At 38.1% G+C, this 144,179-nt stretch overlaps 1 protein-coding gene across 1 annotated transcript; it reads right to left on the minus strand.

Moving 5' to 3' along the window:
• Positions 1-17,442: 17,442 nt before the first annotated feature.
• PRR16 (proline rich 16) lies at positions 17,443-111,313 on the minus strand (the record flags this gene model as incomplete). Its single annotated transcript, XM_082302201.1, has 2 exons — positions 17,443-18,201; positions 111,152-111,313. 2 exons carry the CDS (start codon positions 111,311-111,313, stop codon positions 17,443-17,445), a joined length of 921 nt encoding a protein of 306 aa, XP_082158327.1.
• Positions 111,314-144,179: the final 32,866 nt, after the last annotated feature.

The following is a 144,179-nucleotide window of genomic DNA, read 5'->3' on the forward strand; positions in this document are numbered from 1 at the left end:
TTCCATTTACTCCCAGGACCACTTCTATGGCTTTTATAAAATGTTATCTACTTCATGCTGCATTTCTTTTATTTGAAATCCCAGCAATGCTCTCAGCTTTCCTGTGGTTATGTTAGTCATAAAAGTTCAAAAGAAAACTTCCTGTTTAGTTAAAGGACTTCCAGGCATTATGAGAATTTAAAAAAAAAAAAAAAAAAGCACACACACAAAGATATCGAACTAAAGGAAATGCTCCCTGCCCATTCCTTGCATATTCAATAGAAAACCAGCAAATGTTAAATATTTTATCATTTCATGTCATGTGCCTTTCAGGAAAGAAATTTTGTGAAGAGGTGAAGAGGTCACTTAGAGATTACCTATAAACCTAATCTAAGGTGGTATGTCAGACAGTGATGATGAAGTAAGAATATTTTATGGGTTGTTCTTACATTCTTCTCTCATTCTTTTTTCTTCACCTCTACTTCACCCTCTGCATTCTACTTCAGTGTGTCCCTTCCCTTCACTGCCTCTTAATCCTGCTTATCCATCTTCTCCGAAGTTCTCCCCTTTTCAGCCCTGCATGGCATGGCTTTGCGATGGCATTTGGCCATGTAATGCTGTTTCTGTGTTGTAAATTAAGGTTTGGGCCTTTGGAGGGGAGAGTAGATAATAATTCCTACTGCTCTCTCTAGTACTTGCTGCAATCAGCAGCCCCTTAACAAATGTAACCCTCAACAATACCCCAGGTTCCAACATCTGATGCTTAATAACCTTTGACAGGTATTAAAGGGACTCAAATCATAACTGCCTAATAAAATTTTATGTCTTAAAAAGGGCAAGAAATATGAGCATAAGCTTGCAGTTGTTTGCTAAAACACTGTTATGTACAGATATGCACACAGAGAAATGCTTATAAATGTTTTTAAATTTTTCATGTTTGAAACAGTAGCAAGCTCCTCTATTCAAGTTGGAGCTTTGGCTTTTAAAAATAAATTATTAAAGCATCATTCCAAAATTATGTGCCCAGAAGGAAGTTTCGTATTTTGAAAGCTTGACCAGAGGAACATTTTTTTTTTTAGTTTTTCCACCATTCTATTAGCAACACTAAAATATTTGGTTCCATATAAATATGGGCATGCCATAATAACTGAGGGAAATAAAATAGTTTTAAAATTTTAACACTATGCCAAAATACTTGCTACTTAATGTGTTGAAAAAGCTCCTAATGCAAAATGAATGTGGCACCTGTACAGTTTGGACCGCCAAAAAACTCTCTGACAGTAAGCAAAATTAATGAAAAGTGAGTATGTAAAATTTCTGGGTTTTAATACCTCAAATCACTTTAAGCTCTTGGGTTTGGAAAAGCATTAATAAATAATGAGAAATTACCAAAACACTTCTCCAAAGGAAGGAGGCCAAACAAACTTTTCAGTGTTGTGCACCACAAGAAACAGATGGTGGAAAACAAGTTACCACAATAAATTGGACCCATACCAAGAAAATACTGAGTAAAGTGAACCACTAAATCCCGTGTCCCTGTGGGACATGAGCTGTTCACCCAATAGATGCATTTCTCTCCCTTTCAGTTCTTCCTTCTGAAATAAGTCAGGGAAAATGTCTTCTAATCATCCTTTCCCTGCACTCTTCACCATCTCTTTACACTTCACTGCTGCCTGCCTTTTGGTGGATCCAATTTGCCCAGGAATTAATTCTTCTGAGTTTGTGATGTAATTTACTACCAGTCTTCACAAAAACAAAGCTTTGACAAAGATTAAGTCTACAATGGTTAGCTACAGTAACAATACAACACTGTTCATAAACATAAGTTGTACTGTAGTATGTGCTCCATCCAATAGCAACTACATTCGATTGCAACCAAAAATCACGTGTTCTGTTTGCTTATATTCAGTGCAATTTGTACAGTTCCTCTGAAGATATATAAACCTCACCTCAGAACCCTTATTTAGAAGAGGCAGCTGTAGTTCTGAAAAGCCTTTGTTACGGTATCACAAATAAGAGATTATACAGCATATAATTTCACAAACAAACAATACATACACTGAAAGTTTTCTGAAAAACTAGTTCTTGTGCTGTGATCCTTCTATTTAGTCCTTTCAACATAAAATAAATTGAAACTGTTCTTTCAACACAGAGTAAAATAAATGTGAAATTGAAATGTGAAGAAAATTCCTTTGATTTTGTTCATGTAATGCATTATGAAAACAGACTACAGCATGTGCCACTGCATTCCAGCTTCATGCTGTGGATACATTTGAGAGCTTGGGCCTTGAGAAGAAAAGCCAGGCAGTGGAAGTAGGCCAGCCCCTTCCAATTTCCATGTTGCACCAAGGTTTAAAGTGGGCATCGCGCTCACATTAACTGGGAGTGCCCCTTTTTGCCATCACACAAGCACCTAAGCAAATCTGTGTGGGAAGAAATGCTGCATATGCGTTGCACTCCAGCTGCTGTGACTTTGACCTGGGCCAGGCTTGGGCAACAGATCAACTCCACCGAGGTAGTGCCAGGCATGTGAGCATGAGTCATTTGGTAGGTTGACCTTAGCTGGCCACCAGGTGCCCACCAAGTCACTCTACTGCTCCCATCCTCAACTGGATCAGGGGACAAAATATGACGAAATGCTAATGGCATACGTAGATAAGGACAGGGACATCCTTCATCTATCATCATCACATGCAAAACAGATTAGACTTCAAAAATTTGATCTACTGCCAATCAAAGGTCAGCGTGGAAAAATGGGAAATAAGGAAATTATGTTATCACAGACGTGCACCAACATTGTTGACAGCTCAGCTTTAGTCAGCAGCAGATCCATCTTTGAGGAAATGGCTTTGTCTGACATGGGGACAGCTTCTGGCATCTTGTCACAGATGTGACCCCCACAGCCCCCACACCAAACAAACCTTTGCCACGTAAACTGAACATATGTGGTTACCCAGCCTATCTAAATTTGAGACCCCAGGAAATTTGCAGGTTTCCTAGTCAAAGTCTGAACCAAAAATTACAAATCACTATCTGGAAAAAACAAAGAGCACATCAGTGTCCTTAGCCTGTCTCCTATTTCCATGCACCAGTTTCTACAAAATGAAAATGTAGGACATGTAGGTCATAGTTGACTGTGTGGTCTTATCAACACAACTGGGAGACCATTTTCCACCACACAGCAAAGACTCACAGGGTAAATTAGAGAACATACAAATCATAGAATCCCAGAATGGTTTGTGTTGTAAACCACCTTAAAGATCATCTACTTTTAATTCCCCTGTCATGGGTAGGGACACCTCCCACTAGACCAGGTTGCTCAGAGCCCCATACAACTTGATCTTAAACACTTGTGAAAATGGGGGTACCACAACTTCTCTGGGAAACCTGTTCCAGTGCCTCAGCAACCTCACAGTTGAATTTCTTTCTAATATCTGATTTAAACCTACAGTCCTTCAGTCTGAAGCCATTCCCTTTTGTCTTGTAATAAGTCTTTCTCCAGCTTTCTTATGGGCTCTCTTCAGGTACTAGAAGGCTGCAATTAGGTCACCTCAAAGCCTGCTCTTCTTCAAGTTGAACAATCCCAATTCTCTCAGTCTTTCCTCTTACTAGAGGTGCTCCATCCTAATAATCACCTTGGCGGCCCTGCTCTGGATTTACTCCAACAGGTCAATTCCTGTGCTGGAGATCCGAGAGCTGGACAAAGCACTCCAGGTGGGCTCTCACCAGGGCAGAGCAGAGCAGAGGGGCAGAATCCCCTCCCTCACCCTGCTGCCCACGCTGCTTTGGATGCAGCCCAGGACACGTTTGGCTTTCTGGGCTGTGAGTGCACATGGCTGGGTCATGTCCAGCCTCTCATCCACCAGCACCCCCAAGTCCTTCTCAGCAGGGCTGCTCTCCATCCCTTCATCCCCCAGGCCTGGATTGATACCGAGGGTGTCTGAACCCAGGTGCAGCACCTTGCACTTGGCCTTTTCGAATCTCATGAAGGTCCCACAGACACACTTCTGGAGCTTGTCCAGGTCCCTCTGGATGGCATCCTGTCTTCAGGAGTGTCACTGCACCGCTCAGCTTGGTGTCACCTGCAAATTTGCTGAGGGTGCACTCAATCCTTTTGCCTATGTCATTAATAAAGGTATTAAATAACACTGGTGCCAGTACAGACCCCTGGTGGCACCACTTGCTACTGATGTCCACTGAGACTCTGAGCCACTGACCACAACCCTCTAGATGTGACCATCCAACCAAATCCTTGTTCATCTGACAGTCCATACACTGAATCCAACTCTCTCTTCAGTTTAGAGAGGAATGTTGGAGGGGACTGTGTTGAAGGCCTTACTGAAGTCCAGATAAATGACATGTGTAGCCCTTCTCTTACCCACTGATGTAGTCACTCCATCACACAAGGCCACCAGGCTGGTCAGGCAGGACTCACCCTTGGTGAAGTCATGCTGGCTGTCTCAAATCACCTCCCTGGCCTCCATGTGCCTTAGCAGAACTTCTAGGAGATTCTGTCCCATGATCTTCCCAGGCACAGAGGTGAGACTGACAGGTTGGTAGTTCCAAAGGTCCTCCTTTATACCCTCATTAGTGATGGTTACAGCAATCATTTCTGCTGTCACCTGACTGCTATGAATTTTTGAGTATCACAGAGAGTGGCTTGACAACTACATCAGACAATTCCCTCAGGACTCTGGAATGCATCTCATTGGATCACATAGATTTATATATGTTTAGGTTCCTCAGGTGGTCATGAACCTGATCTTCACTTAGAGTGGGAGGGACTTTGTTCCCCCAGTCCCCGTTCTTCGGTCCATCCAGTCGAGATTTGTGGGAAGAGATGTTGTAAGTGAAGACAAAAGTAAAAAAGTTGTTGAGTATCTCAGCCTTTTCCTCATGAAGGTCTGACATACAGTTCATAGTTTTTCCAATCAATATAGATGAAGCAGAGTGATACAAGTTTGTCTTATCAAACAATTTCCTGTTAAACAGAAAGCTAATACCATAGCTTTCTGCTCTTAGTAATTTAAAATACATACCTTTCCTCCTAGACTCTTATGGCACTATGATAAAGCTCCCTGCTTTGTATTTCTGACAGTTAAAGCTTCCACTCATAGATCAAATTTTCCTTGAAAACACACCACAATGCACAGGTGCTGAAAGGTCATGAAATATTCATTTAAGCACGATTTAAAAGATTCACTGCAAGTCTGAGAGACAAATAATTAATGTCCTGCATGCATGGTTAATGAGTGATAGTGAAAGAAAATTGTTAAAAGACATACTAGTATATACAAATGCTTTCTTAATAGTTTTCCCGCCTCAGTCTGTGAATTCAGACAAGATCAACAGTGAATTTTGTTACAGTGGCAGTCCTCTTTCTAGAAATCAATGAGTCAATTTATTTACAACGTTATTTCTTATCCCCCTAGCCTTAAAAGAAATGAGTGAAGGTCATGCCTTTTTACAGCTGGAGCTGAGTACCAAAAGAAAGAAGTGGATGAAAATAAGCAGTGTATGTAAAAAAAATGCATTAGTACTAGAAAATTTAAATGTTGAGCCTTAGGTTTATAAGTATTTACTGTTCTGCTGCAACATTTTCCTTGTTTGATTCTTCTTCTGCCTAAGTAATACAATTGAGGCTTTAAAAGCTGTTTCCCACTTTGAGACTTACTCTCAAGTGTGAGTATGATCAGAATTAACCTCAGATTATACCAAATTATAAACTACTTGGAACAAAGTCCTTCATTTTCTGTACTTTCACATTGAACACTGGCATAATTGGCCTGCATATCACTTTGACAAGATCAAACCTCAATGACAACAAACCAAAATAGATGCATTTTAAGACCTCTAACAAGACAAAGTCAATGTTAGCTGCTGGCTTTCAGATGTAGACACTTCTTATTTTCTAAAATTATTTTCTCATCTCTTCTGGCCACTAAGACATGATATCCTTTTCACACGAATAAATAACAATTTACTCAACATATTGTAACAAAAGATTTTGCTAATTAGAACAATGTGTTGTACTATCATAAAATGAGAACTATTTCAGTATTTCAGCTCTTTTGCAAGTTTTGCCAAAACCCAAGTTTAAGTTGTTCTCAAATAGCTGGTCTCCAAGCAGTGTCCAACAAGCCTGCAAGTTAGACATGATCTTAAAATAATACTTGTGTACTTAAAAATCAGGTCATGACAGGGAAAAAAATCATCAGTTTCTAAAGTACTCAGGATCATATTCAGTTGTATATACAGATTTCAATTATATAAATTACAAAGTATGTATTATCATAGCTGTATTTTCTCATTTCTTCAGGAGGAGTGATTACTGAAAGTGTTAAAGACATCTACCATAAAGTGATACTTTATCAGTTAAAGTTGATAAAGTTGATAAAGTTACTTTATCAGCAACATATTATGACTGAGCTTACAAAATTATTTTAAATACATTCATAATAAATCGGAACATACTATGAAAAAAGTATTTTGGGTTATGCAAACAAATGCACCATGAAAATCAGGCCTGTTGGCTTACCCAAGCTTTCCTGTAGAGACTCATAATCAGTGTTATGAATCAGTCACTAGGTCAATGCAATACAAACACACGACATTCTACCTAAGGTGTTGGAGGAGTCTTACAATTTCTCTTTGTAAACCATGAACTCTTTTTGTCAAAACTCATGGGAGCACTGAATCTTTATCAGATGAGTCTCTTTTGTAGCCTGTTCAGTAATTATTGATATAATACATGTTTATCAAAATTCCACTGAATTTACTGTTCTGTTGATTGTTACTTTCATTTTTTTCTATGTCAGTTTTTCACTAACTAGTATTTCAATTGTCATAGTTCCTCAGAAGGTGAAAATATGAGCATTACTAATTTATTTTAAAATGCTAAAACATGCTGTGTTATAGATCACAAAGAAATAAAATTTTTACTATCTTTTTTCTTTTTTTTTTTTTCCAGTTGGTTGGTTTCTGTGGGTTTTTGTTTTGGTTTGGTTTTTTTTTCTTGAAGGAACACAAAATGGAAGACTAAAAAGAGAAAAGAAAAATTAGAATACACAACTTCCATGTCATACTTGCCAGGACAAAAAACAAAATCCCTCAACAAGTCCTTGGCAGAAAAAAAGCTTGATTACTATCTTAATGCAAATGAGAGTGGTGTTTTTCCTGTTGCTAAAAATTCATTTGTGTTTCATTCATGTCTCCAAGGATTATGCTTTAGAATATAAACATCCATCAGAAGCTCTTTTTTATGTATTTTTTACTTTACTGGTATTATGACAACTTGCTGCAGAAATATATTATAAATGTTTTAGACGTAGGACGTTAGATTTCCTTATTTCTTATGAAAAGATCTATTTTACTAGAAGGATTAATTAAATCACATCTTAACACAACTCAAAATCTTATTTTGATTATATTTTGTACTTAGTTATTTTGGTGAAGCCCAACAACCTATTTGTATCCAGGTGTGCATATATGAAAACATTTCTCCTGCATTCTTTTCACACGTTGTAGACACAAGTCAGGTCAAGGGAAAAACCCACATCTCTGTGACAAGATTGATTCTTTTTCCACTCTCTTCTTTCACAGTCTGACTGACTGACCAATTTTGGAGACAAACATTTTTTCAGACAGCCTGGGCCACTCGACTGGTTCACTGCTGCACTGCAAAAAAGTTTGTACTTGACTAATTGTAGAGATGACACAGGAATGACCAGCAAAGATGGGTTAGGATGTTATTCCCAAAACCAGTGCAGGGTTAAATAAAGTCCCATCAGCACTGGAATTTTAAGAGTGTTTGTCTATGGCTACATCTACTGACTGATCATGAGACTGATACCTGCACAGCTGACAAGCACTCTGGCTGCTAAAGGATTTGTCATTACAGTTGATCTAGACTGTGCTGTTCTGCTGTAGATTTTCCACACAGATATAGAAAGACCGTTTGTTCTGACATCGTAATTCTAGACAGCAGAGAAGCGCTTCCATATATATTCATAAAAGCCATCCAGCACATTCATTTTAAGTCATCACAGAAGTAGAAGCAATTCATTAACACTCTGAACAATTTGTACTGATTTGTGCCTGTCTATAAAAAATAGAGTTTGACATTTTAATTTTTTCATTGCTTCTGGCATGCTTAACTGATTCTTTTCATCTCTTTTCTCTGTCAAGTACAAAACTGCACCTGCTGGCTACATCAGAAAAGTGTATTTTTTGTCTGTCTTTTAATGAAAGGTGTATCAGTTCTTTTAATGGCTAACAGTGAGCTTTAGAGTAAATTACTTTGCCTTCCTGCTTATGACTGTAGTATTTTTCTTAGTGTGTCTCCTTTTTAGAAAAATGCAGTATGAATTCAAAGACTTCATACTGGATTACTGACTACTTTTCCAAAATAAGTTCTTCTCACTGTGAAGAATTTTAATCTTATTTCTAGTCTGATTATTAATTCAGACAATAATACCTTTGGTTTTTTACTACATTAATAGGTCCTCTGCTGTCAGAAACATTATTTCCACTGAATTAATGAATAAGTATCCCTCTGAACATTAAATTATTTTTGTTAAAGCAAGTAATATCCAGAAAATTTTAACTTTCAGTATGAAATTACCTTACTTTTACTTTTTCTGAATTTGTAGTTTGCACTACCTTTTTCTGAAGATCAATTATAAGGAAAAGATATTTTCCAGTAACAGCTCACTAGATCTTTGCACTCTTTGACACTGCTTGTGGGGGGCTGACCCTGGCTGGATGAAAGCCGATTAAAGGTGCTCTATCACTCCCTCTCCTCAGCTGGACAAGGTAGAGAAAATGTAACAAAAGGCTCATGAGTTGAATTAGGGAAAGGAAGAGACCCCTCACCAATTACCATCACACGTAAAACAGACTGGATTTGAAGAAATTAATTTATTACCAATCAAATATGGGTAGGAAAATAACAAATAAAAACGAAATCTTAAATCACCTTCTCCCACCCCTCCCTTCTTCCTGGGTTCAACTTCACTCCTGATTTCTCTACCTCCTCCCTGTCAGTGGTGCAGCAGAAGAGTAAATGGAGGTTGTGGTCAGTTCCTCTGCTGCTCCTTCCTCATGCTCTTACCCTGCTCCAGCACAGGGTCCTTCCCATGACACACAGTCCTCCATGAAGTTCTCAGAGCCCCATCCAAATAGACCTTGAGCCCTTCTAGGGATGGAGAATCTATAATCTCTCCAGGAAACCTGTAGCAGTGTTTCATCACCCTCTTCATAACTAATTTCTTCCTTATACCTTGTCTGAATCTACAGTCCTTTGGTTTAAAATCATTACTCCCTGTCCTATCACTACAGATCCTACTATAAAGTCTGTCTCTATCTTTCCTACAGGGCCCCTTTATATATTGAAAGGCCACAGTAAGGTCTCCCTGAAGCCTTCTCTTCTCCAGGCTAAACAACCCAGACTCCACCAGCCTTTCCTTGTAGGAGAGGCTCACCCCTCTGCTCAATTTTGAGGACCCTCTCTGGACATGCTCCAATAGGTCCATGTCTTTTTTGTACTGAGGACTCCAGAGGAAGATGCAGTAGTCCAGATAGGGTCTCATCAGAGCAGAGCAGAGGAGGAGAATCACCTTCCTTAACCTGCAGGTCACACTGTGCTCAGGGTACAGCTGGCTTTCTGGCTGTGTACACACACCACCAGCTCAAGTCCAAACTCTTACCCCTCAGTACCCATTAACAATTCAGCAGGGCAGCTCTTGATCTGTTTATCCCCAGTCTGTATGGACACTGGGGGCTGACCTGACCCAGGCGCAGCACTTTGCACTTGGCTTTATTGAACCTCACGAGTTTCCCATGCACCCACTTCTGAAACTTGTGCACCCCTCTGGATGGCATCCTGTCCTTCAGGAGTGTCACTGCACCACTCAGCTTGGTGTCATCTGCAAACCTGCTGAGGGTGCATTCAACTCCTTCATCTGTGTCATTAATGAAGATATTAAATGACATTGATGCCTGTACAGACCCCTGAGGACACCATTTGCCACTGATCTTCACCTGTACATCAAGCCATTGATCACTTCCCTCTTATTTGAATGTGATCTAAATAACTCCTACCCCACTGAATTGTTTATTCATATTTCTCCAATTTAGAAAGAAGGATGTCGGAGACAACTGTGTCAAATGTCCTATAGCAGTCAGATAGATAATGTCTGTAGCCCTTCCCCTGCCCACTGGTGTACTCTCTGCATTGGAGAAGATCACTAGGTTGGTCAGCCATGCTGGCCATCTCAAGTCACCTCCCTGGCCTCCATGTGCCTTAGCACAGCTTCTAGGAGGATCTGTCCCACAACCTTCCCAGGCACAGAGGTGAGCCTGGCAGGTTGGTAGCTCCCGGGCTTCTCCTTTCCACCCTTTTTCAAGATGGCTTGGTTCAATGTTTCCCTTTTCGTCACGTGGGACTTCCCCTGACTGCCATGACTTTTTGAGTATCAAGGAGAGTGGCTTGACAACTACATCAGACAATTCCCTCAGGACTCTGGGATGCATTTCATAGGGTCTCACAGACTTATGTACATTCAGGCTTCTCAGGTGGTCATGGACCTGATACTCATTTAGAGTGAGAGGGACTTTGCTTCCCCAGTCCCCAGCCTGCTGTCCATCCACTTGAGAGGTGTGGGAAGAGAGGTAACCATTGACTGAAGCAAAAAAGTTTAGTATCTCAGCCTTCTCCTTGTCTGCTGTTACCAGTTTGCCAGTCTGTGTTCATCAGGGGCTGTACACTTTGGCCTTCCTTTTTTGTCTGATAAACCTGCTGAAGCCCTTCTTATTACTCTTTGCATCCTTTGCCAAGTTCAGCTCCTCCTGTACCTTGGTCTTCTGGGCCTCATCCCTAAACAACCAGGTAATATCTCCCTAAAATCTTCCCAGGATATCTGTCCCTGCTTCCATTATCTGTGCATTTCCTTCTTTCCCTTTTGTTTAACCAGCAGGTTTTGATTCATTCATGCCCGCCTCTTGCTCTGCTTTCCTGATTTCTTAAACATGGGGATGGAGAGCTCCTATGCTGCATGGATACATCTGCCAGTCCTGTTCTGCTCCCTTGTCCCAGTTTCCCAGTTTTTAGTTGCCCATTGACTAACTTCTCAAAGAGATAAAATTTTGCTTTCCTAAAATTCAAGGTGCTGACTTCATTCTTCTCCTGACCCATAGCTGGTACTGAATCCCCTCCCAATATGCCTCACCTTCAGAGGTGTCCTTACACAACTGGTATGAGGCCCTGGAACCTAGGGAAGTGAGAATGAGGATGAAGATTCTTCTGGGATGGAGGGGCTGCCTACGGCAGGGCAGCCTACCCCTACACCATGATTTCCTCAATTAAACAAAAAAGAAGGGTAGTAGTCACTGGTAACTCCCTTTTGAGAGGAATGGAGGGCCCAGTATGCTGACCAGACCCAACCCACAAGGAGGTGCTGCCTCCCTGAGGTCCACATAAAAGACAGCACCAAGAAACATGACAGCCTGGTATGGCCCACTGATTATCAGCCTCTGTTGGCTTTTCAGATAGGCAGCAATGAAATCCCATCAAGAAGGCTGCAGAGTGAAGAAGGACCTCAGGGCCTGGTCAAGAGATCTGGAGTACAAACTGTACTTTGTCCTGCCAGTTGCAGGGAATGATGGGGTAAGAAACAGGAAAATCATGCAGAATAATACCTGGCTTAGAGACTGGTGTGACCAGCAGGATTTTAGGGTTTTTGATCACAGGTCAGTTTTTACAACACCAAGCCTACTGGCAACAAACAGGGAAAAAGGATCTTAGCTCAGGAGTTACCAGGACTTGCTGAGAGAACTTTAAACTCAATTTGAAGGGGTACAAGGACATAGACAATGTAATTTTTAGCTCCAGTATACAATCATCACTGTATTTGCAAAAAAGGAAAACCAAAATATTCTGTAGGCGTTAGAGATTTATACAAAGAAATACTATCATAATATTCTGGTTTTCACATGCTAATTTATCCAAGAAGAAGACCAATACATACTAGTAACTTTTACTTAGGAAAATCAATGTTGAACTGGAAAGGAAATAAATGCTTCTAGGAGAATTTCTGTCACTGACTGGCTTTTTTCTTGCCTCTTAATATGACTCGAGGTTAAGTTTAAAGTAATGCTAAGAACCCTATGTAAAGGAAAACAAGCTCTCAGATTCATGTTGTTATCATCATGTAAGCACCACTGAGGAATACACTTAAACGCATCTGTTTAAAGTTCTTTTCATAATTTGCCTATTATTTTCCCTCCTTATGTAATTTTTTCCCACTATTGCTTGCAAGACTGCATAAGAAGTTAGTCAAAAGATCAGACAAACAACATCCAGGGGCAGATCTGATATCAGAAAACTCTTAAAAAAACCATAATTTCTTTTCATGAATATAATTTACAAACAACGAGGTAGATTGTGCTAAGTTCCTTAAAGAATCCTAGTATACATATCCAATATTTCAGGAATTAAAGAAAAAAACCTCTTCTCTTGAGGAGAAGATGCAGCAATTCCTGGACCTTTGCTCTTTATCTTTCCCAAGCAAGGCAGCAGAACAATTGTGGTTTTATTCATTCCTAGAAGCACTGCTGTTGGCTGGATATCAGGTGCAATTTATGTTCTACTTTTTTCTCACCTATCTATAAACACCATTTTCAACAAAAGATACATAGTCCTGCAATATCAAACCCAGTCCTCTACAGTATGAAAAGTTCTAGCCCATCTTCATCATACCTCCATGAGGGATTCTCATCTTATTTTTATAACCTAACAGGGGAATGATTGCCTCAAAATAAGAAAACTTTTCCTTCAAAATCTCTAAAGACTTAGCATTACAAAAGACTAGGCAACCTAAATACAGACATGGTACCACCTGCTTCACCACTGAAACAATGCAGCCCAGCTGATGAACACAGTGCAGGTGTGATTTCTCAACAAAACTCTCCCATCATGCAGCAGAAACATTGCCATATATGAAAAAATTTGAGAGTACAGAGAACAGGAGAGACTTGCACAGCTTGATTTGAGCACAGGCCTCTCTCCTGCAGCATGGTCAGGTCCATTTATCCCAGTAGCTCCAGTCTCAGCTAACAAGAGAGCTCTTTGACCAGTATGAGTTAGAGACATGTCAAATCATTTAAGATCAGAAATGAAAGTTGGCTTGCTCATGGTCCCCAGAGCTATCCCAAGATGGATTACTACAGATACCTTCCCAAAATTATGACTGATGGAGAAATTTGCTCTCTTGGACTATTCACCACCATAGAACAGGCAACTGAGATAAAATCCCTGCTACTTTTTCCCGACTAAAAACCATGAACATGTAACTGGTACCAAAGATGGGGCTGTATTGCAGTTTGCATGCACCGCTCTGTAGGACACTGAGCCAGCAACACCAGCACTGCTGCTGCTTCAGTTGCGGTCTGTGCTAATACAGATACAGAAATTTTGGGCTGCAGCATGTAAATATTGCATGAGATATATCACAAACTTCCCTACAAAATACAATGTGTTTATATAACAGGTGCCATGTATTTTTTCAGATTGAGTATTCTAGAGATTGTGCTTAGGAAGGTTTGCCATAGACATTTATTCCATGTGCCTTTGTGCATACCTCACTTGCAGGACCTTTCTGTAACTGTGAGCATTATGATTTCAATATTATTACTGGTTTGAGCAGTGGAAAGGTATTTTGCTTCTACACACACATACAGCCTCTGAAAAACCATGGCTCACACCATATATACAAGCAGAGTACGAGAAATGCTGCCTCTGCAAAAATATGTGCCCAATATTCATGCCTACTTTAAGACTACATTAGACAAGTGACACAGCAACCATAGTATGATTTTATATCCACATGTAAAATTACTGTTAGTGGCATCACTGAAAGGAAAGCCATAAATAGAACATGGAAAGAAAGAGATATGAGCAAACATACATACACAAATCTCCCTGGTAATTAAAAAATTCATACTGCGCTCTGATTCAAAACCAATAAACAAGTTATCTGAAGAAAGCTAAGAGCTACAAGAGCTCTAGTGTACTTATTTCATGTCACATTTTAAATAAAATATTGATTTAATATTACAGACATCGATGAGAATTTGGAATCCCATCCCATAGATGATGGGATAAAAGGTGTAACAATTTGAGAAGACATGAGAAGGAAGAACTGTGACTTTTACTGAGTGGTAGAAAAATCCATGATCTTTTTGAAGATTCCTACCCTATGTCCTTCAAAAGGATTGTTATTGGATTTTACTCTCCTAGTTTTCCTTTCTTACAATGCATTCATGTGTTAGACCTTTTTAATGAATGCCATTATTATAAATTAAGTCATTTCACTGCTTATTTTAATTTTCTTAAGCTTGTCCCCTTCATTAAATTGATAGATACCACCTTCTCCTATTTGCACTTGAGAAGTCTAGATCTGGACAGTACAGATGTTAAAATACCTTACAGGAATCAAAGCCGGACAGCAGATTGAAGTGATGGCAAACACTGATTAAAGCTCTGAGTACTGTTACTGGACTTTCATTTTCTTCAGGTATTAACATCTTTGCAAAACACTAAATGTAATCTCATAGAATATTACATTTACATTACAAAGGCAGACAACTCCCGTCCAGTTCTGGTTAGTTTATGGGGTTTTCCTCAGTAAGCTGTGAAGCATACTGTTTTGTAGGTGTTCAAAAATGCTTCATAGAGTTTACATTCCTAATATAAATGTAGAAAATACTGCTGGCTGAATTCAGTATTGCATTTGTTGTTATGCCATTTCTATTAGCAGTTTCCATACAGATCTGTGAAATTGAAAGTTAATTGTTTCCCATGTTTTGCAAGTTTACCTGTTTTAACCTTAATTTTATTCTGACATGTTATTAATGTGAAACTATTACACTGATAAAAATACCTTACAGTAGGACACAGGCCAGAGATGTTAAAACATAACTGATACAATGTTTGTACTATGATTTAACAGAGACTCTGGAACATGTCGTATTAAAGAAAGCCTGGGTCATCAAACTTTGCAGAAAAACAATGTTTTTCCATCACATTTTGAAACTGCATTTCTGAAAGACAGCATTGTTTTTGAAAAGATGCATCTTTTCACAGCACAGCCATATCATATGAAGATATTCAGGAGGCGTGGGGAAAGAGAAAACACTTCTGAAGGAGAAGACAAAGTACAAGATTCCAGACGTTGGGTACCAAAACTGAACACTAACTGCTGAAACTTGGATGCTGCTTAAGCTTTCCAGAGCTGAGAACTGTAACAAAACTCGAATTTACATGTATATCAGTGCACATCCACTGAGTACAGCATCCAGTTTGGAGGTGCTAACATGTTCATGAGACTCTGACAAGCCCAGAGGAGAAATGCTGTGCTCTGCTATCAGAGGTGAGATCATACAGAAAAATTAAACCAAGTGAGGTAACACATATGCACCAGACCATAACCCCCTAAAATGACTCAGTGTTATTTTCTTTACTATTTCATACGCAATATTTGATTTGCATTATTTCTCGTACACAGTAGCTTGTCCAAGAATGAAAAAAAATACTGAACTACCTTATAACAGGTATATGACCTCTATAGCAGTGACAAGTAAGGACAGCAGGAATTTTCTTTTTAAAAGAAAAACCCACAGCTATGCAATGTGGATACGTCCACACATTGTTCCAGTGGTTTTAAATGTAATTTTCAATGTATGAGCAAGGGAGGTGCTGTGTAGTCCAGGCATATAAGCAGAATCCTCCTGCCAAAAGCCTCATTTGGGCAGCAAAGATCTCACACAGATGCAGGAGTTACTGCCTCCTGCTGCGAGCGCCTGGACTCACTGCGCTTGGCAACACCTCTCATGGGATTAAGCACAGTCAAACAATACCAAATGTAAAGTGCATCATGAAAAACACATGGGAAGCATGAGGGGAAAGCATGATTAAGAATTTAGGAAGCTTTCCTTTCTTTGCTTTTTATGCAGGGAATACTTCATGAAGCTTTAGACCTTAAATGTGTATTTGCACAAAATAAAATCCTTGCTTACTGCAAAGGTTTGCAAACAGTAATCATCTGATTGGACTTTTGTTATGATTATTCTTATTATTTCAGTTTAAATACTCTAATATGTATACAGGGAAACATATGTATCTGTTTAATATCTATTACTAGATGTAAATAGAAATTAAAATTTGAAATCTGTTTTGTCTGGGTTTGTCTGTTTTGCCATAAAGTACCTTTTATATTTCAGCTGAAATAAGCATACTTTTTAAATATAATATTTGTTGTTGGCCATTGAGATTAATTTGGCACAAGTATTGTAAATAACAGATTTATTATCAGATTTTCTTCACTGACTGGATTTTTTTTAAACTCTAAGTCTAATTCTCTTTGTGAGAATAAAAGGATGTTCTTTCATAATTAAAAATACTGAGAACTTTTTTTCAACTAGTAAGAATATTAATTGGGTTCACCATCAAAATGTGATAACATGTAAAATATCTTGTTTTGCATGTTAATGCTCCATAATTGCACAGAGCTTTTCAACTTCAAAGCTCTTTACATGAATTAAGTGGATGTCCCTGGAGGCCTTAAGATACATTTTCTTTGCCTTCAAAAAGAAGATTTGCACCAGACAAAAGCTTTGTGTAAAACAAGGGCAGGGCTTTGTTTTTTCCGTCTACTTACACTGCACAATGAGATAAAATATTACCACCCTTTTGCAGACAGAGAAATGGGGGGGGAAACTTAATGGGACCATCCCTGCTCATGTTAAAACTCTGTACTTTACCTCGGTAGTGATGCACTGAGCAAGCAAGAAACAAAATGCAACTCAGTTTTCCAGAGCCATGCCAACATACATTTCAATTATTTCTTTACTTCCCCACCAAAGACGAAGCTGCCGAAAGGCCAGTGATTATCTCCTACTGCACCACCTCACACAGAGTGAGTTTGCTCAAGCACTCATGAAGAGAAAAAAGCATTTGCTAGAATTCAGTCAAAGGCTGTAATCTGGTACTCCACTTTGCTTCATCAAAAGACATTTGAAAAGTCCCAAAAGCCAGGAGACATGGTTATTCCCCTTCATCAGATAGACTGAAATCTATCACAAATCACTATGCATTATTTTCACATTGAGCTTTCTTTTCATTGTCTTTTAAACCATGCTACAAAAAAGAAACTGCTACAGATGTTTACAACCTATGTGCTAAAGAGTGAGTATTTTTTCAGCACCCTTTGCCATAATGGTATTTCTGGTGAGTACAAATAAGATCAACGAGTATTCCTCTTTGTACTTACCATGTGATTTTTATGCCACTTCACTGGACACAGGGTGTAATACATTGGGTCTTTTTATTGCTCAAGTAGAAAGTGCTCATTACCTATTTATGTTTATATATAGGAAAAAACAAAGAGTTAGTACAAGGGGCATACTTCACACTGTTGTAGTGGTTGATTTCCTCAAGATGGTCTTCTGGGGTTTTGGCGCAGTTTGCGGAGGCACAGTTGCAGGTCTCGGAGGGGGAAAGCTATTACTGGGACTTATCCCCAACCCTCCATTTTCCAGAAGAAATGGAGGCAACGGAGGTGGTGGAGGCGGCAGAGGAGGGCACTGGTGTGGCAGCTTTCCTGCAACCCGGGCAGACTCACTGTGCAAGTGCACCTCCCTGTTTTTAATGTTATACCGAACGTCACAGTCGGGGCAGTAGCCGTGGTACTGCACTTTTTCACTGAACCGTACCCGCTCCCTTGCTCCCGGCTGGGGACACCGCTCTTTCTCAGGTCTGTGCATCAGAGGCTGCATCACGACTTTCTCCAAATTACTGTTCGGTATACAGCACATATCTCCGTTTGGGATGCGTCCGGGCCCGGCAGGCAGGCCCCCGTTCCGCAGCAGGGTGCCATTAGTCTTGACGGGGTTGGCCAAAGGAGGCAGCCTCGGAGGCTCATCACATTTGACAGGCGTCAGTCGAGGCGGAGGAGGGGGCGGGTTTGGCTTCCGCAGCACGGTGAGGATGGCGGAGGGGTGCGCAGGTGGCTTGATGAGGGGCGCATTGCCCCGCACCTTGACCTTCTCCAAGCTGGAGGCTGTTGTGCTGCTGGAGCTGCTGTTAAGTGTGTCTGTTTTGGAACTGTCTGTCATCTCATCCTCCAGCTGCAGATCACAAGTCAGCGTGTCAATCTGGTCAACCACCTGCACAACAGCCAGAGTGAGAACAGTGAGAAATGCGTACCCCAGAGAAGGCACAGAAAAACAAAACCATTCTCCACTATCAGTTTGTCCTCTCCAGAACTCAAGCCTCTAATTTTTTAGACCATTATTTCTTTTTTCTTGTCAACGTAACAAAATAATCAGAATAAAAATGACAACAATAATTATGATAGGAATGGCTAGTTTGCTAGGTCATCACCTGAATACAAGAGAAATATAACTTGAAACAGTCTAGAATGAAATTCCCTTTCTTCCCCTCCAGGGTTTACTCGGTAATATCATTTTAAGTGAAGTGTAATTCTTCAATATTACACTTTGCCATCCATTTCAGGAGGAGACAAAACTGTTCAACTTTAGCTTCTACATGACAGCTTCTGAACCCAAAACTTCTGCACAGTATCTTTTAGCTCTGGCCTTTCAAACACTCTAGATTTAAATACGTGTTCTCTGTATAGGTGATTTTAGATACCTAGAATCAAAGTTTGATACACACTTTTCTGACAATTTTTTAACATTTTTTAACATTTAAAAGAGACTCTGAGAAACAAATTCTCTCTTGCATTATATGCCTATATGAATATTTTCCATAAGATCTGAAATCCTCCAAAATAATACTGAAATAGCATTTGCTGGAAGAGGAAAAGTTGCTTCGTTTTCAGTTACAAGTATTTAAGAACTCATGCATTTTATTTGAAGTTTTCCTCTACCTCCCAGGATTCTGTTTTTAGATTCTACATTGTTAGAGCTTTTCTAGTCTTTAAGACTACTTTTTCTACTGATTTTTTAAAGGACATGAAACCAATAGTGCCTTTACTCGGTAGAGAAAGTTTTTCATAGGACAATTAAAAGCCCTTCCTGAAAACTGCATTTAAGTCCGTACACAGCTGAACATTAGTTATAAGCTACATGTAACTACAACAGATACTACAGGAAGTAGCACTAGCACACATTTAAAAACTGGTCTCTGTCCTTTACAGCCTCGTAGGATGTACATAAAGTAATCAGTAGATGAAATGTTGCTTAATTAACTTTGGTGCATGAATAAAAAACCTGTGCTACTTCTTGGGGTCCTTATGGGAGACCCATGATGTTGTGGAGGGGACACCCCAGTACCTCTGAAATTAAACTAGATGTTGCCATTGTGCCACAGAAACTTTAATTTCTACTTCTTGCTTTCAATAATTTGGTGCTGATACTACTGATTTCAAACTAAGACTATTTTTAGGCATATGAGTCATATATTAACTGCAAAAAAAGTGAAAGTCACTACTGAAGGCAGTGACTACTTAGTTAAACCAGTCACTCACTTAGGTGTCCAGTAGTAAAAGACAAATAATAAAAGCAAAACTACCATAAAATGAAAAAGCACTCCAGCTTTCACTGCTCATACAGTAAGCTGATTTGGATAATACAAAATTCATAAAAATTCATATGCAGCAATTCACTTTAATGCTTTCCTTCTCCTAAAACCAGCAAACATGCAAATCAGCATCATTCAGAGAGCTTTCAAGAATCTTTGAAAAAGCTTTACTTTTTCTCTAAAAGGCCAAAAAACTGACTCATTTATTCAGTGTTCAAAGCCCAGCATCATGTTGCATTTAAATTTCTATTTTGATTTTTTCTCCAAAAAAAAGAATAAAGAAAAAGCATACTCTTAAAAGACAGACATCAAATCCCCCAAATAATAAGGATTTAAAATAATATTATAGAAGTTGAAATGTACAGTTGAACTGCGGTAACTGTCAGATCTCACACATCCCCTCCAGGGTACAGCATATAAGAACTCTTGAAAATTTCAGAATAAGGGTAGGCAAACCCCATCTGTACCAAAATTCATTGCAAGAATGACAGTTTACAAATGAAAGAACTCTCATTTTCACCTTTCATTACATAAGCAAACTAAGGCAGAGAGAACTTCTCAGAAACAAATAGAAACAAGAAAAAGACAGTCAAGTTCTGGACAGTAAGCCTGAAATTTAAGCATCCCTCTGCAAGCTTAGTATGGATTTGTGTATATATTAGGGTCTGCCTGTATGTATCTAAATACTACTGCATCCTATCATCTTTTATTGAACTGTAACAGTTATAGAATGGATTGATGCAGCATAAACCAAAGAAATTCCTTGGCAGGCAAAGAAATAGAACAATTATTCATTGAAGAGCAAAAATTTTCTCAAGAGTAACAGGAAAATCTGTTATGAACTGCCCTTCAAGTTAATGACTACAGAGTTTATCTCATGCCTTCTGGGCAAATGTGTAGTACACATCAAAATTTTTTTTGTCACTTTTGCATTTGTAAAACATAAATCCAGCGTGAAATGGCTCTGACACAACAACACAGTTTATCTGTCCAGATTCATTTCCACCACAAGTTGTGATTCTGTGTAGTGTTCTTTTCTTTTGCTTTTTCATCCCAGAAGGTAAAACTCAAATAAGATGAAAAAGCAACACGAGAACCCGTGACTAACCCACTGAAACTGTTGTAGTTAAAAAGAAGAAAAGCATGTTGAGAAAAAAAACAGCCCCTGTTTCACAATGCATCTTCTGTGTAAGTAAGAGAGAGAACATTAATTTAAAAAAAAAAAAGGAAAATTGCTCTAGTTGTGCAGAAATGTGTCCATTTTTTCAGTTCTGGAATAAAACAGGACTTGATACACATGTAAAAAGATTGGGGATACATAATTTTATAGCCTGAGGAGCTCCTTAGCCATTAACTGGATTTGAGCTCTGCAGAGATGCCGACTTCTACCCTGCTAGCAATATCCTGAGGCTTCAAGCTCTGTAGAATCCACTGTGACACCCCTGAATGAACCAGGACATCAGTTTATTCTTATTCCCTTTCTGGGTGGGTACTGGAAACAATATTAGGTGCCCAGTGGGGATAGAGTTGGATTTCTCTACCAAAATCCAAGATTACACCCTTATCAATATGCATTTGGACTCAGAAATTCCGTGCTGCAACTAACAGTATGGAGAATTAATCAGTACTATCAAGTTCAGGCAAAAAGGACAAAAATACTACTCAACCTCAATTAAAACCCAGGAAAAACACCCAGAAAACCCCAAAAAACCCACAGAAGTTGCAAACAATTTGCAACGCAAAGATATCTTATAGTTAACCCGATCCTCAATGTTACCAAACTCTTATGTAAAATTGCTTAAAAATACAGAGCTAGCATAAAGTACTGCTTTTCCACTGAGGTCAAACTGCAGTTCCTGTTTAAAGGAACTTCAGAATCTAGTCCAAGAAAGTCTTGTGATTATCAAAAGCAGCCTATGCTGACCTAATATTTCCATTGTTTGAGCTGTACTTGTAAGTTTTGTCTAGTTTTTACCTCCTCTGTTGAAGGCCTTTTGTGGGCAAAGGTCCTAACTTGATTATACCAATAATGAAAACTCCGTATTTCTCACTGGATGCCGGATCTCATTCCAAGAATCTAACTCTGTAATCGTAAGACTAAAATATGACATAGAAAGTAACATGTACCTGTACTTCTTACTTGTATCCCTAAACTTCTCTGAAAAGCATCTCTACAATTAATCACACTTTCCTTCACTCTTTCTTTGTTCTTTGTGTGATTGTCTTATGCACATCCTAAAATACATCTATGGAGAGTTTTGCTGTCTCCTTACAATAAACGTTTCACCTGGTTTGTTTTTCCTCCTATTTAAAGGCAACAAGGTACCAATGTTTAGTGAATATATAATCCCTTGGCTGCCCTCAATCCACCACAGACAATTCTTGAGCTTTTTTTGCAACCCTTAAATAAAGAAGCAAATTGCTTCTCAGGAAGGAAATTATCATACACTTAAAGATTCATAATTTTTAAGTTCACAGAAGTAAAAAATTGTAGTGCTTCCTAAGATGTCCAGGCATTTGCGCAGTTCTTTATGTTTTTCAAAGTTTCACATGAATTTATAACTTTTTTTTTTTTTTTTTAATTACTTGTTTCTCTACAGGCTAGTAGCTCTCAAAAAAGCTGCCTGAACAGAATGGAACTGTTACAGTGCAGATACTGCAACATGCATATTTTGCTGAGGAACTGCTCAATCACGGGACCCGAGGGTCCTCGCCCGCTCAGGGGAACACAAAACAAGCAATGGGGAACGAGGCTGAGCAGGGGCAGGGAAACCCTGTGCCTGTGCCCTCAGGGCCCCTCTGCCAGGACCACATGGCAGGGGGAGGGACCCCAACATGGAACTTAGGTGATATTACTTCTGAGGTGGAGTAGGTACAATTCATATACTGCTCCTTAGTACTCCACCATAGCAGTGTGCAGCTATGAAATGTAACAGTTCACTGGAAGTTTCCTAGAAGATGAATAGTTATGGATAGATGCTGATTTTGATTTTAAATCAACCAAAATCAAATCATGTTGTGAGACTAGTTCTTACTTTGAACTAAAGAAATTAGTGGTGAAATGAACAAAATTAGGTGGAAAAATAAATGGAATGTCATAATTTCTTTATTTCTAAAGCAATTCAAAAAACTTGTAAGTTTGACATAGACAAATATTGCACTTTATATGTAAAAATTAACTACCTGATGAGCCACAAGAATAAATATGTAATTAAGAATAAAAGAGCAATCAGCTCTACCATAAAGAGGCTGCTCTTGTCTCTAAGTAAAGTACTGGGAAATATGCTGTATCAGTAGCTCTAATATCTCATAATTGCATCTCTAATCCTACAAGAAATTGTTCACTAGTTATAATTAGTATCGGAATCTTCTAGACAAGCTGTCAAACTATTTACATTCACCTCACTTTAGCTTATTATTTCCTGTACAGTTATTAGTCCTTTGTTGCCAAAAATGAGTGTTCAGTATATATGGGGAACATGAGATTAGCTCAGCTGGTCAGATCATGCTGTTAATAATGCCATGGTTCTGGGTTTGTTCTCTGCACGGGCCATCCACTTAAGAGCTGGCTTTGATGATCCTTGTGGGTCCCTTCCAATGCAGAATATTTTGTGATTAGTTCTGTCATATCTAAGGACACAAGTGCCTGTAAATCCCAGAGCTAAAACCAAATGAAACAGAGGTCCCTGTTCACAGTGAGAGAGACAATATCTCCCTTTACAGTTTAAGCTGCCTAACAGCAGAATAAGAAACTTTTCTCAGGTGCTTATATTCCAGCTTCAGTCAATCCATGGCTGTATCTTTTGTATTTTGCCACAGAAAACTTCTCTACAGTGCCACCTGCCCCCTTCCCTGTCCCCAATCCCCAGAGAATACAGCTTCCAAGTCAAGAAGAAACAGAACCAAAATTAGACTAGAAACAAGTCTGTAAATCTGTGTAAGCTAAAAAATTGCCAAAAGAAAGCAAAAGAAAAGCTATAGCAGGAGAGACAAGTGGTCTACTTAGTACAGTATTGTGAAAAATTACAAAAAGCAGGTGCTCAGGCAAGAACACAAGAAAAGTCACACAGAAATATTTGTGTAGAAACTCATCCCACTCTCAAACAATTTCTAACTCAATAACTTTTTGGCAGATTTTGTATTAAGCAGATCTTGACATACTTATATACTGTGCACATGCCTGTATCTTCTTGAACCTGCATAAGCTTTTGGCATCTGCAATATCCTGCAGTTTTCCACCTTCATTACAGGGATTTGTCACCTACACCTCTTTCTGTTTGAGATGAAAACCAGATGCTTTTATAGAAAAAGTGCTAAATGAACTTGCATAATACTCAAGCTGCACCTGTTTTGTGAAAACTGCAGCTATGGAAGCCTTCTGAGTCTTGCAATTGGGTTGTGGGTAGGTTTTTCTGTTTGTTTTTACAATGTACCCATCAGTATCCTCATATATAAAGGTGTATTAATAAATAATATTGCTTGTGCTAAAATACTGTAACAAAGCACTGGAGATTAATTCAATATTTGAGTAAATACGAACTTCCATGCAGATTAGCTCAGCTTTCTCTTACAGTAGTATCTCAGCAGCTCAGTCACTCACCCTGCAGCAGCAGCAAAGGGCAAGGCTGGTGCAAAGCCTGTCAATGTTAGGGCATCTAAGAGATCAACTCCATCCTAAGCAAAGTTACACACGTGAAGATGTTGTTGCCACCACAAAGTTTTGGCTAAAGAATACATTAGGAACTTCAACAAAGTAGTATTATGCTTTAGACTAACATAGAGTCACAGAATGGCCCAGGTTGGACAGGGTCTCAAAGATCATCTAATTCCAACCCCCCTGCCATGAGAAGGAATGCCTTCCACTAGGGTCTGTCTGCTGAAAGCCACATCCAACCTGGCCTTGAACACTTCCAGGAAGTAGGCATCCCCAGCTTCCCTGGGCAGCCTGTTACAGTGCCTCACCACCCTCACAGTAATGAATTTCTTCCTGAGATCTAATCTAAACCTATGCTCTTTCAGTTTGAAGACATTCCTCTTGTTCTGTCACTACATGCCTTTGCAAAAAGTCTCTCTCCATTTCTCTTCAGGTACTGGAAGGCTGCAATGAGGTCACCTCTGAGCATTCTCTTCTCCAGGCTGAACAATTCCAATTCTCTCAGCCTTTCCTCACAGGAGAGGTGCTGTGTCCCTCTGATCATCTCAGCGGCCTTCCTCTAGACTTGCTCCAGCAGGTCAATGTCCTTTCTGTGATGGGAACCCCAGAGCTGGTATGCAGAACATTCCATCTTAGCCTCTGTACATAAATGAAATTAAAAATGCCTAATTTTCAATGACAGACATTACTCAACTGTTGTCTTACATTTCGAAGCAGACTGAGCACCAAGTTAGGCTGGAAATAAACATGTAAATGAAAATTTAAGACTGTGTTGGGCTCTTGAGAATCTAACAAGGCCATGAAAGCTCATCATCATCATTCTTAATTAGCAGTTCAGGGAAAGCAAACTGGGAAGCCCACATTCAAAATCTTTTTTAAAAAAATACTTTTTCTTCCATTAAGGGATTAAAAAAAGAAAAAAAAGAAATTACAGCAAGCTGCTCCCCATTTTCCACCTTAAGAACTCAACATAGCCATGGCAATTCCCCTGTGAACCCTTCTGGATGAAGTCTGATAGGGATGCTGTTTGGAAGATCAGAGAGAGACATGAAGGCAGATATGTAGCACGTATTCACAGCATGATGTATAGTACAATTACAGTTCTTGTCACACACAGAAGAATCCTGATAAAATTATGATAAACTAACAGAAGCCCTGAGAAAATAAAGTAACAAACAAGTAAAAAAATCCTTCTGAGAAAAGCAAGTTCAAATAATATTTGTAACAAAAAATAACTCTTCTAAAATATTCATTGAAACAAGTCAGCATTCCTTATTAATGGCAACAGAATTTTACACTTGCAGTGAGATACTGGAAATGAGTGATGTGAAATACTCACATCAGCTCATATTTGGCAATGTAGGAAAATAAATTATTTCACTAAAAAGAAAGGAGATTAAATCTGATTTGTCATATCTAAAGACACAGAATGATGACACACATCTTAACTCTGGCAAAATGAAATGATTTCACACGTAACTTGTTACCCAGGCTGAAAGACAAACTGCAACTCAGGCTCAACACTGCATAAGTACAGCAAATCAGTCCACGGACTTGAAATAGCAAGTACAATGTATGCCACTATGGGCAGCAATGTTAACCAGCTAACCAATTTAACGCAGCGCTACCCTGGAACCCATTTCAAAAACAGATTCCGAGAGCAGCAAGTAAATCTAGTACAGCTTGTCCTGAACACCGAAAAAATTCTCACCACTAGAAAAAAAAGGGGCTTTTAAGTATTAAAGAAATTACTGAAGACTGCATAATAAAATACAAGGAAAATTTGATTTCACAACTCAGAAAGAAAACTGGAACTTAATGGAAAATCGGCAATTTTTCCTTTACTATTAGACTGATGTCAATTATATTCCTTTCTTTTTCTTAATCTTCAAACTTAGGTTTGACACTGTAGATGCAGCCTGCATGACTATTAAGAAGAATATCCAACTTATTCATTATTTGAATTTTGTACTGTTTTGCCTAAATTTGAGGAATTATAAATTTTGGAAGCAAAGACTGCAGACTATTCTATCTTCATGCTATTAATAAGAAAAAAAAAGGATGAAGCTGGGCATGTCAAATATACATTTGATAAGTAATTCTGCATACAATTCTTTTAAATCCATTGGCACAAAGAAGGAAATTTAAAAGACAAATTGCTAATCAGAGTTCAGTGCTTAAATACACATAAATAACAGTAAAAAGTCTTCCCTGTAGAAAACTCTGGAGAATTAATATAAAATCCTTGTTTACATGTTTCAGCAATACTCCCTCCAGCTTACTTCTGCTTTTCTTTCTCAGAACATGTAACAAAATTGAAAATGGCTGCATGCCGACAAAAACTAAGGAATGCTTAATCTATGCATTCTCATTATTGCTACTGTTTTCTGAGTAAACGTTGTAAACCTGCTGTAAATGCAATACCGTAAAATTTAGATATTTTAGTCCCTACATAACAATCTTTGATATAAACACTCATTCATGATGACTACAAATACAGTGATCTGCCTAATTAGAAACCATATTAATTTAAATGAGTGCTAAATATTTGTCCAAGATCTTAACTATTAAGGTGAACAGAATGTAGAAGTTCCTAAAAGTATGTACATCCCCAAATAATTAATGCTTACCATGGAGACTGTGGTGACCAGAAGTTCCTTTGTAGGATTAGAAAAAATCACATATTTGCATAAATACTTTCCTAGGTACAGTTTTCAAATACATTACTAACAGCTATCATAAGAAAAGAAAAAAAAAGCCCTTGTAATATTATGGCTCTGCAAAATAATTTTAAATATCTAGCATACCCAAAAGAATTTGCTGAGAAACTGATAAACAATTCTATTGCAATTCTTTTGTTAACTGTTGTCTTAAGCACTGGGTGTATTTCTCTGATTTTAAATAAACTGTCTCACTACACAGACTATTAATCAGCATCCTTCCTTTTCCTCTGGCCCTGTAAAAGAGACTCCAGAAAAAAATGTTTAACATCCTTTTGTACTAAAACTAAAAAGACATTCTCCAAGAACAGTCAATATATCCTTTTTGAGATCATATGTTAGGCTTAGGTTTAGAGGTTTAAAGGATTTTATTAGTAAAATGCTAATGTCTAGATGGCCTCCATATTTTAGTATTTCAGCACCATTTAGGTTACAGCTCCAAAATCACATTTAAGCCCAAATGAAATGTGCAACAAACTTATATTAATCTGGAAATACTACTTCCTGTTGGACACTTATTAAAATACACTTTCAACACAGCTGAACAGAACTACAGGATTTAACTTAGTAGACACTTTTAACCAGTTGTTTTGGCTTCAAAACATGACCCTAAATTGCACTTCATTAAGTTTTATTTTAGTTTAAATATTGAACAAATCGCATATTTAAAGCAAACTTTAGATGAAGTGACAGCATTCTCTGCTTTTTACATTCAAAAAATTGAAAGCCTGCAACAGGCTTTTTTTTTTCAGACATACCTGCAATACTCTTTCTGCTCATAAGTCCTGTCTTTGAAAGAGGTTCTGTTTATGCAATAGGTTGAACTATCTGCCTGGATAAAAACAATGTTATAGATAATTATGATTATTATTAGAAAGTTTGCAACTTTTTCAGCTGGGAGGTCTTAAATGCACAAACTCCCGTCATCCCCTTGCCCTCCTGGTGAGCTGCACCTAACATCTGGAAGTAGGAGGACTGTAGACATTGCTCCAAGAATGAGAGAGCGCAGAATATTTTGCAATAGTGACCCTACTGAAGGCTCCTTGGAACTCAATTTGACCTTTTCCACCTCGATGTACGGGGCAGAATGCATCACAGGAGACAGCCCATGGTGAGCTCACACCACTAATAAATAAAAGTAATGAATCAGCAAACTCTGTTAAGAGAGAAAGTAATTGCTATGAACCATGAAGGTTTAAAATGAATACATGGTTGCCTTTTAATTATCTGTAGCTCCAAGTTAAATGACCTCTGCTCGCAGTGCATCACAACATACTTAAGGAAATTAAATAAAATTATATTTTATCTTAATATTTAAGAATACAAATTTTTCAGATTCCTTTCAGTAAAATGCTTCATGGGCACATGAGAAGTATATACATAAATAGAGTTCTGTCTGATTTTTGGTTCTATATATAAAACTTTTGCCTGTTTCTTAGACATCTAAATCTGAGCCCTTCAAGTGACTAATGTACTTCAGACATTATAATGAATAAAAGCAAACTGTGAATAAAAGCAAACTGTAGCTAAGTATTTTTAATAAATAATACAGTTAAATGATTTAACAATAATTACATATTCGTATTAGCATAATAGGACCATTGTCAAGACAGCTGTTTAACAAAATTCAAAGCAAACAATGTAATGTTACATGTTTATATAATATAGATGGTCACTTATTTTACAGTTTAAGCTGAATTTAATCAAAGTCACTTATTTTAGAGTTCAAAGAAAGCTGTCTATCTGCCTTCCAGTCCAAAAAGAAATTAGCAAATATCATAAATTAAGGATACATGAGGAGCAAAGGTGAAGGAGCAGAGTTCACAGCTAATGATTGCAATGAGATACATCCTCCACCCACCTCAAAAAAAAAAACCAAAACCAAAAACAAAACAAAAAAAAAACCAGGAAATCTCTAGCTCAGGTATTTCCAGCACTTTTGAAGAAGATAATTATTTCAATGTGCCAAAATACAATACTGTGGATGTTTTTTCAAGCAAAGACTGTTAAATTTTTGTCCTTATAAGACCATTAGCTCATGTTTTTGGCAGAAGTAGCTGCTGCTCCAGTTCTGTTTCTGGTTGCAGATCAGCTAGCTAATAACGCAAGAAAACAGAAAGTTTTCTTTGCTTTTGCACAATCTGCAAAGCAGCTGGGCCTGTTATGCCTGTAATGTACTTACATTTCCAGCACTACTGAGCTATTAAAAGAGAATTTGGCCATCCCAGAAGGTACATGGTGTTGTACTCAGCACCACAATACTGTGGTTTTACTGCTTGTGGTCCAGTCCCTCTTCCGTGTATTCAGTTCATATGCTTCTGCATCTGGGGCACAAGTTCCCCTTGGATGTAGCTAGTTTTGCTATTTTTGATGCAAAAGAGAGGCATGACTTACAGAAGTATTAATGAAAGGCTGAAGGTAAAATTCTGAAGAGGTGTGCTCTCCTCAGTAAGTCAATAACTGCCTTACAGAAGTAAACTGCAGTAATAAGATACATTGTGGATTTCCAAACAGATTTGCAAAACACAGTGGGGTGAGCAGGGTGGGCAAGAAACTGCCTGACTCAGTCATGAAAGGTAACAAACTGCAGTCAAGATTCAGTACAACTACCGCAAATTTCCAACCAAAGATAAAGTCAAAACGACTCACTCCATTAAATGACTTGTCGATGCTTAGCCTTTGAAGCTTGGTTTTGCTTTTTGGCTTTCCTACAAAGCATTTTCAGCTGACTTAGCATCTTATTAAAAAAGATATGGAATATTTCTTTTAAATGTATATTTTACAATAATTATTTCTATAGTGATTTTGACAATATAAGGAAAATCTGATCCAAACCTCAAGAGAAGAGGAACAAAATAGCTTTCTATATTTGCTGGACCTTCCTTTCACAATGTCTTCTGGAGTTTACAAGATGTGAATACTTTTTCCTTCCTCTCTGTTTCGCTCTCTCCCTCTCTCTCTCTCCCTCCCTTCTTTCTTTCCTCCCTCTCTCTTCTCCCCTCTGACCCCCCAATATATCAGAAGTTCTGCTCAGGTCAATTACACAATGCCTCAAGTAGTAAAGCATTTCTTTGCCACCCACATTACTGATTCACTTTGAAGAGCCCTCACATCTAGTCCTTATAATCCTCAATCCCTTTCTTATAACTGTAGTACTTGTGGCAGCAGAAATGAAATGTTTTGTACCCATTATTTTGAAGTGGTCCTTAGATGCAAAGATGTAAATAGTGGAATTTTTCCAGTGCAGCTGGCAGGACGAAGAGAGAAGCACTAGAAAGACAGATCGAGTGCCCCCTTCTGCTGCTCTCCTATGGAGGTCATCTCGGCTGGCTTTGATTCAAAGAAAAAGGCAGTTCGACCATTCAAAAGAACATGGTTGGTGAGAAGAGATGTTAAGCACAAGAGAGCTCTGGTGTATGCATTTAAAGTTTACCATGAATCCCATCATATATATTATTTAAAATGTTTTCAGATAGCATTGAACAAATAATTGTGTAGTTTTCTGGGCTGTTAGTGAAAAGAAAATTATATAGGTAAGCTTTATAGTCATAACTCATATTTTAATACTGAGACCTAGAGCTGATTTCTGGGAAAGCAAATTTAAGTTGCAAGTGTAGACACTTGGGGTTCAGACCCATGAAATGGACCTGAATACCAAGGTAAAAAGCACATCTTTCTAACACAAGAAAGTGCTGCAAGACATGTGAAAAATATAATCTGTGTTTGTAAAATAAAGCAATCCTAATATGTCTACAGAAATATAACTATTGCAAATTATTTTAAAGTTTCAAATTAACATTATTAAAAATACTATGGACTTGCACTTAATTTTTTAAAGGCATAAGAAATGTTTTGACTAGGTTCAGTCAAAAGAACTGCATTTACTTAAGTTCTGTAAGTTCTGAGGCATCAGGCAGTTTGAAAAGAGAGAACTCTTTATACACAGGTAGGTAGGTTGCATCTTCCTGGTAGGAATTAAAGACATTTCTTTTGGGCTAGATGTAACATACTGTAGATGATAATTAGGGGATATGGAAAATTTAAATTAAATCCTGTGAGTTCTGAGGGAAATGGTAGATGAAATCGCTAAGCCCCTATCCATCATACTTAAAAAATCACGGCAGTCAGGTGAAGTTCCTGATGACTGGAAAAAGGGAACTATAAGCCACGTTTTTAAAAGAGGCAAGTGGATGGTATGTATAGAACAGCCATTCTTACCTCTATACCAGGCAAGATTATGAAGCAGATTCTCCTGGAAACCATACTAAGTTACATGGAACACAAAGAGGTGATTGGAAAGAGCCAGCATGGCTTTACGGAGGGGAAGTCATGCCTGGTGACCTTCTGTGATGGAGCTACAGCACTGGTGTATATGAGCAGAGCAATTAACATTGTCTACTTGTACTTATGCAAAGCTTTGGACACTGTTTCACATGATATCCTTGCCTCTAAATTGCAGAGACACAGATTTGATGGATGGACCACTTGGAGAATAAACAACTGGCTGGATGGCTGTGTGGGAAGAGTTGTGGTAAACAGCTCCTGGTCCACATGGTGGCCAGTGGTGTCCCTCGGGGTCGGTACTGGGGCCGATACAGTTCAACACCTTTGTCGGTGACAGGGACAGTGGCATCGAGAGCACTCTCAGCAAGCTCCCTGATGATGCCAGCCTGTGTGGGGCAGGTGACATGCTGGAGGGAAGGGATGTCAGCCAGACGGACCGTGGACAGGCTTGAAAAGTGGGACTGTGTGAACATCAAGAAGTTCAACAAAGTACAAGTGCAAGGTCCTACACCTGGGTGATGGCAATCCCAGACAGCTTGGGCAGAGAAGTGATTGAGAGCAGCCCTGTGGGGAAAGGCTTGGGGGTGATGGTTGGTGGAAAACCCAACATGGGCCAGCAGTGTGTGCTCACTGCCCAGAAAGCCAAACATGTCCTGAGCTGCACCCAAAGCAGCGTGGGCAGCAGGGCGAGGGAGGGGATTCTGCCCCTCTGCTCTGCTCTGCTCTGCTCTGGTGAGACCCCATCTGCTGTGTCCAGTTCTGGTGTTCCCAACATAAGGAGGACATGGAACTGTTGGAGAAAGTCCAGAGGAGGGACATGAAGTCAATAAAGGGACTGAAGCACATCCCCTACAAAGCCAGGCTGAGAGAGTTGGGGCTCTTCAGCCTGGAGAAGGGAAAGTTGCATGGAGACCTCATGGCAACCTTGCAGTATCTGCAGGGGCCTGCAGGGAAGCTGGAGAGGGACTCTTGTTCAGGAACTGTAGTGACAGGGTAAGGAGTAGTGGGTACAGATGGAAAGTGAGCAGGTTTAGCTTAGATGTTAGGAAGAAATTCTTCACTGTGAAGGTACTGAAGCCTGGAACACACTGCCCTCCTGGGAAACTGTGGAATGCCTCATCTGTGGTCATGTTCAAGGCCAGGTTGGATGTGGCTTTGAGCAACCTTGTCTAGTGGGAGATGTCCCTGCCATGGCAGGAGAGTTGGAACTAGATGATCTTTAAGGTCTCTTCCAACCAAACCATTCTCAGATTCTATAAATAAGATTTATATTCTAGAGATATAATTCTGTACATCTAAATTACTACCAGCTAATACTTTATTAGTACAGCATTTAGTACTACATACTAAATACTGCTATTTAATATCTGTGGACTGTGATTGTGACACACACCAACTACCTTCTTAACCAAAAGCACAAAGGAAAATGTCAAGAGATAAAAACCTCAGCCATAATTTATAAGCAAGGATCATAGTTATTTGTACTATTCCTAACATCTATTCAGTTAAAACAAAAGCAGCTCTGCAAAATACCACAACATTTGCTAAGTGTTCAGATTTTCATCACCTGTCTCTTTTATATGCATTTTTATGCAAGTGCTGTTGTATGCGTATATGCACTATTATATTCTATTTTACACCTGCTATCAAATATTTGTAATATATCCAGGTAACCTGGTGACCACTGCACTTTGTTTTTTCTTTCCTCTGAGTTAGTAAAATCCAAGGGCTGAATTACATTGCTAGTAACAGTCACAATAGAGGCCTTTTTGCACTGATAAAACCATTACCAAAAAAAATGGGTCCACTGATGGACCTCCTCCTCCCCATGCTTACAGCAGGTAGTTTTTTAGCTCTTGATACCTTCTAAAGTATTTTTAAGATCAAATATTTTGTCCTCACCCAGGTGAAGAAGTGTAAAAAACAACTTGATGATACTGCAAAACCAAAGCCATTATGTCCTTGGAACATGGTCCCATGCATTCAGAGGTATTGCAGAAGTAGAAATAATACATTTTTTTAAATAGAAGAATATAATCACAATTGCTTTGAATGTAGTTGCAACCTATTCACATACTCCACAGGTTATCTTAAAGGAGATCACAGAAAATAGGAGTCTGACTGATTTCCAGCTTGGCTACTGATGTAACTGCTGTGTTAACTCAGGAAATGAGCTCTTATCTTTATGTGGCACCGTTTTTCTCTTTACTATTTACTTCTCATCCATTTACATTCTATGTTCTGGAACAAGGGTTACATTTCTCATATGCAACCCTCCTTGCAAAACGTGTGTTACTTTTTACAATTATTCTGCTTCAGTACTGCAGAGCAGAATCTTTTTGGCTAATCTTGTTGGCTAATAGGTTCTCCCTACAGTAGGATAAATAAAACACTTACTGTCAAGTACCAATGTAGATGTTCTAAAATTCAGACACTCTTTTCATGGACATGGACACTGGAACATTCATTTAAAAAAAAAAAAAAGACAACAGCCAACAACAAAACAGAACACTCAAAATTCCCTACATTTAACGACATATTGGGGAGTTATTCTTTAGATAACATCTGTTGTAAGATATTGCGGAAATTACATGTTTTCAAGAGCCAGGTGTAACAGGTTATATAAGATTAAAAGTCTCCATGGCAATTCTGAATATGTCAAACAATTCATGACCACTAAGGGATGCTCTCACAGACACTGATGAGTACAGCCAGCACTACTTGGGTCTTAGACCTTGCTCGCATTCAAGCTTTACTCATCTGTGACTAAGAAGTGATTCAAACCACTTGCCTGAGAACCCAAACTTCAAGAAGAAAGAAGGTTTTTGTTGTTTTTTTTTTTTTTTAAGAAATCCAAAATAGATATACACATTAATTGAAAGATTAAATATTCCCCTGCATAAGAGTTGTAGTTCACACAGGAACAGAGTTTATAAAACCTCTTACAGAAGATGGATATGGATAAGGGTGAGAAGAAGTTACATGAAGTGACAGCAAACCAGCAGAGGAACCAGTCTTAGCAGTTGAGCCTTATCATCTTTGGTGCTGAAAGACAAAGTTTTCTGATCAATTTTGAGAAAAATTTTAGGCTTCAGCTTTCACGGGATTACATATGTCAAAATCACCACACTTTGAGGGAAGAAGACAGCAAAGTATCAGGCTGCAGAAGTCTCCATCCCCACACTTTTTATATTTTCTATTGATCTCCCAGGCTTCTTCTGTTTCGTTAGTGTCTAGTTTGGTTCTGCCAGTTTCCATTCTGTACAAGTCAGTAATACAGCAGGTTAATAAAGGGATACACAGCTTGTGTCAAATTCAGTCAGACTTTCTGAAGGTACTATTTCTCTATACGCACCTTGCTTTCCATTTGCAGAGTTACCTAAATTACACACTAGGAGTTCTCTAGCCCTGCTTGTTTCTAGATCTCAGCAATCTGTGATATGGATATTCTGGTATCCACAACTGTTAAGAAACTAAGAATAATGAAAACAAAAAAACATCTATTGATATAAAACTGTCCACAAACTCTCCATCAACTAAGCTTTTCTTTACATGTTAACCAACACAATCTCATCCATCTAAGCATGCACAGCTCTTCTCAGACATCATCATTCAATTTCTGGTTCTGCATTTCAAGATGTGGTAAGACCCATATGTTCACTGGTTACAGAGCACACAGATGATGCAGTTCTAATTTAATTAGCTGGGTTTAATGCATTACAGAAAATACTACTTTTTCCAACAGAGCACTATCAGAATTTGTATTGAGCATTTTTTCCAATGAACAAAAATAAACACCAGTATGGCGTCTCAGTGACTAGCAGAAACAATTATATGCTACACAAATACGCATTCATTTCAAAGCAGAAATTACACCAAATATTATTTAAAAACCCCATATGTTGAATCCATATATACAAACAGTCACAGCAGAAAGGTAATGAAGCAAATTAAGCATTAAAATTGCTCAGCTTATTCATGAGATTGCATTATCAGGGCTGCCTTATGCACAGGTACATAAAGAATTCAAAACTTCCAGCACCTCTGACATACAAAAATATAAATCCCAGAACCAGAAAAATGTAATGTACCACACACAGGTAGTTATGGTAGCATTAAATAAGCAAGGAGTATAAGACAGAGAATTTAGGTTTGGGGTTTTTTTTGGTTTGGTTTTTTTGTTGGTTTTTTTGTTGTTGTTGTTTAAAAAATATGAAATAATAAAAGTGATTGTGGTATGTAGCAAAGATTTTACTTCTACTGAGGCAGAAAATATTCAAGACTTCCAGAAGCTTAGCAAGGACAAAACACCTTTATATTCAGATTATCTAGTTGCAGATTATAAGCTTCCAATTAGAATAAATGGAGTTAATGGGCAGAACAGAGTCCTGACATCTAAAAGATTGAATCTTTAAAGCATTACAACTGTAGTATGATTTGTTTAAAAAAGTACACCCACATTACAGGTAATGAAATAAAGCTTTAGTTCTCTGCTTAATTAAATCAACCTATTTCTACTCACTGACATCAGATTCTGATTCTGGAGATGAAACTAGGTTTCTTTCTACCAGTAAGAATAATTTGAAAGGGTGGCACTGTTATCTCAAAAAAGAGAAAGAGAATAAAGAATGCATCATGATGATATGAAGGAAGCAATAAAAAGGGGAATTCATGGGCCAAGACGTTGTACAGACACAGACCATGTTCATTCATGCTAACAGCTTTTACTGATGGAGTGAAAGAGAGAACTGCAGAGCATAAGAATCTGTATTTTTCTTCACTGGACTGTAGTAAAGAGTGAATCCTAATTAGGAACAAATTCACTAATACAGTTCTTTACATTGCTATTAACATCTAGAGTTATCCTCAATCCTTCTCTGTAAGGGCAGAGTTTAATTAAGAGAACTCATGAACATACAAATAAATAATTCCAGGCTGTGGAAATTAATCTTCCAAAGAATACATATTTAAGAGTCTGAAATTATTTGTTGTATCCATAAGAAACCAGGAGATTTTATTGAAAACTATACATTCGAGTTAAACTGAAAAAAACCCGTAAGTCTAGACAATGAAGTGCGTCTCACTTTCTGATTAACATGTTTGCTTACAAGAAGAAGCAAGCAATAATATCTTTGTAAGCCTGGCTGATGGCTGGAACAAAGCACTCTGGCTTCCAAATACACAAGATCTTTACTAAGTAAGAAAAAAAAGAAAAAAGGAAAAGGATTTTAGGTTTTATTTCCTTCCAACCTTCTCACCAGTTCAACTCTTCTCATATATCTACTTCCTTCTCTCAATAAAATGAAAACTTTGAAAGAAAAACAAAATCAGATTGGCTCATCCAAATTCTTTACTAAAACCAGACATTCACACTTCTCATTTTGTGCATTCTACCAAAAAAAAGAGGTGAAAATTAATTCTTGTGATCTCCGATGTCAGGGGAGAAATAAATTCTTTTCATCATCGAAAATGAACACATAGCTGTCTTTAATCCATGAGCTATGAAAAGTTGTGATCAAAGAAGCAACATTCAATGAAAATAAAATTAAATTCTATTTTCTGTTGACTCACATTGCCTTCTCAAATATTTTGAAATCTATTATATGCCAATTAGGCAGCTATTCATTACACTGCCCACTTCTATGACATTATTTTTAATCCTCCACCTTGTATTGATTAAACATGTGATCAAAATTGAACACAGTTTTCACAATTTTAGTATCTGACATTTCAGACACCTATTTGCTTTTCAAATCTTTCATTGTTATCTTTTGCCAAACAACTTTCCTGCAGTCATGGGTTCAGTAAAAAATGTTTAACATTTGAGCCAAAGCAAAAGCAAAACCATGTTAGTTCAAAGCATAACTGACATTTACATTGGCCAACTTTTAAAGCAGCTATGGCTTTACTGAATAATAATCACGTTATTAATATGCACTAATAAAAGAAAATTAATGCTTTTTCCATTAAGCTCCTGTTCTGGTCACTAGCACAAACTACTACATTCATATTCTTGAAATCTGAACAGGGGGATTTGCTAATTGCTATTGTTGCCAAGACATCAATATTCCAGATTGCTGCTGTAACTGCACTGACAGTATTAAACCAGCCACTAAACCTTTCATATAAAATAGCACCATGCATGTGCAACATCCAAGTAGCAATTAAATATAAGAACCATTCAGATTCCTCAAACCTTAGCAATCATTAGCAGCACCCAACTCTAAAAAGAAAGAGAAGCATGCTGTTCCATGCTTCAAAGCCACACAAGTCTTAATCTCCAAAGTAGTGAGTGTATCACTGAATGACAGATCATATCTTTGCTGTTTCAACAGACAGTAAGATAATAAGCAAGAATGCATCTTTTCACGGGAAAGAGTAACATACCTCCTTCTCTTGTATGTCTGATACCTAGAAACACTGAAATTGAAGGGTGAAAACCCCCTACAGTGATTACAGCCATACGAAAATAACACTACTATACAAATCATCCAGTTAACAATATATCCATATACTCTCTTTCTCACTTTTGCAAGTACAATACTAACAAGATGATAGAAGGAAGACTATGAAGAGTAAAATTTCTACAAGACATGTTAATCTTTTAATTTAACTTAAAAACTCTCCTGAGGATGTTAGGAATCCATTACTGTTAGAAATGGAAAAAACCCTGTTCATCATCCGAATGTAAAGAGGCTGTGAAACATACCATGAAGCCCTTGCAGAATGAAACCTCCACCTTAGCTTACTCACCACTCCTGTACCAGCACTATTTGCAGCTGCCAGGTAGCACAATGACCTTTGCACGTGCACCAGCACTCCCCACAGGGTGCTGCCCACTCTGCAGCCCACATTGTACCAGGCACTGTGTTTCAGACCAGCTATAAAGTTTTGCTGGCCTAACGACGTTCAGCAGACCTTGAGGACAAGTCTTACTCTTCTGACAGCAAATCCATGGATCAGCACTATGTCAATAAACGGAAGCTCTTGTTGCCTTGTGGTCTCGGCTGCACGAGGGCACAGCTGTGCCTGTGGAAAAGCCTTCTCCAGAGGCCTGTGACAAAGGGAAGAGAGACTTAGAAAAGTCTTTGCTGATCAAGAAGGCAGAAGACTTCACCGTAGCTTTGGAGCTACTTCAGACATCAAAAGTCATTTACATGAACTTTAAAGCAAGTAGGCAAAATCTCCAGTCTCCAGGGTTCCTGCTGGATCAGCAATGCTTGCACACTTCCTTCCCGCACCCAAGCCTGGAATTCCCAGCTCTGGACACAATCCTGCATCTTCTGTTAGTTCTCCTGAGATACCTTTGAGATGAATCTGGCATCCCTTATCAATGGGTACTCTACTGAAGTTTCCCTTGTACCATTGGTCTATCAGTTTTGGGGACAGAACAGTCAATAAAAAGCTACTTTGTCCCTTGCAATACCATAGATCATGACCAGGATTGGTTCTGAGGGAGGATTCTGTGAACACGGTTTTTGCTAACTTCTAAGTCTTAAACTGTAGAAAAGAATTTGTTTGTACTGAAGGACAGAACTGGCTATTTAAGCACATGAAAAATTCTAAAAATACAATCAGTGCTGAAAAATAAGTATTCTCCCAATCTGATTTTTTGAATGCCCTAAAAATGACATAGTATCAAAAGATAGCTGTGTATGTCTCATAAATATAAACAATTTATTGTATTTGACATACAAAATAACCACTTACTTTTCTGAAGAATAGAGTACATGTTTTTTCATTATCTTGGCTTATTTGGTTTGAATACAACAAGGTTTCTGATTTATCTTAGACTGCATTTGCACTAAATACTACTTCTGGTAATTTACTGACTAAATGAACTTCAGAAACAAATCCTTACCTCCCCAGCCACAAAAATCTCTTGCTTGTAGAACTTGTAGTTCTTCCTGCTGCTGTGTAACATTGTTTTTTTAATTTTATGCCAACTTTAATGAGACCATGAAGTGTTGGGAGTGATACTATGTTACAGAAAGCAATCTAGTAAATAAATTCTAGTGAGAATTTCTGTAGCTGGAAAAGAGGAGTCTAGAAAGTTGGCTGGGCTATGTGAAAGGTTTTGTGAAATACACTACTTGGACTATTTTTATTCACCTTCAAGAGATGAGTAACTGCCCAAGCAGAAGGCACAGAATTATGTAAGTTCACACACCAGTGAAAATACTACATTTGTCAAAGTAAGTATTTGACTAGGTGCTTTTCTTAGAGCATGAGAGAAAAATGATCAACACAATTCTGTGCTTCTACTCCTAGAAATGCTGGCCTAGTACGATATTAGAAAGTATGATCTGGGTTTATTTCCCTGCAACACTTCTTATGTACCAGAAAAGATTTATGTAAAAAGACTAAAGGGTACCCAGAACAGTCATTACTATTTCCTTTGAGAAGATATAGCAAAACACAAGTTAACTTTTTAATATATTTCATTGGTCAAATGGCATTTGTGAGGTGACTGAAAATGAAAATAATTATCCAGCAACATTCACAGGACAATTACGGTGCTGACACAAGGCTCAAAGCCCATTTCATAATAAAGACCCCAAGTTTCAGGAAGTGATGCCTGGCTGTGGCCAGGGATATTGCAGAAAGCCAGGAATTTTAACTGCTTTTAAGTTAAACACAAGTAGAAGTAAGCCATTTAGAGTATTTCTTCCTCACTGAATATACTGCTTCATCTCAAAAACATTAATCTGTACAGTATTTGTCCTGGGCATGACAAATGCACTTTGTCATAAAACAGGACTATTTTTCAATTTATATGCATATTATATACAGTATACTATGAACACTGACACAAACAGACTCATATATAAACACATCCAGTATTCAGCTGATTTCATGCAATTACATGCAAAATAATAGTCTGTAGAACCACAAAATGCTTAACTGTGACAATTAACAAAGAATGAATCATAAGGAAAAATTTAACCGGTGCTAGTGGGTGGGGAACATATGGTCTCCCAGAAATTAGTTTGTCACTAATGAAAAATAAAATAAACCCTCTTTTTTAAAGATGCACACTCTTTTCACGGTATGGTATATATATATATATAATGTTCTCAATGGGGCAGCATATTGGATCATTTGAGATCACCTAAACTGTTTTCAGAAATTACAAGCTTCTGAGAAGTTTTTAAATTATTAAAGCACCAAATAGATCTAAGAAACTGCATAAATAAGGCACCCAAGGTCTGATTCCCAGATCTCATCTGTAAGGACCCAGGCAGCTAATAAGCCAGTACCATAAGGGGAAGGAAAGGGCCTGCAGGTATGGTGAGAACAAGGCAGTGAGAGGAACAATGAAGTGGTTGAAGCAGCAGCTGCTCCAGGGAGAACTTCTAGGCCTTCTACCTGTACCACCTGCAAAGGTTCCCCATGCATACACTGAGGCAGACATCGTCATAAACTTAATTAGACAACAGAAAATATTTTTTTTTAAAAAAAATCCCATTGTGCCTTTCAATTTTTAACAGCAAGGGAGCAAGTAAGGTGGAAGGAATCAGGTACTGGGGATCGATGAGAGTAATGTGGAAAGTCCCAGCCCAGGAAACAGGAAAATTGGAATGGCAGTCTCCTGCTCTGGAGAAGAACTAACAAAATTAAAAAGCTTTTTTTTCCTTTCCCTCTGTGCATCTTATCCCACAGAAAATAATAAAAGTGTATGCAGTGATCTCAGTCATGGGAAAAGCTTGTAAAAGCACAGCAGTTTGGGACATTTGAAAAATAAGCTTGACAAAGCATTGCCAAGATCTTATGCAGTAAAATTTTATGCAGGCTCATCGCAAACGACTTAATAAGCCTGATTTCCATAGTTGAGGCCAGCGCTCTGTGTTGACTACTATATGACTACTTTTATAGTAACAGCATAAATTACTGCAATTCTGTGCTTAGATCTGTATGCTGAATTCACAAAGAGGCATTTATTAATTCATTAATACTTGTGATTATAAATGACCTATTTACTCATAAAAGTTTATGAAAAGAAAAATCCAATGAGCTCACCACTAGAAATACTAAGAATATTAGTACATAAATTTTCCTTTAAACATCCATCCTGCAAACCCAGAAGAAAATTCCTTTGCTGCTCAAATCAATGATAGAGAAAGACAATCATACTAATCTTTTACTTACTCTCGGTGTTCTTTATTGCCACTTTCCAGATAAAATGACAGCCTGCAACACCAATTTCTTAGAAAATAGCTAAGGTTTACACTTAGACAGATCTCCACACAAAACTGCTTAGTGTATTGTGGCAGGTTTTCCTGGCAGAAACTTGCTGAGCAGGGCATCATTCCTCATGTCTCTTCTTCTTTTCCATGTTACCCCCTGTAAATATTCAACAATGCCCGGAATCTTTGTGGAACAGATATAGAAAAAGATAATTTAAACTTCAACAATTGTTATGTGATACAAAGCACCACACTGCTTCTATTTGCAGTAAGATATAAAAATCAGAATCAGAGGAACACCCCCAACCCCTTTTTGTTTTGAGATGAATAGGCTCACACTCACAATTGCTATATTCCAAATAAATGCTAACCTTACGTGTTACAAAGAGTATGAAATTCCCTGAGTACTTCAGTATGACTGCACCAAGCTGAAATGCATGTTTACCCTTTTTCTCCTTTCCCTTCTTGTCCCTCATCTGTCACTGAAGAAAAGATGTTAGAAATTCAGTTAGGAAGAGGCCCAGCACAGGGTAATCAAATCTACAAACCAAGTGAGCTAACAAGATACATAGTTTAGCTCCAACAAGAGTTTAGCTACTGACAGCAGGAGGCCAGTGAATATATCCAAAATATGCTGTATTTGGACCAGTGTCCTCAATTCTGGTCTCTCATCCCAAAGATGACACAGTGGAAATAGAAAAGGTAGCTAGAAGGGCAACTGAAATGGCTTTTGTACCGGAAAGAAAAATGAAATACCCGAGAGAGACGAAATTTCTTCAGCTTACAGAAGTGACAGCTGAAGAAAGATTTAATCAAATCACAAACTGCTATTCACCAACACCTTAGCATGAGCGACTAATCTTTTTCCTATTCACCACTACCAAGGAAAAGATTAGTCACTTGCTCTTATAATGCAAAACATAAGAATTAAATGAAACTATTAAGATGTAATAGGATTACTATACAATAACAGCATCACTAAAATTCTTGTCTTAGCTAAAATCAGGCATTCTTTTATATTTCCTACACTCCTTCATTTCAGAAAATCCTTTAAGAAAGTTGAACTATAACTCGAATGCTTCCAATGGATTATATGTTCTCCCCTCAGTAAGTTTTTTTGGAGGGAGGAGGGGTTGGGGAAATACACAAAGTTCTAGGATTTAAGGTAAATGTTAGCTTTCCATCCATGCACCATCCCCTAACTCCTTCACCCAAAAAGGCAAAACCATGACTTACTGAAAAAAGCTGCATATTTGGGTTAATTAAGGACATACAAGTCAAAGCTTGTTCTAAAGAGTGGGAGAGTTGTCATGTTCTTCTGTGTGGATAAATGTTAAAAACATGAAACAGGAAAGACTAATGAAAAGATAAGAGTGAACAAGGCTTCAGATAATTGCACTGTCAAGCAGTGAGACAATGTTTTGACACTGATTTTATTGATATGTCCAGCAACCTCTGTCAACCACTCTCCTTGAGTACATGCAGCCTAGAGCTAATGTCCATCAGGAAAAATGAAGAACATGTTTAACTATATATTTCAGATGTAAGAATTGCTACAATCAGCCCATTGTGATAAAGCTATGCACCAGTTCATCATCAGTTCATCTGCAATACCAGCACATTCAGGAAAATATGTTATTAAAAGAAAAAAAAAAAAGGCATTCACATCTAAGAAGAGCACTACTTAAAGTAGATTTGCTTTATTTATTGTAGCATTCACTCATGTAAATTCAGCCCCATCTTAAGGGAATACATTATTCCAGGCTAACATACAGAAATTAACATATGCTTTTATTTTTCACACATTTTCAATTGGCTACCTTCAGAATAAGTGAATTCCTAGCACAAAACACACTAATTTTCTAGCTTTCTTTTATTTAATGGAAAGGAGGAAATGGAAATAATAAAACAATAATAAAAAACTCAACAAACATAAACTTGATGAGTCATAAGTTCATGCCATTAAGAGATAAAGTCACCATAAGCATCAAGTACATTTAATTTTCTGTCTCACGTCTCTTCTACATGTTTGCTGAGCAAGCAATAATTTCCTAGACTTCATCTTACAGCTGGTGAGCTTCAAGCTACCCTTTCCACAGAACAAGTCATATAATCAAAATTTCTGTACTTTTTCCACTTCCACTTTATGAAGCAAAGGGGAAGAATTGTGTTACTCCCTCAACTTTATTTATGTACCTTTGGTGAGCAATCTTGATTGCCATTTCCTTTTACCCTGAATTCTCATCTGCTAAATCTAAAGATTCTTTTTCCAATTATGGACTATGGCTTTCCTTGCCTAACTTGCTCTGAATTCTTAAATGCTTGAACACCAGATTTTAAGAAAAAAAATATTCATCTCTATTTTAAATGTCATAATTGAGTAACACTATCTTCTGGGAAACGTCCCCCCTAAGGAAGACAAGGGTGCCTTGGTCCTAAGGTACGGGAACTATCCCTACAGACGATTCAAATTAAAGGCATTCATATAAAAATAGTTCAGATTTTAACTATGAAGTCCCTCTGACTCTCATTTTGGGGAAACTTTAAAATATTGCATTTTGATGCTTTTTGAACATGTACTTTCCTTCGCATTTGGAAAACATATAAAGAGTATTACTGATACCCTAACGGCACCTGAAAGCAAATACCACAATAGCTTGATGGAAAGAAAAACAGCAGTGAATACACTCAGAGGCTGATATGTTGGCCATTGGGGTCTGTTGTTGGAAAAACATGACATTTTCAATAATATGAAGAGCACTAAAGTATTCAAACAAATGGAACAGATAACTTCAAACAGTACAAGTTATGCTTAGATGGACTGACTAAATTAATAAGCATCTGACTTCTATTCACATCATGTTGATTGTAAGATAACAAATGTGATGTCTGCACGACTCAAACCTCCCAAGAAAGAGCTGGTCTTTTCCTATTGTCCTACTTTGCCTGAAGCACTGCTTTCCTTATGTTGCTGGTCTTAACTTTTTTGTTCAATATTTTTAAAGGAATGTACTTGGGCTCAGGTTTCCAAAATAATACTGACTGGAAAATAGGCTAAAGAGTCTCTCAGGAGTGCAGAACCTTCTCAGAAGCAGGTTGTGCATTCAGAAATGTGGATATCCACATATAGGATGATTAGAATTAACAGTCGTGCAAAAATTATTAACCACTACAGCTGAGCTACAAAAGCCAAGATTTCTTAGCTTACATTGGAATCAACAATCTTTATATGCCATTGTAATATTAGCCAATTAATTTCGCATGAATGGAAAAAAAATGCCCCATGAATGTCTTTACTGGAAAGGCATTTCTAATTTAAAAATTTCTAATGATGTTAGTGAGCACGTATTCTTATAAATGGGAGCTGATAGCAATTATCATCCTTGATATGATTTATTATTTGGCATTATGTATTTGTTGACCTCCTCAGAGAGGTCAGTTATTCCAGTTTCTGAAATTAAAGGCATCAATTTCTCATCAAATAACATTAAAGAACTTTAATTTTTCCTCATAGCTGCAGGCTACCCTAGCAAATGGATTTAGAGAGAGTAGAACCTAATTTCAGTCAGATGCCACAGGAGAAGAGGCTTTAATATATATTCAGTTTATTTACTATTTGCTGATGTTTAATTCTACGTGAATGGGAAAGCTTATTTTCAAGCCATAGTAGATCTCCCCTCAGCTCATAGCCACAGCACTTCTATACCATGGTGGAAAAAGCAACATTTGCTCTTTGTTACCCACCTGAGAAAGGAGTTTAAATTCAGAAACCTTCTTGGACCGTATAGTAGCCAACATTGTGACTAACAGTGTTTCTAGTTGCACAGAAAAAGAGTAAAATCTAGGAGGTGACATCTGTGAAATTTCAGTTCAAGTCAGAAAACTGAGAATCACCGCATCTAAAAAATTCCACATACTGACAAAATGAGAAAGTCCTGAAATCAAACAAGTTGACATATTTTACAAAGATGCATTCACAATTATTGTTTATGAAAAAAACAAAAAGTTCAACAGGTAGTCAAAGAACAAGTGTAAGAGGATGTGAGAACACTTGAAATTTCCTGTACAGCGTTCTGAACATATCCTTAACATTTCTTCAAATTCATGTGAAATACCAGCATCAGTATCAGCCTCCAAGGAGGCAAGGACAGCAGGGAAGTTGCAGCATGTCTGTGCTGGTGGACCACTCATGCCACAGAGGAACTCAGCAATCTGGAAAATATCAGAAGTGAGAAGAAAGAGGCTGTGTCTCCTCCAAGCCATCGCGGCTTCACAGGCCTCAGCCTCTGGAGGTACCAAAGGAAGAGCAGGCAAAGTCCAACGTTATCTAAGTGGGAGTCCCGTGTGGAAAGGGGCTGGAAGCCACTTTTGGTGGCTAAATGACTGGAAAGGAACTCGGTAGAGAAGGACTTGTCAGGAGTTTTGTTGGACACCACACTGACTGTCACCAAGCAGTGTGCCCTTACAGCAGACAGTCAGGAGCCTCCTGGGAGCTGATCATTCCCCTCCACTCAGCACTGATGAGCCACAGCTAGAGCCCAAGGCACACTGCTGGGCTCCCAGTACGAGACAGTCTTGCTGTGAGTTTTTGTTTTGTTTTGCTTAACTGTAAATGATTTGTAAAGAATTCATACCAATATGGCAGGAGAAGGTACCCTGTTTAATAGTAACTTGGCAAATGTTGAGATTCTAAGTGTTTCAGCTGTAAGAAGAGATTGTTAAAAATAATTCTGTTAAATGCTTTTTTGTCTTAAATCAAGTTCTAATATTATGATTAACAATAACTGTTTGAAAAGCAAGGCTGGTAGGATTTGGGCCTCCCATATAAGTTTTCATTTGAGGTACTGTGCTGTAATTCTGCTAGAAGCAAGATGTCCCATGGCATTACATGCACATGCTTCCTTCACAGACATTGCAGAAAGGTTGAAGTGACCTAGATCCAGTGCCACTGCACACATGATCCTAACCAGCTCTGATACTCACAAGAGGAGAGGTCAGTCAAGCTGGCAGGGGACAAGCCTGGGTTTCATTTATATGATTGTGAGAAGAGACAGAGCGACCAGCAGAGAGGCTGGAGAGCCTATGGCATGGATGAATGAGTCCTGGCTACAGAAGCAAATCAGACAATTGCGGTATTATGGGAGTAGCTTCCTCTCGGAACAACTGAGAGGAAAACACTGACAACATTTTATACAAATAGACAATATATGAAGGATTTTTAATTTCATAACAAAAATGGATGACTCTCACCTAACTGCACGCAAATGTCACATTTCTAGACATTCACTCTCAGCTGCCATTGGGACAAAGCCTTAAGTAGCACAGCAGTTACATATCAATGTAGAAAGCATCAAATTTGGATAAAATTTGGGTGGGTTACTAATTTGGATGATGATGCCCTCATTGACAGATCACCATAACAAGAGCCCTACTCTTTTCTCTACTTATCACACCCTCTAGATTCAAAAGGTGTTTGAAGTTAAACTGGAAGGCATCTTTGAAATGTTGAAGAACTCAGCATCCAAAGGCAGCCAAAAATCTAGTCATTCTTCAACCAACCAGAAGTGATGACTTATTCTGATAGACTGGAAGGAGCTTTTTTGCTTTTGTGGGCTTACATTGCCTAGGAAGTTTTTGATCTTGAACTATACATTTCCTGGACCTAAACTTATTTCTAAAACCCAGTTCCAGTTAAGACCACTGTGCAGAACTCAAAAGACAATCAAGACCAGTGGGGTTCAGAAATGCGAGAAGGGATCTATAGTGTGTCATGGACACAAATCTGACTCTGACATTTTTTTCCACCTCATGAATGAAGTGAAAAAACCCATCAACCATTTCTGACATTAGTGCTGTTTCATTTAGCTGAATGACAAGACATTGTACACATCCACTGGAGATGAGACTTGATGTCTCTTTTTTTAATTTTACTTATTTGCCTTCTGTGGTGTGGCATAGAAATGTAATGGAATCTCTAAGTATAATGAAGCATTAATATGAAGGCCATAAATTATCTTTTATTCCTGTAGACTGAAAGACCATGTATGTGTTAAGAATTAAAAAGGAAAAAAAATACAAGTGTAGGCTCACATTTTAAGATGATTAAAACATTTCCTTCAACTGTGCTCTTGTACTGCTATTTTTCAATATAAACACATTAATTCAATATTGAAGTTTAATTCCTTACCACTACTTTTCGTCATGCATGGGAACTCCTGTCTGGAATATATCCACAAATTTTTAACACATGACCCATATCCTCATTAGTAGATAACATAAAAATATTTTCAGACATACTCTCTTGCTTTGAGTATGATTTAATTTTTTCCTTGAAAGTATTCAACTTGATTCCCATGGTAGTTTTTTTTTTTTTTAAAGAGTATCTTAATAACCCTAACTGAAAATAAGTAGCCATAGAAAATAATCCCTTTCACAGCTACTGGACCATTTTAATAAAAAAATCTTACTAACTTTTTTCTTAAAACAAAAGGAGAGGAAAATGGATTCTACAGTGTAATTAAAAAGCCTTTCTATGGCTACTTGTTCAAGGAAAAAAAATTAAAAGGCTCTATGAATCACAGAACTAATAAGCACTTTTAGTCACTAAATATAGAATAGGTACTGCAATTAGAAGTTGTCCACATACCTTTGTTAAAGATCCTCACAGATCAATTAAGCTTATCAGTTAAAATCAATTATAAAGAAACTAAATTCTAATGTAAAATTACTACTTGAGGTTGATTACAGCAATCCCTAGATTTTTTTTACTCTAATGAGTGCGTTTTTAAAAACCTGTAAGTATGCCCTGCTTTCTAGGCCCCCAGAAAGCTGTCTCATCATCTTTGCTGTGAAATTTCTTGCACTTGATTGGGATTGTTCTCCTTGCAATTTGCCTGTTGTCCCTGATCTTTTTGTTATGCATGTCTGGGAGGAGTCCAGTTCCACTTTCTTCACAATCTCTCATTAGGTAGCAGAAAATGCTCACTAGGCATCCTGTGACCTCCTTTAGCATCCTCTGCAGAATGAAGGAGCACAGTTCTCCCTGTCCTCTCCTCACACTCCAGGCAATCACCTGGAAAGCTGTCTGGGCTCTGTCCAGTTTGTCAATGTCTTTCTTATATTGGGGCACCAAAATTAGACACAGGCAGACCAGCTGTGCTCCAACACACACACACACACTGCAGCGCTACTAACCACTCTAGTTTGAACACCTTTTGAAAAATCAGTTTCCTTTCAGATAGCTGGCTATGATTGGAACACAGCACTAACTCTAAAAAATTGTTAAAACTGATGTATATTACCATGAGTAATTTTATAGAGTTAGAGAGGAGACTGGGAATGACGCCAGAAGTTGATTTCGAGAAAAATAAATCATGTATATAAAGGAGCGATAAATACAAAGCCTCTTCCTCAAGCAAGCCTGCCAAACCGAATTTATCAAAGTAGCATTTGTCAAGGAAAAAAAGAAGAACAAGAGCAAACACCAAGTGCAGGAGAACCAATGTGATTTACAGAGGCAGTCAGCTTTAGCCTCCCTCAGGTACAAGAGCCGTGATTGCAAGAGAAGAATTCCCTTGGCTTCAAATTGCTTTCGGAAGCAGAGACCTCAGAAACTGCTGCTGACTGAACAGAAGACCTTTAGGCATATTATGAAGCCAAAAAGCATTTCAGATGCTCAGCAGCTTTCATGGGTTTACTAGATATTGTTTGTAACATGTCTGGCCAGCATTTGGGATACAATTCGAATGCTGCACAACTAAACAACTCCGTAGCTTGGAGCACAATACCACAATACAGGTGCAGATTACGTGACACTGTCAGAAATACTGCAGATTGGAAAGACACAAAGTTCACCCACACAACAAATAATCTCAAGAGCAAAGTATTAATTTTCTCTGCACAGATAAAACAACCCAAAGCAGTAACCTAACAGCATCAGAGTCACAGAAGGATTTCACAAAGAGAAATTCCTGGATAGTAATCATCAGTACACTGATCACAATTTTTAATAATCTTATTTGATTATGTTTCATTTTTCTAAAGTGTTTCTTGGGTTCTGCTTGTTTGTTTTTTCTTTTGTTTTATTTTTTTACATTAGTTTCTGGGTTCAGTACATTCTTGAGATTTTCAAAAACTAAACCATTAATGATTCATATCAATAATGTATTGAGTATTTTTAAAAAATCTTGTTGATACACTGGTTCATGTTCTATAACTTATAGTAAAACTTCTTTGCCTGAGAAGCTGATACTTATTACTGGAATTTCAAAGAATAGTTTTATACTGTCATAGAGAAAGCCTTTCTAACTGAATGGCAATATCCATCTGTTCTTTTTGCACTTAAGAAAACTATTTGAGGATAGAAATAAATCTCTTATTTCAAGAAACCTAAATTTGTTAGGTTCAGAAAGAGTTGGAAATTTTTACGCACTTACTGTTTATCATTTATAATTTTAAACAATCTACGTTGTTGACATTAAAAAACAGTGTCAGTGGAAAAGTCTTTTCCTTACACTTCAAATATGAATGCATGCAAGCCACTGACAGGTCCTCCATGTGTGAATTCTGTGATTTTTCAAAAAAAAATAAAAGCCATCTTTCTGCTTCCCATTTTTATGCCTGCATCTTTCCTTTTCATACATTTAATATTTACATATTAAAAAAACCCAAACCCTATTACTGTTCATGGTGCAAATAATACATAGTTTTGAATAAATACACTTCAGAATGCCACCGAGATTTAGTCAGAATTTATTTTTCCTGATTGTCAGACATATTTTATAAGATCTCTAGCCATTTATATTCCCAGAAAAAAAAAGGCAGTTTGAAACACAGCATATGGTTCTCAGACAGATTCTATTAATACAGCTTCACAGGATGCTGGTACGTACACACAATTGGGTAATCTCAATATGAAAAAGAATGCAGCAGGTCAGCAACAAAAATTTCTGTGTTCAAAATAAGAACTTTTGCATATGAAACTCAAGTAAATACCACAGTATAAAGTAACTGCCAGTGGGGCAGAATACCCAGTTCTGAAATTTCAACCAAGATCTACTTCTTCCCTTACCGTTTTCACCAGAAATATTCTCTATCCCTTCTTTTGTCAGTCTCTCATAAAAGGTCAGCTTCTCCCATGCCAATGCTTCTCTGTTTCAGTGTCTGACATCCTGAAAAGCACAAACTCCATTTTCAGCCAAAATGTGAAATGCAGAATTTTCAAGGTTATTAGCCTTCCAAAACTCTTTGGCTTTTAATGGCAACTAAAATACTATCCCATTTTAGCCTTTCATAGCTTCCCTTGGTAGATGCTGATTTTCAGACAGGAAGTTTATGACTGCCTTGGCAACTTCGGGATTTGTCATTTCTGATTTATCATTTTCTGCCATTCCCAACTTATTAATAGTGAGATACTCAAGAAAAAAAGACTTGTGTCATAAATATTTAAAACCTGCAAGGGAGACTTGAAATTTATTTCAGTAATACTGAGGGATCTGATATTTCCACTGAATTCTCTTAAACTTCAATCCAGCAATCCCTGGTTTGGAGAACTCTCACAGTTAAGACTACCACTCAGAACAGTCAGTACACAATGGTACTTGAGTTTTAATTATGTTTAAAGATCTTTGGGGAAATTGCTGCACATATTCCCAGATCTCACAGCATTTAAATAGGCATTTTTATGTAATATCTGGTGTCCAAAGATTTAAAACCAAGTTCTGTCACACTTTTCTTAAACTTTGTAAAATTAAGGACAGAAAACAGTAAGAGAATACAGGAATTCCTGAGGAAGGCTAATAGCTATCAGTTTTCAACTTCAGAAGCAGGATTTGGTCTTAGAGTAAAATGTTTCTTTATCACCTGAACTAGAAAAGGAACCGTTAAATGCTATTACTGTCTGCTTTCTGTGAAATAAATTGCATATTTATAGCCAGCATCTCAGAAACCTAATTTATCTAATCACATACAAAATGTTAGCTTCAGTATTGTTCTGCCTTTTTTGAAAACATTCCCCAGTATTGTTCCCATATTAATATTTTAAGAAAATGTTTATAAATAAAATAAACCCTTCTAAAATAAATAGGCTGCATTCTGTTTCCTGTTTTTTACTGAAGAAAACCATGAGTCAAAACAGAAAAACACTTAACACTGGTGTCTCAAGAGCACTAAGAATTCAGAACAAAAGAGTTCAGCCTGTAGAAGCTCATGATGAATCACCTGCAAGACTTTCACTATTCATACCATTGGTATAGGACAATCAAGAGACTTTAGGCTTTCCTCCACCAGCAGAACAATTATGGAGAACCATAATACTGTTTGTTTTCTAAATTGAAAGTTTCAAATCCCTACTTGAAGTCATGTGCCCACATAAAAGAATCCATGTATTTGGAGAAAAGAGGACAATTATGTAACCGTCATGTACAATTGTCTAATTTTTCTGGGGAGACAAACAAGAGTCAATTCACAGGCCATCAGCTGACCTAAAGAATACAGAGACATCAAAACTCAGGGTTCTGCGTTAGGTTTTTTCAGATATGAGAGGTGTGAGTTTTATTTTTAAGTGGTACCAACTGTCTTGTCAAAGTACATCTGCCCCATTTACACTTGGGCTAAAATGTGACTCCTCTAGAGCAGTCTGGTTAGCTGAGTCTCATCCATAGGTAAAGAAGAACCACATGGCATACTCTTCCTTCATCCCCTAGACCATGGTGATAAGCTCTTTCCTACTGTATCTGTTAGCTGGTCCACTGTTGCACAGTAAATAGAGGTTTAATGTAGTACTGAACACAGAGTTATGCTATAGTTACAAAGCTTCTCCCAGCCCAGACATGCCCTATTTTACTGAAAGCATGGTTTCACTCAAAAGCTTTCAGAGAATGAAGATTTTAACAATATGTCTTATGTGCTCTTGGACACTATCTTTAAATGGTTGTACTCATTTGAGAAAGAAAATTCGGGTCTTCAATTACAACAACAACAGCAACAAAAAAGATACAGTAGGAGGAAAATAATTCACGACTCCTGAATATTGCAGATGGTGAAAGAAGATTCAGCTTTCACCACAGGTGTAGAAACCCTGGTAATGAAGGACAGGTAGGAAAAAACCCCAATATCCTCAAAGCCTGTAATCAGCATCATGAAAACAAATCTATTGCTTGAGAAAGTGGCAACTTTGAGAATAAACATGCATATAAAAAAGGGAAATGGTATTCTATGGAGTATTGGTTTTGTTCCTGTTCTCTGAAGTTCAGGGATCCTTAAAATAAAGGTGTTTTTCCTATTTTATACCAAATAAACAGCATAAGAAGCACAAAGATTTCCCAGCTACTTAACAGAAGTTTCCTGCTCATTCCTATACCACCTCTAATCTCATTATTCCATGGCCTCTGGTTCTTTTTCATAGAGTTATAGCAGCATCTATGCATTCCAGTATATAAAGAGAAATTAAGTGTACAATTATACAAGACACACTTAAGATTATTTTCACTATAGACCTATTAATTTACTTTGGTTCAACAAACTTGTGACAAGAGTGCAGCTAAAAATAAGTTACAAAACACATGAGAAAGATTGAGATACTGCAAATCACCATGAATGAAGATATACACATAAACCCATCAATAATGCTTTTAGTCCCTGTAGGGTACCAAAAAGATAGGGCTACTTAGAATTAGAAAATGCAAGGCTAATGTGAGTAGGACACTTCACAGTCTGCCTGTTTGACACTGCAAAGCTTCCACTGTTCCATCTCAACACAGTAAAAAAGACTCATACTGCAGGACATAACTCTTCTGAAAATCCTAGAAACAATGACCACATAGCAAACTCATCAACAGGGCATGAAACACTTCTGGTCTGGACCCGTTTCCTCCAAAGAACAGGGCCCAGAATGATCACATTTGAATTCACTTGCAGTTTCAGGCAAAGTAAAGCGTAAAACCAAAGAAGTCCCATTAAATTCTAACATTAGACTTCAATTATAAGAATGGAAACAGCATGATAAAACAGTATGGAAATACAATAACCACCTATGTTTCTGCACCATTAAGACTCCCAGGTTTCTCCTATCTCAGGTCCAGCAGACATGGACCTGTCACCATACACCTGGTTTTGTTTACATACTACTATGAGCTTTTTTCTGAGCCTTGCCCTAAAGCAAGCTTGAAAGCTAGTTACATACTCCCCAGGCCTTGCTGTCCCATCCTTGAGCATTTCCAGCCTCTCTGTGTTTAGTTTCCTACTCTTTTGTCTTGGTGCATTCCTTTAGAACCAGTATTAATAACACTTTTTAGATCTACTTCTTTTTATATGAAATGTGGGGGGTGATGCTTCCTGTTTAATAAAAACATAACTTTGATGATGTGTATCTGTTCTGTCTTTGAAGTTGTGTTACAAGCTGGAAAATGGCACAGTTTCTGAGCCCTTCTCTTATTACCCTACCTCCACTAGGCCTTTAATTGCTTCACAGTTGGCTTTCATACTCATTTAAAAGCGCTCCTGACTGCTACGAATTCTTTAAGACTGTTATACAACAAATTACTCATCGTATGAAATATGCATTGCATATGCTTTGTATTGTCACTCCATAGCCTTGTGACTACAGTATCACCATTGCTACTAATACATGTCCTAATGACTCTGAAAGGCCTCAGGACATGTAAGGCTTTGTCTGAGGGTATCTTGGCTTGCACAGAGACTTGTTTTTGCTGGTTTAGCTACAAAAGCCTAGATGCTTATTGTCTACTTGGTTTCAACTTTAATTATCACATGGCATAACCATAATTTTTATATAGTTGGTAGTGACAAGCAATTAGACTGCACAGAATTAAATACTTATGACCCTGTCACAATGATGTCATCTGCATTAAATAAAAAACACCAGCATGGTGTGGCAATGGCAGCCTCAAAAGTGGGGAAACAGGATGAAGTGCAAAGGAGTACAAGCACTGTATCACAAGAGTGAGATAGAGGATTACAGTGGCAATCCCATAGCTATAAGCAACCCTCTTGCCATCAGCTGAAGTCATTAAAAACCTGGGATCTAGAAAAAGCATTTTTCTTAGGGACAGCAAAGGGAACAAAGGCCAGCTATCCAACATACAGAAAACCCACCTCACCTATCAAATTCTGATAGACCAATAAAAATGAGCCTGGTGTAAAGTGTGGTGCAAGCCCACCTCAGACTTCAATGGGAAAAAGGAGACACCAGCAACATCACACATTCCTTGGCAAAGAGGAGGAAGAAACGCACACTATGACTGTCCTGGCACATGGTATGCGCATGCTGACAGCTTGGTTATACCAACACCACCCACCCAAAACTACAGCTGACCACCTCAGGGACCACTCACCCAGTGGAGACAGAAGTTGAATGTAACACCAAGGAAAAGGCAGACAGGAGGAAGGGTGCCTATAAGAACTGTAACAATATTGCTAAAAAAATGTACGTTGATTGTGCTGACCTGCCACAGACCTCAAACTCCATTTCTCCTACTGCACTGTAGACTGAGTTTTGTTGATTTTGAATGGACTAACTGCTAAAACAACTGTTTATGCAGATTTTGTGTGCAGTCAGTCTCTTGATATCTGGTTCCAAAATCTTTAAACTGGAGAAAAACTGTTTCTGAAAGATGTAAATTTGTCAGGCTTTAAATAAAACTGGTGCTGGTAAGGTAGCTCATAAAATTTAATCAGAATTCAGGTGCCCAATTGCAAGGACTGAGGCAGACACACTACTGCTCTTAGACAATCTTGCTAAAACTCTCCCCAGGCTGTTGCACTGTGTGGGGAAGAGGGCCTTTTTGAAAATTAACTTTGAGGCTGTCGGTCACAATACTAAATGCTAGCTTGTCAACACCAAGTTTAAGGCTATATTTTGTAAAAGGTTTTCACTCATCATCTGCCAGCTGCACAGCTAAGGAAGAGGCCCTTTGCCAGCCAGGAACTACTCTGCAGTTACAATCTAAAACTAAGTGTGATCCTTCAGAAAGGAAAAGATTATGCAAAAAATGCATGATCTGGCACACTGGGACTGGGATAATTTCCTATTCAAAATACATCTAAAAGATAGCAGAGCAAACGCTTGCCAGAAAAGGTAGCAAGACTTACCCTTTCATTACTCCATAAGACATAAAATAATGACTAGCAAACAAGGGATTTGTGCAGAACGGCTACTACCCAGCCAAAGCCTACACAACCATACAAAATGGGCACTCCAACGAGCAACCATCAATTCAGTCCCATCAACAGACTAGATTGTGGAAGCAGTAATAACAAGGGACTATCTGAGGACACATAATCCACCAAAGCTGAATTCAAAGCTGTTCGGAACACAGAAAAACAATTAACAGGTGCAGTAGGGTCCGTCTCTCTCCCTATGCAAATCTGGCAGGGACTGCACATTTTGAACACTGATTTCCATCTGTGCATGTCTCTAAAACGTGGTGAAGAGTTTACAGATAATACCGGCCTATGCACAAAGCAAGCAACCTTACCTTCAGTATACTACTAAAGGCAGCCTAAGGCAACTTCCTCTTTAAGAAGCAAAGAATAGTCTTAGTGAAGAGGCAGCAAATATCCTCTGGAGAGTCAAAATAGGTCACCTTCTTCCCTATGTACATCTTAGGCAGTATTCAGAGAGGTTCTTGGGCAAGACTCCTGCAACTACAAATAATGTCTGTGAAGATGAGCAACATGACCACTGCCAGTCTTGAAATAAGGTATATGAAACCAGGCAGGGGCTAAAATATGATGCAATATGCACTATCCATCAGCACAGCTGCAGGAGAAAAGGAATGTGCAGGAATGCATGTCACAACAGAGAGATGAAGAGGTGAGGCAGCAGCAGCAGCTTGTCACCAAAAGCAGAACAACCTGTTCATGAGAAATTCCAGAATTCATGGGGACATAAACACTGCTTAAAAATACACTCCTCCTCAGCATCAGGGAGAACTGAAGCTAAACATTCATTAAGAAGCTTGACAAAACTGCACTTAAGATTAAGGAAAATGAAAAATCCCATCATCTCTCCCTCAGGGTATTCTTCCTTGCAGTTACTGCTGCAACGGCAGCTCACATGGATATACCAAATCCAGCTTAAAATTGCTAATAAGGTCTCCACAGTAACACACAGCTCAGCCTTTGCAAATCATCTCCATGGATAATAAATTGGTTATATAAAACTGGGGTGGGTTTTGCACCTGGTATGCTCTCTGTGCTGATATGGTGATGCTGCTTGCAGAAGCTAGTGCAAGCCACAGAGCTTTTTAGACACTTACTAGAATAAAAACAGGAGAATTTAGTAGATGGTCACATTTAAAACTGTAAGGAAACAACTTGTCAATGTATTTTTTTGTGTGACTTTGGTTTTGGTTTGGATTTTTCAGGGTGATGCCATGCAGATCTGCTGTCCTGTGAAACTGGTGAGGCTGCAAATATGAGCAAATAGGAGAGAATTGGAGTCTTGCCCCACTGTGTTTTCCCACTGCTTGCAGATCGTATCAGAAATCAATTCAAGATTGGTGTATGTCTCCAACTAATTCACACTGCTGTTTCCAGCTAAAACTTCTTTCCTCTGTATCATAAAAGCAGTAACCAGATGGTGCCAATACGGCAGCCTCACATGTTGCCAGACCATCCATATCCTGCTGCCCCGCCCACATCCTGGGAATTTGCACGCTCTCCTAACCTTCCTCTTATGCTCTGAGACCCCACACATCAGAAACCACTGCCTTGCCCCAGCCAGGAGCTTCAGCTCCATATGGAGAATAAGGTCACAGGGAAAGCAAGAAAGTATAATGCTTCACTGCCCTGGAAGCTTTGCTGCACTAGGGCCAAAAGATGCCCTTTTCCAGATCCAGACATGTTTTAACTGTGATGCCTCTCTCATTGTGTCATTTGCTTAACATACAAGCTTCTCACATGGGCCAGCACATCAGTAGGAAAAAGGAGGAATGCTGTAACTTAGATAGCCATCTAAATCTATTATTAATAAACAATAATGTTTTATACTTTATACAGTAACAGAGCCTCTTGTAAAAAAAAAAAAAAAACAAAAAAACCAAAACCAAGCTAATATGTATGCAATAAGCAACTTAATAATCATTGCAAAATCACTTTAGGACATAGTATTTTACGAATAAGAATTGCAACAGTTATACCAGAAATATCACTTAAAAAAGACTGGTTTAGCTACACTCAGAATAGTGTGTGTGATACACACACACAAAACCAGGCACCCCTTTAAAGAAAGTACATACCTGAGTAACCAGAGGGTCACAGAGAGCATGTATAACTTTGTAAGGAAAATCTACTTGTGAGATTTATTTTTTTTTAAACAGAAGAGCCGTATTTCTTGCCTAGCAAAAGCAGTACAATTTGCTTCAAACACCCATGAGATTAATTCAGTCTTCCATAACTTCTTAAGGAAATTTATATTAAAAACTACTACCCCTCATGCCTCATTCTTTCAGTTATGCCTATTTTTTTTTTTTAAGGTAATGCAAGGAAACCTGCAGCAAAAGAACTGAGATTTGAAAGCACAGTACAGCCACAGCTTGTCAATTAACTGGTCTTTCAGAAACCATTAATCTGAAATTATTTTAACACTCACATTTAACATTTACATGGACTACCATGATTTTTGGGGACCCCTCCCCAAATATTACTTATTTAATACATGACAAGTTGACTCCACTGCAGGTAAGTACAAATTAAGTATGAAATTAATCTTTCTAATGGAACTTTGGAGAATATATAAAAAAAAGGATTAAATCAATGTCCAAAACTTAACTGTATGCCTAGCTACATGTACTTTTTTTTTTTTTTTTTGCAACAAGCAGGCTTGCTTATTATTTTATAGTATAAACAGTATTTAATTAACCTGCAAGGATTCTCTGTTAAAAATAATGTTCGGTTTCAGAGCTGAATGAAATTTGTAATTTTCCCTTTTTCTGAAATTAAAATTGTGAAAATTTTGAAGTCTATCTCAGAAAAACTACAATTTCTTCTAGTTTCTTGGAAACTAATATACACATTTTTGTAAGACTATCAAGCCATTTTATTTCAACAGTTCCAACATGAGACAGAGCATAGGCACAAAACTGAAACATCAGAGCCAGACTTCTTAACTACCTGGCTGAGTCTAGGAGCTCTTAAGTTTAATTGTAGGTATTTTGGCCTGATCCTAACAGCCCCCAGGTTACCAAAGCAAACCACTACAGCAGAAGTTACCACAGAGCTTTCACTCTTGACATCAAGTTGCAAAAAGTGCTGGTGCCAGTTTGCACTCTGTGTTAAAATAACTTCTGAACCATTATGTATCAATCTGGACACAAGGGCACTAGATGCACAGAAGAGTATTTCCCATCTGGAGAGCCTGAGGTCTACTTCTGCAGTTATGTTCTCGGCTTGCAGGTGAAACAGTCGCATATGAAGTATTTTAACAGCCAGCTGGATCCTTACTTAAGAATATTGATTAGCCATGATAACCAGACCTGTGCAGCTGAATACAAACCTAAGCAAGCAGGTGCATCCACGATTTCTCTAAGGTGTAAGGACTCTGAGGTTTTTGATACCTGGCCTGTAATTTCTGGTTCTAGTTTAGGTTTTGGTGGGTTTTCTTTTTTTACATTTTTGATACAAAACACCAGGAGTTTCACCTTCAAAAAATTCTCATCATTAACTGAAGTGACAAAATAAAGGATATAATGGCTGGCTTGGTGCTGCCAAAAATGGTGGACAAATATATGTAATTCAAAATTTATTTCTGCCAAGAAAAGCCTGATCTCTATGTCCTGCTTCTCACGAATCTTAGCTTATTCTTTCTTAACTAGTAATAAATAATATAGCAACATACAGTTGTCTATGGCACTTTGTTGTATTTTCTTTTGTTACCCTGCTGTAAAGTTGCGACTACAGACATGCAGGCAGAAGCAAAGTGTGAATAAATAGGAAGCCAAGTAACATGAAGGAATGGAGAACTGTTCTTCCTAGCAGAAGCAAGTGAATCACAAACCACTGGAAGATGTAGGTATGCACTAACGGCATAACCTTTTAATAACCATTTTGAAAACCTGTGATGCAAGATCACTAGAGAAGGATGAAAAGAATACCTACCTTTTAAAGTTTACAAAGCAGGAACTACTCCCTGTAAATTCCCTGTAAATCCAAGGAACTACTGAAAATCCCTCAATTCCAAAAAACTACCAGAAGAAACAGTCAAACTGACTACTTGTAAACATAGACAAAGCAAAAGGGCAATGAATGATAGCCAACACTGGCTATTCTGGTCAAGAACAAATCATGTCGAAACAAATCTAATTTCCTTCCGTGACAGGGTACCAAGTATAAAGGATGGGAAAGACACAAAGACGCAATAACCCGTGATTTTTTCCTCATGTGTCCTCCTCTAAGTTTGTTACAAAAACACAGTCTGCAATAGGTACAGGTAAGTTTTATAATTCCCCTGCCCCCACTCCTGTGTGTCTACTTGAGACTAAGACCAATCAAGGAACAAACCAATAAACTTTTCATTAACCAAGGAAAAGGGAGATTAGGATGTGTCAGAAAAAAGGAAAATCTAGATAACATCTATTGCATGAAACTGTCATGTCTTGCAAATACATTGTGCTGCAAAATTTAGGCATGATTTTTTCCTGCACACTGCATCAAGGTTAAAAATACCCACAAGATATTGATGCTGTAAGCCCCTGAGTTATGCAAATGCACTTCTCCCCATTTTTCTAGGTAGGCCTCCAATTTCAGATACTGGACCCCAAAGTAAGATGGATAAGATGTGAAGGCTTCTCCATGTTAGAAATAATGCCACAATCAGTGTCTTACAAAATCCTTCTCAGTCACCCCTGCCACCCCACAAACTGAAGGGTAGGACAGCCCTGAACACCAGAGAAACCTGAGACAATGATCCTGGCACCCTGCCCCCAATCCCAAAGCCTGCTGACAAAGGAAAACTTGCTGCAGGCATTCATAGACCCCAAACCATCTTGTACAGTCATCCCTCTACATAACTAGCAAAACTCACTGGAACACAGCACCAAAACACCACCTGCAAATGGGTCATTATCACACCAGAAAAACTGACCAAATCAGACAGTCAGTTCAGGTATGTGGCTCAGGTCTGCTGCAATCCTGCAATTTAAGGAACTAGGTAGAGAAAGGGAGACTATCCTTTTTTAGATACACAGGCACTGGCCATTTAGTTGTTTTGCAGAAGAGGATTAGAATTTAAGTCACAAGCTTGGGATGTGATCTGAAATAGTTAAGATGCAAGCCACCTATGTGTTGCTTCTAGATAAGAATATAATCAGCTGGACAAACACAAGATGAGGAAGAACCAGCTAAATCAGAAGAAAGGACTTTGGACCTACAGTTAATCATGTATTAGTCATCAAAGCAGATTTTCACAAAACAAAACAAACAAAAAGCCAAACAAAAAAGCAAAAACCTAAGATAAAAACAGCCCTAAAAAACCAAACATCCCAAAACCAAGAACACCCAAAACTCTCTCAAATCCTCATTTTATCAGAAAGAGGCTACCAAAAAAAAAAAAAAAAAAAAAAAAAGTGTCTCCACAATATCTCTAACTTTCCTAGTGTGTCTAACAATGCCAAAGAATTCAAAGCTCCAGAAACACCCTGGATTAAACAATGCCTATAAACTGCTTGTCATCTGTTCCTGAACTAATGAAGCTTCACCTTCATAAGAACTTCTCTCTTTAAAAAAATATTTACCTCAGAAATTATAAAACATTGAAATGGACAGGATATTTAGCAAAAGGATAAAATCCTATTTGATACAGAAAAAAAAGGAATAAATGTAGCACAAGAGCTACTAGAAAAACTATGCAGTAATATGGGCTCTCCTTATCTATGAAAAGTATGTATGATTTTTTTATTATTATTTCTATTTCCACAGTATGATAGAAAAGATCCATTTGGCAATCTGCAGATATTTACAGGAACAGTAACCTCAACTACCTTACAGCCTAATCAACTTTTAGGTGCAACAAGCTTCCATGAATGCTTAAAGATACTACAGTATTAAATAATAAGAAAAAGGTTTTGCATATAGCCATGCTATATGAAATATTTTTCTCTGCTTTATATTCAGTATTTCTGGTACATAATAAGTCATACTAAGTAAAATAGTTCCCTAGGATACTGTGATATTCTGTCTTTTGCTGAGCTTACCCTACCCTGGCAGATGGATTAAAGTGCTAAGACAATTTCTGTACTAATCCTTGGAAATTCTTGTTTCCTGAAAAACACCTCACAGACAGTTGAATCCTGTGGCAAACTTCAAGCCAAGAGCAATATTAACATTTTCTCTTATCTGACTTGGTTAAGTGCAGATTTGCATTGTCTATATGTGGAGGGCTTCAGAAGATTCACTGAAAAAAAATAAAATTAAAAACTATTCAGGAGAGTCTTGGCTAAATTCAGAGAGTAAGAGATGGAGCATCAGATGTGAAGCAGGGTAGGTGGGTAGAAGAGCTTACTTACATCACAGGATGTATAGGATCACAGCAGGACAGCTAAAGAGTTCACAGTAAAAGACATGTGTGTGCTACAATGACTAAAACACTAAAATAAAACCTATTGATTTGGCTGATGTTGTTTTAAGTTGAAAGAGAAGGGGACAGGAGGCTTCCTTTGAGCATGGGGGTGCCATGAGCTGCTGCATAGCTGGCATATCCCTCCAGTGTGAAAAACACTCCCTGAATCATAATACGTTTGGACAACAGTTTAGCAGACACAGAGAAGAATTTTTGCCACCAGGTAGCCTCACACACAACACAATGACTGTGCTCTGTCCAACCTCCTGTGCAGGAAGGAATTTGATGCCAGAATTAACATATACCAGCAACAGGTCTGTGTCATGGGTTCTGCATCCCAGAAATCAAAGTGACATCTGAAACTTTCTGTTCTTGATGCTGGTGTTGTGCTCACTGATTCTAGAGGAAGCAGAGCAGAGTTTCTCTCCATGCCTGTCCCAAATCAAGAACAGGAAAAGAGAGAACCTAAGCTTTTGTAGATAAGACATCAATTTTACTTTGCTATTTGCATCAACCATAATTTTGTGTTAGTAAAAGAAGTGAATGGATGGAAAAGAACATCATCATGTCAGCATCTCACAAACAGAACACTTTCCTGGCAAGTCTCTCTGCCCAGACTTCACAATTACATTAGCAGAATTCTGCATTTCAAAGCCAGGAAAGACTGATATCCTTAAAAAATCCATATAACGTCTGAAAGTATTAGAGGGAACAAGGATTATTCCCCAAACAGAGGCACAGCTATCAAACTTAAAACTAAAATCATGTTTAAAATAAAAACTTCTATTTTCTAGATGATTTTTTTTAACTTCAATACAATCAGTAAGTACATGCTGTCTCAATAACTGTGTAAAGTGGTGCACTATTCTTCACTTACACATCTTCTTGATTTGTGAACTTTCTTAATTAACAAAATGAGAAAAACACGTGGAAACTTAATGATAAAAAGTGACTTGAACCTTTCATAGACTGCTATCAGCTCCCACCACTCTGCCACATAAATCTGCTAAGAAAATTTTTTCAAACATCAGTGAAAACTAAAACAGCTACAGGTTGAGAGGGGTCTGATGCCTTAGGTTTTAACTTTTACATTTTTTAAATTCTGTACTGCTTGGTGTGTGACTCTGAAGTTTCTTGTAGCCTGGTAATTTCTGCTCTCTCATGCTAGGTAGACATAACAAAGCCTCTCTGGCCCTGCTTTCCAAGGACACCAAGACTGTCCTAGGCCAGAAGTACAAACCAAAGAGCCCCTAAAGGCGGGGGGGGGGGCGGGGCGGGTAAGCTGAGGGGAAAACTGAAGCTTTAATTGGAGAATTAACCCTGCTATGCAAATGAACCAAACCCATAAAAGGGTGAACAACTCGTGACCTGGAGTCCATCTAGGGGTCCATTTTTGAGAATAGCTTCAGGCTCCCGAGGGTGTACCTTTGAAAGCCTTTCAAATAAATACCTCTTTTAATCCTTTACTCCTGTTTCTAGAAGGCCTCTCAAGGCATCAGTCAAAATGAAGAATCTCATTCTTCATCTTTCTGGTGTGGCTGTCTGTATACTACACATTATGTTAAAAAGACTTAAGAACAGCCACAGCTAACAGTCATCTAACATGGCAAGAAGGAAAGAAAATTTTGTATTCCATCTTAGGAAAGAAATATGGCACTTCTGCCACAGCAGAAAAAGATTCAAAAGTGGAATGAGTGTCAGAACAGGACCTCATTCAGAAAGTCTCTTGCATTCCATTAGCTCTGAAAGGTGCATGACTGACAGATGCAGAAACAATATTGTATTTCTACCCAATACAAGTTTGACACAGACAGAAGATATGCCCCAGAAATTTCAATGCCTATGTACTTCATTCCTGACTTACAGAGAGGCCAATTCACACTTTAATCTTAAATTCTTTGTTATCTTTATTAAAACTGTCAAGAGGGGAACAAATTTGTTCCAAAAAGGAGAAAATTCTCAGATATAGCCACCTGACCACAATAAATCAAACAAAAATCATTAGGCTATTTTACCAAACCACAATATAACAATTTCCAATCAGTACAAATCTAGATATCATCCAAACTACCCATTCTTTATATTGAATGATCAGTCACTAAGCCCCATAAAATTGTAATCTCTACCTCACCATCTTCTTTATGCTTTTCTGCTGCTTATGTTTCTTCTTTTCTTTTCTACAGCTCTCTTTCCTACCAGTCTTGCATATACCCAGCACAGTACACTGGAAAATAGAAAAAGGAATCAGAACATTGGAGAAAAAAATTTTCCAAAGCTGCTGACAGATATCCCTGCAAGGAAAACTGGAGTGAACAAAGCCACTATACACCAAAGGTGTGGAGAAAAAGTAATCTGCTTAAAGCGCAGCAAAGAGGACTCATTACGAAACTTTTGTAACAGTAAGGGCGGTGGAACACTGAACCAGATCAACTAGAATTTCTTTTAGCCTATAAAATTCATAGAAGACATTATTTTGATCCACTCTTAGAGCATAGAAAGGGGAAGGATCATCTCTTAACTTCCCTTTTGAATTCAGAATTGGAAAACTAAATTATTTAATTACTTTGGGAGAATGTATCTGAGAAAGTCTGTTTAGTGTAGCAATTTTTTTTTTTTTTAATGAGTAAGTTTACAATTTTGCATCTTACTACTTGAGCTATGCTTTCTAAGACTTTGTGCATTTGTATATGTACTGTAAATGCTGTAACAAGTGTATCTCAAACACATTTAGTTTCGGTAAACACTGTTTGATACCGATAAATACGCAGACTAGCATCATCTTAAAGGTACTACCACTAAGAACTAAGAAAAAGAAGGAACTAACAGATACTTTGTCTCTAACAATACAAAAAGAAATGCTTCGCCATCTTTGTGATCCTTAAATATCAACAGACATGCAACTCAATATATAATTATATTTCACTATCACATATGTCCACTTGAGCCAAAATTCTCAAGCTTTCTTCAGTTTTATTCTTTCAGGCACTAAAGCATAAAAGATACAACAGACCAGGTAAATAGTTGCAATCTCGTCTATTTGTAGCATTGGACTAGTGCAGATTAGTCTCAACCAATTTCTCCTGTAATTCTGTAGACCAGAACAGGGCACGTATCTCCCAATCTACCAATTTTCCACCAAGTTTCCTCCCTCCCAGTATTTCCAATGAAACTACCCCATCTGGAGTTTTTGCACTGAGTGTTGATCAGCACCCAACAGCCAGCTGGTTCCCCATCCACCAGTACTATGTGGCTTCTAGATCCATGGCTGAAGGAGAGGGGTCATTTCATCAAACAATGGCAGAAACATCTCATCAGAAGCTGATCAGGTACCTATGCTAAGAATTTGTACATCAAGTATGAACATAAGCAATCAGCATTGAAAATATCTGCAATAACTGAGAGACAACACCAAAATGGAGGCTAAAGCCTGCTGCAGTTTCCCTTGGCTGCAGCCTTTCCACTCTTTCCTCTTTTTGCTGTGTTCCAAAATAAATCCTCCCACCAGCAGAAAGCAATTATCACTGTTATTTTTAGACACCACCTCCCATACACTTCCTGACATTTCCTATAACAAAGTGATGCCTCTGCTGTTTGTGAAAGAAAGAACTCACACTAGGAAGGAGCTGGACATCCAACCTGCAGCCAGGAGGCAAGATCAAAACCCACACAGCACCAAGAGCATTTTCTCCCGACGAGTTCAGCCCTCTCCCATCTGCTGATTGTTGCAATCCCAAGTTAAATGTACCTGCATCTCCTGAATTGTTACACAAGGAGCTTAGGTACTCAGGTCTGCGGTTTCCTGCTTGTAGCAGCTTCCTATCTACTCTGTGCAGCACTGCAGAGCACAGAGGTCCCGAGGCTCCTTCCAGACATACAAATGCTGCTTCTTCACAGAACATGAAAAAGCTGAGATCAAGGCTTACACTTCAGGAGCTGCCAGAGGAACACAAATAAATAGTTTCAAGACCTCAAAGAGCATCCATGGTACATGAGGGTCTTTACGTCTCTGTTATCTTTAGTAGCTATATCTTTACTCATTGATTTTGCATCTGTACCACATCTGCAAAGATGTGCTCACAACGCTTAAACACAGAGGCAGAACATCTTGAGGGACAATGAAACATGAAAAATTTAAGTTTTCACTTCAACAAGTCACAAACGGTGAAATGTGTTTAGATAGACATACCACCAAATACAAAACACATCAGTCAAATTTCTCAAAAAACCCTGAGAAGTTCATGGCCAGCACCGAATTCATAGTTAAAATTAAATGAGCTGCCTTTTCAAAGTTTGTGAAGCAATTTTTCCCTTTCCATCATTGGTCAGACTTTCTACAAGTGGTCTTTAAACAGAATCAGGTTAATCAAAAGATTAATCAAAAGCACCAAAGAACAATAAAAGCAAATCATGACATGATGCATAGAGAAATAAAAATTAGTGCCCATATATCTCTCACCTCCTTCTCACATGAAATTGATATTCTCAAATAATCTCTTTTTAAAGATAGAAATCAAACACTAAGCATCTTTCCTCTTTCAAATAGTAAGTATTTTCTATCTGCAAAAACCAGAAGCCTAAATTATACATGTTTTTACTGTAAACTTTAGTACAATAGAATTTGACTCTTCCTGATTATTGTCAATTTGAGCAAAACATGGAACATTTTTAATTGATCATCTTTAAACTTTATTCAATACAGACCACTAGGATACTCATAGCTGTTTAGGGGTTACTGATCAGGGACAGTTTGCTCAATCAGATTGAAGTGAGACAATGACAGGCAGCAGTTTTCACTCCTGTGCTAAATATAGAGACAAACCCCACCCAGCTCAAGCAAGAAGTTTTTCTCCTCAGCTTACTTCGCTTTCTCGCCAAGCTTCCTTCAGCTCTTGCAATACCTGGTACCAGTGCAGCAGGAAGAGGAAGTATATCTGTGGTATTATAGATAACTAACCTGAGCATCTCTAGATGCATGCATGCACTATCTGCATTATTTTTTTCCTAGCTGTTTCACTTCTAGAACTAGGAGGGGTCAGCAAATACCTTCACACTGACATTCTCCTTTTCCTTTAATATTTATTCTTCACAATTTATATTCTTGAGTACTCTGTATTCATTTCAATGACCAGGCATTACAAGGAAAATTAAGGTTTTCACAAGAAATTAAACCTCAGAGAAAAAAGGCAGGAGAGCATGAGATACCTTTGGAAATAGCAATACGTTTTAATAAAGTGGTAAGTAATATCAAATGACGGAAGAAACACTTCTATTTCACTTGTTGCAAAATTATAATTTCAAATATGAAGCAGACGGCCTGAATTTCCAGCACAGATTTGATTTACCAACATACTGGCCAAAGAATAGTTTGAGTTGAAAGGGATCTCCTAGTTTCAATCCACCTGCCATGGGCAGGGACATCTTTCATTAGACCAGGTTGCTCAGAGCCCCATCCAAACTGGCCCTGAACACTTCCTGGAATGGGGCATCCACAGTTTCTCTGGGCAGCCTGTGCCAGTGCCTCATCACCCTCACAGTAAAGAATTTCTTCCTAAATTCTAATCTGAACCTACTCTCTTTCATTGTAAAACCATCCCCACCTTGTCCCTTGTCCTGTCAATACATGCTCTTGTAAGAAGCTCCTCTCCATCTTTCTTGTAACTCCTCCAGAAAAGGCAAGGCCACAATTAGGTCACTCTAAAGCCTTCTCTTCTCCATGTTGAACAACCCCAATTCTTTCAGCCTTTTCTCATGGAAGAGGTGCTCCATCCCTCTGATCATCTTGGTGGCCTCCTTTGGACTTGCTCCAATAGGTCCATGTCCTTCTTATGCTGGGGACCCCAGAGCTGAACAGTATCACCTCTCTTGACCTGCTGGCCACACTGCTTTGGATGCAAGTGACATCTCTAAGGACAAAATCAAAACTAAACAGAATGCTAGAAAAAAAGACATTAAAAAAAAAAAAGAACAAAACACGGCACACCAACCAACGCAACATAGAAAACAACAAAACGTATTTCTAACTTGCTGATGCAATTTATGGTTTACACTAGTATCACCTCCTCCATGTCATGACTATTTCTGACTGCCCTTTGTTGGTGTCCTATTTTGGCATCTGTTCACAGAACTATTTGCCCCAGTTCTCAAACCCATGCCAGCTGCCTGTGACCACCTGATGGAGCTGCAGTTAGCTGATTCTCTGCTGGGGATGCAGCATTGGCCTGGGTTTGGCCAGCAACTCACATATTGCATTTACCCATATTGCACTCCTGTATGGGAAAAGGGACTTGAAGTGAGCGAGTACTCCCATAATTTTGTAAGATCTTTTCAATGCTGCTATTTATAACAGCTTGTTCTGATAAACAGAAAGGGCAGTTCTCAATTTTAACAGAAAACTGCAGTCTATACCTGCAGAAAAAACCAAAAACTTACAAACATTGTCGTATTTCTCCCATATAATCTTTTCCAGTTTCATATTAAAATTTTCACATGATACCAAATTCTTGCTCAATTTCTAGTTAGGTTGCTTAGAAAAATCTGATAATTGTTCTACAAGTACCTGGTAATGTACTATAATTTCAACATGAATTTTTCATAGGAGTGATCTGAAACAGCTCTGAAAAGGTATGAAACACAGATCAAATCACCACATATATCAGTTTCATATATCAGTATATCAGATTAGAAGATGTATCTATCTTGAAGTTTCTAACTAGCTGAAGAATCAGACTAGACATTTTGACTGCTAACCACAGTTCAACATTCATAGTTCATTAGTAAAATATAATGCATAAATTTATTTTTGAAAAACACTGAATCTTCCACATAGGTATATCTATAGCTGAGAAGAAATTATCTCAGCTTTTTGCAATGAACATGTTGTTCCAGCAGCTGAGTTCCTATAAGTGGTCTCCAAAATGAAATACAGTTCTTAAAATATAGCAAGCACATGGCCTGGTTGTGATATCAGTGTATCATTTTTAAATTTCAAATTACTTTCAGCCATAAAAAGCATAAAATCACTCTTAATTTCCACAATATTTTAAAAAAAGACAACCCTATTCTTTGATTTGCAGGCTCTTAGGAACAGGAGTAAGAGATTGGTAGAATTAAATAAATTGATTGGTTTCACTGTTATGCCTTCTGCACTTGTACTAAAAGCCAGAATTGCCTTGAGAAAGCAGCAATTAAAAAAAATCTATATTAAGCTCATGGAAATCAGTTAAAGGTGCAAAGACAAAAGTGGTGACATTCCTTTAAATGCTCACTGCACTTATTCACTGACAAATCCAAACTCCTTATTCTCACTCTCACTTTGATCTTTTCTTATAAAAGCAGTTCATGCTTTAGCCATTCTAAAACAACAATTTTACACATTTTATGAGGAATTCAAGTTTGCAGAAACAAATCCAGCGGTTCTGTTTGGCTGGTGTTTGACTGGCTTTTTTCTAAAACACCTACATCATTAATCCTAAATGCTATCAACAGTTAGTCATCCCTCAAAAGAAAATTGCCCTTTCTTCAGCCAATCAGAGCAATAGTTTCACTCCACTGGTATATTTGCTCTCAATAAATACAAAATAACATTCACCACACCTCTGTTCCCTTTAGGTGGTTCTCAAGAGGAATTGCACCCTTCAAGCATTTTGATCTTATATATAATTTATATTGACTTTCAATCAGCCCTCCCTGAATTTGGAAAGATCTGTCCACCCTTTGTCCACATGTCCTAGAGCAGCTTCAACAGCTGTCATTATCAGCAGGTTTGCAGAGCAAAATCCTACCTCCAACTCATCATTTATATCAAACAGCTTCCTACTTTCCCATAACTAGTGAATATATATCACAGACGTTTAGTCAAAACCTCCTACTAGACCTCCTCTAAATCTTTGTGTCTACTATAACAAAGTAGTTCTCAGGCTTTGTCATCTGTGATGGATATTCTTCATATTTCAGTCAAGAAGTTTCTTCTTTCATAAAGACCACAAAACTTTGCTTGAAGTATGTGATGATAAGCCAATAAACTGAATTTTAATCAATCCATCTGATTTTATTTTTGAGTGTTTCTTTTTTTCCTTTAAACTGCCCAAGAAACTCAACATCTTCAACACCTAAAAAACCCCATCCTCTAAAGCTACAGGGGTTACAAATACTAACATAAATTCAATTAACTTTCACTCTGGCCTCTCTTAATTTCATTGTGTTTAGGTACTGCAACAGTTTCAGTACCTAAACTGGTGTTTGCCAGTTATTTCTGTCAGTCCATTAGTCAATACAAAAGCATTATTTCTTGAAAAATAAAATCCATGCCTTAATAGACCATATACGTCTATTTAATGGTTGCAAAATACACCAGAGATTATTTATCTGTGGGGTCTTTACTTACAGAGTCTTTGCTTTTGACAATATTTTTTTCAATTATCCTGTGAAACTTTTTGTCCTAAGGACGCAAAAGATATACTTAATAGAAACTGACAAAATTAAATCTTTCAGCAGACCACTAACACGATGGTTCAACTAAGTGCCTTCATACCAATGAACACAAGATCTTATGAACTCTTAAACCACGGATTACTGGCACAATGGACTACACCAGCTTGTGTCAATTCCTACTTATTCCTTACTTTAATCAGGATTACCGGCACAGGAAAAGCATCAGACCTTCAAAATGCCTATTATGCTGTATTCTGTAAATGAAACATTTTCATAAATGCTAATATTATACTGTGTATTTGCATTACATTTTATGCATCACTGCCCCCGTCCAAACTGCATATAAATGATCCATGTGAACGCTATTGTCATAAATATGCACACTAAATAATTTAAACATACAATATGGTGTTTTGTTTTTACTTACAGCAGTTCACAAATATGAGAGCTACCTGAAAATTACTCAAGACTAGCCTTCTACTATTTACACAGAAAAATTTAGGTATCTTTTACTACATAAAAAGTACTTCACTACCCAGTTTAAATTTCATAATTAAGTTTAAAAATATGCATTTATTGAAATGGAATTGACTATGACAATGGAACCATAACTAGATTATTAACATCTAACTCAGCTCTGCATTGCCTTTGAACAATTACAAGCATACCAGACACATCAATACACATTTAAATACTGCTTTTTCCACCATATCTGGCTATGTTAACACAAGATGAGACAGGTGACTATGTTGCATACAAAATTATATTAAAGTATATATTTGTGTGACTTCTTTAAAGAAAGTAACAGTAAAATTCTGAAAAATGCCCCGCTCTGATCTCAATAAAAGAAACAAAAAAAAGGTCATTTGAGAGGGTGGTTATGGCAGCCAAAATGTAGAAAGGTCCTCTGCATGCTAAATTATTCAAAATTTCAATTTAACCTCTGGAAACTAAATCAAAACTAGTGATCCAGCCATCACTCTGAAGTCTCTCAAGAGAAGTAAAATGAAAACATTAGAATTTGACAATACTGCATTCCAATTTTTCATGTCTTGCACTTCAGGTAAATCCAGCTTCAGCAAGGGTTCTCTTATCTGTTTATTTAATGACTCTAAAAAACTGTAAACATTGGAAATCTCACATGAGTATTGAGTATTATTATTCTCCTAACAAGAGAGAAAAGGTAGTCAGCTTCCAACACCCCAACAATTGGAATGTATTAGTATTTGATATTCCCAGGAAAGATCTTAATATTCAGACAAGCATAAAGGTGTAAAATTAACAACAAAGACATCAAAGGCTATTTAGTATTTTTACTGACAGCTTTTGAAGCAGAGAAATGACATTTCAAGCACTGGAACAGGCTGCCCAGGGAGGTAGTGCAGACAATATCCCTGGGAATGTTCAAGAAATGAGAGGACATGGCACTCAGTGCTACGCTTAGCTGACGAGGTGGTGTTCGGTCAAAGGTCGGACTTGATGATCTTGGAAACAGCAACTTCTTAACTTGCTCTTATGGATCTCATAGTTGACCAAAATATTTTATTGACCCACTCTTGGAACCAGACAGAATTTTTAAAAAGTGGGTTTGGCCCACTGGCAGGTCTGGGTCTGTATCAGATCTGTGCCACCGCACAGCACAGTCTGGTTTGGGGCCTGTCACCAACAGGAAACTGATAAATGACAGTACGCTCGGTGGAGGGACACAAACACAGCTGTGGCCTGAGCATTTCCCTGTGAGCAGAGGCTGGAGGACCAGGGCTGGTTCAGCCTGAAGAGGGGGGCAGCTCATGGGGCACCAAACAGCTGCTTCCAGTGCCTTCAGGGACTGTCAGGGAGCTGAACTCTTCTCAGCAGGGCGTGGCAGGAGGGTGAGGGACAGGTGAGACTGGGACCAGCGTTAAGGAAACATTCTCTCTGAAGGACAAATGAGTGGTGGCTCAGGCTGCCTGGTGCTGTGCAGGCTCCCTCCCTCCCTCCCTGAGCCCCCTGGTCTGCTCCTTGCTGCAAGGACAGCACTGGCACCCAGCCCCCTCTGAGCTCCCTGCCCACGGGTTACCCCACGACCCTGCAGCCAGAGGCAGCCGTGGGTCTGCAGGTGAGACACAGAGGCCCTTGGGCACAGCCAGAGGCTGCAGCAAGGAGAGACAGCACCCAGAGAGGCTTCACAGACTTCACAGGTTTTAAAAACATGCAAGAGCCCAGAAGTGGATTCCTTGACAAGTCTAGCAAATAGGCTAATGTACAATGTGTAGATCAATGCTGGCATAATGGTCAAAAACTGTGGTTGTGCATTCAGTGTTGTTAAAATGTACAAAAAAAATTTAATGTTTGTAACAGTACCGTTCCGCAGTGCATTGCACATGCCACGCTTGATCATATTTTACCTAATACTCTGCTCTCAGACACAGGTTTGTAAGAACATTGAACAGAAGAGAAAAATACCGCTTTTAGAGCACCTCCACTTTTCAGGATACCACACAGTTCTCCATTTATGACATGGATGACAGAAACGATGATACTCATAGCTGTTTTAGACTTCAGCAACTAGTCATACGGGAGGACCAAATAAATATATCAGTTAGATAAATAAAATACTGAAAATAAAATACCTGTCTATAAACTACTTCTCAGTGACCCACTGATGCAGACCAGAAATAGGTAAGTAATTTTATTCCATAGTAATTTCACTTCTTGGTATAACAGAGGAAAAAGGAGCCATTCATTTTCATAAGCATTCACAATTTGCATGTTTCACCCAAATCCTGATCAGTATTTTCTTTATTTGTAATCTCTACTTTCATATAGCAAATTTCACTGCACACTAGCCATTCTAATGGCTCCCTATCTTATATGGCCCTCTTAGTGCCTTGTTCTTTTCCACTTTGAAAAGCAACCTAAAATTGGACACTGTGCTCCAAATGAGTAATTTCTAAAATATCACTTTCACATTTAGGGTTTCAAACCTCCTCTTAACACATTTAAGAACCCTACTTGCACTGTCAACTCCTGTTGCTAGATGTAGTTAATGCTTAGATCAAGCTGTGATGTTTTCATTGAAAGAAACAGTAACCCTCTAAGTACTGCAATTATTTAATGAGTATCAGAGGATGATGCATGCATTTAAGTGGATGTCAAGGCAGAAAAAAACACTCTTGCTGAATATCTTAGATTTATTAGGTCCATTTAATAATAGCTTGGTTTTGGTGATATAAATACTGGATTTTCATTATTGTTGCCAGACGGTATTTTTCATCAATAGTATAGGCCAAATAGACAACTGTCAAGAATTGGGATGTGACAAGCTAGGACTGCCTGTAAGGAAACCTTTCCCCAGGAGGACACAGAAGTATCAGCACATGCTGTCCAGGGACCGTGGATCCTCAGGATGAAGCCTCAGGAAGTCTGGTCTGACCCCCTGGCTGACTCCACTGTGAGCAGCTCCTTGCACCAGACACTTCCCAACCTCCCAACCTCCTTCCCCAATGAAGTAGTCCTGAATTTGCAACTTCTTGTTCCAGTGCTGGCAAGAGGAAGAAGCTGCCCTTAAATCTTCTCATGCCTTGAGCAATAGGAGGAACAACCAATGCCAAAGACTTCCCTTACAGACAATGGATTTCCTCCAGATACCATAATGTCCAGACATTTTTGGTTTTACCTGTTTAATAAAATCATCACTATGACATTGAAGGACCACTGCAGTTTATAAAACAGCATGCCACCTCTAAAATTATGATCCAACTGTTTTAAATTAAAAGGAAAAAAAAAAGATACTTTTTATTATTACATGAAGAGTTTGTCTAGGTTGAAGGCTTTTTCTATGGTACACAAGTTAGCTTTATGACTAACTAGAGTTTCCACTGCTTCAGAAATCTCTGCACAGCACTCCATTTTGCAATACAACACTGCGCTAATGTCAAGAAAGACCCAACTCTGTGCTACTGGTCTCCTCAAATCAGCTTTACTTACAAGCACTTCAGATCGCATCTAGATGTCACAACATGCTTCAAAAAAATAAACAAACTATAATGCTATTGACTGGCTCTTGAGATAATTTATAGAAAAGTCTTTGTAGAGGTGTGGAAAAGGAAAACAACCCATACAAATCTAAAGGGGATTCTACAAAAAAGACTGATCTATTTTCATCAAGTACTACACCAAAAATATCTTCAGAGGGGCTGTTGGCTAGATGAAAGTCATCAAGTATTAAAAAGAACAGAATACAGCAGTTAGAAAGGAAACATACAAGTCATTTGAATTATGATTACCCCTGGCATGATGTTAATTAATTATCATAGAAATACCAGTGTAACATTTAGGGGTTTTATGTAAACATCAGCTTCCAAAGTGCATGCCTTTCTTCCTGTATTTGCAGCAAACCTTCCACTTTTAACACCAAGTTTTATACTTCTTGAACTCAGGTTTTTCTAAAGGTCAAAATTCTCTGTTTTCAAATATAAATAGAGTTTATATTACACTTTGAGGAGCTGAAAAAGTAAGGGATTAGCACTGGTGTACTGTTAATTCTCAAAACAGGAGTTGCAAATACATTTTTTTGTATCCAGGTAAAGCCCAGACAAGCTGACAGTGACATCCTCCCTTTCACTTAAACCAAAACAAGTATTTTAAAAATTCTGTCATTCTTGTTAACTGTTTGTTTGGCTGCCTGATTGGTTTCGTTTGTTTGACTTTTTCAAACAAGAGCAAAGCAAGTGACAGAGCAAGAACTTCATCTTCTCTTCTGAGACATTGGCATGACCTTGCATGACAGAAATGCCATGACTAATTCAACCCGGAGAAGATGAAGGTTTATAGTCAGGCAATGTGTTCTCACACTAGTGAGAATTAGTACCTTTTTTCTGTTTTAATTATTTTGTGCTAACATTTTGAACCTCACATTCTGGTATCTAACCCATAAGGTGCATAAACGTAGTCTCCTTTTCCTGGTGGGTTTTAGGTACTTCACTAGTGCACAGTCAACTAAGTTTTATGCCTTATTATAAATAATAATAAATTATTTGCAGGAGTTCCTTTCTGAAAAATCAAGAAAACTAACAAGCTGCGGAAATACAGCTACTTCAGGCAGAACTTAGTGCTTCACATGTAATATAGTCAAGTGACACAATATAAAGATTTTACCAGAATAAATGTTATGTAGATGATTTTATACAAACCTAAAATGTGTCAGTGACTAGCACAAGCCAAGTAACTAACCGGAGTGTTTTTCATATAACATCTCTGAGACAAAGTCTTGTAGAACTGTACCAATTAATTTATAAGTCAATACCATGTCTACATATATGGAGTAATTATACTAATATGGAGTAATTACACTATATATTCCATACATATTATCTTCTGTTCACCAAGGCTTTATGATTAATATTCTCAGTTTTATGATTATCTTTAAGTAATAAGTGCAATCCACACTTTGCTGTATTTAGATTAAATATGTAAAGTGATTAATGATAGAATTTAGGAACTGTACTACTAGAGAAAATTAGGAATGCCTGTTCTGCGAGCTGCAGCTGTAAGTCTATCTGCTATGCTAGATGGAGTAACTGCTGTGCTACCGTGCCACCACAGCTGTCCCAGAAGCACACGTTTGCAAGTGGGCAGGAACTTCTTTTTTCCCCCACTGATAGTCCACCTTTATAGATATAGATACAGATACAGATATAGATATAGATTTATAGATATAGATATAGATATATAAAATGGAAGCCATTAAATTAATAAAGTCTCTCTAAGATGTGATACCCGATTTGCTCTTCAATAAACTGGGAGGGAATACATTAACGTCCTCTAAACTGATTCTTGTCCTGGCAAAGGTATCATTTAGAGGAGAGTTAAAATTACAAGGTATCTATTTTAAGAACTGTTTCAGCAAATCACAGTCAAAACATTGGGTAAAGTAGGTGATCTAAATCCTGTATTTTTCAGGCACGACGGACATGACCCACTTTCTGTCCCTAAATCAATCTCATGCTCAAGCTGTGGCATGGGTAACCCATTCAGATATCTGCCTCAGTATACCAGAAAAGGTATAAAGGGAACCCCCTTGAGGAAAACAAGCTGTCTTAGTTTAAATCTGTGTTTGACAAGTGATGTGAGGGTTAAAGGAAAACAGAGTATAAACAAGAAAGTCACTAGCAAAACCAGCATCTGCTGAAGACAAGGAGTAATAAAGCTACAAAATACTATAACTGTACATTTTCAATTCCTTTGTCTCCTGCCATTGCTAAGTGCGATAATGCTCAAAATGTAAATTGAAATGGCAAACTAATTCTCAGTAAGATAAATTAACAGGAAAAAAAGTATTGTGGAAGAGATGTCTAGAAAGATAATACAGGTAGGTATGAAATTGCCCACATAGCATGTTCGTATTTCATTTTCTTTTGCCACAAAGAGTAGGCCTGGGCCAAGCATCGTACCTAAATAGCTTTGCCTGGATTAGGGGACACAGCGACCTGATGCATCATTTTTTCAACTCCTATCTATATTAGAAGGAGGACAGCTTTCAGTCTCAGTGAACTGTGCTGTACCACACTACAGAGAATGCAAGATATGGTTATCTTGTACCAAACACTGCAATATTTTGCTTAAAGCTGCAGTGTCAAAGAAATCCAACGAACAGACCTGCTATATCTTCTTTGGAAAAGTCCCAGAAGGCTCAGAAGCAAGCAAACAAGATGTGCTAAGTAGTGCAGCATCCCCTAACTATACCTGCCTTGGCCTGATCTTGGTCTGACCTTGCACCTGTGGCACTCACCTCACAGGTACCATGTCCTAAGAGACTAAGCTTTCCCGAGTCTCTAGTGACACCTGAGACAACCTTGAAATATAGGCAAGGTAAAAATAAAATATAAGTATAAAAGTTACGTAGCTATACACAGTATAAATTTAAGTATAAAAATTATGTAAAAGTATAAGTAAAATTTTTCCATAGGGTTTGACAAGGAGCAGACGCAGAAATGCCTGGTTTAGGCAGAAAGCTCTGATCTCCCTCTGTAATTTCTTTTATTCATTGAAGGGCTTGAAAATTCTCATGGGTTAAGGCTGTGGAAGCTGTGTCAGGAATCCAGCCATCTGCACATAATGGAATGTGGATCAATTTTTCCAGTAACTTCCTCATTTCCCTTTCTTTTTATTTTATTTTAAGATAAAAAAAAATACAGAGATTCATCAGAGAACAGGACTATGAGGTCTGAAGTATTTAATCTGAGCTTAAACTTAAATAAAAAAGCCCACATAAAAAGGATTTTTAAATAATTTTCATATCAACAAAATGACACATCATGGAGCAATTCTGTTTTGTCAGCTTTGAGTATAATATATGTAATCTAATTTTAGATTTGCAACAGAGTGGGTCTTTTCACTTCAAGAGGCATTCACATCTTTGAAAGCAAATTAAGTTATGCTTGTTTGCCAAGCTTCCCACTGCCTTGCCCTATAAAAAACAAACGGGACTGTATACTTCACCAAAAAGGCTAGATATTCATCTTTTCACACAAACAATGGTTTTGTTTACAGCTCTTTTCCAAAGAATAATATGCCAAAACATAAAATGTAAGAAATAGTAATGAAATTAATTCACAAATTCACCTGCTGAGGAAGAACAGTAGTATTTACTGGAATATATCTGTAAGATTTGATCTGAAAATCTGTAAGATTTATGGGTTTCAAACAAGCCCTGAACATGATTAAAATTATTTTGTAAATCACGGGATGGGTAAGGTTGGAAGGGATCACAGTGGCTCATCTGTTCCAAGCTCCCTGTTGAAGCAGGGCCGTCACCATGGCTTTAAACTAAAATTAATTCATATTCCAACAGTTTACTAATCTGCACAAGACTTCCTCCACCAAAATGTTAATTACCCAGTGCTGAAATTGTTACAAATGATGATTTAATAAGCTACCAGGTTTGACAGCCCTACTGTACTCCTTGCCAAATAATTAGGATGTACCAAATTTCACCTCATTTACTTCATTTACAAGATATAAAACTGAAATTGTGGAGCTTTTTTAAGGAAATAGTTTTTAGAATATAATTTTAAAATAAGGAACAAAGAATGACAAAGAAAACTTCTGTATTCTAAATATTTGTGAAATTTAGATAATATTGACCCATATTTGAACAATTTACGTATTCACTGCACAGGTGAAGTCCTGCAAACTTAAAAGTTTAAGGAAAATAAGTCTTTTTATTTTTCATGGCCAACAAAGAGAACTGTGAAAGGAACAAGTCAAAGGTTATTTTAACCTAGGTTCCCTAGTTTTATGCCATTTGAAGTCGAATTAAGATATAAAGAATTTTCTGAAGTGTGAAGAGCAAGTTTATTTTATTTATTAATAAAAAAACCAAAAACCAGGTTTTATTAAGTAAGATGAAAATTACTATGATGTAAAGGCAACTTACTGGAAGTCATGTCATATTTCCAAAACCTTAAAAAAAATTACCCCAGAAGAAAGCCGTCAGTCTCCAGGAATTCAGGCATTAAAATACCTTTTTTTTGGCTTATGTATCCTTGGTCAAAGAGGCCAGAACACCCCTAAGATGCTTATTAACCTAAGAAAAAATAATTCTCCAAAATTACTACTAACATTTCTATCTCAGAAATAACCACTAATATCATAAAATATTAAAATCACATAAGATTAAAAGAGAGGAAGGGAAATCACACTTGGTAACTTTGAGAAACACTGAACGTCTGAAAGATGCATCCATTTTACTCAATATGAAACTAAAGGTAGTCAGAATCCCTATCATAAGGTCAATTGAAGGAATGAAGAAATAAAAACCGTGTTCAGAAAACAAATCCTTTTTAATTATGGCTGCGATCCTTCCCATCCCTAACTTTCTAAATCAAGCACTGAACATCTGCAGTACTCTGTGAAGAGATTAAACAGTAAAACATGCATCTGTTGCACAGACAGAAGTCCTTCAGTTTCTATCTGCTAACCTGCCTCTAATCGTATTTCTGAATGATAAATATATGCCTAAACAAATTTTCCTTCTCCACCATGCTGGTCACACATTCTCTTTAACATATTGTCTTGGTTTTGAAAGACAGGTGTCTGCTAAGGAAGGCAGAAGCCTCCCTTGAAGTGGCAGATATAACCCCTTTCCCTCTGAGTTATTATAATTTTGAAATCAAGGGGCTTTTAGGCAAAGATGTGGGAAAATAGGAAGAACAGTTCTTTACTATGATAGATCTCTATGTGTATAACCAGTCAAGCAAACAGCAACAATTCTGGCAGTAGCAGCAAACAATCCCAGCCCAGTGCCAGCCCTCTGGGCTGTCGGGCCCTTTCCCCTGGGGTGCAGTTCCGCTCGCAGCCGGCAGGGGCGCTGGCGGCTCCCGGTGAGCAGGGCAGGTGCGATGGTTCCCCCGCGGCTGCAGGGGGCGCTCCGGAGCGAGCTCGGGGAGCACGCGGCCCTGGTGGCCTGGGATGCCGGGAAGGGATGGGACAAAGGCTTCGCAAAGCCCTGGGCAGCCGATCCCGGTGTCCGGCCGGACCCTGGGCAACAGCAGGCTGGAGCGGCAGGCTGGAGCGGCAGGGACGAGCACAAATCCCGGGTGGCAGACGAGATGTATCCAGATGGGAGAACCCCACGGATGCCCAGGCAGGCAGGGCGAGCAGGGCTACAGCGTAGCGAAAGCTCGAAGCAGCAGCAGCAGCGGGGCAGGGCAGCCACAGCCCGGCCTCCAGCAGGGCAGGGAAAGCGGCTTTGGGATCCCGGCCTTGTCTCCAGCAGAAAAAGAAAAAAAAAAAACGGCCGAGAAGAGGAACCAGCAGCTCCTTTCCCTGCAGCTCCTCTCTCTGGACGCTGAGAGCGAACTGAACCCACACCCCGGTGAAAAAAAAAGGTGGCCAGGCCCTTTTGTCTTTTCTTAAGTACCCAGCGATTTATCGTCTTAGTAATAGAATGGGGGAAAATTCCTTTAACAGGAAAAAAACCTAGGTCTCTTAAAAACCCCAACACATATGAATTACAAAATTAGGAATTACAAAGATTCCAGATGATGTCTTGCTACTTCATTTACTAAAAGAACCTGAAAAAACCTCAACAAACCACACCACCTAAATCAGCACTCCATGAGTGGTAACACGCCGTACTACTCCTTGCTGAGAACACTGGGAATTCCAGGCAAACTACAAGCTTTGTGAAGAATAGCAGATTTGGTTGACTCTCCAAAGTGCTCTGGCTGCCACAGAGAGCAAATGGAAAGCTAAGCAGAACCTACTTTTGTGAGTGTTTCGTAACGTCTGGAGTATTTCTGCCAAAACCACTTACCCTATGAAGATGCAAAACTGTAGCGCTTCCAGTTGCATTGACAATAGTGGATGCAAATCAGGAGACCCAAAAACCTGCCAGAAATTCCACACAGAAAGCCCCCTGCAAAATTCCCAGCAGACTGGATATGTCATCACCCCCTTTCCAGGTGAACAAACTGCACCAGGGCTGTTGAAGAGCACTGCCAAGCCAGGCAGGTAAGAAGCTGAGGACAGCCTCAGGAACACCACCCTGACCCAACACCATCATCTCTCATAGCTGACAACGTCCCTATGAATGGAACAACTGAATTCCTGGAAAAAAACTTAATACTGTTTCTGTGAACATCAGGCTATGCCGATGTTCATCAGTTAAGCTTAGACAACACATATGAAATGCAAAAGCAGCACACTGTACAGCTGCCTGCCTCAGCAAGTCCCACCCAAGGAGGACAGTAAAACAGCCAGGATTTGTATTCAGTGCTCTGTGGAAGACAGCAGTTTTGCCTTTGTGGATTACACCAACTATTCCAAACAGATTCCTTTTTCTTCTTCTCTCAAATAACAGTTTCTTTAGGCCTCATTATTCACCGTTTATGCTGCAAGTTTGGAAATCTTGCTCTGGAGGGCTAAAGATATTTGCATTAGGATCTCTGCCTCAAGATAAGTGTTTCTAATTATCACAATAATTTTGACTTTTTTTGAGTACTAGAGAACTAGAGAATTTTTCAGACTTCCATTTTAAATGTACTTAAGTGAAATTTAGCACAGAAAAAAAAAATTACACTACAACAGGAAAAGGGAACTCAATGATCACCAGTAGGTTCCCATAATCTTGTTACAGGAACATGCAACTGATTGGACTAAACCACTTCAACATACCAGAGGTGGACTCACCAACCCCATAAAAAAAAGATCATTGAATCACAGCTACTCAGCACTGTCACATTTAAAAAAACCCAAGCTTCCTTGCTTAGGAGCTTCCAAGAGATCTTACACTTTCCAAACTGCCCAACTGGTAGGCAGTGATGAAATAAGGAAGTGATGAGCCTAAGATGGCTGTTTAAATGAATAAGCCAGATAGCTTCTATGAGTATTTATCTACAGTGTCTGAAAATAAATTATATACTTGCAGATTCCTAAACTGAGCTTTCAAACACCACTTTTTACAACATAAAAATTGTCAATCTGCTCCAGCAAGCTGAAAAGTATTTCCTGAACACACATTTCTTATCCATTTCAAGGAAAATGGGAGGAAGGGTAATTGAAGAAACAAGATGCCACTCATATGATAAGATATATAAAGTTTAGACAAGGAAAGGGAGGCTTACCTCTGCCAAAACACTTGGACAAGTAAAACCACTAAGGTTGTTTTCAAAGCTGTGTTTGTATTTCAGTCATGTTCTTCCATATCCCCTTTCTTTTTCTATCCCTGACTCAAGCTAGATGAAGCACTTGGGGGGCAGGGGGGGGTGGGAAAAAGCATTTTCAACACACATATTCTGCACAGAGACAAAATCTGAGAAAGAGCAATCAAAATATTTGAAAAAGTAAGTATTTCTAGGTGACACATTTTTACAGGTTCATTGTTTTTAATAGAGTTCTTAGTGATATTTGTCTTCAAGAGTCATTGGCTTGACATGTTGGTGATGCTTATTTCACAAAGCCAAATTAAGCTGGCTACAGCCATTCTGATAAGTCACAGAGAGCTCACAAAGGAACATGTTCATAAGGGCAAAAAGTAACTCCCTGAAATTTCTGAGCTGCCAACTACAAAACAGCAACAAAATAAAACATCTTCCAGCTGCAAAAAAAATTCCCCCAACAAATGTCTACTACAATGCTGGAAATATAAATGCTGGGAGACTCAATGAAAAAATTAACCAACATTACATCAGAAAACAATTTGTTTCATCTTCCCAATGCAAATTCAATAACAACTTATACCTAAATTTGAGCTGGGTACCTTTCCCACATCATTTACAGAACACTGACTAATTGTTAGCCCAAATGCATTCTGTTTTATTTATATAGTTCAGTAAGATTTCTAGAGCTGACATACAGCATTTGCACTACATAAGTAAAAGGACCCATCTGTACTATCAGTCTGAGTTTTATCCTTAATAACTCTGAGTCTATTGTAAGTTTCAAGGCAATTATTAACCAATGATACACTAGAACTCCTTAAAAATTAGTAGGCAGATGGCAGATTTAACTAACAAAAGATATACACAGAGAACAAGAAGAACATCCATTGAAAGAGGCAACTTTTAAAATTTTCCCAATGACTCACATGTTTTTGAGTATATTAAGCCACTTTGAATTAATTCAGAAAGGATTATCAAACAGTATCAAGCCAATTTCTCTTAATTCCCTTATCTAGAAAATAACATGTATAAATTCCAGCACAGAAAGGAAACAGAAACGAAAAATATTTCTAATGCAGCATCTTTTGCTAAACTATGTCTTAAGCTTCCTACTGTTCTTCCCCTGTAATTGAATAGCAACTAAGAAATATAATATGATTATAGACTTTACAGTAAAATATATAATTAGAAGATGCTAGTTAGTGATACATAGTAAAATTAATTTTTCTCTTTAGATTGATGCTAGTAAGGTTCAAGCACATGAATCTTTAAAACCACAAAGAAACCCAAAACAGAGAAAATTTCTCTTCCAATACTCACATTTCTCAGGATCAAATGCCAACAAAATACAATGACATAATGATGGAGACTGGACCTCTATAAGTCATCTGGACTAAAAACCCCCCTCATTTGTCTTCTGTGCCCATTGGCTCTCTGAAGGAAAAGAAACTTTATGCATTCAACTGCATGATGCAAAAAATACGCCTAACATATAAACACACTTTACTGAATTCATGCTGCACGTCTTTAGGTCTTCTTTCCAGCAGTTTTCTGGTAGACTTGGACTCATGTCTCTACTCATACTCTCTCTCCCATCCTGAACTGAAGGTGGCTGGCTAAAATAATGTAGCACTCATTTTGAAGTTATGCTGTTACATATCAGCTTCCCATTTGTGGTCCCTTGCACTAGAATTCTACCTTATGTGTGTGACATAAATGGCAGAAAGCCAGCGAAGATTATATTGAATATCTGGGACCCGAGCACAGGCTATGTTTTGAAACATAAAAACAGATGTGATAGGTTGTCACTGCACTAAATGTTCTCTCATTAAACACTCGGAGGCCTTGAAATAACTGCAAAAATGCTTCAGGTTATTTTTCGGTGTAACTACCATTCAGATAAACTCTGACCAAGTTAAATACAGAATTCAATTCATTACAGACACCAGTTAACAATGCTTTAATCACTGTCTTCTTATCTTGCCATACAAGAGCTTAGCAGTACATCTTCAATAAAATGATTATGCTCCTCAGTGTATTCACATCATTAAATATGTAAAAAATTACTAAGTACTTCTATTTAACTGTCAAGAATATTCTGATTTGTGCTTTATTTTTTACTTCTAAAAAGTTTTTTAGTTGAAGAACAACAGCCATAAAAACAGCGATCAATAGCATTTCTAGCGTCAGTTCTTGCTGTGCGGCAATCACTTGTTCTAAGAGACAGGTTCTGCAGCCACTAAGAAATACTGGCTTCCATTCCTCAAGACAGAGTGATTACTGATGGAGAAAAGGCAGCAGTACAACAAGTTATTCCATGATCTGTAACATCTGTGTTTTGTGCTGGGCACTCTTACTTAAACACCTGGCTCAACAGTTTTCATAACCACTGCAGGCCAAAAAATACTGTTATGATCTCACTGTAGAAGTCTTACAGCAATTGTAAAGATTATTGCAACATCCTTTTCCCAGGCCTTGAGAATGATAAACTTGCCTCAGCCAGAACTATCCACAACATTGCAGGGAAGATAGCTAACCTAAAAAGTCTTTTTGAAAGCATTTCCTCTCTACCGGATCACATTTTCAAGCATTACCTGCTTTGTTTTCCCTTCCCCATCCTCCACTGTGAGCTCTCACTCAGCCTTGCAGCAGGAACAGCAATAGTAGCATATCCATGATTATCCCACAGTGTTAAATTTTCAAATGAAAATTTATGACCTTTCTCCAGTGATATCCCACAGAGGTAGGCTGGATATATCTGCAGAAAACCATCATCTTCCTTTAATCTCCTCCTACAAAATACGCAAAAAGCCAGAGCTGAACTAATCATATTGATTAATACTGTTTTCCTGTGCTTCCAGTTAATACTCACCCATTGATTTTTGTCTTATTGTCACGCTGCAAACCAGACAGGACATTCTTCCACAGTATCTGGTGAATGTGGTCCTGATATATAACCAAGTAATATAAACTATTTTGTACCACAAACTACTTGCGGAAGCAACCTGTGGATTCCTTTCCCTTCATCACCCAACTACTGTGTGAGCCTATTCCACCTTCCAGCCTCAGGTATTTTATTCTAAGCAGCAAGGTGAATACATGCACAAAACCCAAGAAGCCTGGTGGCAAGCTCTGGCTGTCCCTGAAACAAAATTAGACAGCTGTGTACAGACTCTTAGCTGCTGTTTTCACTTTTGCCTTTTCCTCAGAACATAAAAAGGCCAAGTCCCTTTCACTTTACTGTCCTAATCCTACCCAGGGCCTGGAATAACTCAGTATTTCAGATCTGCTTCCCTCAAGGACATACTGTAGCATGCACTTGCTCACAAGATAAACACATTCAATTAATAAAAAAATGGTGTACTTGTTAAACATAAAATACTTTGTGTATTCTTCTCAAGTGAAGGGATTCAAGGAGTCACACGTAAAGGTTTATAACTGCCATTTCTTGTCTATTTCTGAAATTTATACATTGTATTCTTCTGACTTTGCTTTTAGCTCTAAGGTCTCCTCACCTCTACTGCTTCAGGTGCTTGTGCCTTACAATGCTGATGTTAGGGAGCTCTAAAATCAGTCAATTATCAATCAAATTTTGGTCACAAAATAATTTAAAAATCACTTTTTTGGGGAAAAAAAAGTGCAACATGACTGACTTAATATAACTCCTCTTGCCTCCCAGGTGTCAGTGTTTTTCTTATAAGGACTGAATCTGATGCTGTTCAGGATGCTGACTTTAACAGCCTATTATTATCAGACATATTAAAATAGTAGTTTTGTACTAATAACCACAGTCTTCTGTCTCTGGAGAACAGATTACATTTCAGGCAAGTCAGAATAAGCTTCCTGCCCTAAGAAAGTCCCTTAGCTCCCAGCGTAATGCCATCACAATGCACTGTCAGTTCAGTACCCTTACTGAGTGACACAAGTGCAAACTGATTCTGCAAGGAAACCTGAATTGGCCCTCTAAAGCTGCAACAAAGCGTTTGTCCAAACCTGCTCCTCACCTACAGCAACCTAAACCCAAATGTCCTCCTGAACTTGAAACTAGAATACCACTGAAGATGTCTAATTCACTGTGAATTAAAACATCAAAGCTTTGTTAACATGTTAATAAAAAAAAAAAATATAATTCTATTAAATTTCAAAGAACAAAGTATTCATGGAAAAATTACCAAGGGTGCTTTAACACTAATACCACTGAAAGGGATAGGGGAAAGAAAATCTTGAATCACACCAAAAAGAAACCTGCCAGGTATCATCCCAGCAGGCTGAGCACACATCAGATTTCCATTATTCAGCTACTCACCTAGCAGACTTTGCATTAGTCAGCAAATGCAAAGATCTTAGAGCCTTCACATTGTTTTGAATTAGATCAACAATATCAACTGTAGCAAAGAAACTGTAATGCAAAGAAGCATCTCATTGATAAGACATGATTCCAGTTTTTGGGGTTTTTTGCACATAAAGAGGGAGTCCTTAAATAAAAAAAATTACAGCCTTTACCTGTTCCAGAGTCATCAGTGGAATTTACAGTCTAGAACAGTTTCATGTTTCCTAATTATGACAAGAACTTGCACCACATCTTGCCTTCAGTGTCGGGGCTTCCTACTAACCAGAGGTACCCTCAATTCTGTTGTACATTCGATTTACCCTCTGTGCTGGGTGCAGCTGCCCAGGTGCTGGCAGGTGAGCTGCAGGATGCCCCTGTGAGCAGAGACTCTGTGCCAGCACAGCTGGTCCAGCCAGTTCCAATGGACCCACCACAGTGTACAGCTGAGCTCGGCAGACAAGATCATAGAATCATCATTTGTCAAAAGAAACCTTTAAAGCTCAGCTAGGGCAACTCCCCTGCAATGATCAGACACATCTTGAACTAGAACAGGTTGTTCAAAGCCTCGTCATACCTAACCCTCAATGTTTACAGAGATGAGGCATCTACCTCTCTGAAAAATCTGCACCAGTGTTTAACCATCCTCATTGTATAAAACTCCTTCCTTATATCTAGCCAAAATTGACCTTCTTTAGTTTAAAACCATTACCCCTTGTCCTATCACTACAGGTCCTGCTGAAAAGAGGTGTTCAGCGTGCTGGAGCTGAGATTTCCCTGCAGCCCATGACAAAGACCATGGTGAGGCAGCTGTCACCCGCAGCCTGTGGAGGTCCACGGTGGAGCAGAGCCCCATCTGCAGCATTTGGAGGATAAGCCATCCTCCAGGTGGATAAGCCCTGAAGGAAGCTTCAACCCATAGCAACTCCATGCCAGAGCAGGGTCCAGGCAGGAGCTGCAGCCTGTAGCCCACACAGGAGCAGGTTTTCTGGCAGGACCTGTGGCCCATGGGGGACCCTTGCTGGAGCAGTCTGTTTCTGACAGTCTGCATCCCATGATGAGGACCCAAGATGGAGTAGGGGAAGAGCATGAGGAGATAGGAGAAGGGACCACAAACTAGGAATTGACTACAACCCCCATTACCCATCCCCCTGCACCTCCTGGCGGGGGGGGATATAGAACAGTTGGGAGGGAAGCTGAGTTTGGGAAGGGAGGGGTATGGGAGAGGTGTTTTAGGTTTTCCCTTTGTTTCTCACAATCCTACTCTATATTTTTAATTGGAAATAAATTAAATTAATTTCCCCGAGTCTGTTTTGCCTGTGATGGTAATTGCTGAGTGACCTCCCTGCTCTCATCTTGACCCACAAGCTTTTCCTTCTTATTGTCTCTCCTGTCCTGGTGAAGAAGGAGGGTGATAGAGCAGCTAGCAACCACCCAAGATCAACCCCCCAAAGCTTGTTTCCTTTCTCAGTCAAGTAGATTTGCTGTCATCAGAACAAAGTAAGAATAAAATAACAAATCCCCAGAAAATAATTTTTATAGCATTCTTAGCATTTTAACTTTTATAGAATACATTATTATGGTTTTGAAGGGAAAATATTTCACAAGGCCTGAAACAAATTAATTTCAGCTTTGCTTTAAAATTGAACTGTCATTAAAAAAAATCAGAAATCTCTACAGCCACTGCGATTCTCTTATCTCAGGCAAGAGCCAAAAAAGTCTAAGTGTACAACCTAAATCATCCAGACTGTTAAACAGCCACTAGAGACAAACTATTTAGCACCTAATTAGATAAAATTAGGAAGACTAAATCTAATTAAGGGTCTTTTAAAGAACAGTCCAGAAGTGGCTATCTCTTCACAAAATTTGTAGTTATCATCAAAACCAGAGAAATACAGATTTCGAACCATCAAAGATGACTTCTCACTGCAAAATAGTTATACATTTTTAATTCTCTTCCAAAATTCCTTGAAATTATAATTTTTAAAAAAATGCAGCAGATTTATACCTAATAAACTTACACGGATAAAGAAAAGGAGAATGTAGTCTCTATTAGCAGAAACCCAGTCAATTCTAGCACTACTGTTAGGATTTCCCTAGACTTGGCATCAGCTGTTTAGGCTTTCCTCTGCTGGTGGGTTCTAAGAAATCAGTCACAGATATAGAAAACTATGTCAATTATTGAAACATACTCACTGTCCTTACTTCGATTTTACCTACAGGTTTAAAATTCCATGTGGGACAAACCCCAGCATTTTACTACTGTAAGAAATCCTTCCTGCTAAGAACTATAAGCTGATTCATATCTTCATTGGAATTTAGAATGAACCGCCTTTGAATTCAGCTTCAAATTAATGACAAACTCATGTCTGAAGCAGTAATGGCTTTGGTACAGAATTAAGGCCCTTCTGCATGTCCAGGGTTTCTCAAAGTAGAAGGGAATCCTACTTCCAAACACACACCACAAAATCTGTTGTATATTACTGTCAAATCAACATCTAAAGTCTTACACAAGAAATATAGCAAATTTCCTCGTGTACCCCTGTTTCACAGACTGCAGGAGAAGTGGCAGAACAGTGGCATCATCAGCTCTGGTAATGTACAGAGGGATGGCTCTAATGAGGTCCATGATTTGAGTGCCTGGAACTGAAAGGGGTGCCTTGGACTACATCCAGCTGTGGCCACTGGTCACACAGTCAGGATTTTGTTCTGGTGAATAAACTTCTACATGTATCAGCATTCTGCAATACTCTATTAAGGAATTACGAGTTACGAGAAGACCACTGCTGAGGATGATACTGTTATTATTCCCTGTGCTAGCCATTTAGCCCAACACCCAGATATTAATGAGAGTTCTGGATTAAGTTGCTATAAGATGTAGAGTGATTTATAAGGAGTATCATTCTTCATCCCCAGTTTTACTTGGATTTCTTATATCTGTCTGTTCTGATAGGTGTTTATGCTTTCCTGCTCCATGTCTATGTCTGGCTGATCTTGGAAAATGGAACTTTTTAGATTTAAACATCTTCCCAACAGTCCTGCACTGGTTATTCAAATCATGTCTTTGAAGCATCTGTAGTTGTTTCTACCACTAGGAAATGAGGGAAACAGTCAACTTAGTTACACCCAAAGCCGATGGCAACTTCACCCAGATATTTCAGCCATCCTCTGTCTATTCCAACTATTAAGAGCATCTCCTTTCTCTAGAAGCCATTTCTCTCCATGCTCTTCCTACTCCCTCCCATCTATTCATTTGACTGCCTGTGTAAATAACTAACCTACAAGACTAAAAAATACTTCAAACTGATTAAAATACTGTCATTCTGAAAAAGAGTTCAGAAAGGGAAACAAACTTTTTAACTTGCAGTTTTATTTATTTTATTGAGTTTCAGGAGAGCAACAGTATTTTTCATCTTGATCAAAACCATAAGCAGCTGCAGTTTTAAAAACCTTGAAATGTGCAAATGAATGCCATATGAAGTATTGTAAGCAAGGCTTGTGATACTGACTATTCAATCATTACGTTGCAAGGACAGTGAAAAAAGATGGTTTGGAAGGGAAAGGTGATTATGGAAGGAGGAGAAGTGATTTTTGTTTGTTTTGATGAGGTCCTTTTGTAATTATAAGCATATAGAAAGGGATAAAGAAGCAGTGGGGAACAATTAATGCAAATCAACTAGCTCTAGAGAAGAGAATGAGTATATACTATATTATAAACACATCATCCTGATAATACACACAAACACTAAGAGAACTTTTTAATGACTCTCTAAGCAAACACTGCTTCAACCTTGCTAACATCAAATTATTGTTTAAATTACAACATAAGTTTCTTACTCTGTGATCGTGATTTCATATCATGATGTGATTTACAATTTAAGGTGTATATGTTGGAATTATTGCATATAACAACATTAAGAACAAAATCCTTATGATTAATACTTCCGCTCTTAACACTAGCTCTCCTCTAATCTTTCTGGTTGGGTAATTATTCTGGTAACAATAAAAAGAAAAAAAAAAAAACCTAGAAAATATTTTGTCCAAATTCTGGTAATATTTCAAATAGTCAGACTTGTCGGAAGCGTATTTGAGAGCCAAATGCAGGACAAGAGTGAATGTAAGATGCACACATACCTGTGTGAACCCTGCATCAATCATCACTGAGGGGATGGATTGGGGCACACTGTCCCTACCTGCCCACAGACCTTCAAAACACTCTTGCTTTTACATACATCTTTTATCTTAATGGTGTTCTGGTAAACTACTAGAATTTGACCAGTAAAAATCTTAATATCCTTCTAAATTTCTAAGTGTTGTCCTTCAAGAAGCCTCCTAAGGCTGAAGACCTGATCACAGAATCACAGAATCAACTAGGCTAGAAAAGGCCTCTGAGATAACCAAGTCCAACCCATGACCTAACACCACCTTGTCAACTAGGCCACTGAGTGCAACATCCAGGCTCTTCTTAAACACCTCCAGGGACAGTGACTTCACCACCTCCCCGGGCAGCCCATTCCAATTCCCCATCACCTTTTCAGTGAAGAAATTTTTCCTAATGTCCAACATAAATCCCCCCGGTGCAGCTTAAGACTGTGTCTTCTTGTCCTGTATCTGACTGCCTGGGAGAAGAGACTGACTCCCACCTGGCTGCACCCTCCTTTCAGGCACTTGTACAGAGTGATAAGGTCACCCCCAAGTCTCCTTTTCTCCAGGCTAAACACCCCCCGCTCTCTCAGCTGCTCCTCATAAACTTGTGATCCAGACCCTTCCCCAGCTCCACTGCCCTTCTCTGGACACACTCCAGCACCTCAATATCCTTTCTGAATTGGGAGGCCCAGAACTGGACACAGGACTCAAGGTGGTCTCACCAGCACCAAGTACAGGGGAAGAATCACTTCCCTGGTCCTGCTGGCCACACAATTCCTAATACAGGCCAGGATGCCGTTGGCCTTCTTGGCCATCTGGGCACACTGCTGGCTCATGTTCAGTCTGCTGCCAACCAGTACCCCTATGTCCCTTTCTGCCTGGCCGCTGTCCAGTCACTCTGTCCCCAGCCTGTAGCGCTGGAGCCAGCACCTAGTCTCATTGAACCTCATACTGCTGGATTCAGCCCAATGATCCAGCCTGTCCAGGTCCCCCTGCAAAGCCCTCCTACCCTCCAATAGATCAACACTTTCCCCCAGCTTGGTGTCACCTGCAAATCTGCTGATGGTGGACTCATGCAGATCCCCTCATCCAGATCACCAATAAAGGTATGAAACAGGACTGGGCCCAACACTGACACTTTACCCATGCGGAATGCTGAAACCACACTGGGGTTTGCAGCCAAAACCACAAATGTTTAGCCTCTTTACCATAGAAAAGGCATGACATACTGGTTTATGAAAATTATGAAAGATGAGTTGTACACCAAAATCCCAATGAACTGTGACAAACTCATTAACAGAAGTGTGACGTAAGATAATACCAATACTGTTTCGGTCCAACTGCAATGACACACTCACCTCTTGACATGGTTTAATGCTTAGCATCTTACGTATATCTTGTATTTCTGAGACCATTCATGCAATGATTTCTTCTTTTTATTTTGAGCATAACACAAATACATAATGAGAGAATGAGCCATAGAAAGGAACCAGACACTGGCAAATTTAGCGCATTAAATCCTAGCACTCCTCTGTATTTATTCCTCATGGTTGTGAAGCTTTGCTTCAAAAGCTCTGGGTACAGTGGAAAGACCCTATAGATGTGGCTGTTATGTAATGCACTGTGTAAAAACACGATGCATTTGAACAAGACAAAGCAATGTCTTAATGTCTTATTTGTACAAACTCTCTGTTTGAAGACTTTGAAACTTGTGATATGAAGGATTGGGTTCTAAATGGTATCATTTAAAAGGCGACAGGGATGATATAAAGATACAGAATACAGTCTTGCATGTGCTGTAATGCTACCATTTATCTGCAAGACAGATCTGATGGATGCTGTAAGAGCAAAGTTTCAAGCTCCTGGAAGTTAAAAAATTGCAATAATTATCCATAAAAGCTTAGTGGAAAATTTTCTTCCATTGGTTCTATTAAAAAGTAATTAGCGCCTGTGCAACTGCCAAAAATTGGCAATTAACATTGCTACATAGGAGAATACTGGCACTTAATCTGGTTAGTGTTCTCAAGGAAACCTCTAATGCACTAATGCTATCTGTCTATCTATCTATCTTAGGCTCTTACATGGCTCCTATTACTATAATATATAGGCATTTAACAATCTTCACTGCAGTTATTTTTACAACACCCTGGCGAGGTCATGAAATACAGTCAAACCAAGTGCACAGATGTGGAGCTGAGTTTAGGCCATAATGTTATACAGGATTTAATTTACAAAATCCTTTTTCAGAAGGTATTTCCAGGTGCACTATACTTGCAATAAAATACACAGGTAGGTCAACCAAGGAAAAATTATTAATTTCAGGGTTTAATTTCAAATTTAAAATCATATTCAGATAGCAAAATAGTTTTCAAGAGAAGAATTAACTGAAGCTCTAGTTTAAAGCCAGAGCCAGGGCTTGTCTTGGATGTTTGCTGTAAGAAAAATTCCTACTTCCCACTGAATTTAAAACTAATTCTCATTCAGCTAATAGAGCTGCAAAGATGGTCTTCCTAGCTTCTGAACAGATGCACAAGTGATGGAAGGACATCAACAATTGAGCAAGAAAGTTGAAAAATGTGCTCTGAACATGGCAGACCTTGAATACTGTCATAGTGATCATCTAGAAGAGTCACTAAAGGATAGGTCAGTTTGAAAGGAATGTTTAAAAGAAACCAAAGAGATTAGACAGAGTATTGTATGTACACTGCTGGAAGAACAGCCAGCAGTACATGTATATCAAAACTGTGCTAAACTTTGCTTTGCTAAAAAACCCTAACCTAAAAACACAAAAGTTACATAAAAGTCAACAAAATATCAATGTAATCTGTTTCTCAGTTTCAACTGCTGACTTAGGCATAATTTTAGCTATATGTAAGCTAGCAATTTGTCACCTCTAAATATAACAAAAACTTAGGAAGAAAATCCCTCCTTTGCCGATATTTCCACTGTGACGAGGCTTGCAACATATGTGAAACAAAATACATCACTCACTTCTGGTTTATGCTGCAACACAATTCAGGACTGAAAACCAATTTAGAGCAGTAGCTAAATAGTGTTTTTCCTAATGGTGTATTACACAGAAGCTGTACTGCCTTTACAGAAAGAAATAAAATGCTGATATTATCCAGTGAAAGAAATAAGGGACTACCAGAGATAAAAAGAGGAAAATACTCATATCTTCATTTTTAGTGTTCTTTTACTACATAAAAAGTACACTGCATGGAAACCAAATGTACTGTGGAAATTGTAACACAGAGTGTCTTAAATAGTTCACCTATAGAAAGAATTTTTTTTTTCCAATATGCTTTGTTTTTCCAAGGATTCCAATATACAGTTTTAAAAATCATCTACCCTAGTTGGCTGATGGCTTTGCTTAAGTAAAATTCCAGTAAAAGAGTGTAACCAGTCTGTTTTCACAGTACACACTATAATGATACACAAGCAAATTGCACTCTTTCTTTTAACTTTTCTTCAGAAAGGGACCAAGATCATCCATAATGATGGAATAAAAGATTCTCTTCAAGTTTCATAGTATGATTAAAGGTGATTATTGATGTAGTTAACAAGGTAAAACAAGTGCACATTTCATCAAGAACATGATGAATTTTTAATGAAAATAATTTAGATTATCTTTGAGAAATAAGATAAAACAGGACTGAAATTTAAACAAGGAGATTTATATAACTTAGAGTGTAGGAGAAAAAATTATATATCAGTAGGAAAAAATGTTGATTTAATGATACCATGCAATTCAGGTAATTTAAAATTAATGTCTACAGTTACTTTATTCAATCATAATTGAAGATATTTCTATAGCCTGATTATATTCCTCAGATCCTGAAATACTTTTACAGTAGCTACCTGCTTATACCTGACACCTTTGAGACCAGTGAGTATTACACGAGCACCACAAGATCCTTCTCCAAAACAGGTTCTGAGAACACAGAATAATGAAAACAGAATCATGGAATGGTTTAGGTTGGAAGGGACTTGAGAGGTCATCTAGGTCCAACACCCCTGCCACAGGGGCACCTTCCATTACACCAGATTGTTCAAATAGAAAACTGAAATCTCCTTCCCAAAATACAGTCAGCTTTTTGGTGGTATTCTCTCCTTTAATGAATACTGATTTCAACAGCACTTCAGCTGAGAACAGCTAAGAGATAGACAAACTATTACACTTCTTCATAATTCTGATAGCTTATTTCAGCTAGCTGTGGATTTTTGCATAAACCATCTCAGAAATTACCATTATCAGTAGCGTCATTTCAGTCAGAGATTTGGCTTTCAATATGTATGATTCAGTTTTCCTGGACCACTTAATTAATCAAACTTTGCATGCCCTTAGTGTCCTTTCTACTGGAGTCTAAACCTTAAAAATTAGGGCATAAATTAGGATAAGTAGGCCAAAATTGCCCCTAGAATTTTAGCTGGAGCTCCTGGCACACATATTTGTGGTCCAGATGTAGACTGCACAGTAGCTTCAACCTAAGACCAGTGTGACTGAGTCAAGCTGGCCTGAGACCAATATCTTTTCTTAAGGGAGCAGTATCTTTTCTTTAGAGAGCTCTGAATTATTGTGTTGGAAGATACAAAAGCAACAGAGACTTTAAAAAAATCCCCAAGAGCAGGCAGGGGAAAGATCCAGCAGCCAATTCAATAAATTAATTTCAAAAACACACTGATTCTACCCCTGCCTCTGTCACACAGCTTGGTGATACCACAGGAAATTACTGACATCAAAATTGTACCTACCTTGCAGATGTGTGTTTCTTATTTTCTGACCTGAAATAGTCATATCTGATTTGTCAAAGATAAACCTATTTCAGCTGAAGTAAGGAGATCCATAAAGTCCTTAATACACTGAAAAATGAGGTGTTTACTGTTTCATATTTGCCACCCTCCAGTCTTGTATCTGTGAACTGGAGATAAAACCCCCTCACCTCATAAATGTATTATGAAAATAAATGTATTAAACATTTATGAGACTTTCCAGCACCACAGAGACACTTATCACAGAAAAGGCCAATAGAAAATGAATTCTTTATTCAGAAAAGCTCTGAATGTCATGCTATGTATAAGGCAGGGCTATCACACCAAATAATTATAGCAGCATAGTATCACACAGCTAATTACTAAGCAGAACCATCACAAAATACACCGAGCAAGGCAGTCTTACATAAAACAGCTTTGGGAATGCAACTGAAAACTCTGTCAAAACAAATTAAGAAAACATTTTAAGAATACATACTGTAAGTTTATGTTGCATCTCCTAGTTTAAAATGCAAATCAAAATAGGGGGAAATACCTACTCCATCATTTGGCACCATGATGATAGCTGTGTCATGTAGATCGTTATAAGACCACTGGTACACAACGAAACAAGAGAACTGACAGTCATGATATGAGGGATCTGAAAGCCTGGGGGACCTTTCACTAGAGGGTTTCACCCACTTATAGATCAAGGTGCAAGAGAGTCTAGGATACTGGCAGTCTTCAAATTCAGCACTCTGAAGAAAAGGGACTTTAGTACATGGATTCTGCTAAAAACTCTCAAACTTCCAGTCAAACTTCTCTTCTTCCCAGAGCCATCTAACATGCATATCTCTGATCACAACTTTATTGTTGATACTATTGGTATCTCATTTACAGTCATTTTTCCACCCCTCTCTGACAACTTTTCCTTATGCAAAGGTAAATTGTACATGCAATTTAGGAGCATCACAACACCTTAACCCCAGTTTATCCTCAACCTTCTCCTTTCTTTGGAGGTATGCGTCTCTCCACCAAGTTAGCTCAGCATAGTAGCATGGCTTACTCAGGAGAGGAGGGAAAAAAAAAAAGAATCTTGTTACAGCAGCTCAGAGGGAACATTTACATCCCCTGGTCATGTCAGACAGGCTTCTGTGATCAAAAAACTATACTCTAGCAAAGGCTAGACTTCTTTGCTACAGTACAGAAAGGAAGCAGCAGGGGGCTGGGGATGGGGGGAAGCTTTCAAGCATAAAGATGACAAGCATGATCAAAACCATGACATTTTCCCAGGCTTATTGCTCTGAAGTAGATCAGCTACTTAGTCTAAAAGAAAAGGTTTTTTTCTAAAAAATCATAACAGCATGATGCAGAACTCAGCATTGAAAAATTCTGTCTGAACTCTTCGACCTTAACAAAATAACTGAAGGTGGTATTTTATAATGGGGAGCACCTGGCAGCTAGTGGTGTGTTACAATTTCTGCAACATTACGTTTGTCTGCAAAGAAAAATTAAATTTATGAAACCAAGTAAACTCTTCACAATGGCATTTTAGGCATTTGTAAATGTACCCAGCCATTCTGGACCATGCTCCTTTCACATGAATATACAGCATGCTATAGCAAATTGGTCCTTCTGACACCATTTTACTTCACAGATAGAGTAGATTCATACCAACATGCAAAGACAAATTCTTAATGTCAGTCTCTCACAGAAGAACACCACTTAAATTGCTGTATTCAACTACTATTACTCTTACTTTTAATTGGGTATGCTGATATAACATTTCCCAGAGCCTGAAAAAAGAGCCAGAAGACTGGAGAGAGGGGAGAGGGGGGAAAGATTACTAGATAGGAGACTCTAGTCCCAACAGGGTGTTACTCACTGGCCATGGTTTCACACCAGATGAAACCTAACCCTCCAGGAAGACAGGAAACTTTGTGAAAGTTCACTGCCCTGATGACAGAATTAAGGTGTTGCCACAACACAAAACAGGCCAGGACACCTAATGCTAGTTAATTAGAAGCATTACTTTGTCTTAGAGCAAGGACAGAATTTAAGTCTTGTAAACAGCCTTTGTTTACTCTAAGATGGAGAGAGAAAGGAGAGGGAGAAGAAAAAAAGGCATTTTGAAATATGCTTTTGGAAGTAACTGTGGTCTGAGAAAACATTCAGAGAAAATTCAGAACCATGATATATACTTTCTTAACTATGCAATATGCAAAAATGTGATGTTTGAATATCCAAACAGCAAAAACTAACAAAAGAATCCCAAAACAAAGAGAAACAGAAGTCTATAAATAATAGTAGATGATTATCAACGTGGAAAAGTCAAAGTGGGTATATTCCTTCATGAAAATAAGAGTGGCAATTTATGGTTATGAAGAGAAAGTTTCTATAGCAGGTGGGAAAAAAATAAAATTAGGAATAACAAGGATAAAGAATAGTGAGGATAAACTTCAGTGAAAATATTTCTGAGGTTGTACTCCTGACATTTCAGATTTCTTTGCCAGACCACACAGACATTGCTCAGATTCTGAAAACCAACACGTTTTCTTCCCTTTTTCTTGCCTTTTTCAACTCACCTCCTTGAAGGCTCAACTTCTCTAATATAAATTATGGAGCAGTAATTTAGTAACACTACACTGTTGTAACAATTGTTTCACAAAAATGCTTCGTAAGTACAAGTCTTTGAACCTAGTCCGCAGAATCTACTTCATTGTCCACAAAGTATTCATTCACTGGTACTGGCATTTCCCAACTCCAAATATGTCCATCAACACTTGCAACATTACTACTGCTAATGGCAATACACAAGTATTTCTGAGGGTGAAAGGACACAAATCCTTCTCAATTAGTCACTGCTTCAATAAAAGATTATACACTTGCAGACCATTTCAGACCCCATAAAAAGAGCAATCATAGAAGCTCTGGCATATAATAACAGTAGATTAACACAGCTGGACTATAATAAATAAATAATTTTAAAACCCTAAACTTAAAGAGGTCTTGCATTTTAAAAACACAGCTATCAACAGGAGCCATTAAACAGGACTAGCCCCATCACTGAGCCCTGGGTAACTCCACTGGTGACTGCCCACCAGTAACTCCAATCACCACCACTCTCTGAGCCCAGCCAACCAGCCAGTTTTTTACCCAGCAAATAGTACACCCACTACACTCCCAGAGAGGCTTTTTTCTCCAGGAAAAATGCTGTGGGTGACAGTGTCAAAGGCTTTACGAAAGTCTAGGTAGAAGGGGATCCTGAAGAACAGAGATGCTTTTCTATGCATTTAGAGAATGCCCTCTCCCTAATTTTGTCTGCTCTCATCTTCAGTGCATAAAAACTCATATTCTTCACATTGTATAGCAGCAAAATGTTCTACAATTTAAGTACGTACTGCCTGAAAAGCCAACTCCAGGTGGATTGCAGATTACTTTATAGTTAACTTGTTTTCTAGATATGCAACAGCAGTAGACTTGGGTCATGAAGAAACAGTAATGAAATTCCTCAACCAGACACTGGCTGCTATCATACAATATATGTTTATTAATTACCCTGTTACAAAAGTTGCAAATGCTCTCAGTAAATTTGCTGATGCAGCAGAGGTAATAGACAACACACAAGGCATGAAGTAAATCTCTCAGATACTTACAAATAGGATAAAATTCCTCTTGTGCATTATCACAGCCATGAGGACAAACTAAGTATCTTTGTGCTACAGACTGGAAGTTCAGTAATTCATAGAGCTCTTTGCAGAGGGGTCATGATGGAATGGCTGCCAACAGGCAATTTCTCACCAAATAGAAATGAAACTTCAGAAAGTAGCAAAATACAGTTCCAGTAAAGTTCTGATTAGATCTCACCTACAGTATTGTACACATTTCTGTGAAGAACAACTCAATCAAAATAGAGCTAGAAAAGCTCTGTTTCATCAACTGGAAAGAGCCTACCAAATAAATAAAAAAATGTATTCTTTACTAATGTATCGACATACATGTATAAACAAAGAACTATTTGAGTTACCAGAGCTGAGTGTCATCATTAACAAAAAGAAACTGCAACCATCTTGGTATTGCTATTTATTTGTCATTATTTATTTGTTTGCCCAATGGAATTTTTGGCCTAGATTAAACAGTTTTCAGCCACAAAAACATTGTACTACACTTCCTGTCTGTATCAAATGACAATCTGCAGTAAGAAGCATGTGAAAACTCAAAGAATATCTCCTTCATTGGAAGAAAACCTTAAAAGACACCTGCACCTGCTAGAGCACTACATCAGAAGAATTCAAAATGCTGATTTCTTGTCCTCTAGCCACACAGGCGACTGAAGTCTAATACTACATTCTTCAAGGAAGAATGCTACAGAACTGTTCCAAGTCTATAGTTACTGTATAAAAAGCAAGGAAACAATTTAATCTGTTCAAAATAGACATTTAATTAAGATAAAATCCACTTGACCAAGACCTAGTTGCAGTGTAACAGCATTGATGTAGCAGATAACTTTGTTTCACTATGTACAAGAAATCATGCATTTAAGGAAGACAGATCATATATGTAATTCACAGTGACAAAAATGATGCCTCACTCTTGATTAGTTGATTGAGAAATAACAGATGAACACGGCAAAACTACTTTGCCTGTACAAAACAAGCAGTTATTAAATGAAAACTTGCTTTTTAGAAAATTAAGGAACAACAATTTTCCAAATTCCCCCTGGAATTCCCACTCTTCTAATAGATTGTGATAAAAAAAACCAAAAGCCATTTGAAAAGCTGTCACATAACACCAGGACACCAGTCCTAAAACATGAGATGTCACTGTCACAAGTTGTGAAACCTAAACAAAAGCACATTTCACATTCAGCAAACAATTCACAAGATCTACGAGATCTTCCTTTGTTCATAATAGATTATTATTAACTACACTTGACTCCATAATACATCAAGCATCAAGTCAAGGTTATTTACATTTTCCCAAAGAAAGAATAAATCCAGAAGGTTATTTATTAACTTTTTCTCCTAGTACCTTGTTTTACGCACTTGATTGACTAATACCTGTTGAAAATCCAAACTCAAAAACAATTTATATTCTAAGGCAGATATAAATTTATAGAAGACTACCAGATTATGGGAAAAATAATTGACTAGGTAAGTTTAATATTTTGTTGAAATTATCATAAAGTAGCTCCTGTTTCTAAGACGATGTACACTGAATGAACTCTGACTTTGATAGAACTGACTTATTTTTTTTTAATTTGTAAGAAACTTGAAGTAAATATTCACAATGCCTGCCAAGTGCTCATCTCCTAGAAACAGTATACAGCAGTCATTCACTGAAATACAGTCAATTTTTTTCTATGAGGATCATATCTCTCATACTTGCAATCTTGCAATGAACACTCAGAAAAGATTCATTATTTAACAGAAGGATTTTAAACTACCTTTAAGAACTTTCAAAGTTTAGAAGACATTTTTACAGATTTTTTAAAGGGCATTTCCATAAGTTCCCTGACATTAAATGTAAAATTTCTATGTATGTCTAGCTTTAATCAATCTTAGACTACAATTCTTTTGTATGCAATTAACTTAAGGCTTAAATAAAAGAATGGGAACTTCATCACTGCAATTAATACACATTACTGTCTATACAAGTACTGGGGTTCTAATTTCACCTAAAATTAGGTATGTGAATCCAAGACATCAACTTCGCACAAAAACATATGCATCAAATGTCCTGAATGACTGGAACTCCTTAAAGACAACAGCCCTATCAAAGCTGTATCACATCAGCAAACATTCTGCTTGCTAAGATTTAAGACATTTAAACAAAATAATTAAGCCAAGTGTTTGTATATGATTTATTACAATTCAAGCATTCATTTTTTATGGGGTTTTTTTAGTAGAAAGAATCAAATAATCACCAACTGAAAAACAAGCACATGCAAATCAATTGTCAACAGGGAACAAGAAAAAATAATGATCATAACCTCCTCCTCCTTTTGTTTAAGCATAAACATCCCAGACTGGTCAAACACCAGTTTTCTCTAAGTCTTTCAGGTTCACCATACCACCTGTACTTTGATTTCAAGGAACAGAAAGTTACTACTTCAGCAGAGGTAGATATACTTGTATAGTTTTCTAGTCTTAATAAGTTATCCGAACACTGTGCTCATACACAGGTTATTTCTTTATCCAAATGCCATAGTTTTACTGACCCTTCAAACAGGCCATAGAATATATAAGCAATAAAAGCCAAGTCTAGACTTTACCACCCTGGATACCACAGATAAAACTCCTTAGCACTACCAGAGACCACCTGCTGTGATGAACTTACCTCATTCAAAACATCTCTGCAATCATCAGTAAAAACACGGAGAGAATAAAGTACAGTTCAGTTGGTAACCAAAACTCATTTATTTAAGAAAACAGTTATGTAGTATTTCAAGAAAAGATAAAGCAAATTTTAGGAAACAATGTTAACTTAATCTATCATGGGTAGCTTTTTCCTGAAATACCAACCAGTTAACTTGAATGCAAACAGCAGCTTTCAGTTTCTATCTACACAACATTAGAAACTGAGCTAAAATAAAGTTATTAACAATGAGCCCACACATGAGAATCTCCTAGTGGCATGCAGAAGATCCATGAGGACAACTGAGGTTCTGAGATAAATGGCAGAGACACCTGAAATTTTTAAGACCTATCTTGAAGCTCTGATGTTGACTTTCATGCGTCAACTTTCAAGAATGGAGAGACAAGAACTCTCCTGTTTAAGAACACAGATGACATCTGTGTCTGACGTCTGATAGCTCCTAGAAGTGAGGTAAATAAAGCTACACAAACACCTGAAACTGTTACGAGGGAAAAGAGGAAAAGGGCTAGGAAAAGAAAACAAAGAGCATCCGAGAAATGGAGGGATTACTATGAGATTAGCATAGTGAAAATGAAAGCGAAAATTAAGCAGACAGGCAAAATTAACCTGAATTGTTCACAAAGTTAATTTGAATAATTACATTGGGTTTGCCTGGACCATTTCATTTGAAGGTGGGGAAAAGGATATATCTTGGTTTAGTGCAGAGACATTATGGGAGTAGCAGCATTCCTGTAAAAGCAGAAGGGGCTGCAGTCCTCCCTTCCAATCATCACTGCCTGATGGGACATACAGGCTCCAGTGGCTGCACTCACTAACACCAGATCCAAGCACTTGGTGCATGCATCTGTTATATTCATAGAGGGAGCTATACTGCAAATCTGTTGTTTACTATTTTGTCTGAAATTTAGTAAAATACATCTCCAGATCACAGGCAGTGGGAAGTACACAACCACTTATTACTGCAACTTTAATGAAAAAGTACACAATATATTCTTCAGCTAATTTTAAAATTTCAGCTAAAAAAAAAAGTTTATTGAGGGAAGTAAATGTTTGCGACATAGCATTTTTACTAAACATGCACCTGATTGTTTGAAACTAGATTTGAAATACTGTGCACAGGTCTGGGCTCCCCAGCACAGGACAGATATGAACACACTGGAGCTAGTCCAGAAAAGGGGTTGGAAGGTGCTGGAGCGTATGTTACATACTTAATTAGAAGCAGTAAAGGAGGCAACAAGGGGCACAATTAGAAATACAGGAAATTTGACCTAAAAACAAGATCAAAAAAGGGGTGATTCAACACTGAAATAGGTAGTCCAGCAAGGCTGTGGAGCCACCATCCTTAAAGATATTCAAGAACAAGATACTAAGCAACCTGCTCTAGCTGACTCTTGAATGGGTTGGACAGTTTCTAGGGGCCCTTTTGAATCTCAACCAGTATGTAATTCTGTATTAAGAAATAAATATATCTTTTCCAATTCTTTGTCCAATAACTGCTGAACTTTCAGTCATTACTTTAGCTGAAAATTTCAATGAAAAAGCATACAAAGGAAGAATTACACTTTGTTTTATCACACTGCAGTAAGAAAAACATACTGATCTTGATGTTTCATATTTTCAGATATAATTTTATACAGAAAGGGTATTGTTTCATGGGTATGAACCAAAAAATTATAATGGAGAAGCAAGTCCAAACACTTAATTTCTTTATGCTTTCACCTTGTTAAATTTATAGAATCTGCATCTTTTTTGCCACATAAGTTGCCTGCTTTAACACAGTAACCTTTCCAGTAAAGTATGAAACTTCAGTAGATACCAAAATTTTGAATATTTTAAACACTTATCTTCTGCAGATAAATTAAAAGCTTAGATCAAGTTTTTGGTATCCCATCGAATTCTTGGAGCCTGCTGCAGCTCGTCTCACCTAATAAACTTAATAAATACATAATAAACTTCTCAAACTATTTTCCTAGGTAATAAGTTTTATCTTCTCCTACTTACAAGGGAAATGATTATACTGCAAGTAAGGATGTCTTACTCCAATTCTACCTTGAAGCTCTTCACTCAAAGAAGTGTAAAGAAAGACCAAAATACAGAGAAGAATGTAGTACCATCCTGGGTCAAACACTAGAAAAATTACTGTATATTTAAAAAAGAAATAAGGTGAAAAAATGAAAAATTTTAAAATTACAGGATTTTTCACATTACTGAGAAATAATCTTCAATAAAATCTGGAAATGATTCAACATCAGTGCTCTCAGTCTTCATAATGCAATGTGGCACATGCTGCATGAAGCAATGGATGGGTTTGCTAACCTTTAAAGACACATGAACACGCTACAGTTTTTGTAGAACCAATGACTGATAGTACTACTACTGTTCAGAGGCCATGGGTCCTCACTGCCTCCCATCAGTACTGCAACAATTTCAAACTAAACCAGAATGCCAGCAGCTCAGCCAGCAAGCTCTGTCACGCCAGTCATTCAACACACACGACCTGACAGAGGGAAGCTGTAGTGAGAGATCTGCTGGAGGATTTTCTCAACTCCTCCACAGCAAAACAGGATCTGCTTTTCTTCTTCCCCTGGGTACAGTAATAAATGGCATTTTGAAGCACTGCAGGTCACTGCAGCAAGAACGACCAGTCAATTTTGTATAGAGATGGACAGGAGCTGTAAGTAGGAGGTATGTATAGGCTGCACACCTTCATACCTCAAGATGAGGTAGCATTTTACTCATCAAGAAAACAATGTACATTAACTGCTATTTTCTGCTTCTATTAAACAAACAAACAAACAAACAGCCCAACCAGTTGTAAAGAAAAATAAAACCCTGTCTACCTATAGGTAACTAGGTTAGTGGTAACCTGCACAGATTTCAGACATGGGCTGTGTGAGAAAGAAAGTCCATTTGCAAAATAGACCCCTTAACTCTCTTTGCCTCACAGCAGCAACCTCTACTGAAAAAGGAAAAAGGGGGAAACTGCACGGGATATACATGAGCTTTCCCATCAGGTTACTGAACATGTATTTTTTTCACCATCCTTTCAAAGAACGAGTATAACAATAAGAGAAGACTATGGGCCATCAATATTTTGCAGCTCTGAAAGAAACTAAAACTGGCAGAGAATAGTGATGCTCATTCACAAAAGTATTGTGAAACAGGTACTGTGGGAAAGCACTCTAAGCTCAGCAACAACATTTGTACCTCTCCCACAGCTCTCCCAAGAGCAGTACTAATTAGTTGTGCACAACACGTGTAAAACATATGCAGTAATTTGGCTGGAAGTTTTTGTTGACTGGAAGTAGGAAGGCTATTCCAGATCTTTGTCCAAGGTGAGTAATGGGAACAGAAATCTTGTAGAATTGCCAGAAGAAACTGACAAAAATCTTCAAAGCTTCAATGATGCTGTTCAACCAAGTCGTTGGTGTTGCATAATGTACTCGTAAACACGTGTAGCAGCAACTAACACCTCTAAATTTTGAAGTTTTAATAAAAATTATGTAGCCCAAAACTAATTTCCATTACTCAAACTTAGTTTTGTTCCTTCCAAACAGGAAAAAATCAGACTGCAACAGACTGAAGTTTGTGCCTCACTACTGTTTTCTGTACCACGTTCAGTAGTGAGCAGGCTGTGTAAAATTCAAAAACAGTGGTACTGTTTTTATTTGAAAACTGAATTTATATATGCTCTATTTAGCTCCTGATTGCACAATACACATTACTATCAGAAGCTCAGTATTACTTATAAGGAATGAAGTAGCTGACATGAGTTTAAAAATAAAATAGGTAGCACGAATTAGCAGTGTGCTTCCCTCTGTCAAGTATCTTGATATCAATAAGCAATTCTCCATAGGTACACTAGTTATTCTTTCCATGGGGTTACACAATACCCAATTACCAACTCTTGGTAGATTTGGTTACAAATCAGACATGGAGCAACCTCACTCTGCCATGTATCAGCATATAAATGTTTCTGACTACTTTAACTCATGGGATTTTTTTAAGGTTCATAGCTACCTTTTAGCTCCGTTAGTTTAATTGACACTACTAGCATAGGTGTTTTATCTGAGTTCATTGTATGTTTTATTGTCTAGAACTGTATAAATGCTTCACAGACCACAAGAAATAAATGGAAAGAAAAAATATAATTCAGTTATCTGCAATGACTATTTATGGCCCTCTTTGGACCCCTGGGCAGATCACAATAAAGTTGTTGTGCAGTGCTTGCCTTACATAATGAATCATAATCTGCAGTCAAACTTCCAGGTACAATACATGATTGCATCTGGCACAAAGGAATAAGTGCAATAAGAAAGCAGAAAAAAGAAGTCTGCTGCTGGAGAGATTAGCAAGTTTTGGAATGGCAACTTTACTTTACTCATGCAACACCTTGATCCTGGTACCTGAACTGGATCCCAATCCCAACGACAGCAAAAAAAAACTACAAAAAAGCTTCAGTCCCTCACACACCTTACTGGCCAGGATCTGCATATGCAGACAGTGTATGCACTGAAGAAAAGACTCCAGAAGGAACACTGTTAAGAGGGCCTGCATCCAGGATCCAGATATGAGTAGGGCATCTGCATTTAATTGGATTTCTAATGGTAGGAACATTATATGCATAAAAACCACTTTATTCAACTGCCACTACCTAGCAAAAAAGAGTGGCAGGCCCTTGACACCTGAACAGAATCCAAAGAGGACAAGAGGCAAGAATCAGAATGAGAAGAAGGAATGGATTAAAACATTTTGCTATTTTTTTGCCTATCCTTAGGTTTCTAGACAGTATCTCCCATAACTATGCTATAATAACTCCCCACCTCATCTTCATGCAGCAATATGAACACAAAACAATTTTTATGTTGGTGCTTGCACTGCCTGCATACCAGAGATACTGATACATGATTGACTATTACTGCTCCAGTCCTCTTGGTGGACCCGACCCCTCACAGTTTGCGGTTTAAAAGGCAAGAACTTGAAGTACCTTCTACTATCTGGATAGTTACCAGAACACAAAAACAACAATGGAATGGAAAACACTGGTGGTTGAAATTGTAATATACTTCTGCAGTCCTGATCCAGAAATTAAAGCCAGGGAACACATGACCACCCTTCACTTAAGACAGTGATGACTGGCCTGGTTATGGAATCAGATCATTTATCCTATAATGAACTGTGTCATGGTGTTTTGAGGGAGGGGGATTGGTATCTGCTAGTGTCATCATCACTTGGAATATATTTATTAATTCATGCCCAAATTTAACAGATCATATCTTTACAGAAAATAAACACATCAGTTAGATGACAGGGAATTATGCACTCATTCTGTCAGCAAGACATTTTCACAGGATTTAAAGCAGAGGAGGTAGATTCAAATGACTGGAAATTCACTGATGCATGTGCGATGCCTATGAGGGCTCTGTTTCTCCTGCACCTCCATTTTGGAGTACTCTAAACACTGGCAATAGCTACACAGCTGCTTCCTTTCGATAAAAGGTTGAATTATATTTAGCCAATTAAAAGCTATGTAAATGTCTCACACATAACTTCCAGGAATTTGTTCTGCAAGATGCATTTTTATTACTACAAAAAGTATTTATCAAATTATTTATTTAAGTATTTCCTTAATGAAAACAAGCACAAGACTACAGAAATGTGTAACATTATCATAAAATGTGAAAGCAGGGAAGTCTTAAAAATTATATTATGATTATTAAGATTATATAAATCTCTGTGCCCTGCTGTGCACATGTACATCCCCTACAATCCCTTCTGAAGTAATCAGAGGGCTACATCATGCCTTTTGCAATAGTTTAATTAGCACACACCTTCTGATTTCTAGTAGTACATTACTTAGGTAACAGACAAATAAGTATCAGCTCCAAAACAAGACTTAATAATAACCATCATTCTAGACAAACTCCAGTGAAAAACGTCTTTAATTCAATCCTCTGGAGGAGAACCAAAGTTTAAGGCTCCACCAACTTGATTTTGAAATAGTCTGGACTAAAGGAATAGAAAGTGTTACTCAATTCTCTGGCACCCCTTTGATTTTACTTTGGAATATTCATCAAGTAACAGTGACTTAATCCATTTCAAATCCATTATTTTCTTTCATCGCAAAAACACATCCTGTTGTTGCCATACACCCACACGATGTTTCTTTTTAGAAAGGAGAAAAAATGGGCCAAGTGTCTCCTAAACTAACTGCACCTTAGGGAAGACTAGCCATACACCAGTTCAGACTCTGGACTCAGCACCACTCCATCCTTCCATGTCTCCAAGTCATCCCCCTTCTCCATCCTAAATCTCCTGTGGTTACCTTAGCCTAAGCAGACCAGAACAATAAATAAGGGGGAGAGAGGGAGGGAAGAAAGGGATGTTGGACTTCTGAGACACAGTAACTCTTAAAATGTACTTGTTTTAGTCCACATGATTTAGTCACATGCTTCTAGAGAATATTTATACACTTTGCGGTTTGTCCATCCAGGTTTAACACACCATCCTCTACCCACTCTTCATTTTCCCCTTTTTAAAAACAACAACCAAAAAAAAGTTGAAGAGCTGATTAGAAAAAGGTTCAGAATGAAGGGCAAATGCAAATACATTAATGGAAGTAAAACATAACAAACTAAATGTAATAAGACATACAAGTCCTGTACAGCCATGCTACTCACTGTTACAGAGCAGCTCACTTTGAAGCAATGAAATGGTATTTTGACAGTACTTTGACCATGAAATCTTAAAACAGAAGACTAAAAGATAGATATGCAGTCTATCACAATAACTAAAGTGCTCCATTAAGTATAATCATAATTTATATTTATGGGTAACGAATATGTAGGCATGAAAAGGAAAAAAGTGTTTTAAAAATGATGTAATCACAAATAAATATTACTGTAACATTATATTTTCTATAACACAACTAAATAATACTGGAACTACACAAAAAAGGGCTAAAAACACCTTCATGCCCTACCACTGTACCAGAATTGAAAACTTTTTATATAGTAATAAAAAAATGAAATGCTGTTTACAGAATACTGTATTACTATATACCAAAAAAAAAAAAAACAAAAAAAAAAAAAAAAAAAAAAAAAAAAAAACAAAAAAAAACAAAAAAAAAAACCAAACCACAAAAGGTTGTAGCACAGCAGCTGGGCTGCAGCAAACATCCTGGGGGAAAAAAAAGGTAGCAACAACATTTCCAAAAATACGCAATTTGTAGTGAAAGTGGAAAGTATGAACTCATATCCTCTATTTCATCATTTTGACTAGTCCTACAGTAGGGAACCTAAATGAAGCACAGTTATATTTCTATGTGTAATACACCAAAACTGGCTACAGACTAACTTCCTGTAAGCTTTAACAAAGAGCCTGTCAATGCTTTCTAACACCTACAAACAACCTGTGAAAGAGACTGATTATTAGCTTATAGTATGACCAATTAACTCACTTTCACATAAAAAGTATCAACTGCAGTTATGTGAGTTTTTGTACAGATTTAGCCCATCCTAGAAAGGCAGATAACTGAAGGTACTCAGATGGCAAACCTTTGCAGACGTTCCAAAATAAATGTCACACAAAGTGTATCTGACACATAATGATAATATTGCAATCAAGCAGAGGTATGTGTATGCAACTTTTATTTGTTGGAGTATCACAGCTACCAACTTGCTAAGTCCTATTTGGTGAAAAGCATTACTTAAAACCTCATCTGTAGTTAGAAACAAGATTTAACTATTCTTTTTATAAAAATACTTTTATTTTCTCAAAATAGGTGCTATTGGCAATCCTTGCACCCTTCAACAGGTACACAGTACTTAACAGAGTTACAGCTCCATTTCTCTACAAGTTTCTCCATCAAGGAGAGGTAAATCCAGTTCTCTTTTACAGATGCAGTCAACCAGAACAGACAAGTTTTCTCAGATAAAACATGCCACTGTAAATTATGATATATGATCTCCACTTACAGCAATCCTGTTTGCTCACTAAAAGAAAGCTAGGACTGATTATGTGCAGGGAACGATTTACATTCATGGGACAGAATACATTACATCCTCTCCAGGTCCTGAAAACGTCCCTCTGCAGCAACAGAAGCGCTATCAGTCTTAAAAACGTTGAAAGAGCTGCTCTACAGCAGTGGTTATCTCCACTTCAAAATACCTCAAAAATTAAAAAGCACAGACAGAAGCACATTAAGGAAAAGAGAAATTACAGATATATTATTAAAACAAAAAAAAAAAAGAGAAGGAGAAACCTGGAATTGTGGGTGAAAAAAGACCCTAACAGCTGTGATTAGTGAGCCGTGCGTTTATACATCTTTCAACATTATACAAAGCACTGGGTGATTTTCAGACTGCCTCAGATGGCAAAAGACTGTTGAAAGAAACTTGTTGACAATGTCGTTAAAATGGAAAACTAATATTTGATGGTAAAAACCCGAAGCCTGTTATAAATGTTAAATATAGGATTATAAAACAATACACAGAGATTCTGGATTTGAATTTTGATGCATAATCCAACCATCTGTCGACCAGTTGTGTAGCAAAATCAAGATAACGTGGAAATCTCCAAAAGGACAGCCAAATTCTTTTCCTTCAGCTACTGCATTTCCCTGCTTATGAACATGCCCACGGTAATCGCACTCTGCCTGCAGATTAACCTAGAGGAGATGACATCCGCCACCGGCAAAAGAGAGATTGCAAAGGCAATCTTGCCACACAGGACCGATAAACAGGGCGCTCAGCTCCCGGTGAAGCAGGCTGCAGAGGCTGAAGCAGACTTCGCCGCGCCGGTGCTGCCGCGCCGGGCGCGGAGCTTCCGCCACGGGCGGCGGGTGCGCGGGGTCCGGGGCCGCTCAGCCCTCAGCGCCGGGGAGATGCAAGCGGGGCTGCTGCTGGGGGCGAGCACGGCGCTGCACCGGGCAACCGAAAAGTTAAACCCGCTGGAGCGGGAGCGGGGTCGTTCCCGACTCCTCGCCCACCGCCGGGATGCCGGCGCGGCGCAACCCGGAACCGGGCAGCGCTGCGGGTCCCGCAGCTTCCCAGAACACCTTCCTCGTCCAGCAGGGACCTCTCAGGAGAGGCTCCCCCGGGAAAAATAAAACTATAAAACTCCGAGGGGTGCGCCGAGGTGGGAAGTCCCCAAGAGCCGCCTCGCAGCCGAGGCGACCACGGGCGGCCCCGAGGCGCACGGCACCGGGGACACGGGGCTGGAGCCGCGCCCCTCGTCCCGTTCCGGGCCGCCGGGCAGCGCAGCGATGCTCAGCCGCCCGCCCCGGAGCACGGCCGGGAGCTGCCCCGTGCCCAGCCTGGACACCAGTTGCTCGATCCGCGGTGAAGAAGCGGTAAAAGGAGCCTGGGGGCGGCAGCGAAGCCTAGGGGGAGCCGGAACCCGGCCTGCGGGCGGTGGGGCGCTTGCCCCATACGGGGCAGACTGCGGTCCGCCCGCGCAGCCCTTCGTTCTCACCTCCTTAAGTTCCTTGGCGACATCTTTCAGGTCCCCCAGGACTAATTCCAAATCCTCCACGATGATCTTGATCTGCTCCTTCACCTTGGCTTTGGAGCCTGCCGGCGGCTCCTCGGACGGCGACGAGGAGGAGGATGCGGTCCCCTTGGACTGGGCGGACATCCTTCGGGGCAGCCCGGCGCGGCCAGCGGGGCACGCAGGTCAGGCGAGCGCGGCGGCCGCCGGCCGCCCGGCCCCGTCCCTCCGGCTCCCAGAGCTGCCGCAGCCGCTGCCGCCGCCGCCGCCTGCCCGCCCGCGCATCCCGCGCCGGGGGCGCCGAGCCGCGCCGCGCTCCGCCGGGCGGCCGCGCTGTGCAGCTGCCATCGGCTCCCGGAGCGGCGCGGGTGCCCGGCTGCAGCCCGCCGCACGCCGCGCCTGCGCCTCGCCCCGCCCGCGCCGCCGCCCGGCCCGGCCCGGCCCGCCCCGGCCCCGGCTCCGGGCGGCCGCGGGGGCCGGGAGAGGAGCGCCACCGCCCGCGGTCCTGCGGGGCGGCGGAGGCAGGGCGGCTTCTTCGGGAGAGATGCTCTCCCACCTCCTCGGCGCCCGAAGGGGGCGAGAGCACTGCGCTCTATCTCCCAGAGGGTGCACTGTGCTGTCTCTCTGGTGGTCCTCGGGAGCGGGACGGGTCGCACTAGCTCTGCCGGGGAAAAGATATTTACCCGCCAAAGCAGCCCCCCAAAAAGGAAACACTTTTCGTGGCTTGATCATTGAATAATCCCTGTCGAAGCAGACGACAACATTGCCAGTTTCTGGTGATACAAGTCATTATTGCGGGGTTGACACTCACACCCCTGTACTGTCAAGTGACCGGTTTGTCTCGTCTGGAGTGTACATGCCTCGTTTTGGACTAAGGAAGCTATGGAAGGACCGTGTTGTGTAAATGCCACCAAATCGGTAAAAGGCACTTACATGTCCCTGCTCACCCGTACATACTGCACTGCAAAAAACCAATAATCAGTAGACCCTATTCTAGTTGGGAAGTAAAGGTTGTGTATCACATCATATAGAAGTAAATGAGGCACATGAGCCAGAGCATCTTTCATGAATATTCTATCAGGCTCTTTCTCTGGTATACTGGCCAGTGCCACTTTTGAACACATACTTCCCCTACCGCTCTTCAGAGATCGATCTGTGGAGCAAAATGAAGAGATTGTAAGATATCACTAACCTCTGGTGGTTTTTCATTTTACTGCAAAAAAGCTAAAAGGAGTTGGTTTAGGTATTTCTATCTCCCACTAGCTATGAACAGCGAGAAGAAGGCATGCAGCCAAGCCCTGCTTTGAGCATCACCCTGCATGGCTGCAGCTGACTTTGATGTTGTAAATGTTTCTGGGAGTTTTGGCAGCCTGAGATGTTTTAACCTAGCTAAAGCAGGACAGGAAAAGCAATCTTGCCCAGAGCAGCGTGTCTGCATGTGGTAAAAATCCCACTTGGTGACGAGCAGTTTGTCTCTGGGAAGATTGTGGGACTGGGATATGAATAATGAGGGCCCGACAGCACCTGTTACTGCCTAGGATAAAGTGTAATTATCTTTCCACGTTTTTCTGCTATAAAATTTGGCTGAAATTATATGTTAGTGGGCATAGAGTGTAATTTTTTCCCCAGGTGTCTCAAAGACCTTTCAAACAATTTCAAGGTGGCCATGTTCAAGAAGAGCCCCTGTCTTTCCTCTCAGCTTTTCTCAAGTCAAATGGGAGATTTCTTTTTCATCTCACCAAGTGAAAGCTCTTCCAACACTGACTTTTAAAAGCATTCCTTCTGGTTATTTTTACTTAACTGTTTCTATATGAGCAACAACATCATATGATTTTTGAAGCTGGCTAAGTAATACAGTCAGAATTTCCAAATTGTAGTCACCACCAAATTAGAAAGAAAGCAACCCACAAGTTGTTGAATAAGTTTTAATTAATGTATTTGAATTCCTATGGGGCATTATTGTATGAACAGAAAAAATAAACATTAATGGAAAGCTATCAGTGGAATTATCCATGCAGAAAACAGCACACATCCAGTCTATAATTAGACAAAAAAGCCTATTTTGTGCAGAAGGCTACTGTACAACAGTATACGTAGCTATACATAACATGGCTTACATAGATAAGGGGTGGTTTCTTACTGTACAAATAATTATCATTGTCACAAAATTGGTACCAGATTTGCTACAGACATTGTAATTTGAGCATTCATTATTAGACATACTTTTCCTGCACAATTGCTACATTTTATAGATTGTGTTGCCATGTCTCACTGCTAAATATTTTTATTTTAAGAAAGAAGAATTTATTCCTGTTCTATCTCATCCGTTAAAGTAATGACAAGACTTTACCCACAACCCTGTGGTTATCCAATTTCCATATGCCTGTGACCACCTTTGGAGACTTCCCAGACTTTTAAAGATATAGATCATGCTCACTTTACCAATCCACTTTTATAGTGACATTCTTCTAAGAGCTGTGCAGGCTTATACAGTGGCTGATATTTTTTATTCATTCAAGTGTCTAGTGCTTAGCCCTGAAAAATACTGACAGCACTTTTAAGTCCTGAATAAAGTTTATTGTCCTCTTGGTCTTTAAAGCAATTTAATGTCTTTAAAAAATGTTCTATACCTTGCCAAACCATGTCTTAGTTAACTAACAGGTCACTTCCCACAGCAAAGCTATCTATTAGTCATTTTATTTCTCTTTTCTTCTGTCTCTACATAAAATGTTATTTATTAGTGCGCTATCAGTTTATTGTTTTTGTAGTCCTTCTGTCTATACCTTCACCAAACCCATATTGGCTAATCAGGCAAGTCTGACCTCTTTAGGTTGCTAAAGAGATGCAGAGGATGCACAAGAAGTCTCCCCAGAAATCTTGGGGGCAAACGTTATCTTGAAAGTAAAAAGCTCAATATATCAGTGCAGTTCACTGGTTATCCATTAACACTTGAAATCCAGGACCACTTATTCAAGAAAAAAAGAACCCAAAAACACACACACATTAAACGAATACTTAGTGAGGTACCATATCACTGTCAGCTGTGATCTCAATTATGTTCACAAGCTGAGCAAGGCTTGGTCTGATCAGTAATCGGGAAGGATCTCTCTCACAAAAATCTCTCAAGATGCTGCAAAGTTTGTTTTGGTGATTCAGTAGATGGCACTTTTCCTTCTGGAAAAAAAGTCCTATATCTCAGCCAAGTGTTACAAGTAGAATGAACTGCACTCACACAAAACAGTGATTTTATCATGCTGTTTTATTTATGCTATTTATTTTACGTATGGAGTCACTAAGAGTTGGAAGCTATGCAGGAAATCATGAGTAATCATAAAATTTACATGAATCACTGAAATGATTTTGCATGAGAATCAGCCAGACTGGTAATATCAGAAATGTAACTACTTTTAAATTTAGTCACTTGTCTCTTATTAAAAAAAAAAAAAAAAAAGCCCTAGATGCTTGCCTACTTGGGAGGGCTTCTTTAGTACCATAAAACCTTTGTAGTTATTCATGTATGAGAGTAGAAACCAAAAGAGCTCTTTACAAACTGTGTATGTAAAACTGCATCCCAGTTTTGTCCAGTTGTTAGTATTTCAGATAGGTTAATTAAAAAATGTTTTGCTGCTGCCTGATGAAGGTATTCTGTTCAGAGTTTGGGCTATTTATCAAAGGCAAAATTTCCATAAAGCCTTTTAGGTCAAACGAGATCTGGATTTTCTGATTAATTTTAAACATCGTCAAATTTTGCAAACAAAAGGAAATAATTTACAAGGCAAAAAGATGATGTAGCTGAACTAATAATTTGGTGAATGATAAAATAAAACCTTAATTTATTTTCTATCCCTCTTTAGAAATTGTCCTTAAAGGAAATATTCCACATACAAGTTAGGGAAGCAGTGAAACAGTAAACCTGTCTTTTTCTTGCCAAATGAAATTGCTTGTAAGAAAGCTTACATCAATTGCTACAGGCTTGCATACTGGACACATACTTTTAAAAATGTTCAATAAAATCTTCAGAATTAATCCTTAATTAGATTAAAACAATGGGCTAAGATAGAGTACAGTGCCACTAACTTGCATTCCACATACTTTTTAAAGACAGCTTTCATCTTTTATATTTTTCATTCTAAAATAAGAATAAAATAAAAAGGTACTTCTAAATTAAGTTTGCTCATTTCCAAAATGTATATAGAAAACATAGTGGAAGTCAGGACTGGGGCAGCATCACCCTTTGCACCAATTACTTGTCCTACTTCTCCACCCTTTTTGTCCTCGATATTGATTCAAAATCATACATACCATATATATAACATGAAAGTCATATCATGCTGTCTGTCAATCCACAGATAATTCTCATAAAGATTTATATATTAGTAAACGTGGTTCAGGATTGATTATTTGTAAAGCAGAACTCTAGGCACAGAGCCAAAAGCTGAACACACACCTCAAACTACCTTATTCTCCTTTAAAAGGTAAAGTAGAGCAGAGTTTTACGGAAGCCAAACTTATTTTCTTTGTATGTTGTTTGTAATGTGTAAAATGAGGATGGCAAGAAAAGTTACTTTTCTTATCTGGCAAATCATTTCTTGAGAAATGTTGTGAAAAGAAAGAGCGGTTATTTTCTCCTAACTTAAAAACATATGTGCACTAATTTCTCTATTAAATATGAATAAAATGTATCCTGTGCATCACTTACATTCAATTACTTCAATCTGCTCAGGATGGAGTGTCACATTTATTAGCACTGTTTAAAGAAAAATCTATATTCATGTCTCTGTATTGAATGCCAATGCACAAGATTTACTACAGCTTCATGGGGAAGTAAGTGTTGGAAGATAAACATGTTGAAACTAACTCCTTTTTTGAATCCCTTCTGTTTTATCAGGCTTCCTTGGTGAGCTGTAAACAATCATAGCATATGAACCCATTCTGCATCTGGAATATTCCCCAGGCACTAAATTGCAGTGGGCTTCTTTTCCCATAAAATTTTACCTAGTGGTATTTCTCTAAAAATGTCAAAAGCTCTGAAAAGTGCTCAAGAGAGAGAATTTAAACTATTTATTTTCTCCAAACTAGTCCCTAGATAAAGAAATGGAGCATCTTATTGAAAAAATGAGTACTAACTATGTCTGTGATTTGTTTTGATTCAATAAAGGTACAGTTTTCAGTGTAAAACTCAACCACGTACTGCCTATGGATTTAGTAAGGATAATAAAACCAAATTCAGTAAGAATACAAGTACCTAGAGGTGATGTGAACTTCGTCAAAGTTACATGAATTTTGTGAGTTTTGTCCATCCATATTATACTATGACATCTAATATAATGTGAATAATTCTCTGTGGAATGCTTTGCCTCAAAAAAGATCCACTCTATAGGCAAGCATAAAAAACAATCTATTAATTTAATGTGGGAGCATAAGAAAACTGAACTTTATGAATGCAGAGCCTTGAAAAATGCACAAATGTATTTGCTCTCACAGTAAGTATTCAGTTCACTGTCCACTGCTTTGGTGGAAAGAATTAACAGAAATGGCTGTCTTAATGCGAATCAATAGAATAGTAAAGGGAAAAATTATTAAATGGGTCAGGCAAGGAAAAACACACTTATAGCATGCTTATTGCATCTCTCCTCCTAATATCTATCAAAATGCTTTTAAAGTGCAGGAAGGGAGGGAAATAAAGAACATTTTTTTCTCTCTTGAGTACGTTCTGCGTAATTGCTTGGAAAGAGTATAAGTTTCCTTCCCTTTTCAAAATGTAAAGTATGGTGGTAAACAAAGTGGTAAAATTGAAAGGAGAGGGTTGGCTGAATATGTTTCTGCAGTAATCCTCAAGCAATAGTTTATATTAGTAATTTTTAACATTTGTTTTTCAAACTCAGTTATAGGAGGCTATATACTTAATTTTAAGTTTACCAAGATTACTTTTCTGTTTACTGGTTAACTGTCAGCTAACAAATTGGTGCTTTTTTTTCCCCTAAGGAGCTGTTGGTTGGTGTCAGATGCAAAGTATTTCCTGTGGAGGAATATCCTTTTACTGCTGGCATTCACTTCAGTAGTACGTTATTGCAAACATCTGGAACTTAGCAGAAAAACACTGTCTGGATTATTTCCTAAAGCACCTCAATAAGAATAGTCTGAGTTAGAGAAAGGCCAGATTAAATGAGTAACCCAAACACAGAAAATTACTAGAGTACAGCAGGAAGAACAAAGGTTAAAAAAATGCAATTCTTTAACCTGCAAATCTACAGTGGATTTATAGAGCCTTTTTCTCAAAGCCGCCTCCAGCTACTGCAATTAAAAAACCTACTCCTTCTGTGTCGTACACCATACAGCAAAGGTGAACATTCACACATTCAAGGCTTTACTTTTAGATTAATGAATTATCTATTGACAGGCAATAAATCTCTGCCACTTCATCCTCTATTCCCTGGATTCAAATTATGTTAAAAGCCATGGTGCAAACGAAGAGAAAGAAGCCAGAAACATAAATGGGAAGGATCCATTACTCACTGAAGAACATTGGGCTGGATTGTGTGGGTGCCAAGTAGTCCCTCGAAGTACTGACTGTTCTCCAAGTTAAGGCACAAGAAAACGCTGGTTCTGTCCATGCCTTGCTGCACTGGACCTGTAACATTGCAGACCCAAGTAGCCAGGGGCACCAGTTAGAATCTTCCAAATTATAGAAAAATATTTCCATATTCCCTTTCTAAATTCAGATAATTATGATTTTTATTCAGTTTGCTGGATGTCATCTGTTACTCATTTAGACATTAATGCTTTTACACTACAATTTCTTTTTATTGTTATTACTTTAAACTATATGTTATATGAAACAATCTCCTTGTGAATTTCTACCATCAATTTACCTGGAATATGTTACATCATGTCTTGTAGTCTCTCAGGACCTATGACCTATCTTCAAAATGTCAGTTGCACAATGACACATTCAGGTTTCTCATTTAATGCTTCTCTGAGAAGCGATGCCATGTATTTTCAAAGAAGTAATCTTTTCAGTGGATATCCTAATGTCTAATTGACCAATCTAATTCAAACAAAGTGGCATTCTTGTTTACCTCAGCCTTGAATTTGTTCTGGAGAATTTGCGATTCTCTGCAGCTGTGCTGGGAAAACTCACAGCTCCCCTTCTCCCTAGGTAAGAACTATTGCTAAGAGAAATCTTCAGAATAAAGGGCCTGCCATTTGCTTCCTTGATAATTACCACCAGTACATTATTAGCTAGTGATTTAGAACAAGGAGCTCTAGATCCTGTGCATTCTGGATTATAATCTCATTTGACAGGTAGAGAAAATACAAATCAGTGAAAACACAAGAAAACCAACATGTGAGCAACTTTTTCAGGTATTTGATTATCTATTTGCATTCAAGACAACGGAATAGTTTCTGATATTTGTAGCAAGTGTCAAGAAAAAGCAGCAGCATCCAGGTGGCAGCCAAAGGCAGTTCTATCATACTTTTTTTTTTTTTTAAACATGATGTAATATTGCAAAATGTAGGAAAAGAATACAGATCAGAATGATTTTTTCCATTCAAATATAGGCACTTTTTTTCAAAAACCAAGCCTGGTAACTTGGCTAATAGTTACCACTTGATTAGTAGGTAACATGTAGAGAGAGAAAAACAGGATATTTCAACTTTCAGAAAAGTCCCAATAATTAAATTTATAACTCACATGCTTGAGCTTTATTTCCTGAAGGCCTGACCCATAGTCTATGAGCCTGGTTTAAAGAGGGAATCAGTTTGGTCTAAACATCAGTAAAATTGGTTTTTGACAGTTCTTCAGTATGTCCAACCTTATCTTTTAGCAGAAATATTCAACTCCCATGAAAGTCAGGTCACAAGAATACTCTGTCTTAAATTCTCTAGAATGTGCTCTGGTTCTATGCCAGTGTCATTTGCTTCTGTGGTAATTCAATACCAGACACAGGATTAAAGGGACCTTATGTCTAACCCAGTACACATACACTTCTGTTCCTGAGGTCTCAAATTATACAGTCACTCTAAAATTATATTGCTGAATACTTCTATCTAACTATTAAGTATACCTAAATTAATTTTGCTACAGGTGTAAAGTACCATATGTAGTAATTTGCCATATAAATCTCTCCTATATTGATTTTTTTAGCATAGAAAAATGTTAAATATAATTAGCATTGAATATTCTTGCCTTAGAAGATGTTGTGAAGAATAACTTTATTTTGAAAATAAATTTAAAAAGTATAGTGCAGTGAATGAAAGGAAAGTTCCACATATAATTTACAGTCTGAAAGGTGGTGAAAATCCTGGGTTTATCCATTATTTTGTGTAGCAACAGCAAACTTAGGCTTCTCTGGTATCCAGAGATTAGTAAAGCGAGAACAGCCTGAATTTTCTTTCACCCTTGCTATCACTCAATCTCTTAATATTTGAAGATAGTGTTTTGAAGTTTTTTTACACCAAATCAGATTTCATCTAGAGATAAAATGGTGAAGATCAGAAGGCTTAATATAAATATGCTCATTTGTGCCTCTCTGATAATTTCTATTATATTTCCTGCACTTGCAAATAATGATCAGTAGTGTGCTTGACAAACCCAGAAAGGTGCATTTAACTTAATTTACCTTTGTAAATATGACTTCAACCTTGTCAGTATTTGAATGAAAAAACAATCAAACAAACAACAAAGAAAGAGCTACAAAGGCAAGTTCGTAAAACTCTGCTCAATTTTGCAAACTGTTTGAAGTTGTTGATTAAAGTTTCCATAAATTTTTTATAGCACTGACCTTCTGCCTCAGAAGTTACTTAAACTAGAGGCACTGGAAGCAAATACAATCCTAAACCTGTGTCATCTGATAAAATGGACAATCAAGCCAAGAGTTAGTCAGTTTACAGCTAGTTTGGTCTTCCTCAACCTACTACAGAGACCATCTCTTCTTTCTCTATGAAGTCCAAAGGAATTTTTTCTTACTTTGACAGATACTAGAATCTATATTCCCATTCCTAAATTTTCATGCTGCTATGCCTTCTCTGAAATGCACACATGAACCCAAGTTTTACAGAAATTGCTGGGCTGATAATTTGTATTTATGATTTTGGGATCCAAACATTTTGCTACTGCACAAAGCAAGTAATCTAAGTGCAAAGAGAGATTTCTTCTAAAAGGATTGCATTTATATCCTCAGTCCAATTGGTGTAGGAGCCAAGGACCTGAGGCCTCAAGGTCCATCAGGTGAAGCAGATTTTTAGGAGTGTGCTTAGATACTGCTCTGTTCTCACAGGATACCCCGAGTCAAGGCAGAAATCCTTTTATTGTTCCGCAGGTTGCATAAGGGAATAATTCATCTATGCAATTTCAATCAGTAGAGTGAGAAACAGAAACTTGTAACTTTTGCCTTGTTTAAGATTTTTGATGCTCACTTCTGTTTTCTGTGACAGGAAGGATATAATTATTGTGCGTGTTTATTGAAGAAGTGAGGAAAAAATGCATTCCCATTCCCACAATCCTCTCCAGTGATCATTTATTCTGAAGTGTTTAAATTTTTATCAAGCCTCAGCTTTTATATGATGATGCCTTTTGAAGCTGGTAGGTCTGTTGTTATGGAGCAGGAGTTTATTATAGCTGAAATGTTTTTTGCATGTCATAGATTCTGAATCTTTGCACTCACCAAGCTAAGGAGTAAAAGATGAGTATAAACTGTACAATAAAAAGAGGTAAATGTAAAATATCATCTCTTTGATTTGACATCACCTTTGACAGGACTTTATACCTGTACAGACACAAAGAAAAGAATTTCAAATCAAGGTGCAAAAAATCTCTGTGCAGAATTAACTGCTATGGCTTTCTTATGTATCATTTGGATTAAGGTGACTCAGCTTTGTTTTTATGCAGCACTGCCAAATCAAAGCCAAATCAAGCATTAGAAGTCTTGGTAACATTTTCTGTTTATTTTCTTACAAAAGATAAGTACGATAACCATGAGAGAGTTTTAAAGTTCTTATATTTACAATTGCTTTAATTAGTACTTGCTAAAATATATTCACTATCATAACTGTGTTTTAACCCATGGACTACTTCCTGTTGCTGTGGCAATTAAACACTAGAGGAGGGATTAGACACAGGGCTTTGAAATCCTAGCAAGAAATTCTGATATATGTGATCAAACTCTCACAAGCTCTGAACACCTATTTAAGTGGTGCTTAAAAATCATCAACTGGCATTTCTGAAGTTTCAAGACAACTCAAAAACCCCTCAGTCTACTGAAAAGTGCCCTATGGACTTGGGAATAGGCCTTGTCACACAAAAGCCGTGTACTGGATCTTCTGAAACAAAGAGGATCAACTCCAGAACTCAGAAAGGGCAAAGGCAGCCTGAGGCCACCTGAGACAAGAAGGGACATAGACTGCTGTGGCTGAGTGTATGCTGGCCCCAGCAGGCGTGCTGGACTCGCAGGCAGAACTTGAGCACCGTGTGAAGTAGGCACTTAATGACACAGATTCGACCTTCTGGAGCAAGGCTTCTGGGCTTCCTTAAAAATAGATACTTAGGTTCCTAGCTTTTCCGAGTACTGATGTTTGAGAGACCACTGACTCACATTGGGGTCACACCTGGCAAATACTCTGCGTGGAAATGAGTGAAAATGAATATTGACATTTTTGTTTTCCCTTAGCTTCAGTGGTTGAATTTTCTGAAATCCAGGATTTAAAATTTGCAAGTTATACAAAAGCTCAGACACTGTTTTGCATCAACACATTATCAATAGGATAAAACTAACCTGTTTCTTCATGGCCTACTCCAACTAACATTCTCTGTTAGTGGGTGAACAGTCTAGCACTTTGTGAATTTGCCTTTTAAAGACCTGGCTACTTTTACATTACTGTGAGGAGGAAACATCCTTTAGAAATTTTTATATCCTTGAAGCTTTAAAATAAGTAACAAAGCTTTATGAAACTAAATATAAAGTCTGTATTTTTGTCAGTTGTCAAATAATTTGGGTACTACTGCAACACCCTGATAGTTTCAATAGTTGAGAAGAATAGACTCTAAATGTGAGAAGTCTGTCAGACCAACCAGTACCTTAAATATTTGGTTGGTTGACTTTCTTAGTGAGAGGAATCATGTGAGGCCTTAAGCAAATAGACAACATTGATTCACTTTTTGCTAACAAGATACTTCCATTCTTATTTTTCTGCTTCCATTTAATGCAAAGCAGTTGACTTGAGGAGAAAAAGCATTGGCTCTGTTGCATGGCACAGTGGGATACTTGAAACTTTTCAATATCCTTACATGTAGTTCTTTGAAAGATGTCCAAAGTACTTGTTTTTTATTCCAGCTGGCATGTAACATATTCCTTCCACTGTCAAGACCTGAAAAGGTTTACTCAAAAAGTGTATAAAACTTTGTTGCATCAGAAACACAGTTACTTTTTTTCTTTTTTAGCTGTAATGACAGTATTTCTATCTCCCAAAATTATTCTTTGGGATTTGTTCCTTTTGACCTCATTCTGATGGAATTTTAAATACTTAAGGAGAATAATAAATCTTGAGATTGTGAGTGTCCATATTGTAATAATTTTGAGAGATTTTTTGTGCATTATCTTCAGTTGAGATGAGGTAATAAATCAAGAAAAAAATAACTATTCGTTATACATATAAATTCGAATCTACTCTAAAAGTTGAATTCATACAACTACAAAGACAAAGTTATAATCTTTAACAGCTTATTGAATAAAAGCATGTACTTTAGGTCAAAATTGCTGGCTATCTATGAATGTATTATATCAAATATTTAATATACAGAACGGTCTTTTGACAGTGAGAAGCAGGTCATTGCCCTACTCTTGAGGCTATAAGATACTACTGTTATCTTCTCCTTATGACCTTATGAGTCTTCTCTGTGAAAATCTGAAGAGCCCCCCCTGCAACGTAGAGTGACTTCTGGACTCCAATTCACAATTCATAGACCTTGGAGTTGATGTTACAAAGGGTACTCAGATGAGAACAGATCAAGGATGTCTTTGGAATTATTTTTGATGAAGCAAAGTTATCTTAAAGTCTGTAGAGGTGAAATTCCATTAAGATATTAAAATATATTGCCTTCTGGCTGTCATGCACAGATCAAGTAATCAGTCTGCTGTTAGATTTTCTGAGAACTCTTACATATAGTTAATGTGCATTGAGTAGAAAGATGTGTATTATAAAAAGGCAGAATTTAGGATATTCTTGAATTACTAGTGGTTCCTAACTTTTCTAAGGACACCCTTGTTTTCAACAAAAGCACGAATATATATTTTTCCTTAAGAAGATGTATTTATCCTTTTCAAAATACTGCTTTTTTCTACCCTCTGACAAATCTTTGACAGGTAAAGCTGGTGTCTGTGTTTTTTAAATTTTTCAGGAAAAGAAGATAGGATTTTGTTAGTAAAGACATGATGTTGCAAGCTAAAAAGCTGTCTTTTTTGACCTCAGGGGACAGAGATAAAGCAGCAGTAAATGACAGCAGCCAGGGAGTGTGCTTGCAACCCAGATGAGAAGATCTGAAGGTGGGTGCTGGACACTTATTCTGTTTCTGAGAATAAAGTTGCATGTAAGTCCTGGGGTGATCTGCCAGGGCACTTCAGCACTTTGGGCCTTGAGGCAAGCTCTGTGAGTGCTGAGAAGGGGAAGGAATGAAACTCTGTTGTCTGATAGAGTAGCTTTGGAAAAGAAAATACTTCTCTTTCTGGAGCTGCAAATGATAGGACTTGGATCACTTTAAAATATGAATATATAGCAAACACAATCATTCTGTTTTCTCCTGTCACTAATGTCCTCCATTTATTACCATACTGGTTTTAAAATAATAATTTTGCCTCTTCTGTTTGTATCATACAAAATTAGATTGATTTCATCAGGGAATTTGACAACATAGCTGATGTATAACTCCTTTAAAACCCAGGAAGAAATTGAAAGACCTGGTATCTAATCTAAGACCTGCCCCAGAAGGAGACCAGGTATTCTCAGGCAGGACATTTCTAATGACAGTAACTTCTTCTGTCTCTGCCTGAATGAAAGTGGGATAAGAATCTTGCATGTATGCCTTTTTTTCTAAAGTTCTTGAGATTTTGAATTCCTATTTGAGAGAAGTGCAGCTTAGAGCAAATCACTGAATTTATAGCCAGTAGAGATGAAGACTAAAAACCTCCCAGTTTAGCAAGTGAACTGTTGAGGACCAGCCTCATGAATGCCTAGCTATGCCTAAAGAGAGAACAGGGAGCTTGAACACTGAACTCAAACCAGCCATTTCTACAGCAGATTAATGAGCCTGCTTTTAATTTCTGCCATGCTGAGGTTAAATCTTTTTTGCAGACCTTCTCCTAGTCTTTCACTCCATATTTAAACAAGTTTTGTTTAGATTTATGTCTAGAATCTTGATTTCAGAAAACGATATCATCAAACACCGTGCTTACAGAAACAAAATATTTACTACGAAGATCTAAAGAGATATCTAAAATTTAAAGTGTTCGATTTAAAACATGATAAAAAAAGTAATACTGAAAGCATTAGTAGTTCTTTACAGTAATACCTAAATAACTGTGTCATGCTATAAATCCCAAATAAATAAATATTTTTAAGTATTGAAGTAGTAAGGCAAGGTTTTTTACATTTGAAAGTTCACAAGATAGCCACTTCCTTAGGTTAAAATATTTTCAGCAGTATTATGTAAAATATTTATGCTAGTTGAATTTAACTTCAACTAACTCTGTATATTCCTTGTAAACACCAGCACTATATTTCAATAAACAAGGAATGCATCCTCTTGTCACAAAACAGTGGACTCCAACAACTCCAGCTTTCCTAAATCACACTTAGAATGATTGAATCCATATAATTTTCACAAAAAAAAAGCAGTGGGAAATTAATTTAAGAACACATTTATTTACACATATGTTTGCAATCAAACTGTTGTTTTAAATTACTTAATTAGAACAGTTTGCCATACTTACTGGAGACTAGCATAATAGTAGTGTTGACACCACAAAAGTCAGAGAGGGATTGAAAGGACTGTGAGTGGAAGGAAAAGAGCAAGTGCTTTAAAATTCTCAAGAGTTTTAAATTTCCCAGTTCTAGAAAAAAATAATCCTCAATTCCAGTCACATATCCCTGTGTGTGAACACACATATATGTTTTCTTATGGTGAGAATTGAAAATTTGTTTTTTTCATAGTATTTCATCATCAGTAAACTGTAATTTCTAAAACTGGATTGAGCTATGCTACATATCTCACAGTGGTACCACATAGAACAAAAGAAAAACATACAGTAACTGCTTTGCCTCCATGGGATTTTCCACTTGGAGCTTTAGTTATCAACGGTGTTCCTCAGAAGTCCTTCCAAAACATTATGGAAGGAAGACTGATGGAAACATCATCGCATGACAAATGTCAGTAGTGATGCTCAACAAAAGTTTCTAGAATTCAAATGCAAGTAATTCACTGTGACTTCTGCTGATGCTCCCAGAGCAGATTTCTCCTTTCACATGGTTGAATCCAGGCTCTGACCTGCAGGCTGTCTGCACTCACATTCCTCACTAGACAGCAGCTCACCTTGTGAGGAATTTTAAAAGTTTGCCAGACATAATTTATTTCCCCACAAGCTCACTAACTTTTATTCAAATGCATCATCTCATATGTTCCAGTTTCAGGTTTCATAGTATCAGCATTGATATGACCATACCACAGAGCCCCACTTCTTCAGACACATCCATTTAGATTTAGATAAAAACTGAGGTACTGAACACCTTCTTTGCCTCAGCCCTCAACAGTAAGACTGGTTATCTTCAGGGCAATGAGCCCTCTTAGCTGGTAGATAGGGACTGGGAGCAGACTAGACCCCTGTAATCCAAGAGGAGGTAGGTAGTGACCTTCTGAGCCATTTAGACGCACATAAGTCTCTAGGATTGGATACAGATTCTTCCAAAAGTACTGAGGTAGCTGGTGGAAGAGCTCACTAAGCCACCCTCCATTATTTATCATCAGTCCTGGCTCACTCGGGAGGTCCCGGGTGACTGGAGGTTGGAGGTTGGCCAGGGCGACACCCATCCACATGAAGAGTCAGAAGGAGAATCTGGGGAACTACAGACCTGTCAGCCTGACCTCAGTGTCTGGCAAGGTTATGGAGCAGATCTTCTTGATTGTGATCACTCAGCATATACAGGACAGCCAAGGGGCCAGGATCACAGCAAACACAGGTTTAGGAAGGGTGGATCCTGCCTGACCAACCTGGTCTCCTTTTATGGTGACCCATCTGGTGGGTGAGGGGAAGGATGTGGATGTTGTCTGCCTGGACTTCAGAAAAGCCACAGACACCATTTCCCAATGCGTTCTTCTGGAAAATCTGTCAGCCCAGAGCCTGGACAGGCATAATCTTTGTTGGGTAAGAAACCAGAGAGTGGTGGTGAATGCAGCTACATCCAATTGATATTTGTCACTGCTGCTGTCTGATAGGAATCACTGTTGGGCCCTGTCCTGTTTAATATATTTATGGACAATAAATAGTATGGATGAGATGATCAAAAGTATCCTCAGTAAGTTCACGGGCAACACTAAGTTGGGTGGGAGTGTTGATCTGCTGGCTAGTGGGAAGGCTCTGCAGAGGAATCTGTGCAGACTGGATGAATGGGCTGAGGCCAAATGGATAAGGTTCAATAAGGTAGTGCCAGGTCCTACACTTCAGTCACAACAGCTCCAGTGCTACACGCTGGGGGTAGTGCTCAACAGTGGGTGAACATGAGCCAGCCATGTGCCCAGGTGACCCAGAAGGCCATTGACATCCTGGGTTGCGCCAAAAATAGTGTGGCCAGGGCAGTGAGCATCCCACTCTACTGGGCACTGGTTAGACCACCTCATCCTGTGTTCAGTTTTGGGCCCCTCACAACATGAAAGACATTGAGGTTCAGGAGCATGTCTGGAGAAGGGCAACAGAGGTGGGGAAGGGTCTCGAACACAGGTCCTTGAGGAGCAGCTGAGGGAGCTGCAGGTGTTTAGCCTGGAGGAAAGGAGGCTCAGGGGAGACCTTACTGCTCTGTACAACTGCCTGAAAGGAGGAGTGGGGATCGGTCTCTTCTTCCCAGAAATGAGCAGCACAGGCCTCAAGCTGTCCCAAGGGAGGTTCAGCTTTCCTTCAGCAAATTCATCAGGAGGAATTTCATCATGCAAAGGGTTGTTTAACACTGGAGCCACCCAAGGAAGTGGTGGTGGTTGAGTCCCTATCCCTGGAGATATTCAAGAAAGAACCGGAAGGTGGTCTAGTTGACAAGGTAGTGATCAGTCAAAGGTTGAATTTGATGGGCTTGGAAGTCTTTTCCAATCTAAATGCTTCTGTCATTCTGTGATTTATATTTTCCATTCTAGCTCTCAGTCCTCTTTTAAAGTAACTCTAGAATACAAATACTATTTGACTAAACTAATGAACAAGAAAAATATATTTATATTTTCCTTGCTCTTACTCAGACTGAGGGGATACCTTTCTCTAGGTAATTTTTCAGCAGCCAAAGCTCCCATATTTCCAGACCACTCTTAATGTCTTCTGCCAAGACTGATCCCTTCAAACATGCTGTCACAACAGCAGCATCACATGTAAAACAAGATTGTGTTTGTTTTCACAGATCTTTGTGTTCCGCAAAAAATGTAACATTATAAGCATAATATGGAAGCTTAATCACACACTGAACATGCATCCAAATAATCGAGGTACCTCAAAGTGTTTTAAGCATCAAGGAGCAGTACACAGTACCATGTATTAATGGGGCAGCTCTAAAATATACTTAGACATTTAAGAAAACAAACTGATGTCTCGTGAGGTACTCATATTCACAGAGAAAACTAACTGACATCGCAGAACATGAAAGTTAGAAATATGTGTCTTTTAGAATCTCAGTAAATACTTGCATAGCAGAAATTAATGAAAAAAGGAAATTTCTTCCCACCAAAAGTTGTACTATAAAGAAGTACCCAACAGCTGAAGAGAATTCAAAGCCAGGAGTTTCTTTGTTGTTTTCTTGAACTTTTTCTTTAGTACCAGAAATCAAAAGCAGATTCTGTCCCCCTTTCCCCTTCCAATTTTAGTATCTTTGAAGTAGGTTCACAATCCGTTTGTCTTAAGACCTCTTTAATGTCACACCAATTAGTCAGATAGGCAGATTGAGAGCTGGGAGAAAGCAAACACTTGGTTATCACTAAGAATGAAATTCTCCATGCTTTCCTGCCAGACATATTTTCCCTCCTTCCCTGTAAATGGAAAAAAGAAAAAAAGAAGAAACAAGGAAAAAGTGCAAGCTCTCTTGGGAAAGAGTAGAAATTTACAGAAAATTCCCACTCAAATGCAACTTGCTTCTCTTACAACTCAATGGTGGGAATTTATATTTTGAAACTTTATATATAGGTTAACATTACCCTCTAACTTTGATTTGATTTGTGGTTTTTTCCCCAAGTGTAAGAATACAAAACAGTATACAAGAATCAACAACCTGGAGCTACAGGTGTGTCATTAGTAAAATACACACACTTGAAATTATACAGAAAAAAAGTTAGAAATAACACAGCCAATATCATCATCAGTCTCTCTTATGTCCTCTTTCATCAGAAACTGGAGGTGTCTGCCAGATACTGACTAAAATGTTTGAAATTGTTTTGCTCAGAGTACTCAGAATCAATAGTGAGTTTGAATCACAGATGGAGTGAAATAGAGAGCTCTTGTTTCTGTCTTAGTTACATATGTCTTTACTCAAACAGAAATTACAGTTATCATGTCTGTAGTAGGGCTTTTTTTTCCCATCAACACAGTCTTTAGATTAAATGCTTCTGTGCTGAGATTGTTGTATTCTTCCTCCCTTTCCTCTTCCCTTTAGTCTAAATCTAAAAAAGTCTTCTGAAGTTTACTTTTATTTTTATACCCTCTGGAGAGAGAAGGAATTATATTAAAATTTAAGTGATGGAAAGCACTGGCAAGATTAAATCTGATCTAAAAGGAAGAGGCTCGGGAGAAAAATACTTGCAGCATAAGATAAAAAACCCAAACCACTCAAAACCAACAGCAAGTTTCAGGATAAAGTTTAATTGTTGTGTTCTCAAAAGCAGCTGTCCTTTCAAGGACCTGCCCATTTTTTTGTCTTTAAGCAATCTATCTGACTCCAAATGAAGCATTTGTTTCTCTGTTTCTTTTTTGAAGTAGAAAAGACACGACTCCTGTTCAATTCCTGAGTATGAAAAAGGCAAACAGCAGCAGTCTGTTAGGGAAGAGATGATGTCAAATGGAAACCAGTGGTTATTTTTACATAAGCCCAAGTAGCAGGGGGATCTACAAAATAAGGAAGAAAAATACGGGAGTTTATGTGTTGGCAGGTTGTATAATCTGTCTCCCATTGTTATGTTTCTTAAAACATCTCTCTATGTTGCTGCCAGTGCTCCAAGAAGTGTAGCTAGTTAAACAGATTAACTTTTCCGAGGAAGTATTTATACGCCCAATGTGTATTTCAAACTTGTGAATCTTTGGGAGGCCACTAAAGATTATTCAACAAGAAGTCTTGTAGAATTAGTGAATAATTGCAGTAATAATGAACAGCTAAAGAATAAACAACTATCCTATGGCCCCGGAATCATAAGCATGTATTGACTGGGCTGGCAAAATTTTAGTCTTTCCAAGTCCAATACTTTTTTTACTTCATGCTGACTAAAGAGAAAATATATTAGCAAGCTGTCATTGCACATAAGCTCAGTAAGCTTCAGCAGTGCAATAAAGGCCAGGTCCATTAAACAGAGAGGAGACTTCACTGATATGAAGTATGTTAGTCCCTTCCCCTTCTGTCATATGCACCCTTTGAGATTCAGGATTGTTAAAAAGAGGTGGAAAGATGATGTGGTACTCCATGTATCAGTCTAGCTGAATACTAAACTCATATGGATAAACAGAATTTTTTCTAATTTTGACAAAGATGCCACATGAAAATGCTTAAAGCTGTGGATAGATTTTACAAACCTCAAACACAAGAGAATATTTTAAGTGGTTATAGAATTATGTGTTGATCAAGTAATCAGACATCTTGTTTGTTTATTATTGCATGCCATTAGACTTGTTGTCTAGGAATTGCTCTTTGTATAGTAGGACACTTATCTTAAGCCAGAATAATAGTAATTTTAAATGGAAAATGTCAGTGGGGAACTCTTGCTTATAGCATTTTGGGTGGGCTTTTTTGGGGAAAATAGATATTGAAGTGTTGAAATTGCAGAGATAAGCCATGGGACTAGATTTCTATATCTTTCCAAAGTTGTCTCTGAAATATCTTTCTGGTTTTTCTTCTTTTTCTTTTTTTTTCTTTTTAATAAGAATATTTGAATATACTATTGGCCTTTAGCCAGGAAGTCCTGCTCCTCTGAGAGATTGCTTGGGCACCTGTTGCTGAAATGGATGATAAGCTGCAAGTGACTTCTAACTGAACGTGGGAACAGAAGAAGCTCGATTTGTTATGATTATCCATGGCAAGCTAAAAAACAACTTAGCATCTTAGTAAAGTAAGACTCAAGGCACCAATTAATCTTACTTCAAATAAATATTCTGCAGACAAATGAAGACCTTAGAGTACACATGTGGTAGTGGACTACTCCTTGCTTGTGGATGCTCTTTGTTAACTATTTTGTTTCCAGAGAGAGCAGGATAAAAATGAAGAGGGTAGGTTTAGAATAAAGAAGCTTCAATGACACAGCTACAGCTACCTGGTATCAAATCTTCTGGACACACTGGAAAGATATATATTTGTTTGGCACAGAATGAAATTTTAAAAAATTTTTCTAAGCTTCCAGAAATTATTGGCATTTTACCACACATTGACAGAAAGCAGAAAAAAAGGCTGTAAAAGCAAACCATATTTTATTTCTTCTGAAATATTATTTTTAAAAATTTTTTCTAGACATGTTTCAAATTGAGCAATATTTTGCAGGAAGGGTACTTTCCATGTGTAAAGATCCAAACTCCATTGCCACCAAGACTAGTGAAACTTTACATTTAAAAGTGATAAAAATTGTAAGTAGGCTATCATCCATTGTCTTTTTTTTTTTTTTTTTGATACATATGCAAAGAGGTAATTGGCCTTCTCCAAACTAAAAGGAAAGTTTTTTAAAAGAGAACATCACCTCTGATTCTTCATTTAGCTTGTGCTTTCTGCCTTCCTGGATGGAAAATTTAAGCCTTTAGAACTCACAGAATGGAAAGTGATCTGAAAATATGAAATATTACAACTCTGAAATGTTCAAAAAAAGATTTAGCATGGTTATGAATCAGATCCAGCACCTGCTTGCATCACTTGGTGACATATTTCAGTTATATGACTGGGATATTGCAAGCAGCACCATACAGAATACAAATGTTTGTTTGATGGATTGGACAAAACTTAACAAACTGCTAGAGGGTAAAAATGTTTTCCCAACCAATAGGCTGATGAAGCCTTTATGTAAACTGCAATACTGTATTAGAGAAAGCATCTGGTACTGCCTTCCAGAAAACATCAGATGATCTCCCATGAATGATTTTTTTTTCCTAGTGAAAATTACTGTCTTGATTGAAAGACAGTCTGTCTTTTCACAGAAGCAACACTGGACCCCAAAAAACAAGTATGCTATGACTATTTCCCTTAAATTATATGAAGACACTGCCAAGTGGTTAGTAATTGACCATTTAAGACCATTTAAGAAAAAGGATTCCCCTAACTTGCCCTAAAATATATGATTTTTGGGATAGTCAAATCACCCATGAGAGAAGGTGGATAAAGAAAAATAGATGATGATATATGTTAGTTTCCATCAGGTAAAATGTGGAATTTTTCTTCACATGGCAGTGAAGATATTCAAAGAAAAGCAACGAGATCATATCTCAGCTGTTAGTGATAAGCAGCTCCAGTTCAACCGTACAGATATGACCCAAGACTGGGAACGCACTGTGCTATGTCCTGTGAGTGAAAACATGTCCTGGCACTATCAAAGTGCCTGCACTCCAAGACATGACATTAATCTTTCAGTACATAGACAAATTGCTTGGATTGAATCCCTTTTTCTAAAATATTCTGAATGTATTCTGCCTTAAGTATTTCTATGCAAGTGCTGTATTTGCAATAGCACAGTAGGTATTTATCCCAAACCCAAGAGATCTGAACACAGAAAACCAGGGCATCAGAGATATAAAAAAGTCAGCTGTACCTGTATCAGTCAACAATAGAATTACAGTGGTTTTCTTACTTTAGTGTGTATTAGAAGGAACTAACTTGTTTCATTTAATCCCTGGCAGAAGTCAGAAAAATACACTTTATTGTCAACTGTTATATTAAGCAGATGTCTGAGCAGTTGTAATCTAATAAGATCTGTTCCACCCTTTCATGCATCATGTTTAACCTTGCAGAAGTCCACACACTGCAAGTGTATGCTCCAGGCACCTGCTTTGCCCTACCTTACAGTACAGGCCACTGCAACAGGAACAGGACTTGGGGCCAGAAAGCTAAGTTCTCCTTTCAGACATTTTAAGTCAGATTTTGAGTAAGCCTCCTGTTCTATGGATCCTACACAAAAACAGTTGAGAAATTTACAGTATCTACATATTAGATCATGTGAGTGCCTACAGCCTACCACATGTTGTTAGTGTCCCTTCCATGTTGCTAAGAGTGCACAGTGCAGAATTCTGGTCCAGGGCAGAGACCTGCACTGCTGTTTCCTGCCCTGTAACCTTCATCTGTGTCCTGGGAGCCTGTGTTTCTAGGCCACTCACTGAACATGAAATATCTTTTTGCGACAGAACACAACTGCACTGTTAAGCTTTTCAAAATGTATGTAAACCAACTTTGACTAAGCCTTAGGATAAAGCACAGGAATACAACAAAGAAAAAAATGGTTTGAAGTATTTTAAGTAGTATCTGTGCCTTCTTTTCCCAGTACCAAAGTCTTTCAAATAATTGTGAGAAGCAAAAAGAGATATTTCTGGCAGTTAAATGTAATTCTTCTACTCTGTATATCAAACGATCACCACTTGAAATTATATCTTTGAGGGATTTAAGAAGGTATAGATTCTTTATCAATCTGATCACTTTACTGATTTTTTTTTTTTTTTTGTATTTCATTTCATCAGAAAATACATTATTAAAATAAGAGCATTGTGCTCTTATGTCAAGGTCACAGGTTTGATCCCAGTACAAGCCATTGACTTAAAGTTGGACTTTGTGATCCTTGGGGGTCCCTTCCAAGTCAGCATATTTTGTGATTCTGTGATTCTGTGGTAGTTACTCCAAAAAATATTATCTTCAGAAAAATATGATTCAGTCCATGAAGCTATATGAAACTCTTGGTGCTCTGCACAGAATTACACATGACATGATAACCATCTTCCTTCTTTCCTAACCCAAAACTCATTTAGGGTCACCTCAACCCCTGGGGGCAGTTTTGGGTGCCACAATACAAAAAAGACATTGAGTTATTAGAGGGGTGTCCAAAGGAGGGCAGTGAGGATGGTGCAGGGGAGGAAAAGCCATAAAAGGGGTGAATGAGGTCACTTGGTCTGTTCAGCCTGGAGAAGAGGAGACTGAAGGGGAGACCTCACTGCAGTTACAACTTCCTTGTGAGCGGAAGAGGAGGGACAGGCACTGATCTGGTCTCTGTGGTGACAGTGACAGGACCCAAGGGAATGGACTGAAGTTGTGTCAGGGAAGGTTTAGATTGGATATTAGAAAAAGGTTCTTCACCCAGAGGGTGGTTGGGCACTGAACAGGCTCCCCAGGGAAGTGATTACAGCACCAGCCTGACAGAAGCATTTGGACAATGCTCTCAGGCACATGGTGTGCCTGTTGTGACTACCCTGCATAAGACCAGGAGTTGGACTTCCATGATCCTTGTGGGTCCCTTCCAACTCAGAATATTCTATTCTGTGATCAAACAATCCTAATTTTAGATACATGTTTTGCATGTCTACTTGTTTTATCCTCTCACTTGTGAAGCAAAATGGCATTACGAAATATGCCATTTCTTCGTCTGGAATTTCTATAGCTATTTTACTAGTTAATTTTCGTATTTCTCTGCCTGTTCTACTTTCCTGCTGCTCACTGTGAGTATACTTTATTTAAAGAAGTCTTTATAGGTGGTTGAAATATACCCTGTAATTCTACACTCACTCCTTCCTTTTGGTTTTTAACCTTTTTTATGACTCCCAGTGTTTTCTGTTTCCAGATTGTTTCTATTACTTAAAAACCTTCTGCTTATTACTTATACTAACTTTTTATATGCTCTAACCACATTGCCCTCTGTTCCCCCATTTCCTGTTTAAGTTTGAAAGGAATGAATTTCTACTATAACATCTACAAAATTATTTCTGTATTTTCCAGTGTTCCAATGGTGTCCTCACAGATACTAAAGGATTCAGCAGTAAGACTTCAAACACTTTTTAGTCATCCACAATGTTAAGAATTTGAATAGATTCACTATCAACCTTCCAATTTCTGAAATGTGTCCTTTTTTCCAAACTTTTTCTCGTGCTGTAGTCTGGCCACATGTATCTACAGTTAAATGTTACTTAAAGAAATGGAAGGAGGAAAATATTTAGGAAACCAAGCACATGTGCTTTATGTGTTTGCTGCAAGTCCTGGCAGTGGAGTTAGCAGTGGTCTCTGACTCTCTGAAGCAGCTAATTACCAGTGTCTGTTCACTAGCTCCATGTAAATGAAAGCAGAAAAACATCTTACCTTTTAGTTTAGTGGTACCCTTTTGATACCTGCTCTATCTGTGTCAGGTTCTGAGATGTAAACCCTCAAAGTAGAAGATGCTATACTTTATGGATCAAAATAATAATCGGTTTAGTTTCCTGATGGAACTTGTCATATATTCAGTATCTCATTCGTTAAAAAGAAAAGCTATGCAAGAAATCTTATGTTATTCTATGTTATTCTTATCTCATTGTTTTTTCTTATGGACATGTGTTGGGAAAGCTTTTCTGACTGAAGTTAATTTATTGGGGGGCTTTTTGGGTGCTATGGTTCACACATTACTCATTTTTGACATTCATTTAACAGAAGTAACAGCTTTTATTTTGAATTAAAATTTGAGTCACCATTGTTGGGGTATTTTAAAATTCCAGTCAAATATTACCATATCAAGAAAGTATCATCATAGCATCTTGAATGTTTCTTACTTTGTTTTGGTGAATTTTGCTTCAATTCAGTGACCAAAGAAAGGCCACTGTTTCCAGGTTGCTATGCCAATATTACATAGAGGGTTTGGAAAATTTAAATCTTCCAGTTCAGTTTGCTGCTACAACATCAGCAAATAGTTTCAGTTATCCCATGGAGCAAGCACAATCACTGTAAAACATCAGTGTAGACTGGTACAAAAAGCTGGAATTCCTGCATTGGTGTTTTGGGAAGGTGATTATGAGTAGAATCATCTCACAGTATTTGCTAAGAAAGAGGAGCAAATGCGTTTAGACACTTTTCCACAGCCACTTTCTGAAGCTCAAAAATAGAAAAACAGAGATATAAAGATGAGTCTTAACAAAAACACTCTGAGTACACCCTCCCTACATGAAAACATCACTAATCGTAGGACACAAAAATCAGTGCCTGTCAGATGACAACTCTGAGATACTCTGAAATCATATTCTGAAAGAAGAAACTGCGATGGAAATATAAATTTACATGATGATATACTACAGTCCTGTGTGACATATGCATTTGCATGATAACAGCTCAATTATTGTATTAATAAAGTTGTATTTTTAATGAGTAGATGCCCCTGTTCTGATTGCACAGTGACAGAAATTTTACTGTGTATATTTGATTTCCTTTGTTTGAAATAACAGGTGCAATAATGTCTTCTTTTTTTGCTTTGGATCAATAGTGTCACAAAACTAAATAATTATGCATTAAATTTTCCATTGTAAGCAAGAAGTACTCGTTATGTGTATTCGGACAATAATTTAAACACATTAAATAAGTATGATTGTTGTGAGTGTCCTGGACAGCTATTTGGATATGTTTCAGAAGCAAAATTTTATCCCTGTTTCTGAATGAAATTATTCAGATTTAAAATGACGAGGAATTAGAATTCCAGCAATAGTTCAGTGCTTCTCTAGTGGCTGGAACTAGATGGTGTTTAAGGTCCCTTCCAACTCAGATAATTCTATTGGTCTATAATTCTATGATTCAGAGCCATCAGTCCTTCCTTCCTTTCTGATAAATAGTAAATCAAAGAGGCCAGCTGTGAAAATTAAATGGGTTATATTCTGATGGCCGATTTAAAAAAGGAAAGAAAGAAAGGGAAACAGAGACCATTTGAGAAAGCAGGTCAGCAACCACACTAACATGGAAAGAGACAAGCCAAGGAGGTAGAGCTGGAGCACAAAACTCTAGGGTCATAAATATGCAGAGAGAAAAGAATCTTGGGAGAAATACACATATTCCTGTACATTCTTTAAAATGGTACCTGCAGGTATTTTGAGAATAGTACAGAAGCCTCAAATTCATCACTCCATATCGTCAGATTAACGTCTTTATTGGTGAGGCTGCTATACTTGCAGCATATGGACTCTACTCCTGTAAGGCGAATGGACTCAACTCCTGTGGAATAAGAACAAGCTTTTTTATACCTAGTTATCAACAACTGGCTGGAACACCTCTGAAGCATTCTCTTTCAGATAGCTTTGGCATATATTCAGGGGAAAAAATGTCATCTGCTTGAAAAAGAAATGTCTTTGTCATTGATTAAAAGGCTTGTAAAACACTATTCCTCAGAGGATGATTCACATGGCAAAAAAAAGCTGAGGAATTGAAGAAAAGTTTTTAGTTAGGGGCAGCTTCCTCTTTATCAAAAATCATCTCCCTGTCTCATTAAACTAGTCTGGATTGAATAGCTCAGCAACCCGTTTGGTTCTAAATAACCTCTACTTTTTCATTAAGGGAGCTGTCAGAAGTGACCATAATCCCTAATCTGCAAAAATGTTCTTTAGTCCTCTCCAACTCATCCACATAGTTGGCCAGATTTCTACCCTCCAAAATTACAGCAATAAAACATGTCATTATGAAGAGAGACAAAATTCTCCACATCTGATGCATGAACATCTGCTGTTTGCAACCTAGATGAAAGTCCTCTGGTTTTGGCTCAGTGACAGTGAAGCTGTGCTATCTAGGCCTCCTGTTGTTGGGAGACAAAACTTAGAGGGATATGTCAATATGTAAACCAGCAGCAGGGTTTAGACAGGCAGATTAAACCAAACAAATAAGAATAAAAAAAATCCCTTAACCTTCCCATTTTTCCTCAAGTATTACTTCCATTTGTTACTATCAAGCAAGCTTTTAAGATTTCACCCTGGGATAAGTTACCATGCTGTCATGAACAACATAGTCTTGATATCTGTATGAGAATAAAAAAGAAGGTAACAATTTCTTGTTTGTAAAAGCTGAATAAACATCTTTTTCCCTCATGAAAACAAGAAATCACAAAGTAAAGGCAAAGAATCAACTTGCGTATTTTTTTCAGGATGGTTATGTAAATGTGACAGTTAACAGTGAATAATAGTATACAAATATTAATCAGGCATACAGATTAGTAAAGGGATGTTTCTGTGTCCATGAAGAATTATTTAAAAATTGTATTTTCTCAAAAGAATATAAGATTGCTTTAATAGGGAATCGAATAAGTGAACTGGAAACATTTTCCTTTAAATTTTTAACCTTTAATGAGGTTTGCTGCCCTCTGTTCTCTATTCAGTGTGCTGGATCACCCTGCTGTTTAAAGAGTCAGAGCACTTACTAGGCACTTCAGAAGGGGAGCCATAAAATCTATATTACAACTCACGATAGCCACAGTGTTAGCCTTATCCCATGCTAGATATCTGGGAGATGAAGATATAAACCAAAACCCATGAGTACCAGTATTATGCACTTCAAAGGCCAGGCTTGAGTAGCTGTAAGGGAATTGTGCATTACTCTTTGAATAATCACCCAGAAAACTATTTGTTCTAGTAATTCATTTGTATCTTCAAAACTCTTGAGAACTAGAAGATTTGGGCCTTAGAAAACTGTGAAAACATTTCAAGAGTTCAAACTATCATCAGAAGAAATATGAACATATTAGGGTATTTCTCTCTTTTCTCCTCTGTCTTGAAGAAGCGTAGATAAGAATGCTTATAAAATCTCTAACCTGTAACTCTAAACTCTGTACATATATTATATCAGGGCTAAATAAATAAATTCCAGATTAAGATAAGTCTTACAGCTATAAGAATCAATCAGGTACTGACGTTTGAGTAGGTCTATCTAAGGATTCATCCAGTGGGTTTCATGCCAAGATTTAGTAAAACCAACCAGTGCTCGAATGTGCAGTGTTGTACTACAATAGCTAGACATGAGCAAATGCTACTGATCAGAAAACTCAAGGCTAGATACAGCACCTCACAACTTCCATTTCAGAGCATATTAACATTAGAGCAAAACTCAGCAATTGACAGGATAATTGCATAAGACCAAGTAGGTTGTCTCTTTTTCCTGTTAAGACTCTTAAACCTTAATTCAAAGTTATTTTGCAGATTCTTATGTACCACTGACATTCGATTTCTAGACTCCTTAAGGTTACACTACCTTTTAGAAAGGGTATCTGGGAGCTGAAATACTTTTCCAGTCTTTGGAAATATTCTCAAAGATTGCTTCTTTAAGCTGGGATAGTCACAAGTCTGAAACTTTCATATTGCTTGTGTGCCAGACAAAAGGCTCATCTTGAAACAAACCCAGAAACCTAACTTCAGAGCCCCAAAACTGGGTCATGTTGGACTGCTCTAATGCAAACAGTAACAAACCCCTAGATAAAACCTACCCCAAAACAAACAGAAAACCACTTTAAAAATTTGCTCATTTTCAGGATGATATATACAGAATTTCTGTATTAATTGAAGATGACAAAGGAATGTACTGTACAAGGATGCTCAGAGTGAGTTTTCAAGAGAAAGGGAAGGTTTTTGATCAGCTTGCTGGTACACTACAAGCATTCTGTATTCTCTACAAGTGAAAATCTCAGACATGATTGTTTAGCAGATTAGAAACACCTTGTGAGGTAGGAATGTTTTTATCCCACTTTCCAGAGGAGACATGAACCTCTGGTGGCCAGCCCTGCAGAGTCAGAATTGAGCATAGCTCAACATTCTTTGTTTGCTGAATAAATGAGAGATAAATTAAACTGTCAAAAATAAAGACAGAAGATAGAAGAAAAGGTTTCATTTGGAGGTTTTGCATACACTTGGAAGAAGAAATTAGGCCCTTAATCATTCCCGCCTTCAACTGAGGATGGAAACCACCCCCCTCGCCCCTACACTGCACACAAGTATACGTGACACATTATAACCTTAGTGTGCAGTAATATAAGAATCTTCTTATATTTCTAAATCATGAGGTAAAAATTTCCTGAAACATGGAACAAAGTATATGACTTTTTCTGTGGTATTGCTGTAGGCTGAGTGAGGTACAAATGACTGGAAACTAGCACACAGAGCAAGGCTTTCACGTTTTCAGACACTTGCCTCCAAGCTGCATGGTTCTCTTTTTAGAGCTCTTGTTTTTAACTTGCTGCACACATATTTTTAACCGCATGGTTCTACAAACACAGTTAGATTCTTTGTGCTACAAAATAGTACCCGAGTAGTGTAGTTAGATACATTCTTCCCCTTGCAAATGCTTCAAAATCAAGCCAGAAGTATCAGTAGTATCCTGTTTTTGGAACTGAACAATGGAGGGGAAGCCAAATATGGCACCATATTACAGGGGCTGCGGTTTTGAATTCATAAATATTCAGGTATTCCTGAACTCTTTGATTTTTTTCTCAGCTGTATCAGTGTAATCTATTAATTTGAAGTGGGACTTAATGTGCCTAGTGAAACAGGAGTGATTTATTATTACATGAATCACAGTCACCTAAAGTGAAAAAAACTCTTTTTCCTCAAAACAGGCAATTATTAGAAAAGAAACTTAATATATTTATACAATAGAAGAAGAAAATGCTCATTCTTACAAAACCAATCTTCACAATATTCTTTCAAAGGATGCTGTTGATGAAAATATTGTTTGTACTGTGGTAGTAATGTAGAAATTTCAGTTATTGTCTGGCAATTTTATGGTGTTCACCACTAAGTGGTGCTTGGAAGGGATAATTGAATTACTTTTTGCTCTAAGTGTATTTCCAAAGGATGTGTTTGAGCCTGGGAAAAAGTAGAGGTATGCTAGAAAGACGGAATGATAAGAACTGATATTATGAGTATGGTGAAAGTGAGAGTCCATGAAAATGATAGTTGATGGAAAAATGGAAAGGGAAAATGGGAATTACAGGTTTTGGTGCTGAAAAATTAAAAGAAGCGGATAATGTTAGTGAAATAAGCATAAATTGCAGGGTGAAAATAAAACGATAAGAAATTACTTCTTGTAGCAGAATTCTGACTCACATAAGCAAAGCCACAGAAAAGGGTGCTGCAAAAACCGACACATAATATGATAAAAGTCTGGAGGAGAGTTTTAGCCATATGGCTACTTGGGAAAGAAATATCCATAACACCCACATCTTAAGTTATTATACTCACAAAAGCATCAGGTTTTTGAGCACATTCCAGATTTGAAAATCTAGAAATTGAAGAAGAATGTCACAACCACATTATACATTTGAGTGATAGGCTGGATGGTAGTACCATCAATGCCAATCAAGAAATAGAGAAAGGGAGAGAGAAAAAAAAAAAAAAGAGGGGTTTGATTAGACAAGGAGAGAAGAAGAGAAGCTGATCTGCAAGTTGTTGTCATAGAGATACTCACTAAATTCAGGCTTATAGATTAGATCAAATATAAAGAGAAAAATTACAGGAATTGGCTGAAGAACCATTGAATTTCTTTCTGATGCTGCACAGGTAGAAGAACAGTGATAAATACTGAAGACAAATTAGTAGATGAAAGAGTACTGTAAGTTAATAAAGGACAAGGAAGACCACAAATAATTTTGGATGAAAAGTGAAAGTAGTTTCAAAATTTACCAAAGAGAAACAGTCTTAATAAGAATTGAGACAAAGTAACTGAAAAAAAACCCCACAGGGAGCTAAACTGAAGAAGTTTCCAAGTGCAGATGTGAAACTTGATGCAGATATCAGCAAGAGTTTTAAATTAGCTAGTAGATGAAAACAAGCAAGATAGTTAGACTATTATTGTATATTATTTATACAACGCTGATAATATTATCAATGAGAGTCCCTTCCAGAGGACTTAAAACATATAGGTATCATACAGCATACCAAGTAACAATCACCACTAAAATTATGCCACCATGGTTGAGCACTCAGTTGAAAAACACTCAGTATGACTCTATCCCAGGTGAAATTAATGAATTAAGTGAAAAAATGTAAGAACATAATATCTAGTTTAAATATACATCTGTATTATATGACCTTTTTTTGTAGACTATTATAATCTCTGAACATTTTTAGATATATTCAGTAGGAAAAAATCCAACTAGGTTGAAGGTCACCAATACAAAAAACTGTTACAATGTAAGAGTTATAGCCAGAAGATAATTGTAATGTAATATTTTCAAATACTCCAGTTTAAAGTCGCTGATGGTGATCCCAAATCTAGAAACCTGACAGTTCCAAAAACTGTGCAGTATTGCCTTAACAATGGTTTTCTAATAACCTACCTGAATTAAATGTACACCGAATATTAATTGTCAGGTCCCTATATGTTGACATACCTGAAATACATGGCTTCACATTCAGCAGCAGACAAAAAAAAAGCCCAGAAAATATTGTGCATCACTGGGAAGGGTATGGAGAACAAGACAGAGAACATAATTTTGCTCTGTTAAAGACCTTGCTGCACCAACATTTTAAGTACTCTGTGTGGTTCTGATTTCTGCATCTGAAGAAGGACATTGTGCATTTAGAAATGTACAGAGATAAAAAACCTAAAATAACCTCAGGATGAAAAAATGCCTGGTGAGTTGTCACTGAAAATATTTTATTTAGGCAAAGCATAACCTACTATATGATCAAGGTTTATAAAATCCTGAAAGCAGATAAGGTGAATGACACCCACCAACTTATACAATAACTAAGGTTCAGTCGTTGAAACTAGAAGGAAATCATTTTAAAACAGTACACAGCCCCTAAGCAAGTTCTGGATTTTGAGTGAAGGTTTCCAAGAGGTATCACCAGATAGAAGCATGCATAAGACAAGCTTATGGAAAATCAATCCATAAGAGGTAAGCAGAGGTGTAACTTCCAACATCCAAAATGCAACATCTGCAGACATTGGCAAAGGTGAGTACCATGGACACCCAAAAAATGCCCTCCGTTGAGGGATCTTGCTAAAGGAGCATCTCCCACTGTCACTAGCTAGATGAATTGCTCTACTTACCCAGAGAGTCATGTCTATAATGTGGAGGTTTTTAATTTAACTAATCACACGTGCAGGTGGTATCACTGCAATCTAAAAACTGACAGATTTTTTGTAGATCTAGCTGTGCTTTACAACTCCAGTGTCCGTTCTTTCTGACATAGTATCAAAAAGACCCAGACCTAATCCCTTAACATCTCTGATTAACACCAGCATTATCATAACCTGACTCCTATTTTCTGAACTCTCTGTCTTGATTTATGGTTGATTTTGTTTATGGTGGGAGTATGCAAAATGACTTAAGTAGAATAGGCTTTTGCTAAGCTCACCTTCTGTTACAAACTCATTCTACAGCTCTTGCCACACGAAAATTTGATCATGAGCACTACTTAGCAATAGACTGCCACATCATTTCTGATTCCTTTATTATAGAGTTTCCCTAATTAAAACAAACTGGAAGCAACCATTCCCAAAAAATTTTGAATTTTCATTGATGATATTCAGCTAGGGGTTGTTTTCTCTTGGGTTTTTGCACTTTTTTTTCACAAGGTATTTCTATCTGACATAGTTTGGCTTCTTTGCTTTTCCAGCTGAACAGGTGATCACAGTTTTAACACTTGTTTTAAGGAATTTTCTTCTAACATCTATTTATTCCTCCATGTCTTATTGCAGATCATTTTGTCAAGGATGCAATAGATCAGTATATACAAACTTATTTTCCTGTGATTTAGAAATTATGATGGTCAAGGCTATAAATCAGACCAAAACCTTCAATGATATTGTACATTTTTATGTTTATCTACACATAAATACATATAATTCGATTTTAAAATTATGTAGAAAAGAAAACATTCCCTCTTGATGCTGTAAGTTGATGCTGAAAATTCTTACGCATGTATTGGTGGTTGCACTCTACATAAATTAATAGTCAATCATACTTTATTTGGCTCAGATTTTTTAAAAACACTGTAGACATAAAAATAAGAAATTAAAGGAACCATTAAGCCGTGATATGAAGTGCTATGGTTTAAAAGGCTTAAAAATAACTTTGAGTGTTTAAATCTTTTAAATTGCACAGAGCATTAAACCACACACAGTACTCTGTCCCTGCTTTTGGTATTGTGCCTGTAAGAGATTGGCAATTCTCTGCAGAGGTCTGTAGAAATGCAAGAGTAAAAGGAGGAAAGATTTTCAGCTTTCTGAATATCAGAACAAATGCCATCTGGACTAATTTGTGAATCCAGTAACACTGCTTCAGTTCAGCTCAATACACAGGGAAACACCTGAGAGGGAGTATGGTTACACAGAAGAAAGCAACTGACCTATCACTAATTCATATGCTTTAGGAGCTCTCTAGTATTTCTTTCAAGATTCTCTTCGGTACGTTACAGTATGTTTGATTAAGGTGGTGCAAAACATTTGTCTCACTGGAAATAAAGTCACAACTTTAAACAAATAACTTGTCCATTTGTCTTCCAATTTTAGGCAGAGAGTTCAGCATGCATGGTGCGGTGTGCATTGCATCAGCTGTGATGGGACTATATTTTGGATCTGCTCGGATGTTGCTACCATCTCTTTAAAATATCGCTTTTACACAGGCTGT

This window comes from Coloeus monedula (genome assembly GCF_965178545.1).
Source record: "Coloeus monedula genome assembly, chromosome: Z".
Taxonomy (NCBI): domain Eukaryota; kingdom Metazoa; phylum Chordata; class Aves; order Passeriformes; family Corvidae; genus Coloeus; species Coloeus monedula.